The sequence below is a fragment of the Gadus morhua genome, chromosome 22 (assembly GCF_902167405.1).
Source record: "Gadus morhua chromosome 22, gadMor3.0, whole genome shotgun sequence".
NCBI lineage: Eukaryota > Metazoa > Chordata > Actinopteri > Gadiformes > Gadidae > Gadus > Gadus morhua.
Genome location: NC_044069.1, coordinates 18,417,802 through 18,537,801, shown reverse-complemented (window position 1 = coordinate 18,537,801; position 120,000 = coordinate 18,417,802). Strand labels below are relative to the sequence as shown.

The 120,000-nt window shown below is 47.8% G+C and overlaps 3 protein-coding genes across 6 annotated transcripts; all 3 read left to right on the top strand.

Annotated features, from left to right (window-relative positions):
* The first annotated feature begins 10,119 nt into the window (after positions 1-10,119).
* phf14 (PHD finger protein 14) lies at positions 10,120-70,742 on the top strand. 4 transcript variants are annotated; one of them, XM_030347124.1, is made up of 18 exons: positions 10,120-10,240; positions 11,549-11,659; positions 12,008-12,774; positions 13,507-13,648; positions 25,207-25,366; positions 26,243-26,354; positions 26,907-27,044; positions 28,346-28,492; positions 28,602-28,887; positions 30,389-30,495; positions 32,421-32,516; positions 35,821-35,930; positions 36,126-36,257; positions 37,559-37,709; positions 42,387-42,449; positions 42,983-43,122; positions 58,309-58,426; positions 69,466-70,742. In XM_030347124.1, coding segments are annotated over exons 1-18 (2,883 nt in total). In that variant the 5' UTR covers positions 10,120-10,239; the 3' UTR covers positions 69,568-70,742. The 4 variants fall into 4 exon arrangements, with proteins under 4 accessions (XP_030202984.1, XP_030202983.1, XP_030202987.1 ...); XM_030347123.1 differs by having other exon boundaries at positions 28,596-28,887; XM_030347126.1 differs by having other exon boundaries at positions 10,121-10,240; positions 28,617-28,887.
* Positions 70,743-87,970: 17,228 nt separating this feature from the next.
* On the top strand, positions 87,971-99,064 carry scin (scinderin). Its single transcript, XM_030347596.1, is given in 17 exon segments — positions 87,971-88,437; positions 90,455-90,609; positions 91,158-91,319; positions 91,676-91,801; positions 91,804-91,827; positions 92,128-92,220; positions 92,436-92,568; positions 92,809-92,897; positions 93,543-93,758; positions 93,911-94,032; positions 94,167-94,257; positions 94,990-95,160; positions 96,353-96,530; positions 96,939-97,060; positions 97,924-98,001; positions 98,104-98,164; positions 98,376-99,064. Coding segments are annotated over 17 exon segments (2,163 nt in total). The 5' UTR covers positions 87,971-88,244; the 3' UTR covers positions 98,525-99,064.
* A 227-nt stretch (positions 99,065-99,291) lies between these two features.
* Positions 99,292-102,280, top strand: arl4ab (ADP-ribosylation factor-like 4ab). Its single transcript, XM_030347347.1, has 3 exons — positions 99,292-100,052; positions 100,715-101,055; positions 101,100-102,280. The coding sequence occupies exons 2-3, from the start codon at positions 100,865-100,867 to the stop codon at positions 101,536-101,538; spliced, it is 630 nt and encodes a 209-aa protein (XP_030203207.1). The 5' UTR covers positions 99,292-100,052; positions 100,715-100,864; the 3' UTR covers positions 101,539-102,280.
* The last annotated feature ends 17,720 nt before the right edge of the window (positions 102,281-120,000 follow it).

The following is a 120,000-nucleotide window of genomic DNA, read 5'->3' as shown; positions in this document are numbered from 1 at the left end:
GGGTTCAGTAGTAGTGGTTAATAGTGCTGGTGATGGGGTTCAGTAGTAGTGGTTAATAGTGCTGGTGATGGGGTTCAGTAGTAGTGGTTAATAGTGCTGGTGATGGGGTTTAGTAGTAGTGGTTAATAGTGCTGGTGATGGGGTTCAGTAGTAGTGGTTAATAGTGCTGGTGATGGGGTTTAGTAGTAGTGGTTAATAGTGCTGGTGATGGGGTTTAGTAGTAGTGGTTAATAGTGCTGGTGATGGGGTTCAGTAGTAGTGGTTAATAGTGCTGGTGATGGGGTTTAGTAGTAGTGGTTAATAGTGCTGGTGATGGGGTTCAGTAGTAGTGGTTAATAGTGCTGGTGATAGGGTTTAGTAGTAGTGGTTAATAGTGCTGGTGATGGGGTTTAGTAGTAGTGGTTAATAGTGCTGGTGATGGGGTTCAGTAGTAGTGGTTAATAGTGCTGGTGATAGGGTTTAGTAGTAGTGGTTAATAGTGCTGGTGAGGGCCGGGACTTTGTGGTATTGGTTAATAGTGCTGGTGATGGGGTTTAGTAGTAGTGGTTAATAGTGCTGGTGATGGGGTTTAGTAGTAGTGGTTCATGGTGGTGGTTATGGGGTTAAGCAGTAGTGGTGATGGGGTTAGGTGATGGTTAATAGTGGTGTTGATAGGGGACGGTAGTCGTGGTGACCATACCTTCCGATTGACTTGTGGATCCAGTGTAAGCGGCTTCCAGCTAAACGACTCATAAGCGAATGGAGAGCAGATCACCAGGACCCTGGTGGGCTGGGGGTCAGGGGGCGGGGCTCTGTGAGGGCGTGGTCGTCCCCTCCGTCAGCCGGCCGTGCGGCTCGTAGCCACGGGGTCGGACCAACGCACCCTGGCGGCTCTGTCCCTGAGAGCCCCACCGTAGCTGGAGCGTAACATGCAGGAGGACGCATGGGGAGCCACGGTTTGTCCACCAATTTAAGCCCCCGACCCCACCAGCACCACCTATCTGCCTCTCGGGAGGGGCGCCATAACCAAACAGGACGGCGTGGCATACTGCAGCAAAGACCAAAGCAAGGGCCTGCCAAGACAGGGCATTACCGCCGATAATCCTGCCAGCTAAAGCGGAGGGTTTTACATCCGAGAACAATGGCTTTCTTTTTCGAATCTGACAGTAGGGGTGCTACACACACACACACACACACGCGCGCGCGCGCGCGCACGCGCACACACACACACACACACACACACACACACACACACACCTACATTACACGCATACACACACACACACACACGCACATTCACAGTGCACGCACGCACATAGGTGCACACACACAGTGTGTGCACCTACATACACACACAAACTCGTACACAAAGAACAGACACACAGACACAGATGCTTTTCTGGTTGCGGCTGGACGCCATAAGAAAGGGAGAAGATGAGTTCACAGTCGAGTGAAAGAAATAGCAACAGTTCATAGAATTAGTTCATAGGGAAATTAGGATATGGCCACATTTATTGATCCAGCCCTTAAGTTGAACGAATGATTTCCTAAATATATATGAATATAAATATCCTAAATATAAAAGACTATAACTATTATCTACCATATATCTTCATTCTAGTATGACTTAGAATGGGGGATGAGTGGGGGATATAAGTATGTTACTTGTATACATAAAATCTATATACTTATGTATATGTATATATTATGCATCTTTTATAAAATAACATTTGGTGAGGTTAGGTTATGCTATGCAGAATTGATGCACTTTGAGTGAAGCTTGAAACAACCCGATTCCATTAACATATTAGGGTACACAGCTGTTTTGATGCAGGGATCCACGCAGAGTGTCTGGACAAGCTGGAGCAGCTCCAGCCCATATGCTGTGATTTCATTATCCTTTAGCCTACCCTTTCCTGTCCATCTTTGTGTGCCTCAAATCACTGCAATGCTGATCAATTCTGATCAGGGTTCAAAATGTACTTTTAGAATTTAGTGCAGTTGAAAGATCTGCTGGCCTAGCAACTGTATAAATATGTACCCCTGAATCTTGTACCTGTCTAATTGTCAAGTTTAGCTGTCATTTGCCGGTGGCAGGTGTTGATTTTGGACCCTGTGTTGTGAGTACTTTGTCCGTCTCCATGAAACCCACCCACTCTGAAACCCTGCATGCTCAACCCTCAAGTTTAGGTTGCTTTTGTTTTTCTTATTATTTTTTAAGACTAAAACAATTGTTTTCAATACAGGGTGATTGCAATTTGCTCCGTATCTCAATGGAAAATACCTGTGGCCTCCGTCAGAGAGACAACGCTAATTCAGCATGGCAACGAATATAGATACCTGCTTTGCTTTAACTTGTTTGGTATTGATGCAGATGGCTGTATTCGAGACGTGAAGCGAACATGTTTCTCCGCAAAAATCCATCCGCGCAAATGATGGATTTTCCCTTCCCCGGAAATGAATGAAGAAAGTCCATTCAATATGTAATTACCTTGCACAGACATCTCTACATGGTTGTCAAAGAATTCAATATACGGCCCACGATGTTTGTTGGCTCTGCTAACGTGAGGGGAAATATATGTTTGTTCACGATGGAAGGGGAACCACCTCATATTGTTCATCAAGAGAGCCATGGAAATGTCTCATGATGCAAAAGAGCCAGGCACGCACGCACACACGCAGGCACGCACGTACATTGATGCAGAACTAACAACACACATGTATGCATAAACAACCCCAGACAACCCGCCATTCACCCTGTCTCTCACACACATACGCACATGCACACATACAAATGTATACAAACATACACTCTGGCCAAAAAAACACAACAAAATATGCCTGCCCATTATCTACATACAAACACATACAAACACTCAAAAACCCACCCATCGACGAACAAACCCACTAACCTTCTGCTGTCTCTATGGGCTGTTTAATGGCTGCATGAGACTCACTCACAATATTTCTTATTCCTTATTAACTGCATGGGTGCAGTTTCTTTCTGCTGGCGGGCTGTGGAGGTGGTTGAGGAACGAGGGCGTCTCTGGTCGGAGCTGATAAGCTTCTGCTCGCAAGCAGGAGCGCTGCAGGGACCAGATCTGCTAGAAAGACAATGTCCACTAGGTTGGACACAGGCACACACACACACACACACACACACACACACACACACACACACACACACACACACACACACACACACACACACACACACACACTCAGACACACACACACACACTCAGACACACACACACACACACACACACACACACACACACACACACACACACACACACACACACACACAAAGACACTCTCACACACACATAGACTCACAGACACTCTTAGACAGACACAAGCACACACACACACACACACACACACACACACACACACACACACACACACACACACACACACACAATCTCTCTCTCGCTCTTTCTCCCACAGACAGACAGATAGACAGACAGACATAAGCTGGCACAAACACACCCAGAGAGCGAAGCAAACCCAAACATAGGCACACACACTGACATCGGCATGCACACACACATGCACGCATACACGCACAACCTATGCAATTGCATGAACACATGCAGACCACCAAAACGGGCACATTCAGACAAACATATCTGTACTCAACACACCAGACACGCCAAATATTTCTGCATACCTACTTTCATGCATTCATGTATGCAAAATAAATGCCTACCTAAACCAGTTAAGTTTGTCAAGTAATCTTTCAAAAACACACACACGCACACTCACACAAACAAGCATCATCAGAAACGTCTCTGAACTGTCCCTTTTGACAACCAATTCCACATGAAGTGTAGTCATTAACCTTTAGAGGGACCATAGGCAATGGTAATTGCCTAAAAACACAGCGTGTGTGTGTGTGTGTGTGTGTGTGTGTGTGTGTGTGTGTGTGTGTGTGTGTGTGTGTGTGTGTGTGTGTGTGTGTGTGTGTGTGTGTGTGTGTGTGTGTGTGTGTGTGTGTGTGTGTGTGTTTGCCTGCGTGTGAGTGCATTGCGGGTGCATGACTGCATGTGAAGTGACATCACAAAAAAAAAAAAAACTCAATCCCCAAATCCTTTCCAAATAATTTAATTTGCTTGCTTGTGTGTACCTTCCTGTCCAGGAATTCAGATGGGGGAGAGAAAGGATAAGGGAGGAGCAGGAGCGATAGTGTGCACTCCACAGTGAGGAGTGGGGACACAGCCATAAAGTAAAAGAAGCACCGCACTGTCTCCGCATGACAGCCAATCCATCAGAGGAATGGAGGCTCTGTCTGCGGCACCGTGGAGAGGAGGCGGCCACACGCTTTATAAATAGTTGCGCATTTTTAAAGGAAATTGGAAGTTGTCAGACATGTGCCATCCACCTTTTTATCAGTGTTGGGGGGTGGGGGGGGGAGTGCCTTTTAGTTCCCAAAGCTCCTGAGACTGGATTGGACATAGCTTTGCATATAAAGAGGAAGCATATTAAGAGAATTATGACATATATAATTACATATATACTTTATATATATATATAAATTATGTTATGATATAATATACTGCATAATATTTCTAAAATATATTATCATCATATTTTATCTCAAGTGCTAGTTGTCAAGGTCAAGAGCCTATATTCTATTTAAAAATATATATATTGTGATTCCATGAATGAGACAATACATTTTAATGATGCGTTGAGTTTAGTCGATGGGCGAAAATGTTCTAGAATATTCTTTGTACATTCCTTCAGGCAACAGATTATCTAGTAAATGAACAACAGCATTAGTACATTTACATCTGACATATTCAATGTTGGCGCAATATAGCATGGACCTGCCACTGTTAACCAAAAAACCCAAGCGTACCTCATGAGATTAGAGGTTAGATGTGATGTAAAGAGGAAAGGTAATTCAAATAATAGATCAAAAGATAGAGGTGAAACTCACACCCTGCACAGTATAAGAAATAAAAAAGAGCAACGAAATACTGTGATTTGAACAGTAAGCTAATGAAATCCATTTTTAAGCAGTAACACACGTAATAAATTCATCGACTCGGGGGAAGAGTCAGTGGTCAAAGAAGCTGTTAACATCAGAGGCAAAGTTAAAACCACTTCAAAAGACATCCCACACACTGTGTCTAATCCCTGCTGTAAATAAAATAAAATCAATTTGAGCGTGTGGCCAGTCATTGATTCAAAGTGTACTGCCTTGCTGTCGAGAATGGCAGCCAGCTGGGGTAGCTTTGTGGTGGCTAAGGGGCACAGGGGGAGGCATCACACGCTTTCATCTTCAGCACAGCACCGTGAGCAGCAAACACGACACAGAGAAGAAGAAGCCTCTGTTCCAAACTCTCAAGGCCCTTAAAGACTTAAGATCCCAGCAGAAGCCTCCAGTATAGCTCCTCTATTGGAGGCAGTGTCTCGTCAGCACCACCTATGGAATCCACGCATGGGGACATCTAACTATTAATGAGTTTTTGTTTTTTAGCACTTAATTATCACACTATTATGTTTTGCCTGCTGTTTTTCTTGTCAATGCTTAAGTGAGTGACGATGATGATGAAATGAAAAGTACTTGCCACACACACTGCCAGTGGTGGGGTTAAGGACAAATCAACTCAAACCTCTTCCCAGTTTTAGCCCAGGGAGCTAATTTAGGAAGAGAGTCTAAGCACACACAGAAAAGATAGATGCACAACATGGTGACACATGATTTACACCATAGGAATGAATAAATGGGCCAATTTAAATGCAAAATGCAGGGTGGAGGGCGGCTGTTGATCAACAGAAACCGTTTGGTTACATCGCGTCACCCTGTGAGCTCGTAAATAACACAGAGTATAATGACTTCTGTTCAGATGTGCTCTTAACTATTACCCCCGACGTGTGGACATCCTCATGTTTTGATTTCCTACCCCCTGTGATATTCTTCTTGCGGCGTAATTGCATCTGTCCGCCGGTTCATTGAGCTGACGGATATCTAGCGCAGTACGGAGAGCGCAGGAGATCCTCCAAAGATCTGTGGGCCCGCGATGCCTCATATCTGCGATTCCTCTTCTTGAATTGTAAGCCCCCATCGAAGTTTAATCAGTGGTTGTATTTCATCTCAAGACCCACCCAACCTTTTGCCATCCGGACAGACAAGCTGAAGTTTTATTTTCCAAACATAGGTATGCTTATTGATGCGTTCCTATACTTCCCCTCGGAAAATAACTTGCAGCTCTATAAATCGCCTGGCCTGTTCTGGTCTACGTCCGCAGGCCACAATCACAATCTGTATCATGGACAGCTATTCTCCCACACTGCCATTCTACATCACTTTGAATGTTAAAAAATGTTCGGTGGTAATCCTGAAGATAGTGGGGGTGTCCGTTTTCGTAGTTCAAAGGCCGGAGAAGGTGCTTTGTCAGGAAACACAAAGTACTGAACACAATTCTATTTCAGGATTAAAAAAATAATATTCTCCCCAGTTTATTCCAAGTTTCCAGTAAGCGTTAAACTTCAGTATTAATTTAAAGGGCTTGCTCAACGCCATGAAGCCATTGTTCGGTTTGCCACCACACTGCAAACTAAGCATGGGCTCTTCCTTCTCAGAACCAGCCATGCTTGTTTTTATAATGGATGTGATTTCAGAGCCACTACCTGTCAGCCTGCTCTTCTGGCATGTGATTTATTACAAAACAGATCAGAAATGAAAGTATAAAAATGACAATGCAGATAAGCAGCTCGATGAGTACACGGATACGGCAGCACCCAATGGTTCTGATGGCAAGGTGATAAAAAGGAAATTCAAACTCTTTGGCAACAAAACGGCGCCATTTGTCATCAAATAAGGACGCTTGTTATCATCCCTTTTGCTTGGCCTCATCATCCGTCTTCCTTTTAGCCTGTATCACCATCAATCTGGCCTCATTTATTTTAATTGTCTCGTGTTTGCTAAACTGGCAAAGTCAATGGAGGACAATAGCAAAGAGGCTAATTTGGAAAGTGAGCCATGGGAGGTATTTTGGAATTTCTTATATCCTGCACATCATTGCTGTTAGCCCAACAACCTCTAAGTCAAAAGTGGTGCACAATAGCAAGGGGAAGATCCAAACAGGCAGCAGATAATAAATAGACACAATATGGTGAGTTTTCTTTACAGCCAACTGTTGGAATTAACACTGCTTAGAGAACGATACGCACTTAAATATTAAACACTAAATTAAACATTGTAGCAAATACGTTTCAAATGCTACTTTATCTCACAACATGCAACCATAACAAATGAATGAATCAGTCTGCAATTAATGATATGTGAACAAAGAGTTTGCTAAATTTGTATTAGTTTTGTTTGGCACAACACATGGGATAGAAAAGCTGTTTCAACTATATTAACTTACTGAACAGCAAAACACAGACACAAGGAAATCAATACGTGAAAGGAAACACACATTCAGTAATTATGCCATCGGATATCTACATGCTGTGCACTAGCAGATCTGCATTTCTTTGCAGTAAAGCTTATGTTTCTTTGGCAACACACCAAAAACCCAAATCAATCAATATTTTTAATTACTGGACTAACTTTTACTCAAGCTCTTCCACACACAGGATTCCCTCAAAATGATTCCGTGCTGTGACGATAAGAAACAGAATGAAACCAATTAGAACCGTTCATTCTGATTCACATGTAAACAAAAGAGAAAAACTTTCTTTAACTAACTAAACCAGTAACCTTAATTTTCAACGATAAACAAATGTTTTGCATTTAAGCATTGCAAAACATTGGGGATTGGCATCGATGGGAAAATGGATTCACAGACAAACCTAACCTAAACAAAGAGCTGTGCTTGAAGTCCAATTGTCACAATGAAATTGGTTTTGTATGCCATTAGTATTTGCCAGCGGCAAAAACATTGATTTATATTTTTATCAGAATATAACCATGCTAGAGACAAAATTATTGTTTTGATTGTTTTCTTTATTGGGGTAAGGACCCTATCTTAGGTTTACCGCGATGGCTTTGCCTCTTGGTACGAGGTCTATGATGCAATGTTGTAACAAACAGCTTGTCAATCTAGCTAAATGAGTCCGTCTCTTACCTGTCTATTGGAATAATAGCTGTGGGCGGCTTCAATGCCCTTTAAGCCAACATTCCCCGCCTGGCTGGCCACACCAAGCACATGATATTCTGTGGAGCCCAAGGCCCTGTCCATATATCGTTCCATCGTTCCCTGTATAGCGTACCATTATAGATATACTACAAAATACCATGTTGTAGTGCAGTTGGAAATCTGAGTTTACTAATTCCAATACATAATTCACTACTTTATAGCCATTACTTTAAAAGTAGTGTTGATCTTATTTCCCCACAATACCGTAATGCATACCAATTTTAATTTCCTATTCATCCATACATCCAGTGACAATTACACGTGTCCTTTTGTTGATAACAGATACATATATATATATATATGTACTGTATATGTATATATATATATATATATATATATATATATATATATATATATATATATATATATATATATAATAAGTAATTTATCCAAAATCCCCCTATTCCTTGCCTTCCTTGTTACCTTAATATTGTAGTTTATAGTGTCCACAATAAAGGGAATAGGAAATGAGTGAACAAGTGAATGACTTTGAACCAGACTCCAGTATCGTGAAGAGTGGCATCAGAGGGTCCAGGACCCTGGACAGCATCCCTCAGACCAAAGGCTCTGGTTGCCATCAGCATTGGTTCAAATAAATATGGTTCCTCCTTCTTGCGTCTGATTGGACATGGTAGTCATGACCATCTGAGAATGGGTCAAGTGTCTTCCACTCAAACCCCATTTACTGGGTGCACTGGGAAATTTGTTTTCCTAAAATTTTAAAGTGTGCAATGACATTTTAAACAAATTGATAATACAATTTAACTTAAATAATCCTACCTTTATCTTGGTTTAATTAAAGTTTCTGTAGGTATGACTCAAGAGCAGAAAAGAGTGGCAGAGAGCAAGGCATTGAAACAAACCTAAAAAAGCTGCTCTGCGCCCTCCCTCTGTACATTTCTCCACCATCGAGGAAGGCTGCATTTGATGCACCTGTAATTGACAGGCAATACATTTTCCCTGAACCAATCACTTAAAAGATGTCCTGGTTGGTCAGAAATGAACTGGAAGTGGTCTTAAAGCTAAATTGGCTAATACATACGCAGGTGCAGTCAACTCAAAAGAGATATTCTCAAAGGCATTTCAATCACAAATAACTGACTGCTGGCTAAGCCATTTGTAAGGTATTGCATTCAAATAAAAGCTCTTAAATCGAACCTTAAAGCACCTTCGAGGTTGCAATGTGTAAGATTGAGCTCTTTACAGTTTGTGGGCGGGAGTTTTCACAATTCAAAAGCTCAATAACAGTGTTTTGTCTGCTCTCACTGGCTGTGAACTGATTAGCCAGGCCGGCTGGCTGGCGTGAGGGAGAGGGGTGTCAATAGTACGATTTATGCACAAAGAGGGAAAGGAGAGTGGTACAGCTGACCAGCCTTTTTATCAACTTTTTGTATTCCATATGAAAACCTGATTGTACAAATCCCTACACATAATGCACTGCTTTATATACATAACTGTTAGAGTAGTGTTTATCTGATGTATACTTATTTCACCATTATATCGCGACGATGCATACTTTAATTTCCATTTTCATCCATACATCTGGTGGCATTTAACATCTATTTTTTGTACACACAATAGAGTATATATATAGTGAGATTATTTTAAACAAAGAGAGTGGTACGGGGCTGACCAGCATGTTTTATTTGTAGAATATATCAATTATATGATTCATTGATGATAATAATAGTAAAAATAAAAGCAATTTAAAATTAAAGGATGAACCTCAGCCTAAAAACATTTATAAGTATATCTATATACTTTATTAACAAAAATGTATGATTTGTATTTTAAAACACACCTACTATATGAGAATGAGATGCACAACCAAAACATGTAAAAATCTCTTTTGGAACAGAGATGGGTAGAGTCGCAGAATAGAATAAGACGACTTCTTATGTTATTAATTAGCATTTACTGAATTATGACTCACTGTGGTCTGAGAAGAAAAAAAACGACAAAACATCCTCGCCGTTTCCATGACAACCTCCTCCAGTTGACTGGACGTCGGGATGCTGCATGCTATGCTACGCTGTGCACACACCATGGTGTAAGGAGACCTTCTTTGTTCCGTTCAGTAAAAACGACCCAAAACTGACAAAGTGAGTGACGCTTTCGATATTATTATTCTTCGTGGACATGAAACGTGTCGTTATTCAACGGAGGAGTGTTTGCATTCAGAAGCATGACATATTTGCAGGGATTCTGCTGCTTCATTAGCATGCTAACGGCTAAGCTAGCTCGGCTAGCTCTGCTCCTCCCATTAACCAGTCGAGCAGGGCTAGCTGGTTAGTAGCGGGGCTAGTAGCTCCGCTGGCTAGTGCTAGCTGCATGTAAAAGTTGAACGTTCCGATATTTCATCCGGTTATCCTCAGTGCTCATAAACAACGTTGTGTGTCAGACAGTGTATCACAGTGTTTAAACAGGTTGATTTTTGCACATTTACATTCATAAACATTCGGTTAGCGTGGTCTGTTAGCATTCTTTAGCTTGCGAGGAACATCAGAAGACAGGCTGCTTTGTCTTTGTCTGCTAGCAGCTGATTACAGTCACACAGCAGACGAGCCTTCAGTCTACAGACGGTGACTGATATGCTTCAAGGGCCGTTCAATACGTACAACACTATATTCCAACACTAAAGGCACCAAAACATGATGCTACTACTCCATTAAGCTTACAACTAAATTACAAATGAGGATGTAATGAAGTACAGAAACCACAGCGGTTTCTTCATGTATAATATAATTATATAGTTACGTTTGACACTAGTAGATATTTCAACCACATAAGTAGGAATGTCACTCTGATAATAATAATATACCTAATAGTAATACGAGGATGATTGAGATGTATTCAGTGTTGTAACGTTCCCAGGATAAATCAAGCATCAGGGAGGTTGCCTAGTGTTATTTAATTGAAGGCAGCTACTGTAATGCATTCATCTGCTTTCTGTGTGTTGGTTAACATGCATGGCATGCAAATGTTATAACATCGAACAATAATTAGCCTCTGAAACTGGTCAATTTACTTTTTCCTCACTGTTCTACAACCACTGATAATTTTTAAGAACGTCTGACTCATATTCATTATCACTACATGCTGATGTTTAAGACTAAAGAAATATGAATTCAAACATATGAAAATGCATATATTTAGCCCTTACTTCGTGTGTGTGTGTGTGTGTGTGTGTGTGTGTGTGTGTGTGTGTGTGTGTGTGTGTGTGTGTAATGCAACCTCAGGGCATCCTTTCAGCAGAATATCACAGACATGATCAGCCATTTAATTGCCAGACAGATGTTTTGCACTTTGGCATGCTTTTTCCGATGATATTTAAATACAGCAGAGTAGGAGCGCTGCATGTTTCTGCCACGCTGCATTTCATCCACTGAACGTCTCTCTGCCTGACTTAGTGGACCGTGGCTTGAAGCGCCGGCAGGTGAAGCCCCTCGCAGCCTCCCTGTTGGAGGCCTTGGATTATGACAGCTCGGATGACAGTGACTTTGAAGTGGGCGATGCCTCAGGTAAACCACAGCATGTGTCATTCCTAACACTTCGGCTCACACGGGTTCTCCTTTTATTGTCGCCTCCTTCATCTTATGCACTCACTTAGGATGTGTAATGGTGTCGTGTTTCAATTTTTTCTGTAATCTTTTTGCAATAAGAAAGGAACACACTTCTTTATGCTGCATGAAATCTGGCCAATGGGGAGGCCCCTCGGACAACACGGGGCCTCCGTTTGATAAACTCCCTGAACTACAAGGCATTGATGGATGCAGATCAGGATGACCAGCGGCCCTGTTTCCACGGCCCTCTACTGAAGGCTCGTTCGTATGTTTAGGGGAGCCGTTCTAAAAGCCTTTCCTCTTCAGCTTCAGACATCACGGGCATCGGGAGCGACGAGGAGGGCTCCAGAGTTAGCGCGGCGGGCTCCGACAGCGACTCGGACAACGCCACGTCTGCACGCCGCGGCGTGGAGGAGGCCGGGAAAGAGGCGGTCACCTCGGACTGCGTGATTGTGGAGGAGGAGAAGGGAAGGCCCTCCTCGGACGGCTCCGGCAAAGAACCCGCCGCCGCCGCCATGGCCGCCAAGGGCCGGCGCAAGAGCAGGAGGAGCTCGGACACGGAGGCGGCGGCGGGCAGCGGCGGAGAGGGGTCGGGGTCGGGCTCGGGGAACGGGGACGCGGACGGCAGCGCTGAGGCCGGGGCCGCCGCCGCCGCCGCCGAACCCAAGAAGTGGAACTTCCGTCGCAACCGGCCGCTGCTGGACTTCACCACCATGGAGGACCTGAACGAAATGGACGACTACGACAGCGAGGACGACAACGACTGGCGGCCGGCGGCGGGCAAGAAGAAGAACAAGGCGGCGGCGCAGAAAGGCCTCGGCGGCACCGAGGGAGAGGAGGGGGGGAGCGGGACAGACGACGACGACGATGACGACGGGGACAATGACGACGACGATGATGACGACGACGGGGATAACGATGACGACGACGACAAGGATGAGGACAAGGAGGGCAACAGCAGCAGCAGCGACAGCGACAAGGAGATGAGTAAACCCAAGAAGAAGGCCAAGAACAACAGCTCCTTTGACGACGAGCTGACCAATGACAGCACGTCCCAAGAAAAAGGCAACAAGGTGAGTGTGTTCCTGGGCTAGAAGATGATGTAAACTAGATCAGCTAGGACTCCTCACCAAGGTGGGGAACCAATCCCATTCGTCCCGTTGCTTATGGCTCAAATCATCATACATTGTGCAATTGTGTCTTTTTATTTGATGAGCTTGACTCTTTGTTGCTGGTACAACTACGCAAATATCAAAGATCAAGCAGCTGATAGCATTTAGAAGCTCTTATACATGACTAGATATCGTAGATGTTTGCAAATATAAAATCGATTTACATTGTCCTAATGTCTTGTGTAGGATTTTACCCAGTCACAATTCAGGAGACACCAGGCTTTTTCAGCAAACCTTGATCAAGGTTTGCATGTTTCCTGCCAAAAGAACTCCCTTTTTCTGCCAACCCAAACTACTGCAAACGATCACAAGGCTGTGTTATGGCTCACACGTAAGCTACTTTGTTTGGCAGCACATAACAGCAAACACACAAACAAACGAGGCACAAAAGTTGTCCACTCCTAATCCCGGTGAAAGTTTGGATGGTATCAGGGACAATCCCGGGAGGACAAACCCGAGCTCTCTGCGCTAATCGACTTAGAGCCGTGTCCATCATCATTGTGGATGGGATTTACCCAAAGCCAAGCGCCCAATGTGCGGTCAGCAAATCGGGGGTTACGGGCGGGGGCGCGGTGCAACGTGGTTCACTGGTTTTCTCGCTGTCTCCCCCCCCTTCCCCCCGGTCTCCGGCAGGATCCCTCGCTGGAGCTGGCCCAGACCTGGAGCGCCCAGCGGATGGAGCACATCCTGATCTGCTGCGTGTGTCTGGGGGACAACAGCGAGGACGCCGACGAGATCATCCAGTGTGACAACTGTGGCGTGACGGTGCACGAAGGTGAGCGGCCACCTGTTGACTCGCCGTATCTGAGACGGGCACATGCATCATGGGCTTCCCGGCATGGGGTTGGCATGGCAGCCATTAGTTCCTCCCTCATGGATATCCTGATATGTTTGACGTTGCCGATGTTAGGTAGACGAATCCGAAGATACTTGAATCATCCCTGAGGGGGAATGAAGGTTTCACAGCAGATCACATCTCACACAATAGTCTTCTCATAATAAGGAAATAGTGAGTGACAATGGAATCCAAAAACCTCTCCATCGGAGAAATGTAATTACAGAGTTCTAATTTTAAGACCTAGGTATTCTGACCATGTAAACCATGGCCGAAACATTGGAAAGTGTTGAACGCTCAATTAAACCAAATGGTATGAATTGGAAGACATTTTCCTTTATCATAATTTATAAATGTAGAAACCAAACTCCCAACTAGTTAAATGTTTTGCCAGCTTACCGGCTGTTCATATGGTAGCAGTCCTCTCTACAATGTGTTTATTTATTGCTAGACAAGGGTTTGTTGAGTGTTTGTTGAACAGCTTACCAGCATTAAAACAGCATGTTGGAACAGCATGGTGATGCTAACTTACTTTTTTATTTTTTGTCATTTATCTAAATAGCTGTGTGTGTGTGTGTACAATCTATACGATACAAAAACCTTTGCATATCACTTCTTTGATTAATTTCTCTTACAGCTACAGAGTTGCTGGTTTTACACCTTGTCTTCTCTTGGCATAAGTGTCAATCTGTCCTTGAGCATAGCAGATAACGCAAAGTAATTCCTTCAGACACGTCGGTTTGTTGCCTTGCAGGAGTTGACTCTGCTGTGTGTCAAAAAGTTAATCAGGAATCGGGACAGCTGGTGAAATGCAATGTAAGGGGAAAGGATCCATAAAATGATTCATCTTTTCATCGGCATGTAGAGCAGGTAAAGACTTTAGCAGGCTTATACATTCACTAGCCCTTGGCTTCAACTTATTGTGCCTATTACAATATAAAATACTACACAATATGTATCCATATTTTGAGGAGACTCTTGCATGTGGCATTTGCTCCCCAACGCCTTCTGTAGCGCTGGGCTTTGCAGTTGATCAACTTCTTCCAAGTCCTTTGTATCTGTCCATATTCATCCGATTAAAATTTAAAACAACAATGTCATAAGGATTAAAGGTATAATACGTAACATCCGCATTCAAATGGCGTCATCGGCCCTTTACCCCTAACCTCCGGGGAAACGCGCCCAAACAGTCTCCAGTAGAGATGGCAGGTGGCTCACACCAGCCATCAAGCAGGTGTAGTGTTTCCCAAGCACAGACTTTGTTTTTAATACGTATCTTCTGTCCGTCCAAGAGAACAACGCCATCGCCGATTCCAATACATTGTGGCACGGCGAGCAACACATTGGTTTGCTGTTGCTCTCTCTCTGACCAACATTCTGACAACAGACCCGTTTGTAGAAAGCCCCTCCTTGCTGTACTTTTTCTGAATCAGAACGCGCACAGGAATAATGATTGTTGTTGGCTATTTTCGCTGAGAAGACAGATTCCCGAATTCATTCATAGCATCAATCCGGAGTTAACAAATCAGTATTAGGCATGATAGGAATACCAAAAAACTTGATTTAAATACACGGGCTAAAGCTCAACGCGTATTTGGTTAACCGGTATTATATAAAGTCTATGTTAAGTCAGTTTAACCTGTATTATACATAGTATATGTTCAGTCAGTTGAACCTGTATTATATACAGTTTATGGTAACTCAGTTGAACCTGTATCATATGCAGTATATGTGTGTTACAACCACACTAGAGCTCCACTGACCATGCAGTTATTTGGCTGCTTTTCACTGTTGTACAGCTAGTGGGATATACTTCAGAAAAGCCCTTTTATTTCATAAGGAACATTTTTAAACTTGAGAGCTCCGCTCCACTGATTGGTATTTTAGTTGGGATATTGTTTCGTGCAGGGTACTTTTAACATGCCTGTTGAAATCTAGACCAAACAATGTCTCTGTAGAGGAGTGCTGCTGCTTGTCTCCTTGGCATGTATACACCGATGGACACACTCACACTCATAACCGTGTTCAAGTGTTAAGTTCCCTGCGCCGGATCGCTGCAAATCAGAGCGTTTATATCTGTTGAATATCCAATATCTTTTTTTTAAAAAGACCAAAACAACGACACATTCACATTGATTGGTGCCTGAGTCACGTCAGATAGATGTTCCCTGGCTCTGATGGCGCCCATGTTCCTCACTACTTTAGACAGAGTCGTCCTAAAACATCCTATTTCGGTATTGTTTCGATTGAGATAACCCTAGCCGTAGAAATTATGTATTACACTTTTAATTAATTAATGAAATGATAAAGTAAGTTTGTTGACATAGCAAACAATTTTTTCTGGTTGTACCATGCAGCTCGTCTGATGCCATTAGCGGGAATCAGTATAAAGGTTCTGTGGTGATGTATGAGTCGTACAGCTGCATTACATTGGTCCACCACACAAACATGCACACGGTATGGAACTGGAATCTCCTGGCATCATTTAGCGTTCGGAAAAAATGTGTTATTAGGCTAATCCAGCACATGTCCTCATCCTTTGTATGGGAGCAGACCTCTCCGGTGCGTCTAAGTGACTGATCAGTGGTAAAAGCTAAAAGCTTTGTAAGCCAATCACGCAGAAAGCATGGACAACAGCCCCTGGTGTCTGCACTCCCATGGGCAGCACGGGGGACAAAGGCAGGCTTGTGTACAGAGCACAACCAATTGCAAATTGACAAGAACCAGGTATTTATCAACAGCTGTGTGTTTGAGCTGCCTTAATAAACCCAGATATTTATTTTCGGCAAGCTTCCTCGCTGAGTAAAATGCTAATATGCTTTGACCTGATGCACCCAAGCAAGTGATAAATATCTGAGCTTGACAAAGACTGGGTAATTTATATAATACCCTTAATTGTAACAAGCATTCCTGCCCGTGGTGCACCATATGAGAGAACAGTATGCAGCTAATGCCAGCGCAGAACAAGATGCAAACCAACAAACCACACGTCTTCTCAGGAGACTGCTAGTACCCTTGGGTGATATCAATAAGAAAAGAACATGCACAAACATTTTGTCCAATAAATATAGATGCACAGACCAACATTAAATCTCATGAGCAACATACACTACAGACAGTGAAACCCTTCTACCCAAGTCGAAAGATGAAATTGTGGCTTCCAAACTATATCCATCAGCCTCGACACCAATGTGACAGATGGGCTATTCAACCTACCCATGTGAATGCGAGCTTATGCTCCGTCTTTTCACCAAATATCCTCTGTATTTACAGGATTCAATTATACTGGAGTTTAAATTTGTTAACCAATTGTTAAATAGTGTAGTGAATGGTAGTTTGCGGATGAGGGAGTTATGATAAGCTGGTGTGCATCCATTTTTTGGAGATGTTTGTTTTTCAGGTTGTTAACCTGAAAACTCAAAGTCGTCTCACTCTTTTGGAGAAAGTATTCAAAACAAGCTGTAGCCATACAGCTGCACCATGTTATCAAAAGCAACCTATACTCACGTACCGAGGTGAAGTAAACATTGGTTTTGTCGTGCTGACTTATATCTAGATTAATGATCAATATATCTATCAATTGATCATGTAACAGATTGATTTAATTAGGTCTATAAATGTAGTTTACCACTATGGATGCAATAAGAGTATTGTATGTTGTAAGTACTGTATGTTGTAAAACATAAACAGGCTCTAACTTCTGGTCATTCAATGTAAATAGACCATGGTGACTAGGACAAAGATACCTCATCGTGATTGGTTGAACCGTTTGACTTTTGACTAGAGCTGTTAAAAATCGACCTTGATGTAAATAACTTTTTTGCAAAACTGAAATGGCGTTGTATGTGTACAGTCCCATTCAGCTCCATCATTTGTAATTCTTTCATTGAAGGGAAAAAATCTCAATGAATAATGGCATTTAAGGTAAAGGTTGTATGTCCTTTATTCATATTTTTAAGGCTCACTGAGCAACAGATGAATGTATTGAGCGACAATCTGCTAGTATGAAGAAACCACATGAAGACGGAGCACTTTAACACAGTAAGCAAGGGTTAGGGAAGATTTTTTTATATATTTTGCCTCTCATAGTCAATTTTTTATGATGTTTAATGTTTTGTTTTATGTGGATATATGTCCTGTCTTGTAACATCAGGGACCATGATGGAAATAAGTGCTTGCACTTTGTCATGTTTTTCCTCTATCCCTTGGATATGTCTTTATTCCAAATAAATCAAATCAAATCAAAATCAAACATGAAACAAGCGCCACCACCTTTTGATAAAGAAAGCCTTTTTTAAGACAAGGCCTCGTCGCCTAATTCCTGATGTCTCCTGGTAATCAAACGTTGTTTCTGCAAGATAGTGGAAAGGCTTATTGTGGCTGATAAAAAAAAGTGAATCATTGCTAGTACAAGCAACCACAAACAACAAATTTTTATATATTATCAATGAAGATAAAAATAAATCCACATTACCAAGAAATAACTCAATTCAAAAAGCGATGATGTACGTCTTCGAAACAAAGCAGCAAAGTTAAATTGGCACCTCCACAAGAAGCAACTTGGAAATGAAGCAAGCACAATGCTGGCAGAGAGTCAGGGCAGGTGGGAGTATCATCGCCTTCGCATTTATTACTTTCGTACTGGAGTTGTAGTAGTACAGAAAAAAGACCAGACAAGAAAGCCACCCAACACTTATGTCTGTACATTCCTAACCCTAACTCATATATTGGTGAATCCCTAGTTTAAACATCTCTTAAATTCAATATACTGCCTCACATTCATCAATGGATTTCTGCTGCATGCAGAGCAGTGGGAGCCGCCCATACAAAGGTTGATCTCATTTATAACCCTATTAGGAGAATGATGCCTTATCGCTGCTATGGCGTAGTTGCAAGATCTAGACACTTCTACCCGGGGGAGGGGGGGGGGGAGCCAGCATTGCTGCCATCTTAAGGGGAGCTGGACAGCTGTGCAATCTGAAACGGCCAGTCTCTGCCAGGTGCCTGACACCCTTATGTGCCAGCTGCACCCTGGTGCCAAAAACCCCCAGGATGCATAACTGGGCGGCGGGTGAGTGGATGGGTAAGGGGGGGTATTGGAGTGCATAGCTTTCATAACAACATATTGTCACCGCAACTCAGTACTTTGGCATTTTAAATGAGGTCCACATGGGTGTCATGTGCATCGATATCCCTCATGTATACGCACGTTTAAATGCTGTCTATAAATTGCATTGAATTGCTGTTGTTTTGAATATTGAGTATAAGTAGCTTGTATGGAAATTTAACAAATATTCAGAGCTTGAAATTATGTATTTGGTCAGCCCTAGTATGTACAATGGATAGTATCAGGCAAGCAAACCTTTCACCTTTCGGCAAAATTCCCTATTTGGAAGGTTGTGTAAACCTGCAATACAATTATTTTTCAGGGGGCAGGGGGGGGGGGGGGGCAGAGATTCGTGATCAATTTTCTGTCCTAGACTTAGATAGATAATAAATCCTTAAACCAGTTGGATCCACTGAGCGGTGCCTACAGAGCGATCGCATATAAGAAGGTGGCCGATGCCATCAGTGGGCCCATAGTGTTGTTTATATGGAGCAATGTATGGACTTATGGCAATAATGTCTGGCCCTGATTTGAGTTATTTTATATCTATTTTAGAGCTCATCTCTGAATCATGTTGTTTTCTCACCATTTACAATAGTCTCTACCAATCTGTACATGACTCCATAATAATAAAAGGGATTATTTTATTGATATGGACCTCTAAACTTTAAATATAACCTTTGACTTGACAGACTGTTCTAAGCTTCTTGGAGACCTTCTTCCCTACAGTTTCCATGTGTGGCAAATTTGACAACTGCAAGATGTTCACGTTATCCACTTGATCTATCCACAATGAATCGTATTATAACAGAAATAGACACGCACTGGACTGATATATACCAAGCTTTTTTGGTATCGTTACGGATTACAGAACATGAGGCGCCGGAATAATGATAAAACAAATAAAATAAATGACATGCCTGCTTTGCAACCATGCTAATAAATCCTTACATTTGAAAATGTTTGGTGTCAGTGTGGTTATGAATAGTTATGAGAAAGTTCCACCTTGGTCTGACTTCTGAGCCTTGAACACGTACAATAAGAGATGGGGACTTGAGCTTGAGACTTGGACTCATGTCGCTCTTAAGTCCCACATACACTGACTCGAGACTTGATTGAGACTCCTCCTCAATCAAGTCAAAAGACTCTCGACTCGAGATTTGGGACTCGTGAACAATCTTTATTTTATTTTGGGCGTATTAACCTTAAGGAAATGTCTGTGGAGATGAATATCCTTCCTTGCGTAACCTTAGGCCTCGGGTGCACAAGCCGTGTAATTAGCATTTTTTGAATCTCATTATCAATCCAGAACCATGCAGTCAAATCATCATTTATTCTATCCAAACACACAATGAATTAATGAGAATGGAACTGTCTAACTCGTTATTTGTTATCCAAGCTTAGTAACCACAATAGAGGTAGAGGGCAGAAACCAGCGTAGCTGTCCGTTTCTCTGCCTGTATGTATTGATACGTACAAAGCATATCACATGGGATTTTATGTTGACTGGGGTTGAATGGGTTGTGGGTGTATGATCCTTACAGACGATGGTATTATCCGTTATGGCTCCTTTCCTTAACTTGTCCGCTCCAAACTAGACCGCAGTGCTCTATGTTTACATGGCGTCACGTCTTTTCTCAATGGCATACATTTTATCCGTTCTGCTGACGAGTGGCCGCCGACCTATTTTGCACCTAATGCTAGTCTGAGCTTAGTCAGAATTCAGGGAGCCTAACTACTTCCAAATAACCCAAGTGGTATGACCTTTCTTATGTGCAATTACTTAGTCTTTGGCGACAGTTTCGCACTCTGTTCCGCCCCCGCTCTGAGCAGTAGTCCGCTACTCCACACAGGAGGTCGTCCTGTGTTGTTGTGAGTGAGAGGGGCTGGAAACATGCGTCAACTACCTGAACGGCGCCAGGAGTAGTGGGATGACCATATGGGGATTTCCCTCGGTGTGTTTATGGGGTGCTGCGTGCATGTACGTCATCATGAATCGACTAGCCTGTGCTACTATGAACCCATGGCACCGACAAATTTATTCATGCTGTTAAATAGGAAATAAATCAGAAATATCAAAAAATGTATTAACTGATTACTAGTTTATTAATATAGATTTAGGGTCCAGCCCTACTTCCAGTCCATGTCAGGGTGACCACATACTGTTTCAGATAACCTCCAACGAGGTGTGCATGGTGCTCCGAAATATTCTCACTCTGTTAGCCAACCAAACTACTGCAAACGATGACAGGCTTGTGTTGTGGCTTCACGTAAGCTTCTTTGTTTGGCACCCCATAACAGCCATTGTTTTCTTCCTTTGCTCTTTGTCCAAATGGCATCGATGCTATCATAATTCATTGTATTCTAGCAGGAGTGCAGTGTGCAACAACATTTTGCTGAAACCCAGCCCCACTCGTTCACACCAATATACATCGTCAATGAAACTATTTTGTTAGGGAGATGGAGTTTGTATACCCAAGGCGAGCTCGAAAACTCAATAGCAGGGGGTGGTTCAGAAATGGGCAAAACAACTTGAAGGAGCTGGTTAGGGACAGATGAGAGACGGGGCCGGCGTTTGTTGGAGCTAATGAAAGTGTGTTCCACCGTTCTCCACTCTTTGGTTCACGTCATCTAGTCAGCCACGCTCCCTAACAAACGAGAAGACATGAGGATGAAAGGGAGGCAGGGGAGGGGGGATGTTCAAAAGCAGCAGTGAGCCAGGCTCTCTGTGTGCACTCCCTTGTAGAAGAGGTGCTGTATCCGGCCGACGCGACGCTGATTATTCCCTCTTTTCTCCGGCGTCTCTTCCCAAGCGGACATCATTAGACATCCCGACAGCTCTCAGCGCTTTTACTTCTGTCCCCAATGCTTATTACGTTCCTTTCTTGTCATAACTAGCTTTTTTATGTTTGCCTTTTTTTAAATATATATCTGCCAGGGCTTTTTTTAGTTTGTAGTCTTATTTGTCATTAAAGTGTAATGCTGTGCTCTGTTAGCCAAGGTCAAGTGCCTGGTTATCTCTCCCCGGACGAATCTCTTGACTGATTCCTCCGTCAATTAATTGAATGCAGCGTTGCTTCTGTCTCGATCTTAATGAGTTCTGGACAGTAAACTTAACAGCTTTCCTGAATGTTTGAGTTTTTGTTTACGTTGCTGTTAAGTTCCTTCGTCGAGATGGCGCTCCACAAATACTATACAGCAAAAGCAGAATACGACTGACAACACAACGACTGCACTGCAAATAAACCGTTCAAATAAACAAATAAACCGTACCGTCTATGTGAAAGGCTGTGTTTTGTGTGTGCTGAAAATGAAATGAATAGTAGTGTAGTTTAGTGTGTTTTCCTCTGTGGTGCTGTCAGGTTAGAAACAGTTCCAACATGCCTCTGTTATGCTGAGTGACCCTCTGTTAAGTTTCCTCTCTGAAGCAGAGCACTTCTATCGGCACCCCACACATACATAGTCTTTGCGACTGCAGACCAGCTTTTTAATAATAATAATAATAATTCCTCTTGCATCAATTCTTCATAAATGTACTTTTAGTCTTCATAATTGAAGACTATCAAGTCAAATTAAATATGCACATGTGCAATAGAGATTGCCTTTAAGCATTGAACATGACTAATTCCAGATTGCTGCAATGAGCTGTACCCATATGCCCCACCAATGAAATGTTTGAGGAAACGAATTGCACTTTGTCGTTTTCGTAGTGTCGCATCATTTCCGACGGTGGATCCCGAGAGAACATTTTAAACAAATATACACTGTACTTTCGTGAGTTGGCTATCAAAATAATATATTTATAAAATATGTTTTTACGGACAATGATATCATAACCTTCTCTCCTGGCAAATAATTAGTCACAATAACTTTGTTGTACTGACTCTACCAAAGATCATTTAGCGTAAGCGTGCTCTTGCCACAGATGTTAACAATAGCAATACACCACTGTCTTATTTAGGTGAGTTTTTGTAAGTTTATGCACTAAAATACATTCTGATCACAAAAACATAGGTGCTATTGCTGTTGTTTCTGTTTGTGGCAGACGTGCTCACGCTGAATGTTCTTGAGAACAACTGGCCCAGCGAGGCCGTTGTGGACGGATATATTGGTGACGGATGTTTCAGAGGAGCCATGAGAGCACAATGATTTGACTGGACAGTGTGGTCCTCTGAGTACTTTTTGTACAGATGAATAGTTGCAGTAACAACACAGTGCGCTGAGCGTAGTTTCTGACCAGTACTGATAATGGATGTGCCGACCTGATGCAGTGCTTAAATGTTGCTTTGCCGGACCACGGTTGAGGCAGACACATTATAGTGTGTGTTGATCGCTATAGGTAGGCTATTAGTGGGAGACCGCTGCCAGGACCAAATGAGAACCATCAATGTGCTGTCAGAATAACAGATGGCTCTCTCACCGTGATGAGGCGCTCATCACAGCTCTTCATCGCAGCAACAAAAAGAAGCCTCTCTTCATTATCCTCTCTTCATTATCCTCACTTTGTATTATCACATGTACACACATTTAGAGACACACATCTCATGAGCCGCTAACGCTGCTGGCCGCAGTAATGATAGCTGTGCTAGATGTTCTTTAGCTTTTAGAAAACCTCAGTGGAGACGGTTGCTAGCTACCAATCTTGATCTGGGATAACAGCTTCCCTCCCTTCCTTCCCCCGTACGTTGTCATTTTTTCCCCCGGTATATATTTCTTTACTGCCATGTTCGTCATTTCTGACGAGGGGTAATCCTTACCGCGGGGATTATAGGTAAAAGGTGTCCTGTAGTCAACATTTCGTCGGCTCAGCCCATATTAGCCAACCACCCCGTGGGCTTTAGTGGCCTGAGCTTTGTGTGGCGGTTCAAAGAGAGAGATGCTGGAGGATTCTCCGGTTTTTTGGTTACTTTCTACTCCTGCGTTGGTTACCGCCCAGTCTCTTCGACCACAACAAATCCCTGGCTCAAAGTCAAACCTGGACCAATCGTTCCCGACTGTTTTCCCATCTTATATTTAGTAATACGTTTCCTAAAGAAAATACATTAAGTGGAGTGGAGCCCTACTGGGGGGGCTGCGTCCAGGCCCCCCATGCTGTGGAGGGGGAGAGGAGGTGAGCGTGTTGTGTTGGTTCCCCTTCCTTAGACGGTAAAGACTCAAAGCGGTTATTTCCATTTGAAGGTCAGGATGAAGCCCCAGCTGTGCCTTAATTGCCCCGTTGGAGTAATCAGCCGCCTGATTGGTGTAATCCGGACTTCCAGCTGTTAGCCCAAAGAAGAAGCACGGAAGCTCAGAAGCTGTGGAGAAACACTGTCTTTATTTATATCTACCATTTTAAAATAAGGGATCCTTCAATTAAATGCCTAAGCCCTCAAAAATTAAAAATGTTAATGTTCTGGATATTCATCTTTCTTTGAAAAAAGACAATGTATTGGTCATCTCCACACCAGAGTTTGGGGTTGGATCCCCCATGTCTGTAGCCCCTCTGTATGCATGCTTCAGCAATGTGCCTCACCCCGGCCAAATATGAGATTCTTTCAAATGGTCTGTTTTGCTCGGATTAGTTTTTTTTTATATTCTTTAAGAGTAAAAGATCAAACCAAGTCTGGACCTCCTAAGTTCATATTGAATTTATATTTTCATATAGGAGGAAAATGAAAACGTCTTCAATTCAGTCCCACAAGTTGAGGCATAGGGTTCGCCTCGATCAAGAAAACAAGGCACAAGTGCTCGCTGAACCAATGGACAGAGCTGAATAAACAAGTCCATCTGCCCCAGTGTTTGCTTTCGATAGTCTCCCTGATTCCCCAGTGTGGCCCACAGTGACGTGCATGCAGAACACTGAGCTTTTGATTCGTGAGTCCTCCCCACTGCTCTGAGAGCCCGGGGGCTGGTTGGACTGAATTAGGAGTTGGTGCGTTATCTCCCCCAATGGAGGCGGCGCACTGATTGCTGCCTTCATTGGTAGCAAGGAGCACGTTTTCCGGGTGTAATAGCCACCATAGGAAGTGCATCAGCAGAAGTAATTGTTTAGGCAACCTCAGAAAATTAAAGGGACAACTTGGAAATGGTTAGTTTTTTTTTTGGGTCATTTCTTCCTCTTGCTTGTCCGCGGGCATAGTCTGTCTGGTCAAATGTTCCATTTGGTGGTTGTGCTAAATTGCATCATAGTGCGATTTACTTATATGTGCTGCTTGATGGAAACTGTTCCTAGCTGGAAAGAACTAAAGTTCAAAGTTACCAAGTGCAACTCGCACACGAACCATGCAACACTTTGCTTGTTTCAAAGTGGATGAAGTTAGAGCTGGTTTAGATGATGAATCATGATGACTAGTGCCATGCTCAAAACTGCCATCCCAGTGATTATAATCTCCCCCATTTTGGTTTGTTTCAGGTTGCTATGGCGTCGACGGGGAGAGCGACTCCATCATGAGCTCAGCCTCAGAGAACTCAACAGAACCCTGGTTCTGTGATGCCTGCAAGAACGGGGTGACCCCCAGCTGTGAGCTCTGCCCCAATCAGGACGGGATATTCAAAGAGACGGACGCTGGGAGGTGGGCGTGGCCTCATGGCGTTTACCCAGGGTTCACTCTCTTACCGTTTTATAAGACGCAGCGATTGGATGGTGTTGAGAAACAAATAAAGCTATTGACCTTCTGCAGTGGGAAAGGAAATGCTGCATAGCTATCTAAATTGTGCATACATTCAATATTGGAAAGAGGCTTGAGAGAATAGAGAGAGAGAGACAGAGATACGGAGAGACAGAGAGAGGAAGGGACTTAAAGTAAAGAGATGAGAGCGAGCGGGGGAGAGAAGAAGAAGGGAGGAAAGAAGAGCAAGAGATAGAAAAATAGGAGTGAGAAAAGGAAAGGGAGAAAGAGTGTGTTATGTGGAGCGAGGAGGCTTCAGCCACGTTATCACTGATAGTGGCTCCTCAGCCAGGCTGCACCCGAATTTACTACTTCACTAGAGCATGAAAAACACAGCAAATTAAACTGTGAAGCGCCTGCTTGCTAGAGATGGATATCTTTATATTGGACTGCCAATTCTCTTCCCTAAAGTCGGCATTTGAAAATGTGTCACACGCCAGACTGTATAGACTCCCTGAGTCTCGCAGTTGAAGGAATCAAAGAATACCCCCCTCTCTTTTAACATATAGGCCGGTGAGCAGATCCTCATGTAACCCACAGCCCTCAGAGACTGGGACATAATCCTGGTCCTAAAGGTCTCCCCCTTATTATTTCTGATTGGCTGAATTTAAGATTGCCCTTTGTGGCGTCACCTGGACCAAATTCAGTCAACCAGCAACACAAGATATTCTGTGAGGGGGGGAAATCAAAATGGGATTGAATTTGAAATGCATAGTCCATGTTCAGTTTATGTTATACTGTGATGTGATGAACTGATGGTGTGTGTTTCCCTCCCCTCAGATGGGTGCATGTGGTCTGCGCCCTCTACGTTCCGGGGGTGGCGTTTGGGGACATTGATAAGCTGAGGCCAGTCACTCTGACAGAGATGAACTATTCAAAATACGGGGCCAAGGCAAGTACTACTTAGGATCTGTTGATGTTATGTGTAGGTTCACTGTGGAACCTTTTAGCAGAGAAATATGGTTTGGTACACTTACTCTTGCAATACAATTTATTACTGTGATGTAGTTTTTTTTAAATTTTAACAGCAGGGTCACTATTTATTTTGGGCCCACTTAGTGCTAGACCGCATTTACTCAAAAAAAACCATCTCTATCTACACAATTGATTTGACCTCTTTTGACCACCAACAATGTTTTGGTACTGTTGAGGACTTTATTGTTAAAGATTTTGACCATTTGGAATCTGTGAATAAGAACTATATTGATTGGCAATTAAACCATCTTATCCTCGAAATTCAAGCATTCCTCTAGGGAAAAACATCACCTTCCCCTAATATCTGACATGTATGATCATAAGGTGCTCTGTATCAGAGATGTAGAATCGTTTTTTTAGGCTAGTTTTGATCAGGTAAACTGGGAATTGGTGCCTCCCCAAATTAAAAAGTCTAATCTTCCCTCAACTCAATAGTTTCTGTTAGTTTACCTATTCTTCCCGTTTGCAGGAGTGCAGCTTCTGTGAGGACGCCCGCTTTGCCCGGACGGGCGTGTGCATCAGCTGTGACGCAGGCATGTGCCGGTCCTACTTCCACGTCACCTGTGCTCAGAGGGAGGGGCTCCTGTCGGAGGCGGCCGCAGAGGAGGTAGGACAAGCAGCCCCGGAGGGCCTGGCCCCGCTTCAACCTTTACCAGTGACACCAAGCGCCTGCAGGAGGTGATCCCTAGCCTGAGCTAGGGACCCACACTCACACTAGATTAGCATTTGGCCGGTTTGCTAAGACCCCAGGTTGACTGTTGATAATGACGAGGTCGAGATTTAAATCAACCATGATTTCTGTTAGACTAGCCTCCTCTTGGGCAGTTGGCAGGCCATTGACTTCCATTCTCTTCCCATCAAGTGTCCAGCAGCTCCCACAGCAATTTGCATACCAACTGCCCCTCTATGAACATCCTTTCTGTACCGACAGCGATATATTGATGCACTTCTTATGACAAATGTACTTCCCCGTTCTACGTGTTTACATCGCCAATGCCCGTGCTCTGGCCTCGGCGTGGAGGCTGGGCCCGCGGTCGGAACGGGAGCCAAGATAGCGGCTATTTATTCTTACGTACAATGATGTGTAACTTACTCCACTTCAGAGCTCTGTGAAGTGTTTAGTTTAATTTAAAATATAAAAGGCAAAAGCAATTACAAAGTGAACCCCGTTGGAAAGGGTTAATCATGCTGAAATTATCATATAATAGTCTAAATGTTAATTTATTTCAAACTAATTCAGTTATCTGTATTTGATACATTATTTTAGGGGCTCAGTGAAATCTACTTAATAGCCACATTCTTTTATTTAGAAATCGTAGTATGAGGGCCTTTTTCTTTCAAGATGTTCAACGCTGCGTCCAGACCGACGTGAACCTGCTATGCTGTGTTCCTCACAAAGACCAAAGATAATAAGGGAACAACGCCAACTTAACCAGTAAACCCGGCAAAAGACCTGGACGGCTCGACGTGGAGATGGAGACTGCCTGGGTTTACTAATCCACCGAGGCATCGGTTGTTCCCATCAGCTGTCTGCACCGCCCATCATGTATTCACCTTGCGTTATTTGTGCACTCTATCAGCACTGGGGCTGCAGTCCGCTGTATCCAGTCAGCCCCCCCCCCCCACGCCTCACTATCAACAGGTGAAACGGCTGATAGCATCATCTAAAACACCTTAAGCCCTAAACGATTTCACAAAGCCAGCAGCTAGAAAATGGCAACAGCGTTTTGTCGTGGACTATGACAAAGTGACAAATGTATGGGAAGGAGTGTGAGAGATGACTCAGCCAATCGCACACACACGGACACCACAGTGTGTGTGTCTGTGGTGTTGGGGGGACGGGGGACGGGAACAGATGTCTGTGGGGTTGTTTGTCATTAATTGTACCGGTGTGTTTTTTGTCCCCAGGACATCGCCGACCCATTCTTCGCCTACTGCAAGCAGCACGCCGACCGCTTCGACAGGAAGTGGAAGCGGAAGAACTACCTAGCGCTGCAGTCCTACTGCAAAGTGTCCCTGCAGGAGAGGGAGAAGCAGCTGGCCCCTGAAGCCCAGGTGAGCAGAGAGCGCCCACCGTGTCCACGCACGTACCCCCACATGTAGAAAAACCACCGGGGGCACCGATGCAGGTCAACTCACTGTGCGTGTGTCTGCGTTGGTGTTGGGTCGGCGCGTGAAGGCCCGCATCACCACGCGGCTGCAGCAGTACCGGGCCAAGGCGGAGCTGTCGCGCAACACCCGGCCGCAGGCCTGGGTGCCAAGGGAGAAGCTGCCGCGACCCCTGACCTCCAGCGCCTCGGCCATCCGGAAGCTGATGAGGAAGGCGGAGCTGATGGGCATCAGCACGGACATCTTCCCCGTGGACACGGCCGACACCAACGCCAGCATGGACGGCCGGCGCAAGCACAAGCAACCGGCGCTCACCGCCGACTTCGTCAACTACTACCTGGGTGAGGCTCCTGGAACCCTCTTGAGCGGCGGGGCCTTCAGCCCCACAGACGTATAGCACCAACAGACGTATAGCACCAACGGACGTATAGCACCAACGGACGTATAGCACCAACGGACGTATAGCACCAACGGACGTATAGCACCAACGGACGTATAGCACCAACGGACGTATAGCACCAACGGACGTATAGCACCAACGGACGTATAGCACCAACGGACGTATAGCACCAACGGACGTATAGCACCAACGGACGTATAGCACCAACGGACGTATAGCACCAACGGACGTATAGCACCAACGGACGTATAGCACCAACGGACGTATAGCACCAACGGACGTATAGCACCAACAGACGTATAGCACCAACAGACGTATAGCACCAACGGACGTATAGCACCAACCGACGTATAGCACCAAACACAGCCAAGGCACGATGAAGAACGAGCAGAGTGGTGACTGTCTGACACGCACACCCACACAGACACGATTAAACACGTGCACACACACCCCAAAAACTCACACTGGTACGCACACTCACACGAGAGTCACGAGAGTGACATATTATTTTCAGCTCTTCTATCGGTCTCATACCTCATCCCTCCACCTTAGAATGGACTTGTTTATCGAGACATTCATTTATGAACAGGGATCCACTGATTGCTGGTTGTGTTGCTGCAATGCCCTTCCTAAGGATGGGTGGTTATAAAATACGTAAAATGATTGTTAGGTTTTGGTTTCCCCTATGAAGTGTAAATGAAGCAACACGCCATGGCCTAATGCTGTGATGCTATGTGTCCGACAAGTTGAACCCTATCTCCGATCTGGACATCAAAATAGACTAAATAGCTTCCTATATGGACGTGCACACACACACAGGCACACGCACTGTGCGTTGTACTGTAAGTCTCTGAGCAGCTTAACCCTCTTGGACGCAGCCATCCATATCGAGCAGTGCCCATACCAGCTCTACATTCTCTACTCTACACGTCCGCTCACACCTCTCCCTTTGTGGAAGTGCCTCGGAAAGAATATGGAGCAGAGCAGTTCACACACTTGTTGGCTGGGACTGGCCAGAGCCTAGTCATCCCTCCATCACCCTCTTATTTGATTGACGGTGACAACATGGTAGAGATCAGATCTGTTGGCAACCATATAAGTCGTGTTGAAATGTTTAAAACATCAAAAGCAGTGTTGGGTTGACTGGCCCTTTAAAGAGAAAGAAGAGCATTGTAGGGGCTTTCAGCGTGTAGCCGCATAAAGACATCCCCCCCACCTCCAGCCACATGAAGGATGATGATGCCAGATGTGGGGAGACGGCGGTACGTCAGTAACCTTGGGAGCACACCCCATTAGGCCCTGCACCCCTATCTGCCGTCGCTGCGCTCGCTCACATGCTCCCGTTGTTTTCTGTTATCCCTTGTACACAGATTGGGATCGCAGTATTGACTTCTTTTGTTTCGTCTCGGTTTCTGAACTTGTTTCTTCCGGGGTCCGTTCAGAGAGGAACATGCGCATGATCCAGATCCAGGACAACATCTCGGAGCAGAAGAGCCTGAAGGATAAGCTGGAGAGCGAGCAGGAGAAGCTGCATGTGGAGTACAACAAGGTCAGCGCGCACGCACACTCACACACACACACACACAGACATACATATGTACACACAGACACACACATAGACACAGACATAGACATACGCACGCAGACAGACACACAGACACATGTACATAGACACAGACACACAAACACAGGTACGCACACAGCCATACACACACACACACACACACACACACACACACACACACACACACACACACACACACACACACACACACACACACACACACACAATAAGTTTTGGCCCTTGGACACAAATAATACATATTGATTTGGATGTGTGAGGCTGGTTGTTGAGATGATTGTTGTGGTCGTGGCATTCCTGTTAATTGTACTCGGAAAGTCTCCAATCTTGTAACATCAGCAACTTTAAACTTCATAACTACAATTACTTCATGTACGTCCACTTTACTATTCAGATGATGCAACGCCTATTCTGTTATTGTCCATCCACCAACAGCCAAGCGCAGTCCGTCAGCGGCCCGTCTGTGGTCCCAATGAAGGCCGTACCGTGCTATAGCAGTAGCACGGTACGGCCCCGTTCTGATCCAGTAGTAAACAAATCAGACGTGGCGCCGTGACACCCTGGCCCGCCGCTCCATCATCTTCCCCCACGTCAAGCGTGTGCGGTCACAGCCGAGCGAGCCACGCACAGGGCCACGTAATGTGCCGCTCCGCCACATTAACCCCGCTTCACTGGGGCAATATGCCGGTAATAAAGCCGGACAAAGACAAGGAGGCGGGGCCGCCGCGCCGCGACTCGGGTCCCCCCCCCCCTGTAAGAGAGCCCCCACACGTCCCGCTCCGTCTGCCCGGGGCACCGGGGGTATTAAGGAGAATGCGGTGGAGTTAAAAGTTTGAGAGGAGTTAATGTTGCGTTCAGTCGTCCGCTTTGTGCGTGTTAGCCGTTATTAATGGAGTGTGCGTTGCTAATTGTGCCGCTCAACTCTCCCGCTCTCCCCGCACAGACGGCCGGCCTTCGAAGGCAGAGAGTGGGGGGGGAGGGGGGCTGGAGGGATTCAGATTTAGACTGCAAATCACAGAAATGAAGGAACTATGTACCACATCACTTTTTGTGTCCCATATTTATTTAAATATTAACAAGTTAACATTTATCAGAATGCCCTTCAGTTCAAGGAGGTTGGTATTTTAACAAATACGCTTACCTTGACTCCATTCATTCGACATTCTGGCTGTCATTTGACATACGTTTATGTTTAACGTCTGCGGTGTCATATTTAACCTACTACTGTTATGGGGTGGACAGTACTTGGTCCTCTGTGTTAGATCCAGAGTGTAGTACCTCAGTGCCTCACTGGGTGTCTGACTCCTGAGGTTCTGTGTCTGATCGCCGTCCGCGGCTGCAGCGTCTCTGTCGTCCTCATCGCGCTGACGTGAGGAAGAGTTCTGACTCAGCATGGCACATCATCGCCTCTCTGATAAGTGTCAGATCGGAAAAGAGCCTTTTCTAGAATCTACTTCTGCACATATTGTTTATCTCCCATCTCGGTGCCTCTTATCCAGGCCTATTTCTGTGGTTCGCTTCAGAAGGGAGACTACGTGAATAAATGTAAATGCCATAGGGTCTTAGGAAAACAATGATATTTGCTCATGAATTAGGGAGTTAAATTGTGTTAAATAAAGGACAAGGTAAGTCATGGAATTCCAAAATTGCATGTTAGTGCCCACATTTCTTTGCTTGTGTGTGTGTGCCAGCCTCTATGTGTTTGTGTTTGCATGCATCTGTGTGTGTGTGTGTGTGTGTGTGTGTGTGTGTGTGTGTGTGTGTGTGTGTGTGTGTGTGTGTGTGTGTGTGTGTGTGTGTGTGTGTGTGTGTGTGTGTGTGTGTGTGTCTTAATGGGGGCGTCCTTGCCTTAATGTTATCTGTGCTCTCCTGCCGTGCTATCTGCCATGCAGCTCTGCGAGTCTCTGGAGGAGCTGCTGAATGTCAATGGAGAGCTGCGGAGCCAAGGCCAGACGGTGTGGACGCTGCTGGGGAACATTCTGGGCCAGGTACGCCCAGATAACCGCTCGGCTTATCTTCAGACGGTGACAATCCCAGGTTCACAATGTCCTGGCATTTCGCTGTGTTTTTTTCCCTCTTTTTTTTTTGCATTTTCCATGGGAGATGATTTTCCGCGTCACTCATTGTGTGGCTGGTTTGGTTCTAATTAGCATAGCCGCGTGGTGGCGTTGAACACGCTAGGAGGGTGGCCAACGCAACCGCAGCTAAGTCTCTCACCAGCACCGCCACCTCGCAAGGTGTATTCTTCTCATGGTTCCCTGGCCAACACGTCCCCACCTGTTCCTCTCCTTCCCCTGTAAGCGATGGTGGAAAAAAGAGAATTATAATCTACGATGGGAAGGGACAATCTTCCCTTCTACATATCCATACTGAGCACGGTAACGATTTGTGATGGAGAGGAATCCAGATTGCTAGTAGCAACCCACATAGGCCCACAGTGGGGGTAATTCCGCAGTCTGTAATAGCCTTGCTGTTTGTAAAAATCCTTTCATTTGCACTAACTGATTGACCTGTCATTTGCCATGAAGTCAGACCTGACTATGGAGGTAAAAGCTGTCTTCTGCTTCCTGCTCCCATGGCAACCGCACCGTGAAGATTCCTCACGGCAGCTGACGGGTCATTTAATGAGGGCAAAATGCAATCTTCAGAAATAGTCGGAACTCTCTTTTTTTCTTGTTTTTTTTGCTTAGTTATTTTATCTCCGCTTTTTTCTATCTTTGTGACATTTTCGAGGGAACCTATGAATTAACAATCGATTGTTTGTCTGTGTCAAACAATTGCATTTTTTTGACAGCGAGTCACTGTGAACCACGAAACAATACATATTCCTTCAATAATGATGCCAAGAAAGAGCAATTGCCCTGCAAGGATATTAAAGTAAAGGGGCTCGGACAGGAAGCAGAATCTCTCTCGCTTCTGTCACGGAGGGATCCACCTCCAGGAGTGCTGCACCTGTCTGATATATGGAGCCAGGGATTAGCATATTGAGCTAGGGCTCTTCTTCTGACCCTGCCCCGCTTCGGACATGGTGGGCTGTCTCCGGTGGAGGTATGGTCGGGGCTCTCTGCTTTGTCACCATGTTAATTGCCAAGCGGAGGAGCAGTCAGGTGAAAAGGACTCGTAACACGCAGCGGTACACGGGCAGGGGCCAGAGGAACAAGGTTATCGCAGGGGCCTTCATCCCGACGTAGCAGCTGCTCTACAGCTGACACCCCCCCCCCCCCCCCCCCCCCATAACAGCTCTCTGACCTATTGGTCTGACAGGGACCTCGTCTCTGCTCAGATGGCGGCTGCTGGTGCTGCCACCCATGCCATTCATTCATCTTCCGAAAGTCCGCAAGTCAAGCCAGACATGCTCTTCGGCCCGTCCGCATGCGGCGTGTACTCGCTAGGTCAGTGAATGTCTGTCAGCGATCGACCAGGCACGCTGTCGCATTCATTCAACCTCAAAACCTCAACAAAGCAGAGCTGCCATTGTCTTACCTACCACGGCGGTCTGCAGCCGGACAGCCCTGCTGAAGGGTTCTGCACCGGGCCGCGTTTCACCAGCCACCCTGCTGGCAAACTCTCCCGACCAGCATGTCCAGGCAGCTAGGTAATAGTGTGTTCCCCCTCTCCCTCTCTGAAGGGACTTCACAGGAGGTTATTTAAGGCGAACACGCCTTCTCCCTTACCTCCGCCCCCGGCGCCCTGAACCACACGTGTAATCATTCGTCTGGACATCCATCTCCCCAAATGCATAAAGGGACTTGATTAAAAGTGTGTGAAGACCATGGGCAGTGCAGTTAAATGGAGGGATACGAGGGGGGGGAACCGGATCGCTGGGAGAGGGAGACGGTGAATCTGCCAATGAGCGCCATAAATCACCTAATTAGAAACATGCGCGCTTTTAAGTAGCCACATCACTCAGGAACGCCACACGCTTTTTTTTTCTTTGCGTTATTTTTTTTCTTCCATCATCTATCTGATACATTTTCATCCACTATTTGTCATCCCTGGCCCCATGCATTACCAGGAATTATTGATGTCCCCAGCCGGGCCCCACATCTTTCATTCGCCGGCACAGTGGCTGTTTCCCCCTCGCATCGCCCCTGGGAGATCTGGCTGCTCTCGCAACTCAAGTAGAAAACATTAGGAAACATTTCCATTCCCACTGCATATAAATGAGGAAAGGAGTCCCTTAATGCTGCTTTGGATGGGAGTATTTTGAGTGAGGAGATGGGTAATGGAACTGAGTGAGGGCTTGTAGCGGGTACCCTGACTGAGGGAGAGGAGTGGTCGCCCTGATGGTATCGCGGGCCTCCGTCCCTGCCGCTTGATATTGCCAACGTGACTTTGTTGGGTTTCTGAGCATTAGGAAAGTGAAACAAGAAATGTTTCCTGCGCTAGCAGCGTGAGGTGTTCATACCTCACTGTAATGTACCAGGGAGGAGGAGACATGGATGAAGTTCAATGTTACGGCCCGGGAAAATCCCACATGATAACTGGTCTGGTGTCGCTCCGGGCTTACACGGCTCTTCATTAAAACGTTCTGCAATATCCTCCCCGTTAAGTTGTATCCTGCGACGTTTAAACCCGACGATGAACCGAAGATACGACGGGATAAGATCACACGCTATTAATCCCGGGAATGGAAATTCAGGATTGGGATGCTGAGTCCCCCCTTTAAACTTGATTAATTAAAGATGAGGCGGCTCCGTATCAGGTTGTGGAAGCCCTTCTCCCAGCTCCCCCGACGCAGAGTGCCTGGCGTCCGCAGTGGAGAGAGATAGCCCCCTGTGCTTCCCTCGGGCACCCCCCCCCCCCCCCCCCCCACCCCTCTTCTATCAGACACCTCTGAGGGGGGCTTCGCTCCGAGCAGGCAGCAGATTCAGAGCTCCCTGATTAGTGGCTCTCTGAGGGCGGTGCCTGTCTGTGGAGTGACTCCATGCACTCTGCATGTAGAGGGAGGGCCACCCAACACTAGCTACTGCTGCAGCACTTTACCCTACTGCATTCTTTAGTTCAGGCAAGTCAAGGAACCCACACACTAACGTATGATGATGGAGGGGGTGCCGGGAGCTATTTGGACTTCCATTGATGAAATGGAATCCTATTGTTCTCTCTTTGTTGCTGGAATACTGCGTCTCATTTGGTTTCCAGTTTTCCATTACTTGGCAAATCAATCAATCAAACTGTATTTATGCATCGTCAAACTCCACCGGTCAGAGCCCCCTCAAGGTGATGAGATGAGGATGGGTGTGGAGTCCTGGCTTCACCCCAGCCTTCGTCTGCGTTTGTTTCTCTTTGTAGAAGCTGAACGCCCCGGCTATTCTGAAAGCCCCTAAAGAGAGGAAGCCCAACAAGAAGGAAGGCGGGGGGGCCCCCGGGAAGTCCTCCAGCCTCCCGGCCATCCTCTACAGGTAACCAGGAGCCTTTCCATGTCACACCCTGCTGGGGAGGGACAAGAAGAATACAGGCCTAGAGCCTGGATTCAGATGGCTCATGCAAATAATGCACGCCTGGCCCCTGGTCACATTCTGAAACGTTTCTCAAACCTCCCGTTTCAAAAATGGCCACCGCGACTACATTGACTGAAGACTGGTTTCCCCCCACAGTTGTGGGATCTGTAAGAAGAACCAGGACCAGCACCTGCTGCTGCTGTGTGATACCTGTAAGCTCTACTATCACCTGGGCTGCCTGGAACCCCCGCTCACACGCATGCCCAAGAAGACCAAGAACAGCTACTGGTGAGACCCCAGGGAGCAGAGCCCAGGGAAACACATACACACAAACACACACATCAGAGTCATGGCAGGGACATAAAGGCCCGATCCCATTTCTACCCCTTACCCCTTCCCCTTACCCCTCCACCTTGTTTTGAAGGGGGAAGGGGAAGGGGGAAGGGGTAAGGAGTAGAAATGGGATTGGGCCAAAGGATCACAAATACAGGCTGTGAACAAATGGATCTATTTGGCGCTACATATTTTCACGTCATTTCATCCAATCTTTCATCCAACCCCCCAAAAATAGCTAAATCTTTCTGGACATCATGGTCCAATTAAGTCATTAGAGATGCAGGTGTGCAAAGACCTCTGGACTAACAATACAACAAGCAGAAAATTCCGATAAAGAGAGGACAATAATTTCTACGTGTGGGTTCATAATGTCCGGCAATTGTAAAAACAATCCTCCACAACCAAGCATGCCAGAGACCACAGGTGCATATCGGGCCAATCCATCGCTGATGCATTAGATACAGCATTTGCTCTCATGCTATGATTAAAGGGAGGAAAAAACACATTCCTCCTAGGTGTTTCGTAATCGCTCTGTAATCATCTGCCTTGATCACCTGTGAGTAACTGTCAAAATGGTGCTGATAGAATTCCAAAAGTACCACTTTCTATTCATTCTGCCATTGTGCTGCTTTTATTTTCCCTTTCCTCTGAGCGTCCAGCCTGTCTCCGAGAGGCATAATGCACCTTCTCACCAGGCAGCTTCTCCAGCGCGCTACCCCGCAGCTGAGCAGTCCTTCTACGGGATGATGTCACCCGCTAATATGAATGAATATATGGTGATTGTTTTTGAGCAGCGGGAGTTGGGAGTCATGGACACCTGTAAGCAGGCACCTCCTGCCGCTCCCCATTACTATGCAGGAAGGAAGAGTTGTGGGTCTCCAAAGGACTGCTGCTTCCTCCAAGTGCTACAGTATACTGGGCCACAGCCCATACACGATTCACCACACATCAGGGAAGGGTTTCCTCAAAAATATGACATAGACTTGAAGGTCGGAGGGTAGCATTTAAGGTACGACATTTTTCTAATGAAGTACATCCAAAGAGGGGACACTCTTAGTTTTTAGGTCAGATTGTCAATACCCTGTGTTATTTCTGAATTATATCCAAGTCTTGAGTTTTTTTTCCCCCCTTTTCAATCAGGATGACACCATCAAAGTGTGTTTACTAGGCTGAAGAGCAGAGATGTGTGAGATAACAGAATCAATAGGGGGTACCAGAGAGCGGTGGTCTCACAGTGTCCTCTTTCCCCTCAGGCAGTGCTCTGAGTGCGACCAGGCCAGCAGCGACGAGGCGGACATCGCCATGGAGACGCTGCCCGACGGCACCAAGAGGTCCAGGAGGCAGATAAAAGGACCGCTCAAATTCATCCCGCAGGAGATGTCGCCGGAGCCTAAGAAACATCAGGTGAGGCTCACGGTGCGGTGTATATACACGCTACGTACAACGTTAAGTGTCCCGGGGAGGTTCTAGTAACATGGACGTTTCCACTGTGCTCTCGATACGCGAGTCAAACCATAGTGTAACACAGAAGCTCCTGCTGTGCAACAAACCACTGTTCACTGCCATGGTTTGCAAACGATAATTTACGAACAAATAATACAGCGGGGTTTATTTGGGTGAAACTACAGCATTTGCAAGTAAAGCTTATCAAAGCACTTTTGCATTGAGTCTTTTCTCCACGCTCGACCTTTTGCCGCGTTTCTTCCAAACGCTTGTGTTTCAATAGTGCAATCACCCAGGGACCAGCCAATCTCATTTGTTCCGATTGTTTGCCTGCTTGCATGTCTCTGCATTAATTCACCCTCACTTTCAGTTCCGTACCATGCACTGTTCTTATAGTACTTCTGAAACTGCAGAAAACCAAGTGCAAATGTAACACATATATAGTTGATATGACTTTAGAGTCTGTGTTTCTTGCATTTTCGTGCATGCATATGTAAGCTTATATTGGGTTTGGTTTGACCAATTCTATTGCCCCTTGGATTTCAAGATGATCCTCCTTTTCCAAGGTCGCCAGTTGCAGTGCCAAGGTCACAGATCTTGTCCACTAGCGATACTAGTGGCCTGTAAGCAGGGCACTCATACATTGTGTGCTACGGTTTTCCTAGGTCAGATGGCCCATCACACCCAAACCATTAGCTCTCATGGGCTCGAAGTCTGCATGTTCAGCAGCTTAACACCTCATTAATTTAATCTGTGATACTTTGCTTTACTTAGGTTATCTATTTATACTGTGTGTAAATATTACCCTGTGTAAATATTATTTCAGACACACTACCGTGTGCGTCAGATGGTTAAAAATAGTTAAATTTCTCTCTGAACCCGACTTCAACACAATACTTGGCCTCATCACCCAGTTTCCGATTGGCTCTGAAACCTTGCAGTGGTGATCACAGGTTGATGAAAACACAACTAGGAACTCAGAAACAAAGCCGATATAGAAGAACACTATAGCTTTTGGTCCATTCACAGAGTTATAGACGGCAAGCATTTTGGATGTAGCCTAATGTGCCTCAAACTTTTCCTAAATCAATTACCCTCACGGAAACACACACATGCACGTACATACACACACACCTATACATACACACTCACACATACACACATTCACACATACACACACTTATACACATACATACATAAACACACTTAAATACATACATACATACATACATACATACATACATACATACATACATACATACATACATACATACATACATACATACATTCATACATGCATGCATGCATGCATGCATGCATGCATGCATACATACATACTGTACATACATACATACATACATACATACATACATACATACATACATACATACATACATACATACATACATACATACACAGCGCACTGCGTGAACTCGTGTCTGGGCTGTAGTTTAGGGTTTGTCGGCGGTGGGAGTGGTGGATATACAGCCTCTCCACCCCACCGCAGATCCTCCTTATCGGGGCTGGCCATGCTCTGATGCCACGATACAGTCCTGCCTCCACGCCTCCCAAAGGAGAGCTCCAGATGATATCTCAGTAGACGGGGGGGGGGGGGGGGGGGGGGGCTCTCTCTCCTCCCCCCCATTCTGGGCTTTTGTTTGTGTGTCTTTTGTTTGCGGGTGTTGGCTAGAGTCTGGCAATGTGTCACCCTACAGTAGCAATGCTATATATAATGCAATATAGAATGCACTTCTTCATCTTGTAATGCTATGCATTTATTCAGCGTTGTTATTGCAGTTTTACTAGTATTTTGAAATGTTGCAAAACTGAAACAGTGGATCCATTTGACTGTCTTATTAGACGTCTTTATCACCTGACCATACGCTCAGTCATGTACAGTGGGTTGGGCGTTAGACGCCAGCCTTCCCCCAACTGAAACACCAGTGTTGTTTATTCTCCGGAGGATCTCCGAGGCAGCCGAGAGCCCACCGACTGAAAGTCAGGAGCCAGAGGTGAGGCTCTGCAGTCTCGCGTGGTTAATGGTGGATTTATGTACCCGCCCCCTCCCGGGCCCCGGGCCCCGGGTCCCTGAGAGCCCCGGGCCCCGAGACACCCGGTGGGGGGCCTCTGGAGCATTAAGCTGCTTATTCCCTCTCCGCCCGCCCCCCCAAACGCTTCACTGCGGCATTCCCCCCGACTGCAGGCGCGCCGCGGCCGCCGCTGAAGGGGGCTGCTTTGCATGTTTAATGCGTTCTTATTTTATTACGACTTTCTTTCTACCAGGGCGGGCAGGCGCTGGCATTTCTCTAAAGCCATGTTTCAATTTATCAGGGCGAGCTGATCGCCCCCCCCGCTGCTGTGTGTGTGTGTGTGTGTGTGTGTGTGTGTGTGTGTGTGTGTGTGTGTGTGTGTGTGTGTGTGTGTGTGTGTGTGTGTGTGTGCGAGCAGAATGGGTACACATTCTCTTTTAGGGGCTAACATGGCTAACACCCCACAGGGTGTGTTTACACCCTGCGGTGGGTACTGGCCACCCAAGGGGAACCTTTAATGTCCACCTGTTAGCCGGGTTTTATTTAGCATACAAGGGGAAGTTGTAGCAGTAAAGGGAGTTAATGGCGCGCGCCGCAGCCGCTCTCTGTTCCCCGCTATGGCGCGGAGGGGAGGAGTGTGTGTGTGTGTGTGTGTGTGTGTGTGTGTGTGTGTGTGTGTGTGGAGCGCCTCACACACTCCTTATCTTCAAGTCAGCACGTGCAGGCGGGATATCGCCCGGCATTTTTTACATGAGGAATTACACATGGGCGAACAGATTTAATGCGCAAATGGCGAAAGGAAAGTCGGAGCATAGCTTGTTAATGATTCGTCTTATCACGGCTCAGTCTCCAGTGCATCATGGGAGGATGTCTGCGTTCCTTGCTCTTCCGCGCTGACTTTCGGGTGCTGGACGTTGAGATTAACGGCGGCAAGCAGTCGTTTTTGCTCATTAATTGAAACCATGAAAGATGGAGGTGGACAGATAAGCAAGGGCTGAACATTGCTCAGCCGAAAGCATCCTATGCAGTTTATTAAGTTGGTGGTTACACTGGTGGAGACGTGGGCATAAGTCTCAAGAACAATGGCCAAGCTTCATGACAAATGGGTTTACAATGCAATTCGTGATCCATAATTACCTACAATTACCCTCATAAAACTGAAAAACATAAAAACATTACCTATCCCGAATGTCCAAATACTTTTACTTCATTGCAAGGGAACATTGCACAGCATAAGAGCTAGTTCAACAAAACACAAATCCATCTGGAGAAATGCTTAGAAAGAGTTGAAAGAGCGCAGTCAACCTGGTGAAACAACAGCCATTCATTTGACCCCGACCTGCAGTAATTGAGCATGATGCACTGCTAGCTGCCATCTCAGAGCTTGCCTCTGCTATTTGTCAATGAAAAATGACCAGAATCACGTTGATGCATCTAGTTACCGCCCGATCCCATGCTCTGTTAATTTCTCTAATCCTGCATGCAATGACTCCTGCTCGTTAAATATGCAATGGTGTACTTAATTAAAAGATTGATTTATTGTAGCCCCATTATTATGAACTACCCTCACGTCTTGGTGCCTTACCTGAGCGTCTGTCTGTCTGTCTGTCTGTCTGTCTGTCTGTCTGTCTGTCTGTCTGTCTGTCTGTCTGTCTGTCTGTCTGTCTGTCTGTCTGTCTGTCTGTCTGTCTGTCTGTCTGTCTGTCTGTCTGTCTGTGTGTGTGTGTGTGTGTGTGTGTGTGTGTGTGTGTGTGTGTGTGTGTTGTGTGTGTGCGTGTGTATCAGCTGACTCATGCATCCCGTGTGATGCTGACGTTGGCCATAAATATCTTAAATGCGTAATTCTGATAAAAGAGGCAGTGTGGACGGCTGGTCTGGCGGCCACTGCCACCAAACCGTTTCTGGAGAGGAACAGCAAAATGGTCTCCGGCAGCCAGTTGGCAGCGTTCTCACGGTTAGCGTTCATAATGATAAGTGCTCCATCTGGTGACTGGTGGCAAGCCAAAGGAGGCAGATGGAATTGTTTTCACAATCTGTTTAAATATGTTGTCGATTTTATCCCCCCCCCCCCCACCCCTTTTTAAAAAGCCACCAAACTCCGTCACGTGCTCGATAGCATCAAGACGTCGCGGCGGCGGTGGTGCTGTTGTTGTTGTTTTTGGTCCTCCCTCTCACAACAGTCTTTGAGTGAAAGGAGAGGAAAAGCTTTTGATTCCGCCGGGCGCTTGGCAGCTGAGCTGTACGTTCACACACGCACTCACACACACACACACACACACATGGCAGCTGTCCGTTCTCTGGCCCCGTCCCCCTTGGAGCCACTCACACACAGACACACACACACCAACACACACACACAAACAAACGCGCTCCTTTAGCCTCGCGGGTGATTCCGCCGCCTCGCTGTGTGACGAGAGGCCTCAGCGTTGAGGAGGCGTGAGGTCCCGGCTTTGACGGCCAAAAGATCCAAATGCTTTCGCGTGCGACTCAGAGGAAGAGCTGGGTCTGCACCGCTGCTCTGAAGGCGTGTGGTCTCAGAGAACCAGGGCAGAGGAGGAAGAGCTGGGTCTGCCTTTGCCTTTAAAATGAGTGTGTGGTTCTCTTTCAGAGAACACGGGGGCAGAAGAGGAAGAGGCCGCCCATGTGTGAGGACCGAGACGACAAGATCGAGGTTGGTGGAAGTCACTCGACACATAACCAGCATCAAACATTGGCCTGAATGCTTCACTTCCTCTTCCTTTTTTCCTTGGTAGCTTTCAGCTTTCTTTTTTCCTTGGTAGCTTTCATGTCGTATTTTTAGACGTTCCTTTGATGTATTGTACGTGTTGTGTCGTGTGAAACAGTTCTGATGTGAAACTCAGTTCTGATGTGTTGACCCGGACTCCCCGAAGGAGAGATCTGGTATCTCCACGGGGTCTCCCTGGCTCCATAAAGGACGGATAAGAGAACACTGTTTCACGTAGCATGTCCTCCTTGCCGCTGCGTTTGGTTCAGGGCACTGACGTAGCAGATGACATACTGGGCACGCATCGGCCACACAGCCCCATTATCGCCCCAAAGCGTGCCCCGTCCCCTCCCCACCCACAGGCCTCCACCGACAGACAGACAGACAGACAGACAGACAGACAGACAGACAGACAGACAGGCCTCAGCCACACCTGCGCCTCCTCTCCTCTCCTCACGGGTGATCCGCTGTTTCCATAGGAACCGGCGCCACGGGAGCGTCGGCAGCGGCAGTCCGCACTGCAGAAGAGGCAGCAGCAGCAGCAGCCGCCCAAAGCAGAAGACACGCGCACAGAGTGCACCACGTGCCAGGGCCCGGGCGACAACGACAACCTCGTCAGGTGAGCCGTGTGTGTGTGTGTGTGTGTGTGTGTGTGTTTGTGTATGTGTGTGTGTGTGTTGTGTGTGTGTGCAGCGCTGCGTTGGGGGAACGGACGGGCGGGTGTTTGAGGGGGGAGGGTTCAGTGCACGTGAGTGGATATAAGTGGGGGTCTGGGGGGTGGAGGGGGGGGGGGGGGGGGCTGGCGCTAGGGATCCACATCCTCCTGATAATTAAAGTTCAGTCTTCATTAGGGGAGCGCTGCCTCGGCGCCACAGGACTAGAGAAGAGAGCTGGGGGGGGGGGGGGGGGGGGGTACCTGCCCCGCCCCCACCCCCATCACCACCACACCTCCACCACTATTGGACTGCCACATACATTTGCACAGTTCATTAAGACGTAATGAACAGTACAATTTATTCTGCTCCTTTGCCTGGGGATCTCAGGTGCCGGGGCCCTCTTTATAAACATGCACTTTTATCTGGGCTCTGGGGAGGCAGCCGCTGGCGCTAGACCGCCCGCTTGACATCCACCTCCATTTATTTGTGTTTGTGTTTGTGTGGCTCTTTACATATGGGCAAGTCTCTCATTTTACTCTTCGCTGACTTTGAATTGGCGATGTGTTTGGTTCCCAAATGGATAATTGTACGCTCCAATTGGAAATATAAGGGGTGTACATCTGTGACCTCACAGCGATTTGATTACGAGCACCATTACGATATTATGATTATTTCGGAAAACGATGCAGTGATCGTGAAATCGTTAATTAACTTCACAAGTTGATTTCTTTTTGCGATTGGGGCGTGAAGTTTTAGTTTCTTTTTTATGAATACATAAGGAATACAAAGTAATGTGACTGGAAGAGTAGTTTGACTCCCTAAAGCTGCGTAAGAAGTAGAAGAACAACAAACCTCCTTTTATGCTCAGGCTTCCTTCTAACACCGTGGCTAACTTCCAGTTGTTCGCTATTATCACATCCCAACCCCATATTACTTTAGCCAGCTGGCCCGCAGAACCTGCACGGCTGATATAAGGAGGAAAGGGTTCTGCAGCCACCGCCCTGCCCTGTGGTACAACATGCCTCTAAACGTCTTTCTCACTGAGAAATAACTTTAGAACCCAAACGATAGATATTTACCACAGGCTTGAGTTTGCATGTTGGCTTGAACAGAATGTCAAGAGAAATCTAGGTCTGACCACAGATCATGTGTACAGACTGAACCCTCCTCCTCTCTCTCCTCAAACACGCTCGGTGTTAAGTTGTTACAAAGCCAGCCCTGATTCTGCTGCTGCGGTCCTCTCTGAAACAATCCAACGTATCAGCACCTCACCGCTGTGATAGAGAAACCCATCATTTCCATTGGTTTGTTCGACAAACGCAGAAACTATGTCATGAGTGTGTGTCCTCTCTTTGTACCCAGCTAGTAGTTTGGCCTCGGGCAGCGTTTGGGGGTGTGAAGGCTTAGGGGGTGGGCTGGGGTAGGGTGAGGGGTGCTGCGCTGACCTCTTTGTATCTTTGCATTGCACAGGTTGTGAGAGTCCCAGCGGCAGCCACCTCCACCTGCTCCCCTAGAAACACGGGACCGATGACCCCGTGACCCCGGGCTTAGAGGGGGAGGGAGGCACACTCAGAGCAGAGCAGGAATTGGCCCGTTTGAAGACTGACGCTTCGGTTCAGGCCGGGAGAACCAGATGCCACCCTGGCCACACACACAAACACCCGTGAAACCTCTGCACCTACCACAACCTCTGACCTCTGCCCCTACCAATGACCTCTAACCCCCCCACCTCTGCCCCTACCAATGACCTCTAACCCCCCACCACTGCCCCTACCAATGACCTCTAACCCCCCACCACTGCCCCTACCAATGACCTCTAACCCCCCCGCCTCTGCCCCTACCAATGACCTCTATCCCCCCACCACTGCCCCTACCAATGACCTCTAACCCCCCACCACTGCCCCTACCAATGACCTCTAACCCCCCACCACTGCCCCTACCAATGACCTCTAACCCCCCCGCCTCTGCCCCTACCAATGACCTCTAACCCCCCCACATCTGACCTCCAACCTCTGCCCCTACCACAACCCCTGACCTCTGCCCCAACCCATGACCTCTAACCCCTCACCCTTTACCAACGACGTCTAACTCCACCTCCCAAAAGAGGACCTTCAACGACCAATGAGACTCTGGGACAAAGGACAGGATGCCGGTGTTTGATCCTCCATCAAGACACCAGGGGTCAGGGGTTAACAAGAGAGGGGGGGGGGGGGGGGGCCGTCACATCTCTCTTGACGCGGTGTACCGGTACGTGTACGGGACTATGGACTCCCCCCCCCCGAAGAAAGCATGCGCCCCCTCCAGCCCTCCCCCTCCAGCCCCCTGACCCCGTCCACTGCTCTCCATGTGAGTTGGAGGGTCTGAAGCGCCTCAGACCTGTGTACAGTCTGTCCCCCTGGCTCCTCCTCATCACAGCCAATCGGATGGCAGCCAGTCCACCTCTATGGAACATGAAGGCCTTCCACTGCGGACGGACCTCGACGTGAGGCTGAACACAGAGGCTCAGGGGCCTCCTCATTGGTCGGAGCCCGAGGGACCGTCACTATTTAGTAGAGGAGGATATAGCATAAAGCTAAGCATTAAGATGAACAGTAGAGTAGAGTGTTAGTATGTTACTAATAGCTGTAGTACGCTCAGACGTTAAAGTAGGGGAATGCCCATAGAGGTTTAGAAATGTGCTCGTTTTAAATCTTTTTTTTATTTTGTAATTGTCAAAATCGCGGGATTGAAGATGTAACAAAGTCCCCAGTGTATTGCCCTACCCCCCCCCACACACACACACACACACACACACACACACACACACACACACACACACACACACACACACACACACACACACACACACACACACACACACACACACACAAGCGCAACACACACACACGGGCAACACACACACAAATGCGCAACACACCCACAAATGCGCAACACACACAGCCACTGACAACACATACAGCCACTCGCAACACACACATTGACACACACTCTCACAACAAACGCACACACACACACACACAGCCACTCGCACAGCCATGCAGCAACTCACAACACACACACACACACACACCCTCGGCAGCCTGGACAGCAGCAGCAGCTGCCTGCTAGTTTTGTCAGGTTCTTGACAGCGTGTCACATCTTGCCCCCCCGTGTCACTCACTCAGCCGTCGGGCTGCCAGCTCCACAAGACCCCCAGGATGCATTGCATCGTTTCAGAGCGGCACTGGCACTTCTCTGTGTCCGCGCGGCCCTGCTCCCCCCCCCCCCAGCCTGACCCTGGCCCCTACTGGGGCGGTCCCAGCTTGACCCCGGCCCTACTGGGGCGGTCCCCAACCCCACTCGGGTTGCCAGTCAGGGTTGCCAGGTTGTGGGTTGCTTTGTATGCGTGTGTCTGTTTTCTATTTGTTTTCTATCTGACTCTGTATAGCCCGTTCTCCGTAGCAAGAACCCGAATGACATTCTGTGTTTTGAGTCTGAATGCCCCCCATGTGTTGTGACGGTGTGATCCAGTGTACAGTATTTATTCTCTGATTATATACCACATGCCTTTTCTGTGTGACCTGTGGACTGAACTTTCATTAGTGTTTTAGAGGTGTTGGTTGACATGTGTTTGGTGCCGTTGTAGAGTGAAGAGCGTGCGCATGGCTGCTGTTGTCCTGTGTCCGGGGCCCCTGGCCTCCGCCAGCTCTTCAAATTACAGGGAGCTTTAATAAACTCTTGACTTTTTCCACCTTATTGCCACGGTGATAAGTGAGTGTCAGCCAGCTAATTAATTGTTCCAGAGGTGCGGTGGCGGCGGTCCGCTTGTGCGTGTAATGCCCTCTGTCAGACTTGATTTATCACCTGGGAAGTGCCCCCCTCCCCCACCCTCTCCCTCCCTCCCTCGTCTGCAGGTTAGCTCTGAGACGACGCTCAGCGCTAGCGCGCGGGGTTGTCTGGGGGCACGTATACTGCGCCACCACCACCAACCGCACCACCCGCACCAACAACACCACCCGCACAGTCTCTTTCGTCCGCTCCACCCTTCATTCCTCCTCTGTCTCTCCATCCTCCTCAACCTCCTTTCAGAGACAGGCTGCTCATTCCTCCTCTGCCTCCACCTCCAGCCTCCTCAGAACTCCTTCAGGGACCGGCTAGGCGGGCCGCGTCACATTAACCCCCGCGCTGTCCATCGGACGGCTAGGAGGATCTCTTAGAGATAGTTGCCTCAGGGCAGAGTCCCGGCCTGGCCAGACCCAGGCAGCAGATGGGTCTCAGCCTGCTGGGGGGGACCGGGAGCACGCCCTAATCCCTCCTCCCTGGCCCCGCGCTGGGTCCAGATTAGGATGTTGGAGGTGTGTGTGTGTGTGTGTGTTGGGTTGGGTGGGGGAGAGAGCTGTTCTTGTTCCTGGGAGGGGACGGGAGGAGGGGGGACTAAGCCAGGCAAGGTGTTGGGAGTTCAGGAGGAGCTGAAATAAGGAGGGAGAAGAGAGGAAGTGCAGACACCGGAGCGAGCCGGGAGGAGGTTCTGGAAGAGCGCTAACCTTTTCCCACGATGAGCGCGTTTCCCATTACTGTTCTGACAGAGGATCCGGAGAGATGATTTAATGGCGGCATTTTGTTTTTGCTGACTTCACCTTTTCGTTCTCTCCCTCCCTCTCTCTCGCTGCCTCCCACTCTCGCCCCTAAAACCAGCCCTCCTCAGCCTCTAGCCCGGCTCCATTAAAGGAGAAAACGGCGCTAGCCCCGGTGTCTGAGGCTGTGTTGCAAGTGTGGCCAAGCAGCTAAAATCTATTACACCCCAGCCTCCTTCCTCTGCCTGTTTTATCCCCTTCAGATTCCAGCACTCTGCCTGCTCCGCTGCCTCCTCTTCCTCCTCCTCCTCTTCCTCTTCCTCCGGCTCCTCTGCTTTTCTCCACCTTCCTCCCTGGCAGCGTGGTGGCGCGTTGCCTTCCTTTCTCAGTGACTACACATTAAGGAGTAGGAACAAAGAATAAAAAAAAAACATGGGCTGCCTCATTTCCTCATTAATTAACTGAGGCTGTGCCGTCGCATGCCAGCCTCTCTGCTGCCCTCTGAAACACCAGCCGGAGTACCACCGTCTGGGTATGAGGTGCTACAGGGGCCGGCACTGATAAGGCCCCCGAAAGTACCGACCCACAGCCAAGTGCATGCTGGGTAAGACACCTGGTTCTTCCTAGGCGTTTCAGGGGTGCACGAAGCTCTTTGGTCAGAGAGGGCAGAGAGGTGGGCTGCCGGACCTGCTGTTGTCAGAGAAGCGAGTTCCTTTCCTAACCTTTTGCATAACCAGTTCACTGGGGCCCCCTGCTGGCCAACTCGGGGAAGACATCAGTCACGCAAAAGCAAGCCGTCGCCAGCCGAGTCTGCGGGTCGGGGCTCTTATGAAGATAGTGTTTACCGATTGAGATTAATAAAAAAAAATAACGTTATGACCATACATGGTACAAATGATGTCCGGCAGTCCAAATGTTGAAGCCATGGTTTAATGTGTCTATGGGAAAGGGTTTGATTCACTGAAAACTCAGAGGGTTAAGTCATTATTTTAGATTGCCGATTCAGTTCCAGATGTAGTTTTTGTGTCTGATTAACGTAAGGTAGCACGGCAGCCATGCATGTTAAATGATTTGTGTCTCTGAGGACGGCTTCACTCAAACCCTGTCTGCCTGCCAGCCCTCCCCCCAACCCGGCCCCAATCCCCCTCTGAGCTGCATCCAAACGAGGGCCAAAGGCAGCTGTCCTGGCACCACACCCACCGTACATCTTAGCTCTGCCCATTCATTACTTCCCTCTGGTGGAAGAACAATGGCTCCTTAATAATGTTCAATCCCACCCAACAGAGAACCTAAGATACGGCGCAGTCGTTTCAGAGTCCAATAATCCACGGGGTTCTATGGAGGCGCTCGGGGAGTCCACCTGCACACTCGCTCGTAGCGGGCCAGTCAATGGCGGAGCGCTTTGTGCCGTATCGATTTCTGTTCACATGGCCACTCCCAGGGTAATTGTGTCGTCCCCGCCCGTGATAATTCACCGGCTCCTCTTTCAGCTGGCCGGGTTCAGCTCGGGCCCAGCAGCTCTCCCAGAGAATGGAAGTGTTTGAGCTGCACAGCCCTGCCATCGATACCTGGACTTCCCTGCATGAGAGGACAAAAACAGGTGTAGAAGAGTCAAGAGACTCTTCGACACTGACTCTACAAGAGAGTCAATAAGCTGCTCCCAGGCGCCACGTCCTGACTTCAACAAGCGGCGTCTTGGCGGATGTTTACGTTGGCTGTGGGTCTCAGTGTGGTTCAGGGGGAATCAAGTGCACTCCTGAAGAACGTCTGGTGTGCATTATTGTATATATTCGCTGATTGTTTGCTCACAAACTACTTCTGTCTCCCACAAACCCAATCGGAGTGACTTAATAGAGGTTTGATGCGTTCTCTACGGGCGTCAATCAGTAGCGGCCGTCACAGGCTACAGAGGAGCTGAATGCAGGTGGGCTTACAGTAGGCTAATGCAGGTGAGCTAACAGTAGGCTAATGCAGGTGGGCTTACAGCAAGTTAATGCAGGTTGGTTTACACCAGGCTAATGCAGGTGGGCTTACACCAGGCTAATGCAGGTGGGCTTACAGTAGGCTAATGCAGGTGGGCTTACAGTAGGCTAATGCAGGTGGGCTTACAGTAGGCTAATGCAGGTGGGCTTACAGCAAGTTAATGCAGGTGGGTTTACAGCAGGCTAATGTAGGTGGGCTTACAGCAAGTTAATGCAGGTGGGCTTACAGCAGGCTAATGTAGGTGGGCTTACAGCAAGTTAATGCAGGTGGGCTTACAGCAGGCTCACGCAGGTGAGCTAACAGCAGGCTAATGCAGGTGGGTTTACAGCAGGCTAATGCAGGTGGTCTTAGAGCATGCTAATGCAGATATGTTTACAGCAGTGTATTGCAGGTGAGCTAACAGCAGGCTAATGCAGCTGGGCTTGCAGCAGGCTAATAAAGGTGGGTGTACAGCAGGGTAATGCAGGTGCCACAGTCACAGAAGTGCACAAGCGGAAGATTATATGCAGATTAGAGCGCCAGCTCTCCTGGTTCCTGTTAAATATCCAATTATAACGTGGCTTGAGTACTTCCAGCCAATCGATATGATTTGTCACCCCTTTAGCGTTTTTATAGACCCCGTGGACGGTTCAATTACTGTTCCCGCGGTAACGTCCCCTGCCCCGAGCCCCCTTCCTCTCCAGGTCTCTGGGTCTGTGTTGGTGGGGTCTTTTACTCAGCTGACCTTTGGCTCCCGTTCCACGGCGATGCTGATGTGGGGTACTGCAGGTAGCTGCGGCTACGGACCTCTCCTCTGAGGGGAAACGGCAGATAGACGCGTATATCAGAGACAGACCAGTGCCCCTCAGCCAACCTTTAGGTGAATAAGCCTTAGTTGACCGCTGTGAATAAGAAACAATAAACATGATAACAGATCAAAACCAATCTATTCTTTAGTGGCTACTAAAGAATAGATAGACAGGAAATGCATGTTTTACTTCAATTATGCTAGTATGAACCTTTATACAACAGCCACACTTAAATGACCTGTCTCGTGTGGGATTGGACATCGTGAGGCCAGTGCCCTGGTTAGATGTGTGGGGGGGCTCGCCCCCTGTGGAGGGTGCCCAGAAGGAAGAGTCCTTCTTCCAGATCAGAGATCAGAGCAGCACATGAGCGACGAGGCGATGACTCGTATCGTGGGACGCATGAGAGCAACATGTGTAGCTGACAAAAGCAGTAAATCGAGCCCCCCCCCCACCAACCCACACACATTCAGACCCCCACCTCCCCCCAGTAAGATTACATCAATCGATCCCTCTCTTATGAGTGATTGGATTGTGTCTTTTTCCAGGTGGGGGGAGGTGGGGGGACGGGGAGAAGTGTGTGTGTGGGGGGGGGGGTCTGTTTTCTCATCGATTAAACCAGGGGCCGATTGCTTTGATAACATCAAGGACCTTGCGGTGACTGAGGGGGGAGCGGGATGGGTCCAAGCCTGGCCCTTGGAGGTCGCTGAACGTGCAGGCCCAGAGTTATAATAATTGGATGAGTGGCTGCCTGGATGGAGCGGCTAGCCGCGGCTAACAACCCCGCGCTACCGTAGCAGAGCGACTCAGACGTCGTGGGGAGGCTGAGGCTGTCGTGTTGTTCTGCTGTTCCGTGGAATCAGGGAGTCGGGAGACGTCCCCAGAAACGAAATCCATTGTCTTTTTAAGCAACGGCATAATTGTATTTCTGGTAGTTGAGTTAACCCTCTGGACTGACTGATGATGAATTGTTGTCTCTGCTCCTTCTAATTAAGTGTGGCATCATAGCAAACACACACACACAAGTGCCAAATTTGCGTTTCATTCCCAGCGGGTCCCAAACACACACACTACAATGTCCTTCATTAAGGTAGAATAATTAAGCATTGTCACATTAGGCATATTGTAAGGTCCCCCCCCCTCCACACGCACCCAGCCCTGCAAGCTTGACGGGCCTCCCTATCCAAGGGAAAGACCGGTTTGTTCTGGCTCTGGCTTGGCGGGAGTTTCTCCTAACTCTTGGCGGTTTGGGCGCTACAATGGCGTTGAGCTCATTAACGGAGCCGCCCACTCTGGTCGTTTGTCTTCTTCTCACCGGGGCCCCGGGGTCTTTTAAACTCCCCATCATCTCCAGGCAGATATGCCTGCTCAGCCAATCCAAGCCCACACTCAGCTGTGTGTGTGTGTGTGTGTGTGTGTGTGTGTGTGTGTGTGTGTGTGTGTGTGTGTGTGTGTGTGTGTGTGTGTGTGTGTGTGTGTGTGTGTGTGTGTGTGTGTGTGTGTGTGTGTGTGTGTGAATCTGTGTGTGAATGCGTATATGTTTGGGTGAATGTGTGGGTGAATGCGTGTGTGTGTCTGTGTTTTTGTGCATGTAAATGTATGTGTGTGTCTTTGTGAATGTGTGTCTGTGCGTGTTTTTGTGTGTTTCTGTGTGAGTGCGTGCTTGTTTTTGTGTGTGTCTGTGGTGGAGTGCCTCTCTGGATATATTCCTGCTAATGTACAGCAGCTGGTAGATTCTGCCTCTACCACTGAGTATCTGTGCCAATTAAACGTGCCTGTTCGTGTTTGTAGTAAATCTACCTTGCTTGATTCATAATAACACTGATGTTTTCTTCTGTTTTTATCTTTGGCTTTTTATAGCTTTTATACTAACAGCCACAGGCTACCCCGGCACTAAGTTCATTTGTGTTTTAGATTATTATGTTTGTGCTTTTCACTACGAATAAGACTTCTTTATATATAAGAGTTGAACCAACACGCAGCTGTTTTGGCCTATATTCTAAAACGTAAACATAAATAAACCATTGTAACGTCTCTTACCCAGCGTATCTATCTGCCAGTCTGTATTTCCCCCCAAACCAGTTCATTCACACCATCTCCCCCTTTTGTTGGTACAGTCCAGAACCTCAGCATCATCTGAAACAGAAACATAGATTCCAATGCATTGGCTATGGAATATGTATTTATCATAAACGTTAGTTTACTGAAAACACTGGAAGCATGCGAGGACGACTCTAGCGAACAAGGGTGCATTGGCCCCTAATTGGGTGGTAGTTGTGAATAATGGTGTCCTGTCTCTGGACATGCCAGCCTGTCATACGCTGGATCAATCGTCTCGTGACCAACATGTTGTGGAAGACTCTAATCGGGAGGTTGCTAGTTCGATCCCCAGCTCCTCCTAGCTGAGTGCTGAGGTGTCCCTGAGCAAGACACCTTACCTCAACTGCTCCCGACGAGCTGGCTATCGCCTTGAATGGTTGACTCCAACTTCGGTGTGCGAGTGTGTGCAGGAATGGGTGAATTTTAGGCAATATTGTAAAGTGCTTTGAGTGGCCGCTGGTAAGAAAAGCGCTGTATAAATGAAGTCCATTTACCATTTCCTACCCACCAAGAGCTGGCTGGGGAATTACCCGTTGTTATGGTTACTTCCTTGTGGTTTTTTATCTGTGTGATTTGAAAGTAGACATTAAAAGTAGCCTCCAATGCTGGTGGTCAAACCGGGGTTTGGTTAATTACCATAGGAACCATAACCGTAAAGCAAGAAGAACGGTCGTATTAACAGCGTTTTTCAATCCAAAATTAGGAACTTAGATTAAAGGAGCTATATGTAACAAATGTACTGTACTCATTCCTAAAACGACAACAACAACAACACTCCTGCCAGTTTGTTCACCTCTGAAACGTCAAGGGTTTGAGCATTCTGCAGCCTTGGAAGCACGCAAAGGAACGGGATCAACTGAGATTGTACTAGATTCTCCCCAACCTTAAACGCCTCGTCCTCCTTTGAAACAGCACCATGACCAGAGACCTGCTCAAATGGGGGTCAAACTGGGAGATGCATTAGTTTATTCCCCGTGCACACAAATTGTTGACATGGCTCTTGTACAAACAGAGCCACAGTGCTACAAACTGCTGCCACTGTATTCCCTTTACCTGGGACGGCATGTGGCTCAGGAGGTTGAGCGGGTTTGCTGGTGACCACAAGGTTGCCAGTTCAATCCCCAGCTCCTCCTAGCCGGAAGGCTAGAATGTCGAGGTGTCCCTGAGCAAGACGCCTCACCCTGGCATGGTTGACCCTGACATGCTTGCATGGTTGACTCCGCCGTCGGTGTGTGAATGTGTGCATGAATAGGTGAATGTTAGGCATTATTGTAAAGGGCTTTGAGTGGCCACTGGCAAGAAAAGTGCTATATAAATGCCGTCCATTTACCATTTACCTTTCTTCTATGAACCACCGTTGCATCAACTCAGCCTTGTGTGTAGGGCCTTTGTCCTGCTAAAAGTACCCACATCCTTTCTCACACTCATTTACATTGATGTTGTTAGTTTGGAACGCAGCATGTCGAATGCTGATTCTCCCCACTCCATAAAACGTTGTCGTCAAACACCATCAGTGGAGCTGAATCAGGATTCTTCCAAACCAAACCCAAACATAGCACGGGTTTGCCAACGGTTTCTTTCTCACCAACCCCATTGTGTTTGGTAATAAAGTGTACTGCCTTCACTTCACACAACTCTGCAGCAGGAAAGTGACTGTTGGCCTTTCCGAGGGTTTCGCTTAATGATCTCCTTCCTGGGGGGGGGGGGGGCACTGGGTTCGGAGGGACGGCATCCTCACGCCAGCGCTGGGTGGTGCTCCAGCGTTAAAGGGGGACCGTCACGCTCAGCCATCTTCTAATATAAGAGAAGTCATCCGCCGGTTTCCAGAACCACGGTCTGCAACATCAGCTCTGTGTCCTTTAGAATGTGGCAGGAATGTCGCACCGTTGCGTCATTCCTCAGAATCGGACCTATGGGGAACGCAAACCATGGCACCAATTATGTGTTTCTCAGAAACGGCACGATGTTACAGAGCGTGTCTTCACGCTGCCGAGGGTCATTATGTTAGTATACGTATGAGGGGGGGGGGGGGGCTGGAGAGAATGATCCAAGATTTTATGTTGCAACCGCAAAAGGGCCACGTATGTATGGGACATTAATTATAGGGATTAGCTTCAAGCGAATGTATATTAAAATATTAGTTTAATGCGCTTAATAAAGGGACTCTGTGTAGGAATTTCTCCCATCTTGTGGTAAAATTGTAATTTGCATTCAAATGAATGGTGCTCTCAAATGTGCCTGGCTTTGTCAAATGTGCTTTGCAATCTGGTTGCAACTACGGTAGGCAGTATGTGCCAAGAAGATATGACAATTTGACACGTCTTCTTTGCTCCGGAGGATAAATCCGATCATTAGCAGAGGTATTTTACACCAATGAGGACATATTTATGAATGCAGAAATTGATTTTAGCTAATACATTACTTAAAACACGACACGGTGTCGCGATTTTAGAAACATTGTTTTTCATACTTGTGGTAATGCACATGGCATACCGTCAAAAGCTAGCTAAAGCTAGCGAGCTGGTCCTGTGTTCTGGGAGAGAAGCTATGAGGCCTGAGGGGAGGGCTGGGATTTTTTCAGTTGGATTCTTTCAAAAACCATCTTCCTCTGTATGGTTACTCTAAATTACCTAGCTTTAATAAATAAAGATGTTATTCAAGCAAGCACATTAGTGATTTTAACTCCTTAGAAGCAGGGGGAAACAAATTCAACAAGGCGACAAAAGTACACATTCATAATCTGCTAATATTGCTCTGAACCAATTATTCCTAAAAATAACTTTGTAACGACTTGGGCCGACTGGCTTCTGCTATCCCTCCCTGGTGTTCACCGTTGGCGTCTGACGGGAGCAGAGGGTGTCCTTTATTGGATGGGGGGGGTCTTCATTAGGGCCCGTGCTCTCACGGCTGTCCTTTACAGAGCTGGAGGTCGTCGGTTGGGGCCAGCTTTGAAAAGGGCTGCGGTGGCGTGTGTGCACACGGGTTCACGCTCGCTTCCTTCACGCTCGCGCTCTCTGCTCTCGCTCCACTCTTTTTACTCTTTCTTTTCAATTATTTTACCGGCCGTCTGCTGTATTTCTTTGCGTACAATACTGCCAGCGTTGATGTATAGCTTTGTGTCTGTGTGTCTGTGTGTGTTGTCGTCATTAAAAAGCAGACTTGTGGTTACACATTGACTCACACAAACACACACACACACACCGCCCTGCGCATAATGGAGCGGATAGAGCGCCGGAACACAGTGACCTGTCCAACGGCAATCTCCTTGATCAATATCTCTCATTGAGCTGGCTGAAGGTCCCGCATTGATAAGCACGTAATTAGTTCTAATTGTGATGTGTGTGTGGGCGCGTGTGCGTGTTCGTGCATGCGTGTGCGTGCGTGTGTGTGTGTGTATGCTCGTGCCTGCATGGTCTTAACCGGCCTGCCTATGTCTCTATTTGAAAAATTTTCTTACACGTTGTCTTCATCATCAACGTATACTAGGCTAGGAGGCTAGTATACCTTGATAGGCTAGGACAAGTCATTTTGGTAGCATTTCTTTTCCTTAAGTAATCGTGTCTACACTGAGATATTGTTATACAAAGCACATTTAGGCACCTTAAAGCCTGGAAACAAACTGTGTGTAAGCTGCATTAATTGATTTCTGACCACAAGGGGGCAGAAATCACACTTCATACGAAATATGAATCCAGTGCATCACATAAATCCATTCTGCCAACCTGAGCTGTTCAAAGTGTGTGGGGCCGTTACTGTACGTGATGTTCTGGCCGTCTGCGGTCGTATTACCTGAGGACACGCCGCTGGGCAGGTTTTAGCATCCGTGACGTCCCTTTTTTATCGGACGTTAACAAGGTCTGTATTTATCTGTCCATCGAAGCGGCACCGCGCTCTGTGCCCTGCTCATGGGGTCAAGGTAGAGCGCCGTTAGGGGGGCTCAGAATCTATTAGGGAAGATCCCATGACTGACAACTAAATGCCTTGTCATCGTCCATCACGCCCCACGAGAGGGTCCCGTCAGCCCGCTGAGACCGCCGGGGATTTACGAGCTGAGGACCCTTCCTGCCCTGCAGGGGACACACACACACACACGATCTCAAGCATGCACTCACGCACACAGACGCACATATAGACACACATACACACACACACACACACACACACACACACACACACACACACACACACACACACACACACACACACACACACACACACACACACACACACATTTAATTATTTATTTGAATCCACCAATCACATTACAAGAGACAAGATTCAAATATTTCAGAGATAAGATAAGTCTTTGTTCAAGGGTACAAAAAACATCTCCTGCGCCACACTGCCAGGCTGCCTATCACTGCTGATATGGAGCAGAATTTTGCTAATTGTTTAGATTTTCTGCTGGAGAGCCCAGCCAGCCTTAACCCACTGAAAACACGGTTGTGGACATGCCCCAAGCTTCCAAAAATAAACACTATTAGCTTGCATTGGTAGCCTAGGTCCCTTAGAATTTCAAGAATGGGCTGGTATTTAAGGATTTTATCGTTGAAAGCAATTTCCATGTACAAATCAAATACACAGCCTATCTCAAGTAAGAGCACTTCCCTTCTGTCTCTGTTTAAAAACACAACATCAGGGGTATTTGGGATGTTACAAAACACATCAAAAGAGGTGTTCCGGCATGATGCGTGAATGTTTGTACATGGTCACATTTTCTAGAGATACTTCCTTAACATTACTGGAAATTAGATCGACAAGTCGGTCATGGCGTGCAATATACAGTCCTTTGTACATAGTACAGCCATTCACAACATGGGCAACTGATTCAAGTTGATGGCCAGAGTGCATTATACAGTGTGGATGGTGGTGTGCAGGATACCATAATGCCAGATTGTATGTGGTAGGTAGCACCTGCAGCCTAGCTTTGGCAGTGAAACAGAGGATGTCCTCCCCAACAGCAGCATTTTTGTACATGGAGTGGGAAGCAGAGTGGTCGGCAAAGTCTAGGCATGCTAGCTTTCCCTGCATTCTAAGTCCAGTCCAGTGTTGTTTGGTCTCTGTTTGTTTTATTTTGAGAAGGAATCTCCTTGCTGTTGTGTTCTGTAGTATGTGTTGTGCCTCGTTGTGATATACAGTTGCCTCTGCGGTTACAGAAGGGTCGGTGACAACTGCATCAGATGCCTGTGGTGCTGTGTGTGAGTTGTGTTGTGTCCATTCCAGTTTGACTGACATTCTGTTGCACAGATCATTTAGGTCCGGCCAGTCCGACCGAACTCCAAAGCCTGCAGCTTGTGTGTCCGCTGCTTTTTTTTTTTCAGTTTCCCGCTGCTTTTCCTCCCACACACACACACACACACACACACACACACACACACACACACACACACACACACACACACACACACACACACACACACACACACACACACACACACACACACAGTAGCTTAGCTTTAGCGTCTGCCTCTGGGATGTTTAGTGGAATGAAACGGAGGAACGCGGTGATATACGGGATATATATGTGATGTACGTGTCCCGACTGGAAGGGTCGCTAATCCGTGTACAACAATGGAATTCAATTGTAATATTGAAACTGCAACATTCCGGTTTGGCCTTTAGCCTAAGTTGAGATGTTTTCAGGAAGAAATGAGCAGTATGGAAATCCGTAACACCTAAGCTTCCTGACCGTGGTTCGTGTGTGTGTGTGGTGTCCCCCGTACCCCAGGTGTGACGAGTGCCTGCTCTGCTACCACTTTGGCTGTCTGGACCCCCCCCTGAAGAAGTCCCCCAAGCAGACGGGCTACGGTTGGATCTGCCAGGAGTGTGACAACTCCTCCTCCAGGGTGAGTAGAGCCCCCCCCTGCCCCGCTACTGGGACCCCTCCATGACCCCTGGGCCCCGCTACTGGGACCCCTCCATGACCCCTGGGCCCAGCTACTGGGACCCCTCCATGACCCCTGGGCCCAGCTACTGGGACCCCTCCATGACCCCTGGGCCCCGCTACTGGGACCCCTCCATGACCCCTGGGCCCCCAGCTACTGGGACCCCTCCATGACCCCTGGGCCCCCAGCTACTGGGACCCCTCCATGACCCCTGGGCCCCCAGCTACTGGGACCCCTCCATGACCCCTGGGCCCCCAGCTACTGGGACCCCTCCATGACCCCTGGGCCCAGCTACTGGGACCCCTCCATGACCCCTGGGCCCCCAGCTACTGGGACCCCTCCATGACCCCTGGGCCCCCAGCTACTGGGACTCCTCCATGACCCCTGGGCCCCCAGTTTACTGGGACCCCTCCATGACCCCTGGGTGGTTGGTCAGCCCACCATGAAGATATCTCCCTCTCAGCAGGTGACAGGCTGGTTGTAGGTGGTAGGGGCTGGTGGTGGTGGTCAGTGGGTCACGCTCAGCTACGTGCTGATGCAGTGCACTGCTTTGTCGACGGGATGGGAAATAATCACGTTCCGGAGCCTGGATACAAAAATGAGTAGAGAAGGTTGACCTTTGACATCAGTGGTTCCCAGTTCAGCATTGGTCCGATTCGCAAAAATAGCGACAATGGTCCAACTTCTTTCTGTGGAAACGTTATTGTTGGTGTCGGCTGTTATCTCTTCCCAGCCTGCGTATGAAGCATTACTCTGATATACTAGAGAACAGCAGACTGTTCCTCCTTAACCTTCTGACCTCAACCATTCTCCCTATGCCCACTTTACCTCCCATCCACCGGTCTAGAGAGCATAGGAACGTCATGATGAATAGCAAGGACGTTCTTCTCCTGGGATTGTCGTTACCGTAGTCAGTAAACAGACAGCAGGACGTCGAGTTTGAAGGGTTTGAATCGGTGGGATTCCAAATGTGGAGGGCGTGTTCCGACGCAGACGTGGAGACGTTTCAAATGCTGAGCACGACCCCCCTCTGTTCTGATGGAAGACAGAAAAGGTTAGAACAGCCTCCTGCTGTCCCACTCTCAGCCTGGATAGAGTACAGATCGTCTTATTGTCCTGGGTAACCTCCACTTCTCCACCGCACCTCGCTGTGGGGGGGGGGTGCTTCTTAAAGACAAAGTGTACAGAAATGATATTATGACCACCAACACCCCCCCACCCATTTGGAATGTCACGGTTTCCATCATGTTCCACAAGCTGAGTTACGTCAAGGATAATGTAAAGAGCGCCGGTCATTATCGGGAAAATAAGCCCCGACAGGGCGAACAGGACACGGACGCGCAGCGGAGGTGTCCTGCCTCACCCTGAAGGGGCTTATTTTCGATAATGACCGGCGGCGTTCTATACATTATCCTGTTTATTACACGGCTACGTGCCAAATCGATAAATATAACTTCACACAGTGTGTCTTTTTACAATTTATTTGATTCCACCATTCGTAGTGTTGATCAGCAGACAAATAGTCCGCCAAAGCTAGCAATGGAATACATCGGGTTTGATAAGTTACTGGACTACTTGCGGAGTGATACCAAAGACGTGAATCAGAGGCATTAAATCCACTTTCCCTGACAGCGGTCATTATATGCTCAGCAACGGTGAATTATCAAAAATATTTCACCGCCGGAAGTCGTGAAGGCCCGTGCAAGTGAACGGAGCGTTTCACAGCATTAAGAAGAGCCGTGTAATAAGTTTCTTTATCAGAGGGTTCCGTTCGCAGAGGCTAGTGTTTAGCTACATGTGAACGTACTCCCCTCCGTGGCGTGCGTCCAGCATGAAGCCGGACTGGAGATGCTTGGTGGAGGATGTAAAGCGTTTCATTAGCAGTGAAATGGTGAAGGCTGCCCGCTTACTCCTCCACTGTGAGAGGCTGGATCATTAAAGCCGCCGGTCACACGTTCTCCCGCTCTTAGAGACATAGTTTGGGGCCGATTGAAGCTCGTTGGGGATGGGAAATTATATAAAAAATAAATACATAGAAAAGATATTGGATTATTGTTTTTTTTCACGTTTTTGCCATTCCTTTACACTGGCATAAATGACATTGAGTTTTATACTATGTTCTAACGACAGCGGTAGAGGATAATAGCAGCGAGCGGAAATCCAGCTTTAGTCCATTTGCACTCCTCTGGGCGTTGGAGCTCATAAATGTAACGTGGGTTGTAAGTCAATGGGGCTTTCAAAGTAAGAGAAGGTAAGGAGCTCTTAAATTGCCTCCCCGCTGTTCATATGCAGGGATTTGTGCTTCTCTGTAGTCAAATCATAAAAAAGGCAGGCTGCGGTTCCTGTAAGGGGCAGGGTTTCTGGATTTATTATGGCAGTACAGGTGTTGGGAACACAGAGATTAAGCAAGTCTTTCTCATCTTACCGTTGTCCTTACTGCCTGCCTCTAGTGTAAAGGTAGTCCACCCAAAACATACACATAATCACCCCACCCACCCAGCTAGACATCCCCTGCACCCAGCGCATCAGAGACGTCCGCTGGCCTGCACATCCTTGACTCATTTAGGCTTGTGGGACGTTAAGTGTAAAATGTAACCTTCTATTCATGTTCTAGCTTCGGTTCAAATGCATTGTAACGATGTATGGAAGGGAATGAATGTCTATTGAATGAAAAGCCCCCCCCCCATCACCACTCACTCACCCAAACACACACACTCACTGACCCAAATACACACACTCACACACCCAATCACACACTCACACACACACACACACACACACACAATCATCCAAACACACACTCACTCACCCAAACAAACACTCACTCGCCCAAGCACACACACTCACTCACCCAAACACACACCCAAACACACACACTCACTCACTCGCTCAAACACAGCCAAACGGACACACTCGCGCACCCAAACAACAAACCGGATGGATCAGATGTTTCTTTATTCCATCAGGACGAGGGAACAGCCCTCGTTCGACAGGCACTGCGCCACAGCACATTGTTCTTGCGCTTTTCTCTTTCTTATTTCCAGGAAGTTGTGACATTCTTGCAGAAAGAAAAAGACAAGAAAGGTGGGGAATCGGGAGATAGCTGCAGACAGACCCTGGATCCTTAATGGTGTGTGGGCGGTAGATAATGGAGTCCACTCGTGGCATCTAAAAAGCACTCAGAGATGAGAGCTGTATTTAAGCAAAGTTTTATTATCTGCTTTCAAATGCCAAGCCACACACAGGGTTCTGCCTGTGGTTGGGGGCTGAGGGGGTGTGTGTGTGTGTGTGTGTGTGCGTGGGGGGGGGCGGTCTTAAATGCCAATGTTAAGTGGTGAGAACTACCTGACCATTGTAACGGCAATGCTGCTTGAGAGAGAGAGAGAGAGAGAGAGAGAGAGAGAGAGAGAAAGGGAGAGGGAGAGAGGGGGAGAGAGAGAGGTGATTTGTCAAAGCTGTTATAGCACTAGACATGACAGCGGTACACTGTCATGTCTAAGGAGAGAGATTTGATGTTAGAAAGTAAAATAATCGTTTGTAAAATAGGTTGATTTGAAAGCTGTGCCGCAGTACTCTGACTCTGTACGATAGCAGTGCCTGGCATGGTAATGACCACACAAGGTCTCGTATACCAGTTTACAGATATGGTGTCGCTTTGACTGCGGATCAGTAGCATGTTCTCCTATTAAAGCGTATGCTACATCTACACATGTGTGTCATTAGCCATAGAGATTGGTTTTGAACCATTAACACCAGTCCAAGATCACTGGTCTTGTGTTCGGGGGGGGGGGGGGTCCCAGTGCATGTGAAAGGTCAGAGACAATGGGATTGTGTCTCTCTGCGAGTTGTAATTGACCACCACACCACTCTGTGAAGCCATCTCGTCCCGGTCATTGTCTCTGAATTAGCCATGGGTTTGTACCGCGGCCATTAAAAGGTCAGGCTGGACGCACAGCGCTCCTTCGTGTTTATTGAGGAGCGTGTTGCCTGACGCCACCTATCTGTGGCGACACGTTCTGCGTGGCGACGCCGCGATGCCACTAAAGGGCTTTATGGGAGCGGCTCAAGTTCATTATGCCGGCTGTGTTTTCTCTGGGCCTGCCTGGCTCAGATAAAACGCTTTACTACCAAGGCCACATTCCTCAGGGCTGTCACCAGGGGGCCCTGCCCAATTGATTCCAGCAATAAAATGACAGTCCCGGCATAATATACGAATGGCCTTTCGATGCAGGCTGGTTAGCGGCCAGAGGGCCCCTGGTTTACCCTTTATTTACAGCCTGCTGCGTGGGCTTCCATGGTGAATCCTGGAGCCCCGGTGAGGAGCAGAGCGAGGGGGAAGACGCTAGCGCGACGCCGGCGGCTCTTAAAGTTGTGTTGGAAGTAGCTCGTGGCTTTTTTTCCTGCGTGGGATGCTCACTCCGCGGTTCATGCACCGGGCTCTGGACGTGTCATCAGAAACGCTGGCAACTGTCAAGATGGCTGCCGCCCTAAATCCTTCAAGTTTGAAGGCCGACTCCGAAACACCGGGGGTGGCAAGCACCTAATCAATCTACTGTGACCCCCATGTCTTCAGCGGCGTGGGGGGCTGGGGTGTGTGCGTGTCTGTGTGTGTTTGTGTGTGTGTGTGTGTGTGTGTGGTGTGTGTGTGAGTGTTAGAGGTTGTGTGTTTGTGGCTGTGTGTGTGTGCGTGTGTGTTTGTGTGTGTGTGTGTGAGTGTTAGAGGTTGTGTGTTTGTGTCTCTGTGTGCGTGCGTGTGTGTGTGTGTGTGTGTAAAGGAGGGTTGAGGGTTCTTGTTTCATTAGTTGCACAGTGTGTGCGGTGACTAGTCGGGTATACTCTTTATTGTGTTATTTCCCTTGGTGTAAGTGTTGAGTCAGGTGTTCCTGTAGGTATTCACGTCGGTCCCCGGTTGGTGTTTTTGTGGGAGCGGCGCGATCAATCAGAGGCTTCAAGCGGCCGAACGGTGTAATTAAGTTAGCCTAATTAACTTAGCGTAGTGTCACGCTCGGTCGGCTTCCATTGTGGGGGAGAAATGGGTGCCATTACTCAGCGGACGCCCCGGTGCTTACAGTAAGGTGTCGATAGAGGTGCGGGGCGTTCATCATCGGCCCGTTGTTCAGCGGGTGTCTTTCAGCGCGCGGCCCGCTCCCATTCGTCAGCGCTCCCCTCTGTTTTAAAGTGATACGGGGACGCCATCGCTTCACCGACAGGGGCAGGCTGTCTCCTCGTATGGGGAGTGAGGCATGCAGCATCCGGCATGCAGGCTAACTAAGGCGAGTGATAGAGTCGTGGCCGCCGCGGTGCGCCTCGGACACGGAGGCAGTTAGCCGCAGCGTGAGCTGATTTAAAGAGCACTGTTCGCTGAGGCGGCCTGCAGGGGGGGGGGGGGGGGGGGGGGGGGGCGGAGCACAACCGACCGGTGAGCAGGAGCCACAATCAATGCCGAGCACTAACCTCCATCACGGTAACTAGCCGCTGACCCGCTCCCTCTCCGGGGCCAATTTGTGCAGTAAACAGCGTCACGTGGGGGGCCGTCAGGGGCCCGGCCCCCGCCCGCCCCCCCACCCCGCCCGCCGCATCACTTAGAGGAGGGCTCGATGCTAACAAGCCTCCTTTAACGGGGGCCGGTTCAGGGGAACACACACTCGGGACCCCCGTCCTGTTCTTTATGGGCGTAAACACAGCCCGGACCCCCAGGGGCCATCCCCTTTCATCACACCACATTACCCACAAGCCCCAGCTGAGTGGGCAGAACCACGCCTCATAGTTCACTCCCTGCTCCTCAGAGCTGTGCTGGCCCACGGTTCCTCCTATGTCCCCCGGCCCCTCGCCCCTGGTCCTTCCAGAGCTCTGATTGCTCATCTGTACCGCGGTTGGAACAGTGGAGCTGGGAGACCCCTCCTACGGGGCTCTCCTGGGATGGCTTTCACAAAGTGTTGATTCCTTTTCAGATCCACTGATGATCTCTTCCGCCGATGTGAAGATGTCGTATTGAAGACATGCTCTTGCCGTTCTAATGAAATACGTTCACGTTAATGACGAGGTTAGGAAACGGCGTATAGGTTACACTCAATCGCAAAGTGTACCATAAGTGCGTAGATCTGTACTGATCTCTACATGTGCCCGTGCACAATGCCATCATTGTGCCCGTGCACAATGCCATCGTCTCGGCCCGACTGATGGAGACGCTGCTGGATGGGAGCGGTTCCATCAGACGCACTTTAACAGCGAGACGATGCGCTGATGGGGGTACTAGTTATTCGTCCGTGGCGGTCGTCTTCACAAATGAAACGGTCTCTTGTGAACTTAAACTTAATTGACGAGTCGTGTGAGATGTGATTCGGCCGTCTCTCGGAGAGCCGTGTGTGTGTGTCAGTGTGCGCTGGCCGGCCGGGGTCAGCCTGATGTTATAATTTGCCAGCGTTCAGCAGACGGAGGGTCCTCCTCTGTGCTATTGAATGTGGTTAATTTTGTAACAATTCATCTATCTTGAAGCACCGCTGTGCCCACACACGACGCAGGCTCTCACGCTCGCAGTCTGTACCATTTAACGCAACGCATTTGTGTAGGATGTACGCCTCATTGACACCATAAATCATACTAATGGGGAGTGTGTGTGTGTGTGTGCGTTTGTGTGTGTGTGTGTGTGTGTGTTTGAGTGGAGGGAGCAGAGACGCTTCATAGATTGTTAGCCTCCACAAGTCTCCATTCTACTGTAGCCTGCAAAATCTAACATCCCTCTTGGATCAAACACACGGACACACACAGACACACACGCACACACAGACACACACACACACTCACAAACACACCCTCACAAACACACACCCTCACACCAACCCACACAAACACACACTCTCGCACAGCCACACACACACAAACACACCCTCACGCACACACATACACTCACACACACACACACCCTCACAAACACACATACACGCACATACACACTCAATCACACACACAAACACACACCTTCACACCCAGCCACACAAACACACACACACACCCTCACAAACACACACCCTCACACAATGATACACACACACACACACACACACACTCCTCTCTGCGTGGTGTAACACACACAGGGACATTGTTTCACGCCAGAGAAACATGAGCCAGCACCCCGTCTCCCCGGGGTGAGGGGTCTCTCTGGGTTGCAGGGGTCTCCCCCGGGGTGAGGGGTCTCTCTGGGGTGCAGGGGTTTTTCTGGGGTGCAGGGGTCTCCTCGGCTTGGCCCTACGCCCTCCTCTCTCAGGACCCGTCCACTGCGTCCCGCGGAGGTCATTTGGAGGACGAACGTCCTAAACGACCCCCGCGACTCCGGATCAGACCTGTGTACGGTTCATGCGCTCCTTTCTATTGTTGGCTCTCATCAGAGGAGCGGCCTCGCGTAAGAAAACCTTAATAATCCTGGCTTGTGCATTTAGGCTCTGATCAAATTATCCACAGCTTGAATCTCCTCCCTAAAATGAAATCCATTTGATGTGCGGCAAAACAAACACACAGCGATGGGAAAACATGATATGGTTGAACAACATTTCCTAGAAATCTCAGAGAGCAGGAAGAGGCACGCACAGGCCAGTGGTGATTGTTGATTGAGCTGTGTTGGGTTCTGTGCTACGGCAGAGAGACGGGCGGTCTAACGCGGTGTGAGGGGGGGGGGGGGGTTAAATGTAGCACACTAACCGCGGTGTGAACAGGCTAATGGTAGCGGCCTGTTTACGGGCCAGAGCCACGGGAACATTACTGGAACACTGTGGCGGCTAGGCGAGACGCTGCCACGTACACGCAGCAAGGCACTCAGCCAGCGCGTCACAACACACACACACACACACAACACACACACACACACACACAGAGGAAACACACACACACACACACACACAGAGGAAACACACAGACACACAGAGGAAACACATACACAGAACAGACACACACACGGACACACACAAGACACACAGACAGAACACAGCTGTTCTGTGTAGAGAGCATTTCAGAACAGGTCAAGGACTGTTCTCCCTGGTACGAGTGGATACTCAACATAGCACATTATACAAAGAATCACAAAATGAACACAATCCAAAATCCGAATCTATATTCTATCAAATCTATCAATGATTAACGAAGGGTAGAAGGGTAGCACGTTGGAGCTTTTGAAATACTTCTGGGTACAACTAGTGCCGATGATCTGTGTGCATAGACATGTGATGTCTACATACGAGATACTGCATCAACAGCTAGAGATGTTCTCTGGCCTGCTTTCTGGCTGCGGTGGACCGGTTCTCCTCCAGCGTATGGGAACATGTGGTCCTCGACGGGGAGAGGCCCCGGTGTGTGTGTGAGGCTGCCGGTATGGTGTAGTGGGAAAACACCACAGTAGTCTCTCCTGTGGACAGCATTCTCATGTAAAAACAACGTGGCCAGCAGCCCATGATAAGGATATTACTGGTGCTAATTAGCCGCTAATTCTTTAGAGAACTGTGTTGGCTTGATAAAGAAGGCCGGGCTTATTAACGTACACGCTTCCCTCTGAATGGGAATTCTTTGTCAAGCGTTTATTTTAATCCTGCTTTATGCGGTTGACTTTGTGAGCTTTGTGCTTCTGTGTGTATGTGGCGTGTGCATTGTGGGATGTTTTGTGGTCGGTGTTAAAGTGTTTTGTGTGTGTTTGTTTTGGGGGGAGGGGGGCTGTATAAACATTTCTGTATGGCGTAGGCAGTTTTGTCTGGCTGATCATAAGTGTGTGTGTGTGTGTGTGTGTGTGTGTGTGTGTGTGTGTGTGTGTGTGTGTGTGGTGTGTGTGTGTGTGTGTGTGTGTGTGTGTGTGTGTGTGTGTGTGTGAATTGCAGGGTTAGTATAACTTCCACAGCCTTCCATCCCAGCAGTGCTGGCTGGTCTCTGTTGCCACCTAGGGCCCAGTGTGTGTGTTGTCAGTGGGAGCGCTTCGCAAGCAGCCAGACTCGATTAGGATATGAAGGACATGACATTTTATCCTCATATTGTGCACGTTGCTGCCGCAGGCTCTGGGAGTCTAACCCACCTGTCTCCTGGAGCCAGCTGATGGAGATATCCCAAAAATGCCAGAGCCAATCATCAGCATCCTCCCTCTCTCTCTCTCTCTCTCTCTCTCTCTCTCTCTCTCTCTCTCTCTTCTCTCTCTCTCTCTCTCTCTCTCTCTCTCTCTCTCCCCCCCCCCACCCCCCCCCCCCCCCCCCCCCCCCCCCCCCCCCCCCCCCCCCCCCCCCCCCCCCCCCCCCCCCCCCCCCCCCCCCCCCCCCCCCCCCCCCCCCCCCCCCCCCCCCCCCCCCCCCCCCCCCCCCCCCCCCCCCCCCCCCCCCCCCCCCCCCCCCCCCCCCCCCCCCCTCTCTCTGGTAGGGGGTCCTGCCCGAGGCTGTTTCTGTTATATCAGAGTAAATATCACTCGGTCAGGGGTCTGCTGGTGGAGAGCTCCACTCTGAACACAACCCCCCATCACGTCCCCCCACCGCGCCTCCGGCTGCGTGGGCATTAACACGGCTGAGAACCAGTAGCCCAACCAGTTCAGCCACAGCCAGGGGAAGGCTGAGAACCAGTAGCCTAACCCAGTTCAGCCACAGCTAGACCTGAATAGTGAAGATCCCCAGCCTCCCCATCTCACTCAGAGCCCCCCGTCTCAGAGGCCCCCCCCGTACCAGAGCCCCCCGTATCAGGAGCCCCCCGTATCAGAGCCCCCCGTATCAGAGCCCCCCGTATCATAGCCCCCCGAATTCAGAGCCGTCCCGTCTCACTCAGAACCAGGTAGTAGTGCTGTCCTGAACAGTTACATTACACACTAAAAGAACAATAAAGCACAAAGGTTTCATTTTAATAACGCTACAAAAAGCTTTAATAGAACACAAGATAATTGCTGGCTTGATGGCTTCATGAGAGAGGTGAGCAAAACGATCTAAGGTTGGTGATGTATTAGATGAGTCATGAGGACATGTACCTCATGTACATGAGTGGACCTAAGGGGTGATAAAGCCATCTAGGGCCTCACTCAGGGCTTCTCATCATTGAACCTGCCAGTTGATAGCGGTCCGATGGAGGCCCGCCTCGTGCTTGGCAGAGCCCCCTCCCTGTGTGTGTGTGTTTGGGTGGGCCCCGAGGTGATGAAGCTGAGCGGGGGGATAGACCCCTGACACCTCAAAGAGGACCACTAACAGGGACACTTAATCAGGCAGGCGGGAGGGTGGCGCGTGAGGACCGGCTCTTTTACGCGATGGTTAGCATGCGGCCCCCTGCTGGCTCCCCGTTCAGGAGCCCCTAGCCCCCCCCCCCCCATAACGGATGGCGCTACAGGTAATTGGAAAATTGGCAGCCTTGTCAGGGAGATTTGGTGGATGGGTGAGGGTACATGGCGCTGGAGTTCATGAGGTGTCAGAGCCCAGGGCTGGATTTATACCTTCCATGGCGTCGGAGGGAGGACCTCAAGGGTTCAGGGGGGGGGGGGAAGTAGCAATATTTGGTTCCATTTTTCATTTTTCCTGACCGAGCAGAGGACTATCATATCAAGGGACGGTATGCCTGAGAGTAAAGCCAGGATTAATGGACCTGTTAAGTTGGTTCTTTCTTAAACACGCCAGTCGTGACCTACAGTTCAGGACAAAGGTAGACGTATTTATGAATCCAAGTTTTGCATTTTGCACAAATGCGTAAAAGTGGATTTTTTTTCTAAGTCCATACGCATTAAGTTACAATAAGACAAATGTCAAATCCAGATTTGGCTGCGAACCGTTGAATCCTCTTTTGAGGATCAAATCGATCGCTGCATTTGTTGATCGCAATCCCGCCGGAATCCATCTCGCCAGGCTTCAGGTCATCATCTGTTTAGTTAGAGCGTGTGGACCAATCAGCTTCCTAGGTGGAGGAGACGGTGGACAGACGGTTCGGTTTGTGTGTTTGTGCTCTCGGATGGCTCAGGTCTGAACTGTTTATTTTAAAGGTGTCTCATCATATTGTTTTGGTTTCAGGAGGAAGAGGATGAGCGACCAGAGGAGGAGGATGAGGAGCGAGAGGAAGAGGAGGCGGGCATTGTGAAAGAGGAGATGTCTGAGCACCCAATTCCAATCTGAGCCGTGGCAGTGGTGAATCCTCGTGAGCACGACTAACTAGCGTGCTAACGCCAGAGTGTTTCCTTCCTCGATGACGGCACAAACGCTACTCAACTCTACTCTACACTACTCTAATCTACGCTCTACACTATCCTCCTCTACTCTACTCTACTGCTGTCTCCCGGACAGTCATGCTCCTGGAGAACCAGCAGTGTTTGGTTTCATGTACATCAGAAACATATGACAGACATAGCCCATAGAGAACAGTATATTTTAGAGCAGAATGTATGGTAACGCCTTCTTGAAATGGGGAGAGCACGATATTTTTTTAAAAACAAAGGGGTACAAGCCTGAAGGGCTGGAGAGGAATCGACCTCTTTGTCTTAGTTCATGTCGCTGGTTGCTTTGTTGGCGTCTTGCGTCACTTTTTTAATGGCTTTTGGTTTCCCTTTTTGATTTTTTAAGTTCCCTTTAACTGATGATTTGATTTTTGCCGTTGATTGAAGTACTATTTTCACCGCTACTTTGATTTGGACGCACAGCGTTTTCCCAACTGTGTTTCCCAGAGTTTGTATTTAGATACGATGTAAATGTGATAGGAGGAGGTGAAGATATTTTTTTTATCCTGGCCTGACATTGGCCGATGTGCGCTCATGTGGGTTACATCACATGGCGGTAGCTGGAGGATATTTCCAAAGACGCAATGTTTACTGACACTGACCGCTCCCTGAGTGGAGGGGTGAAGCAACATGTCTCCACACTTAAGGGAACATCTTGTGAGGCACCCTAAATGAACACTATACAATCTGTCTGAATAGTTTGACCACAGCCGGAACCAGGATGTGTTGCGATGTCACCAAGGAGACTCACTTTGATGTGGCTCAGATAAGAGCACCAGACTAGACATGTTAGGCCATCAAAGTCCCCATTGTTTCAATGGAAATGCTAATAAATCTCTAAGGCTAATTGGTTCATCGCGTTATTTATACCGAAGCTTCTAGACATTATATTGGAGAGCATTTTGCTATCGAGACGTTTCTATAGACTGAATAATTGTATCAAATATAAAGGGATGGTACTAATCAGAGATGAAGGGTATGCAGTTTTTAGACATCTAAAATGTAACTTGATCAGATCAGCATTTGAGAAGTAAGTATGTTTAAGTGTCACTGTTGTATTTAAAGGTGTATATGTTTAACCGAAATGTTTACTGAAGTGTGATTTTTTTTGTACTCAAACTTTGCCACTACTTTAAATTTGCTAGTATAAACATACACTGGATTCTCACGACCCAAAAAATACGCTGTATTTTTCATAAAGTTAAACATTAAATTGGGATTCATGTGAAATAGGCAGTTAAGTAACGGATGTGTGGTTTTGGACCGCTGTTGTGTGCAGTGGAAAGCAGGATCTTAAAGATCCGCTATTTCCTCGTGTCACATTACTGTTCCAAATGGGTGTTGTGAAAAGATGCGGTCTGCAACATCAACCGTTTAACCGTCAAACATCCAGGGACTTTTGGGCACCAACATTAAATTGCCCCCCCTCCTCCCCCAAAGAATGATCGTATTCATTCATCATCATCATCAAGTGCATTTTATTGATGAACTACAATGAAACGTTCAACAACTTAGCCTTTGTTATAGAACACAATGCAGAGGCATACTGTAGGCCTAATAATTCAATATGTTCCTAAAGTGCTTTTAAGTGAAGACAGCTTATGATTCACACTAATACAAATCAGTTACAGTATTTAGTTTGGCGCTCACACTTCCCCCTCCTCCTGGCCTCCGTCTGCATCGTTTTCTTTGGTGCTACGTGATTGTGGGCTGAGTCACGTTTCAACTTGGCGTTGATCTGGCCTCATTTTGGGCCCCTCAGCCTGCCGCCGTTGCATTGTGGCTAGGCGCAAAGGCGTAAAGCAGGTTAACTCCAAACAAGGTCTAACAACACATGCTGCCTGAGCCCTTCAGCGGTCTCGGGCTCCTTGGCACCGGCCCCGGGGCCCATATGGTTTGTCCGGCCCTTTATGTTGCAGTGCCGATGTCTTCCTATCAATTGTCTGACGCAGTTTTGTGTTATTTAAGAACATAGCTGAGCCTGATGGTTCTGCTTTAAGGCTAGCAGGGGTCCCTTAAATGCTTTGTATCTATATTTAGCCTTTGTGAGAGATCTCCAACTTCCCAGACAAACAGATATTGGATAAGGCCCATACTCATTCTGGTGATGCAGACTCAATACATAATACACCAATTTATATACAGCAGCCGGGTGACATCTGTCAAGGAATTGCAGATCCAGAAAAAAATCGGATCTCCACAACACAGCGTATAACAAAATGTGTACGTCAATACATAGCGGTAACCTTCGACACAACACAGTCTTGTGGAGGGCTGAGATATCAATTTGTTTCACTGTAACTATTCATTTGGCCGCTTCAAGGGCGGGCGGGAGGGAATCCCGATAAGACGACTGAAGCGTGAAACACATTATTCAGGGAACTGTGTGCTTTATTTATTTATTTGCTCCCTCGCAGAAACCTTCGCATAAAATGGATGTGCTTTGACGGAAGGCTCCGGCTGTGCCGGCGGGCGTTGCAGCCGGGCTCCCTGCCGCTGCGCTCCCAGCACGCCATCCGAGGCGGATGTCATTAAGTGCGCGATAACGGCGATGGGTGCATTAATGGCGCAAGCGGGCCGTTCTGGCACCTTGTGCCCCCGCTAATCTCCTATTTATTCCCGCCGCATACTAAGTAGCTCTTAATGTTGGCGACACAAAGGAAACGGAGTAGCGATCCGCAGCCAGCTGTTACGAGGAGAAGAGTCTTCATTGTGACTTCATGGATTATAGCCCCGCCATCAGCGCACTCAGACTATGATCGGTCGCCGCTGAACGCCGCAACGGCCCTCAGCCGCTGCCAGAGCCCGCTAATGGCTAGCGGCGATGTGGAGGGCTTCTCTCTGAATTCACTCAGATAGAACCCTTCTATGCATGCTTGAACCGTTTTATTACGGTTATTACGTATTTTACATTTCAGTACCCAGTTAAGCGTGTCCGACGTACAACAACAGCATAGGACTCCAGGGCGTGCTGAGCAACAGTTAACCTGGAGGGCCTGTGTTCATATATTCCACCATCGCAAACCCGTTGCTGGTGCTGGTGCTGGTGCTGGTGCTGATGCTGGTTCTGCCCGCCAACTCCCAAGAACCAGCGTGATGCTCCACTGACTTTAAGGCTAGAGTAGAGCCACGTCAATGCGTCAGAGCATACGACCCCCGTTGTCCTAGCAACGCATCAGGACGTTTAGATTACTGGTAAAATAAACATGTTAAAAATAAGCTATCCCAGTGCTAGCCATCACTGGATCTTGTTTCTGGCCTGTGTGGAGTCGGTGCTGGCCCGGGGCCAAGATTATTTAAGTGGAAAAGCCAAGAACCAGTTTGAGATTGGCACTGGCTCCGACCCAGCAGTGGAACGGTTTTGGTGGAAGAGGGGTAATAGAGAACATACGCCATTTTACTTTTATGTTGGAACTGGTCGGTCTGTGGCCAAACGAAGGCAACTGTGACTCCTCTCATCCTCCACGACAAGTCTATGTGGAAGATCTTTACATCAGGAGCACTGTTCTGTCTGTCCAGATCTCTGAAATGGACCTCTCCTATTGGTCCGTGGGTTGAACACAGTCTTAGACCGGTCATCGGGTCCATTTGTGTAACCAAAAGGGACCAACAGAGCAACAATTCTCTGCGCCCAAACCTCCAAATGCTCCACCCTGACCTGCACCCTGGTCCGCTGGCTCCCACACCACGGGGGTTAATGGTGTCTTAATCAGTGCCTCCGTCTGGGGCTAATGCCCGCCTGAACAGGGGGTACACCTGTATTGTCTCTGACCCCTGTTCCTAGCAAATTGCTCCACCGGTTTTTCCTCTTGAGGAAATTACTTTTTTAAGGTAGATAAGAGTTCTTTATTTGTACCCTGGGGAAATCCGCGGTGGAAATTCAGGCTGTAAGAACTCAATTCTAACTCCACTTCCACCAAGAGAACCTCGCCAATTCTCTTCAAATACGAATCAATGGTTTGGATCAAAAACAATTGTTACTTGATAGTAGTAATTCTAAATGCTTAATTAATATAAGCCTACAGGACTGAGCAGCACAAATAAATAGTTTTCTTTGGTTTATTGTACATCCTTGTCCTAGTTTGAAAATGATTTATTTGAAAGTTATTTGTTAATAAATCGAATTGGAAGTGTCTAAGAAACGACTGTCTTGAAGCAAGAGTGCAATTAGAAAACACTAAATAGCTTGAAATGGAAAAGTAACGGTGGTTTGGTTTAATCAGACGCTTCTCCCCAACAAAGAAGACAAGGACGGAGCCGAAGTTGACAGGGAAGACGAAGGTGACGCTGAAGACGAAGACCGCGATGGGTGTGAAGATGAAGACAGCGACGAAGGCGATGACGAGGACGAAGACAGCGATGGCTTCGAAGACAGCGACGAAGACCAAAGTGACAACGAAGACGAAGATGACCGTGAAAACTAAGGTGACGGTGTAGCCTGGTCTTGTAGGCTACTAATGACGGTTTGTACCATCATGGGTCCATGGGACCCACAGATACTCTGTGAACCCCCGATGCACAGACTCTCTAAGCACACTAAGCGGCATCCTGGTCCGATCAAGAACAGCCTGAGCTGGCTGGGGTCTCGTCACGGGGCGTGTGCCTGCAGGGGCCCGCTAGCTGCACCCTGCGTGTTGGTGCCCTCTGGTTCGGGGCCTGCTCCTCCCCCCACTCCTCACTCAGAAAGGACATCAACAACATCCTGTACATTTTCCAGACCCAAAATAGCAGCGAACTCTGTGTGATTTCCCAGAACCTAACCTTTACTGACTGGGTTGGTTTTGGTTCTCTGCCTCAAAACGTCATCATATGACGACGTCATATTTTTCTGAGCTGTATGTTTGTATGTAAGTGTTCTGACTCATCATCTCTGTCTTTCTTGTTTTTGATTGTGTGTGTGTGTGTGTGTGTGTGGTGGTGTGTGTGTGTGTGTGGTGTGTGTGTGTGTGTGTGTGGTGTGGTGTGTGTGTGTGTGTGTGTGTGTGAGTCTGTATGTGCGGGCGTGCGTGTGTGTGTGTGTGTCTACTACACAAGCGTGCAGTTACAAAAAATAATAATGTGGTCTTCTTTGATCTCCCTTTGGGCGGTCCTGAAGCGATCAGTTGAAAACGCTTTCCAACACATTAATGGAAAGACATTAATGACGCACGCCGATCTCCGTAGAGACCCACGCTCTTCCGCTGCGTGCGGCGTGTTCCGGGCTGCGGTAATGGAGGGGCCTTTCTTCTGTTCTGCGCGCAGCGCGGACGGAACTCACGCTGAACCCCAGCTCGTTAGTGCGAGGGCCCATCGCTCAAGTCTGCTCTTCTACCTGCGCTGTTATGACAGCTGCAACAAGGAGCAATCAGCCCACTTACACGGAGAGGTGAGGGCTGAGCCCGCTGTATTCCTCGGGGCTCGAGAGGGCTGGGCTTTGCATAAGAACGGTTAGATTTTTTATAGATATTAAAAAACAAAAAGAGAAATAGTTTGCTCTATAAATCCTTGTCTTGTTACTTTTAAAGGCCCTTTCAACATGTTCAGGTATGATGCCCTCCTATAAAACGGGGGGAAAGGAAAATGGACCAGGAGGAGAAAGGAGTCTGGGACACACTGAAGTGCAGTCAGACACTGGACTGTCCAATGGCTCTCTTGTGTCCCTCGCTGCGTTGTTAATACTCCCGTTTTTTATGCTTCTTTCAACCCTTCAACGACATGTCGTCATGAGGCCAGCGACTCAAGAAGGAAGAAAAGCAAGACAGAAAGAGAAAGATATCTGGGAGGGAAAGGGCTTGTCCTTGGTCTGTGTCGAATTTACACCCACATAAAAAGGTAAATACCATGGCGAGGCTGCACAGATACAAAGTGCTGATTGCCCCCCACTATTACAACAGCTTTATGGAAGGTGTTATTCACAGAGACACCGCCCAGCAGGGCTGCCGAGCCCAGGAACCTCTAAAACGCCAAGCAAATGGTGGAGAATCACCGTGACCGTGAGACACCCTTCATTAAAGAGGCAGGCCGGCTGAACAACGTTGAACTCTGGCTTCACAAGAGTCCTGCCGTCCTGTTGTCCTGATGCTTTAAATATGACGGAAATAGTTTGGTAAGCTGTGGCCTAATTTTCATGAAACAGGTTAAATTAATTATGAGTAATGAATGAATATATATCATAAATCAAAGATAAATAAAGATAATAAAATAGAAGCTAATACTAAATGTTAAAATTGCTGACACAATAAAAGAGCACACAAATAGTCAGAACCCCCCACACACACACACACACACAAAAATACTCCAAAAACATAAACACACACACTCACACACACAAATCATCACGGCCACATAAACCCCCCGTTCTGCGGACAGAGACACTATAACCGCCATCTTTCTTCTCCCTCCAAGGACAGAGCCATCTATTGTGTCACCTTTTCGGCACCGCGCCTCCTCCCCAGCCCCACGCCTCCACTGCCCTGCTCTGGAGCCAAGCATATACACATACACATGCGCGCGCGTACACGCACAAACACTCATACACACACACACAAACACACGCACTATGATGGGATGTTTTTCGTTTTTGTTACAGGTTTCAATCTGCTTACGGGGGGGGAATAGGCCTTCAACATGATTTAGCCGACAGCAGTGTGATGTTGATGTAAATGCCTTCCGGAGTGGTGGCTGCTGATTCTGCACAAGATGTCCCCCCCCCCCCCCCCCCCCCCCCCCGTCCGACCACACTAAACCGGCGCCTTCCGGAAGTTACTTTACCCACCAGACGTTTCCATCATCCCTTCGAAAAAGTGGGAGGAAAAAGTGACAAGATGACTGGTTCCCACGTCTGTTTTTATTGTGTTTTTGACCCACTAGCAGGCCTAGAATCCTTATTAGTGCAAAACAAAATGGAGAGCAGTTTGTGCCAACTTTGGTCGCTGGGTGGCCAGAGAGTGCACCTTCAGAGCCTTAGGCGAGTAGCTCCGTCTCACTTAACTCAGATCCCCGTACAAGCGTTTGCTCGCATGCTTGGAATTAAATGGCCGCCGCAGCGTCAGAGCTTCTCTCCATGACCTGCCAAGAATAAAGAATCTGTTACTGTAAATTGCACCCCGCTCTTTCTCTGAAATACCATCTGCCGCCCAAGCAGTACCGCGCGTGCACTTGCCCGTCTAAAAATAGCCCTTCTGATTGGCTCCCAAGGAGAAGGAGGAGGGAAGGGTGGGACAGCTCTCGCTATTGGTTGGAGAACGTCTCAAGCCTTGGTCATAACTCTACGTGGACTATCGCTGTCCCCCCCCCCCCCCCCCCGCCTCCCTTCTATACCCCAACAACGTTCAAGTTGTTAATCTGACGACTGTTCCAGTAAGCCGGTCCCCATCCCCCCACTAAACCAAGGTGATTGAACACTGAAGTTCAGTAATTGAGTGTGAGGATAACGATGGAGATGGGGTGGTGCTGATGGAAGGAACTCATCTCATTTGAAACGCCCAAACAGGCCTCTGAAATGTAGTTTTACAACTCTCATTCTGTACTCTCAATCTCTCGAGATTCCCCCCTCCAAGTCTAATAAGCGGGCCAGGATGGAGAATGGAGGGATTCAGACTATATTTAGCACATTTATTGCGGTTCCAGAATGAAACTAAGTGGGTCAGCGTGACATGGGACACATCTCGCCAAAGCTTTTAACTCTAAGCGTGTGGTTGCTGGCAATTTGGAAACTAATTGTTTTTTGCGCAATTATATGTTGTCAGAGTAAAACAACATTAGGAAACTCGAAACACGTCGTTAAAGTTGTGGCCCTTATGTCCAACCGGTTGAAAGATATTGCCTAGTTTTCACCAACCTCAATGGAAGATGACGTGATAGTCGCCATACGCTTCAGTAGACACACAAGGTTGGAACTGAACACTAACAAACACAAGACATAACCATTCACGTGACTTTGTTCATTCCGATTCCAGGCAGTGGTGCATTGTGGGACATGTGGGAAAGTGAGAGTAGCTCAGCTAAACTACTCCCACTGAGGGATCTCATCCATCTTGGTCGCAACGCCGTTCTGTCTGCGCTAACAAGCCAGTTTGGCATATGTTTTAAATGGGCCTGTATCAAGGCCCACTGATGTTTCATAATATGTTTTGCTAACCCTAAAAGATTAAAAGATGAATAATGAAGTACTTTTTATTTCTTATTGGAAAGACTTGAGGATGAAAGCAGGGTACATAAATACGTGTTTAATAGTCCTTCACGTTCTAATTGCAGGTTGACTGACTCAAAAATGACTGCCTTTTTGCCATGAAGGGCTCAAAAGCTGAGGTATACAATCTTGTAAATGAAGGATACTCGGAAATGCCCTCTGAAGTAATGAAGCCCCCCTCCCTTACCGCTGGCTGATATAAAGCCAGATCCTTCGGAAGAAAGTCGGCAATCTATAACAATCTCGCAGCGGCAGAGAGCGCGGCGCGGCACATATTTAAAGGTCAGGGCTGGTTTTACAAGTGGAGGTAATAGTGCCCCTGCATTGCCATGAAGTGGCTGATCTGTCAGTGAGGCTCTGGTTTATGAGCGGCTTGTTGCTCACCCTCTACCCACTCTCACGTCCCCGCGGGCCCCGGCTCATTCCGGGGGCCATAAAATACACAATCGCTGAGATTCCTCACTGAATTAGTACGGGACAGCTCGACAAGGCCCCGGAAACAGTGACGGGGTGGTTTTGAACCCCACGCTACCCGTAGCGTTGATGGATCAGCAGAGGGGCCCCTGCTGCGTCGTCAGGGTGATTGCGTTGCGAGGGGTCTTGAGTGATGTGGCGCGGGTGCCTGCGCTACATACACCCCAGCCGTCCACCCGCACCGGGACGCTGAGGCGCTGAGACTGGACACACTGCTGAGGCCCCCCCCCCCCCTGTCAACCCGCTGGTGGGTTGACAGGTTCACCTGTTCATTCTTCAGGTTCACCTGAAGAATGAACCCAAAGTACACAACAGCCTCTATCTGGTCCCCCCCCCTCCAGTAACATCCGCCGGTCGGGTTCTGTGGTCCGCCTGGGTGGGGGTGACACTGAGGGGGTGAGGGGGAGCAGGGTGAGGGGGTGACAGACAGTGAGGGTGGGGGGTGACAGTGAGGGTGGGGGGTGACAGTGAGGGTTGGGGGGTGACAGTGAGGTGGGGGGTGACAGTGAGGGTTGGGGGGTGACAGTGAGGGTGGGGGGTGACAGTGAGGGTGGGGGGTGACAGTGAGGGAGGGGGGTGACAGTGAGGGTGAGGGGGTGACAGTGAGGGAGGGGGGTGACAGTGAGGGTGGGGGGTGACAGTGAGGGTGGGGGGTGACAGTGAGGGTGGGGGGGTGACAGTGAGGGGGGGGGTGACAGTGAGGGTGAGGGGGTGACAGTGAGGGTGAGGGGTGACAGTGAGGGTGGGGGGTGACAGTGAGGGTGAGGGGGTGACAGTGAGGGTGAGGGGGTGACAGTGAGGGAGGGCCGGCCTCTAAGTGGCGCTGGGAGCGGGGCCGATACGGCGCCGCGGTGCCGCTGGGTATAATATTGTGAAAGGTCATTCCTCTTTGCTTGAATGTTTTTTCCTCTTTTAGTACAGGTCTATCTCTCACCTGGAGCTCTGTGGAGGGCTGATAGCGCCGCGGCACACTGTAATTTCCCCCACCTTCTCTCATCTTTATCTCCCGGCCCGCTTTCACACTTCGCTATACGAGAGGAGTGTCCTACACACTCACACACACGCACACCTCAAACATACATACGCACACAAACGCACACACACACACATCGCACACGCACAGACGTTACACAGACACACGTAGGCGAGGCTGTAATCTCGCTGCTTGTACAAATGACACCCGCTTTCCCTCGGGGTGCTGACCCTGGCTCACACATGCCTGCTGCGAGCTGTGCGGCGCGCGTTAGCACGGGCTGCCTCAGGCTGGGGGGGGGACGTGGCTCTGGACCGCACCCCTCACACCCCAGGGCGCTCCCCCCACTCTCCTCACTCTCCTCACTCTCCTCACCCCTCTCACTCTCCTCACCCCTCTCACTCTCCTCACTCTCACTCTTCTCACTCCCTCACTCTTCTCACTCTCCCCACTCCCCTCACTCTCCTCACTCCCCACTCCCCCCACTCCCCTCACTCTTCTCACTCTCCCCACTCCCCTCACTCTTCTCACTCTCCCCACTCCCCTCACTCTTCTCACTCTCCCCACTCCCCTCACTCTCCTCACTCTCCTCACCCCTCTCACTCTCCTCACTCTCCTCACCCCTCTCACCCCCCACTCTTCTCACTCTCCTCACTCTCCTCACCCTCTCACTCTCCTCACCCCTCTCACTCCCCCCACTCTTCTCACTCTCCTCACTCTCCTCACTCTCCCCACTCCCCTCACCCCTCTCACTCTCCTCACTCTCCTCACCCCTCTCACTCCCCCAACTCTTCTCACTCTGCTCACTCTCCTCACACTTCCCCCTCCCCTCACCCCCCTCCCTCTTCCCCCTCCCCTTACTCCTCCCACTCGTCCCATTCCCCTCACTCCCCTCATTTGTGTATAGTATATTAACTCATATAACATGTGGTGTATAGTATATTAACTCATATAACATGTGGTGTATAGTATATTAACTCATATAACATGTGGTGTATAGTATATTAACTCATATAACATGTGGTGTATAGTATATTAACTCATATAACATGTGGTGTATAGTATATTAACAAATATAACATGTGGTGTATAGTATATTGACTTATATAGCATACAGTGTATAGAATATTACTTTATATAACATGTGGTGTGTAGTATATTACCTTATATAACATGTGGTGCATAGTATATTACATTATATAACATGTGTTGCATAATATATGAACATAAATAACTTGTGGTGCATAGTATATTAACTCATACAACATGTGGTGCATTACCTTACATAACATGTGATGAATAGTATACTACCTTGTATAACCAGGTCGGTCACCGAGGTTATGAACATGCTGGCTAGAGAACCAGCCCAGCCGCCGCAGAGACAGCACCCATGGGTGCGGGCTCCAGTGTATTCTGGTCCATTGAGATGCGTAGCACCAACAGAGCGGGTGTGACTGGAGCCCCAATGTGATGAGTGCTCCTCACCCCCCCCCCCCCCCTGGACTTCAGCGGCAGTGTCCCTGCAGGGTCTTGGGCCCTGGGGGGGGCGGGCTGGGCGAGGGAGCGGACCCCCACCCCAGGGTGGAGCGTGTGGTCAGAGAGTACAGCGGTGCAACGGGCAAACCCAGCCAGGGCAGACGCCGGAGCACCCGCAGATAGACAGAGAGCATGATGAGGGGGGGACAGAGGGAGGGAGGGGGGGGACAGAGGGAGGGAGGGGGGGGGACAGAGGGAGGGGGGAGAGAGACAGAGGGAGGGAGGGGGACAGAGGGAGGGAGGGGGGAGACAGAGGGAGGGAGGGGGGAGGCAGAGGGAGGGAGGGGGGACAGAGGGAGGGAGGGGGAGACAGAGGGAGGGAGGGGGGAGGCAGAGGGAGGGGGGAGACAGAGAGAGGGGGGGAGACAGAGAGGGGGGGGGAGACAGAGGGGGGGGGGAGAGAGAGGGAGGGAGGGGGGAGGCAGAGGGAGGGGGAGACAGAGAGAGAGGGGGAGACAGAGGGAGGGGGAGACAGAGGGAGGGGGAGACAGAGAGAGGGGGAGACAGAGGGAGGGGGGGAGACAGAGGGAGGGGGGAGACAGAGGGAGGGGGGAGACAGTAGGAGGGGGGGAGACAGAGGGAGGGGGGAGACGGTCGCATCACCACCCTGGCGTCTGAGGCGCCCGATAAGCCTTCATTAGCATACGGTTCTTTTCTCCTACAGAGGCTAAAACAAAAGGGCAGTTGATTGTTTTCTCCTTCTCTCTTTCTCTTTTCTTCCTTCCTTTCTTCCTCTCCTTGATCAGTGCAGCATTTAGGGGGTCTGGTCTTGTCTGTTTGTGTGTGGTGTGTGTGTGTGTGTTTGTGTGTGTGCATGTGTGTGTGATTGTGTGCGTGTGTTTATTTGTGTGTCTGTATGTGTGTGTGTGTGTTTGAATTTGTTTGTGAGGGTTCGTGCATACGTGCATGCTTGAGTGTGTGTTTGTCTCTGTGTGTGTGTCTCTGTGTGTACATTTGTGTGTGTGTGTGTGTGTGTGTGTGCTGTGTATACGTGTACATTCGTTTTTGTGTGTGTGTGTTTGTGTGTGTGTGTGTGTGTGTGAGTGTGTGTGTGTGTGTGTGTGTGTGTGTGTGTGTGTGTATTGTATCTCTGTGTACATTAGTGGGTGTGGTGTGTGTGTGGTGTGTCTGTGTGTGTGTGGTGTGTCTGTGTGTACTTTTGTGTGTGTGTGTGTGTGTGTGTGTGTGTGTGTGTGTGTGTGTGTGTGTTGTGTGTGTGTGTGTGTGTGTGGTACTTCTCTCCACTCTCCACAATGGACCTTGGAGACGGAGACGGACACACAAAGAGCTCAATGTGACGGTTGTCTGTCCAGTGTGCGGCCCCGTCCCTGGGGAGGGGGGGGGTCTCCTCCAACCCCGTTCCCCAGTCACACGTTAGCCTATAGTGCATATTTGACAGATTTGAAACACAAGAGAGAGGTGTGTGTGTGTATGTGTGTAGGGGGGAATGTAAATATGAAAATGCAGTAGGATATTATATTTCTCTGTGTTTTATTAGTGAAATGAAAGCTGTTTCTTACTTTTAGCGGTTTACATTTCCTGATCACTGACTGCAGTATGTTTCTTGAATTGATGAGAATTGCAAGTCATGTCAACAAGCAAAAAGTGATTTGAATTTTTTTACCTAAACATCTCCAAGTCTGGCAGTGTGTATTTTGATTGCGTGCACATGTGTATGCGTGTGAGCGCGCGTGTGTGTGCGTGTGCGTGTGTGTGTGTGTGTGTGTGTGTGTGTGTGTGACCTCAAGAGCATTGACTTAGCGCCCTGTAAAGACTGATTAACTGGATGAAGAGGGTCTGATTGGGGCCAACTTTCATTACCTACACTGTAATTTGAGCTTTGATTGGCTGGAGGTGTGAATTAAAGTCAAGGACAAATCAAACGCGTTTGACAGCCATCACAGTATAGCAGTGGTTCTGTCACCTTTGAGACCGAAAATCCACAGCAGGAACACTTAGTGGGAGAAACACTCTCCGTTTTGATGTGTTTGTTATCTCCGTGTTCCGTGTCAAACAGGGATTAGCAGTAAGCATCGCAACAGCAGCGTTACTAACAGGCTATAAAACAAAAGATTACAAGGGGCTCTCTGCCCCATGATGTGATTTAAAAGACTTACCTTTGTTTGATAGTGCCCAGTGTGATGGGAGGTTCACGTTATCAAGAGAACAAAGCCGGTTAAGAGATTATAAAAGCTGTGAGTATAGACGTTTAGAATTTCATTGAAATAAGACAATCTCTGGACATTTTTCCTTTGGCATGTGATTTCATTTAATCCAGTAGACATTTGGACAATAGCGCAATCTTGGCACAGTTTATCTCGGCTAGAATCACGTAGGTCTCTGCTAATATCTTCATCTATTAAAAACTATAAGCAACTAAAAGTGGATCCCACATAGACGATTTTAGGTCTTCGTCCTTTACCATTACATCTTTTTTTTTTTTTACCACCAATAAATATTGTTTACCAGAAGACGGTGTAATTGCGTCACTCGTGTGCATCGCTATCCCAGTCATCATTCACATAGTCCTATACTGCCACCTGTTGGCGATACACCCTACTACACCCCTAAATACTTGGCACGTTTCAGGAATCCACTTAATAAGGTCGAATATCCATGGAATGTACTTTGTGTGAAACACTGTTACAGGACAGATCTAATAAACAGTGCCCGTGAGTTTATGAGTTTATTCTTCTGCTCTCTTCATAAAACACCGTTTTGATACCAGTTTAACTTTTTTGTTCCCATCTTATAAAGGTGTATTACGTACTATGATGTACTTAAATAAAAAATGAAATCCCGATATACCCCCTGAACTTTGCGGATCAAACAGAGAAGTGGCTTTTGGTCATAAGACCAAAAAAGAAAGGTCCTACGTACCGAGGTGTTTATGTGGGTCTGAGTTTTGCAAGAGATCTCTATTTTAACCCATCTTTATCAGAGTCAACTTCATACATTCAGCATATGCACACTTTTATAATTATTACAAATAATGAATAAGTATTTTTCTTCAGTGAGGGTGACATCACCTGTTCAGACTGTCCGCCTTTCATTACAACCAACAGGTCTCCAGCACTGGGACATTTGTTCATTCATTCATAACAAGGACACACTTGTCATGCCAAACTGTCTGAATGGTTTCATATTGTTTAAAAAAAAAAATTGTCTGGAAATACAAATCCATAAATGAAATAGGCCTTCTGCAAAAATGTGGGTACCTTCATTTAAACCGTTATTCTTCTCGAAAATAGATAAACGAAACAGATCTATTTTTTAATTGAAACCAGCACAGCTTTTTCAACTTTCAAATTAGATGAGAGAAAGCAACAGGATGCTGTGCTTATTATTTTTTATTGGTTACAAAAATTATTATTTGAGTGATACAATTATAGAATAAATCAAATGTGTCACTTGTCGCCTATAAGGCTGAATCATTTTCCAGATTTAATTTGATAATTGACATAGGTGTTTAATACAGCACCACACCATACCTCCAGTCACCAGGGCCAAGGGGGCGCCAGCCCGGTGGATAGGAAGCCTGTGATGAACAGCAGGCCCTGGAGGAGGCTGAGGCCCTGGAGGAGGCTGAGGCCCTGGAGGCTGAGGCCCCGGAGGAGGCTGAGGCCCCGGAGGAGGCTGAGGCCCTGGAGGAGGCTAAGGCCCTGGAGGCTGAGGCCCCGGAGGAGGCTGAGGCCCCGGAGGAGGCTGAGGCCCTGGAGGCTGAGGCCCTGGAGGAGGCTGAGGCCCTGGAGGCTGAGGCCCGGAGGAGGCTGAGGCCCCGGAGGAGGCTGAGGCCCCGGAGGAGGCTGAGGCCCTGGAGGAGGCTGAGGCCCTGGAGGAGGCTGAGGCCCTGGAGGCTGAGGCCCCGGAGGAGGCTGAGGCCCCGGAGGAGGCTGAGGCCCCGGAGGAGGCTGAGGCCCTGGAGAAGGCTGAGGCCCTGGAGGAGTGTATACCGTTGGTCCCCAGGGTCTCACAGGCCCCTACAGTCTCATGCAGAAGTCAGAGGTCTTGTCCATGATTGACGCCAGCTTGGCTAACACCCTCCTCTCCCCACGTCCTCAGTGGACTCTAGAGGGCGGTACAGGACAGAGCTAGCCCTCTCTACCACTTTACTGAGTCTGTTTCTGTCTGTCCAGGGCTGCCACCACCACGGCAGAACACTGTTTAGAGGAGTGCAGATGCCACCACAGATAATGGAGGGTTTTGCATAGAAGTTGGACGGTGGTACCTTAGCACTACCACTTGAGGCCAACGGAGGGCGCTGTTGTACTTCAGGCGTTAAGTCTTTATGCTGGGGGTTTATTGCAGGTCAGCGTTTGTAATTGTAGATTCTAGAGTATGTTTACCATGAAAATATTATGTAGTATTATAGTGAATGAGCTAAGCCGAGCTAAGCAGTGTGAACACTCGTATTTATTGGCACTTCTGCGTGGGATTGTTAAATAGGACAACATGATGAGGCTATAGGATTACGTCTGTGATACCTACTGTACCTACAGGGAATTGTGGAATGTTGTCTCATGCTGATTATGATAACAAGTCAAGGGTAAATTAATCCTACTTACCTTATTTTAATTTAAAAAGTATTTAATTAAGTGTTTTGATCTCCTAAATTATGTATTTGTTGCTGTGCTGTTGAAAGTGAATTATTAATTGTATTAACAATTAATTAAATCACAAAAACCAACTTCTTTTATTTTTTTGAGAGAGAGAGAGAGAGAGAGAGAGAGAGAGAGAGAGAGAGAGAGAGAGAGAGAGAGAGAGAGAGAGAGAGAGAGAGAGAGAGAGAGAGAGTAAGAGACATAAAATTAGTTGTTTTCTGTTTTAATGTCAATAAAGCTCTTTCAATGTTTAATCAATAACCTGTTGGCAAATATGGCTGAAAAACATGAGGAAACATTGCTCTGTTCTATTTATGTTTATGATTATTATTATATTTACAATTAGTAAATTAGTCTACACAATCCAAAGAATGAGTAGAACAAATTATGTTGCATTAAAAAAAAGGGGGGGATTTATTAGTGATTAAAATCACTAATAAATGTACCTAATTACCAAAAGTATTTATCTGGGTGAAAATGCACTTTAGTATCAACAGTAAAAGTAAAAAAAGAACATGACCTGGCCTAGATAAATATTGTCAGTACCTCTGGTCCCCAGCGTTTGTCTTCGTGTTCATCGTCATAGTGGAGGAAGAGGAGGCCATCGTACTGCGGCTATCACTGGAGCTAACAGACATTAGCACTGTAGACTAACCTTTCACAATTAATTTGTAGCGGGCAACGATGAGTCTACTTCAAATATATTGGTGTAAAAGTACAATTCAATTTAAAATATAAAATGTTAAAGTGGGAGTCGAAACAAATATAAAAATGATTGATTACCAGTAGGTCTAATATGTGTCTATTTGTAAATATATTGATGTTGTTAGAGATGGCTGTAAACACGTTTATTTATGTAAGATTACCACGTGAATTATCTGTGTGTCAGGATGGGCCGTTTTTTCTGTATGTTTCTAGATCCCATTCCTTCTTCTTTATTCCCCTGTTGAACCATATCAGTATTTTGTGTAAATCAAACTTACACCTTTGCTGCAGATTCTCTAGAACTCATACATGCCTATACACTGTATATAAGCTGTTGTTTTACAACTAATAGACAACGAAATACGTGCAGTACACGTGTTGCAGCCATACCAGAGTGCTGTTGTCCAATGTGAGGCCCGGAGGTTAATTTAACTTTGATAATGGTTAAAGAGGCACCATGAACTTACTGTTAAAGTTTATATCACAAGTAAAGACAGTAAAACCCTGCGTTTCAACAGCTTTATTGAAGGAGGATTGTTTCTCAAAATAAGCTGACACCTACAATAAAATTATGATGAAGGGATGATGGTTGTGGAATAATGGTGTTGTGGGAATAATATTGTTTACAAACTATACATATGTAAAAGCTTTATTTGGTTTGAAGGCGCACTTGTAGGCTGTGGTGGTTGGTAAATCGGTTAATGTTGTTCAGCATGATTCTCTAACATCCCATAATTATATCCAAATACTACTGACTACCTTCTGCAAATTAATTTCTTTGTCCCAGGAAAGCTCAAACCAAAGCTCCGTCCTTGCGAACAAATGTGGTCCTTTCAATCGACCATTTCACAGAATCAATCTATTTTATCCATTATACATTTTGATGTGTTTTAAGTGTTTTTTTTTTATCTTCACATGTGTTTCTTTGTCATCTGTTCTCCCTCACTAGGTCTCAGAGACCTGAATGAAGTCAAAATGACATGAGATATATTATTGAAATGAAAGCACCAGACTTAACCATTGTATTACCACAGGCAGCTGACGTCCTTCCATCATGTGTTTTACTGCACACTGCTGATCTCTGTCTTTCACAACCTTGTCATTCTTTCCATTTCCATGTCTCCTCTAAAGAAAATCATCAACCAGATGTCTGATTTCACTACCTGTTTTAAAAATAATAAAAAGGACGGGAAGTGAAATCAAACTCATTGATGATTGATTTTTATATGCGTGTTACACATTTTGTGCAACTTCCAAAGTCTATGTTGCCTGCAGTATGATTCATTTAATAAGGATCCCCTCCCCAGATAAGGAGTGAGTTTAGAGATGAAAGCTGTTAGCTAATTGAACAGCACTCAGCCTCAGAGGACAGGCCCGGAGCCTGGGACCACGCTGGCTACTGCACACGACTCCATTACGGCTGAGGCAGTCTGCGTCTTCCCAACAGCGGTATGCTTGGAGAAACAGTACAATGTAAAACATCAAAGGAAATCCACGTATGGATTTACGAGGGGTATTCGATTAAAGAAACCATAGGGTTAAAGCGAGGAACTACCGGAATGGTGTACAAATCAAAGTCAAAGCTGCAGCAATGTTTACCTTGGTACGCTGATAGTATTTGATATTCAAAGTACAGTAACAGCACAGTGGTAATATCTCTGTCTCCTCATTATCGCCGTGAAGCACTTAAGATAAAGGAAGCAGCGTGTGATTGCATCATGAGTCAGTCTTGTTTATTAACCAAGTCCCACTCAGTGTGCGTGTGTGTGTGTGTACCTCATCAACGTCGGGACACACCCACCCTGTGCTGAGCTTCCTGAGAGCGTAAAAGCCTGCAGCCCACAGTGCTGCCTCTACAGTCCCCCAGTCCGCAGCTGACAGACGCTGCACTGTGCTCCAGCACCTGCCTCTGCCTCCAGCCACAGCCTTCTACCGGCCCCTGTCCCAGCCCTCTGCCCGCCTCCCTGACCCTCCGGACATCAACTTCTACCGGCCCCTGGCCCCTCTGCCCTGACCCTCCAGACACCACCTTCAACCCCTGACCCTTCAGCCCCCCCCCCCCCCCCCAGCCCAGCCCAAACCCTGGCCCTCCGTCCTGACCCTCCAGCCCCACTGAAGACATGGTGCTCCACCACAAAGAGTTTGAGAAGGCTGGCCGCGCGGCCGGCCTGCAGGTGTGGAGGATCGAGAGCCTGGAGCTGGCCCCCGTGCCCGAGGGCCTCCACGGGAGCTTCTTCACCGGCGACGCCTACCTGGTCCTGCGGACGACGATGCAGAAGAACCACTCGTTCTACGACCTCCACTACTGGCTCGGTGAGTCATGGGAGGCTGCTCTATGGCTTGGACGGATGGCATGATAATGTCTCTATTGTGCATGGCGGGGCAAGTCATTTGATGTCACCCTGTACTGCGTGTTAGACTATATCGGTTATGCTATTGAGTTTGGCTGCTATATTTTTGTGATATCTGATCCACTATGTGTATCCTGTGTTTAGTACCGTGGAGTGTTGGAGGAAAGGCAGTACTGATGGATATGTTTACATGTAAACATGAACAGTATTGGGGAAATTAACCTCAGCTACTTCAGAATAGGAGCTATGAAACCTCTGCACACCAGACAATCAAGGCAGTAAAGCAATAAGCCATTAAGCTTTTATGATCATCATTAAAATCCAGAAACTGACTCGCAAACCCCGTGCTTAATGTTTGTTTAATATTGTGTATAGCAATGATTGCAAATATATTCCACATGGATGTATCTTATGAAAGCAGTGTGGTAAAGCAGCATTTATCAAATTAAAAGCGGATTTAACAATCATGATATGAATATGGAATTTGATTGTGGAATGTCGGCGATGTTATGAGAAACATTGCTGCCTCTTTGCTCTGAAGAGTCTCCTTCTTGAAAGTGTTGATGGACACATGAAAGAGGAATCCAGTTATACAGGTTTGCACTGACATCTTACTGCCAGAGGCCATAATCAAAATTGCTAACCATTAATAGCTGTCTGACTTATGATTTATAAGTAGCTAGCTACCAACGTCAGAATTTCCCAAATTAAATCTGATCATTCAAAATGCCAGCTGCTCTGTGATTATGCCATTAAACTGAATCAAACTCAATCCAATTAAGAGATTTAGTACGAGTTCTTGAAAGATGAAAGATGTAAATGCACTGAATGACTACATCTCCCTCCTGCATCCCCCCCCCCCCCCCCTCCCACCCCCACAACTTCCTTTTCGGTTGAAGTCAATAACATTAAGAGGTTTTCACATCCTCTCTCTCTTCTCTCTCTTCTCTCTCTCTCTTCTCTCTCTCCTCTCTTCTCTCTATCTCTCTCTCTCTCTCTCTCCTCTCTCTCTCTCTCTCTCTTCTCTCTCTCTCTCTCTCTCTCTCTTCTCTCTCTCTCTCTCTCTCTCTCTCCTCTCTTCTCTCTCTCTCTCTCTCTCTTCTCTCTCTCTCTCTCTCTCTCTCTCTCTCTCTCTCTAGCCACATGTCTCTCTCCCTTCCTGAATACCACTGAACCATTAAGAGCATGTGTTCATAGTAATGCTGCACAGATCCTAATCTTCTTTCTTAACACTTCCCTCACTACAGATTAATTAATGCTGGTATAACATGCTGGCTTTTTGGACTGTAACACTTTACCGTAAAACCCATGGTCAATATAAATGACTTGTTGTGAGTTGTAGACTTTTTAGGCTACACTTCGGCATTTGAGTGTCCATCATTAATACTTGTATTATATTGTTAATGTAGTACTCGAATACATTTTTAAATTTCTAAAAACAGAAAATATACTACAGAAAATAGATAATCTATGATTCATTAAATTACTAATTTATCCGGACCCAGTGGAACGTGTACACAATGTGGTCTGAATGAACTGTCTTGTTCTGAGTTACTGGACCAAAGCCTAGAACCAGTGCTACAGAACCAGCGGTTCTGATTGGCCTGTAGGTCGGCATGACGACCTGTGACTGATCAACACTACCTTACCAGCCTGACAATACAGAGAGCTTGGGAGATTCACACACTGTCCCCTTAATAACATCATGTGAATGTAAATCTGACATTCATTCTAAAATGAACTTTTCATACATGTTATGAACATTTCACATATGAAAAAATAAAAAGTGAAATATTATGCAAACATGACATTTGGCTCCGGGCAAACAGAAGGGGCCGTGGTGGGTTTTGTATTGTTCCAATCTTTTCGTGGTCATCGTTGCTGTGGTAACAGAAGGGTGAAAATGGTCCACTCCCATCATTCGCTTTATGATTCGATTTTATTGGAGATAAGAATATAAAAGGTTCTCTTATCCCCAGGGAAGGAGTGCAGCCAGGACGAGAGCACGGCCGCGGCCATCTTCAGTGTCCAGCTGGACGACTTCCTGGGGGGCCGGCCGGTGCAGTACCGGGAGCTGCAGGGGGTGGAGTCCACCGCGTTCACCAGCCTCTTCAAGGGAGGCATCACGTACAAAGTACGCCTTTCATGGCTCCCGTCAAACTCCACACCCAAGTAGTGACGCTGAAGCTCAAAATATCCCCTAAGTCGCTGTTTTGTTCCATAAATTCTGCTGCAGAGTTATGTTTGGCGGCCGCACACGGAATAGTAGTTACTCATCATGGGTTAAAAAAAAGGGTGCAAACAAGCAATAAACTGTAGATCATCTGTTTAATACTGCATACTGTGTTGAGGGCAAAGTAGGCAATATACTGTACGCTTACTTTGAAGGAGGATATTTACTGTATGCTAACTGTGTAGAAGGCTATATACTTTATATACAATTTATGATGTTTCCTAAAGCTGTCAACACATCATAGTAAAATTATACAGAACTGCATAATCAATTACTAGATTTAGTTTAAAAGATGTCCGTTCTTCAACAGCAGATGCTTTGGTCATGGGCCGACAAACTAAAATGTCGCTGTGTTTTCCTTTCAGATATCTGGTCCCCTTACTGTATGCTAACTGTGTTGAAGGCTACAAGCTTGATGCTAACCCTGTTGACTTCTCTCTGCCTGACAGACAGGGGGAGTGTCAACAGGCTTCCACCATGTGGTCACCAATGACCTTTCTGCTCAGAGGCTCTTCCACATCAAGGGCCGGCGTGTCGTCAGGGCGACGGAGGTCCTGCTCAGCTGGTCCAACTTTAATAAGGGCGACTGCTTCATCGTGGACCTCGGAGCGGTAAGCATCCACTCGATATCAGAGAAGAAGTGGACACTTCAAAGTAAAAGTCCTCCCAAATCATGAATTGCAGTAACCATCTGGGTTGAGAAACAAACACGATTTCTCTTAATTTTGCACCGCAAGCCATTGGGCCATGTCCAAATTCATTTCAAGGGTTTATTGCAGTGGGCATCTACTATTTTGCTGTTGTCACCTAAAGATGTTAATGCTTTATATTTACCTGAAGGCATCCTAAACAAACTCCTGCTACATGTTTATAAAAGGAGGGGTGAGGCATGTATTCAAGTTAAAGTAAATGTTTACACTGGGGTTAGCTTCACCTTGTCTCTTCTGTCGCCTGTCTGCTTCCTTAGGTGATTTACCAATGGTGTGGTTCCATGTGCAACAAGTTTGAGCGACTGAAGGCGATGCAAGTAGCCAACGGTATCCGTGACAACGAGAGAAATGGGAGGGCCAAGCTTGTGGTTGTGGAAGAGGGAAGAACGAGCCATCGAGTTTGACCGAGGTAAGGTTTTGTCATGCTTTTTTAACCAAAGTCTAACTCTCAAATCAGCAACATTACTACAGACTAATGAGACTAGACTACTTCCACAATGACCGTGTCTCCGGTTAACCTCTTCTCTGGTTTCCTGCCGTACGTTGTGGTCCTCTAAAGAGAAACATAATAAATATGCTGTTATTGTTGACCTCTTTGTTACTTATTGCAGCCAATCACACAAACAGCAGCAGAGTCTTTGCGGTCCTTTAACTGTATCGTGTGCTGTGCACATGTATCAAGCTCCTAACGCTTCCTTTCACATGCCAGGTTCTGGGGAGAAAGCCAGAATTACCGGAGGGCGATGACAGCGAGGATACAGTCGCTGACATGGCCAATAGAAAGATCGCAAAACTATACATGGTACAAGATATACATGCAGTCTCAAACACTAAACATACATACATACATGCGTACATAGATACATAAATACATGCATGCGTACCTACGTGCATATGTAAAAACGTACAGACATTCACCCATTCATACATTAATACATATAAAATCCAGTTACACTTCAAGACTCACTTTCACTGGTAGACATTACTTTTGACATTAGTTCTGTGATTTGTCTGCAGGTGTCTGATGCCTCGGGGGACATGAAGGTGTCCCTTGTGTCAGAGGAAAACCCATTCAACCAGGAGCAACTGCTGTCAGATGAATGCTTCATCCTCGACAATGGCAAGAACAAGAAGATCTTTGTGTGGAAAGGTATCTTCTCAAACCCGTAGTAAATGTAAACCTTATTTCTGTATAGCATCTGTATTACCTGCCCTTTACACGATCTTTCTTTACTCTAATGTTTTTGCCTTATGTGTATATCTATTGCCTTGTGTGTGTATATGTATTGCTTCTGCACTCTGTTAAGCACTTCATAAGCCATCATTTAATAAGGTGCTCTATAAACAATGATATTCTTACTTATTTACTGATCCTATTTGCTTTGGACAGGACATAAGGCCAACCCCAGTGAGAGGAGAGAGGCTATGAAAACAGCTGAGGGCTTCATCAAACAGATGGGCTACGACCCAAACACACAGGTTAGGAACATTCTGCCTTCATAGTCTCTATGCTATTACTGTTCCTACCTGGGCGCTGGGCGACGGCCAGGTATGGTGTTTATACCAAACCAGTCATCGCTGATTCTTTGCTTGCCTCTTTACCAGTTGGTCGCTTTGCGACCGATTCTAGATATTTTTCATGACTTAGAAACATAGAATACATCTACAACAGAGAGGTGGTAGGACTGGGGGACCACTTGAACACAGTGGTATAGAGATAGTGAGGACTGGTGCCATACAGAGCGGTACAGTGTAGCACATGAACCCAGTGGTATAGAGATAGTGAGGAGTGGTACACTACAGAGCGGTACAGTGTAGCACATGAACCCAGTGGTATAGAGATAGGACTGGTTCACCACAGAGTACTGCCAGCTGTTTCCTTACCCTCACACATCTGCATAATCCCGGAATCATACATTTCCCGGAATAAGACCAGAGAACCAAACTCCGTGACCGATGAAATCAATGTTCCAACTTTTCCTTGCTCTTCTCCCGAAGCAGAGTTGAATTTTTAGCCCATGATCTTTTCACAACATGCACATGAAGGATTTCTCTCTTATATCCGGAAATAGCCAAGCATGATGGCAACCCAAACCCCATGTGAATTTCCCTCCCCACCAACAGATCCAGGTTCTCCCGGAGGCTGGGGAAACAGCCATCTTCAGGCAGTTCTTCTCGGGCTGGAGGGAGAAGGACCAGAGCGAGGGCTTCGGGAAGGTCTACGTCACCAACAGAATCGCCAAGATCCAGCAGACCCAGTTCGACGCCTCGAAGCTCCACAGCTCCGCCCAAATGGCGGCCCAGTACAACATGGTGGACGACGGGAGTGGGGAAACCCAGGTGGGCTCGACCTCCTCCTTCTTTACCAGACGAACGCATCCATAGCGCCCTGTGACCTGTAGATGGCAGCAAACTCACCAAGTGAGTCCGATGTGCAGATACTCATACTATAAAACATTTAAGAAAATACATTTCTTTCAATCTCCTTTCAGATCTGGAGGGTGGAGAGCAGCGGACGAGTTCCGGTGGACGCTGACACCTACGGTCAGTTCTACGGCGGAGACTGTTACATCATCCTGTACACATACAGGAAGGGCCAGATCATCTACACCTGGTAGGCATCCAGCACCCAGCATCCCGTCACACACGATGTGCACCATGTGTCCATGTGTGATGCATGCGCTACCGGGCTATATGCAAGCTGTGTGCAAGCTATCTTGTCATGTCCCTCCCTCCTCCGGCCTCCAGGCAGGGAGCCAGCTGCACCCTGGACGAGCTGACAGCCTCCGCCTTCCTCACGGTGGAGCTGGACCGGTCCCTGGGAGGGAACGCCGTCCAGGTGGGCCGGGGGGCCGACTGGAGTCCAACGGGAAATGCAAATGAGATGCCTGGAGAGCTCGACTGACTGGTTTAGTTTTAGTTCACTCAGGGGTCATGTCCCCTCAGGCTGGACCGTGTGCAAGAAGCAGAGCTAAGCACAACTAGATTGACTGTGCTCTTTCTCTTGTCGCCACATTGTGGTGGTAACTCTGGGAGGACGAGGCATAGCCACTCGTCTTCTTGGCTAACGATACCTCTTACCCAACATTGCTGGATTAGAAATGAGAAATCATACCATTTATTAAAAAAAAGCATTGGCATAGAAATAGGTATGCACGTTTTTTTTTGGCCAAAGAGGTTTGAGTTAAGTATTATTTGTTGATGATTATAATTATTATCTATTATCTGTATCTACTTTATTATGAGCTATAGCGGTAGGCCTAGTAGTAATCTGCATATTATTCATCATAGTAGTAGTTCGCAGTAGAATTAGTATTAGGTGAATAAGTTGTAGTAGCAGTAGTAGTAGTAGTATAGTAGTACTATACTAGTAGTAGTAGTAGTAGTAGTATAGTAGTAGCAGTAGTAGTAGTAGTAGCAGTAGTAGTAGTACTAGTAGTAGCAGTACCGCTAGCAGTTCTACTTATAGTAATAGTAGCAGTAGTAGTATAGTAGTAGCAGTAGCAGTAGTAGTAGTAGCAGTAGTGATATGTGAGGATGTACCAAATGGGCTCTTCTTCTGTGTTCTCAGGTCAGGGTCTCCCAGGGCAAGGAGCCCCCCCACCTCCTGAGTCTCTTTAAGACCACGCCCCTGATAGTCTTTAAGAATGGTACGTCCCGCCTGGGGGGTCAGGCCCCCCCACCTGCAACCCGCCTCTTCCAGGTGCGGAGGAATCTGAGCACCATTACAAGAATCGCAGAGGTAAGCATTTAAAAAAAACTATTATTCACATTTGTTTGTATTCTTTTTTATTAACAATGTTTTGATTTAAATTGAAAGTAGTCCGGCCCTGTATGTATTTAATGTCTGGTTCATCCATTCTTAGAGTGACCCCCTCACAAGTACTTCACTATATGTCCAATGGAAAAGCAAAGCTAGAAGAACATATACACATTCCTGTAACATTGAACGCATCACAAACCAATATGCAAATCATTGAGCAGGTTTAGCTCATAAGGGAAGGGGCGTGGCCTGGGTTGGTGTGACGATTATCAAAATAACTCACATCTGGCATATTTTTTTAAGCTAAGCAAAATTCCAGTGAGTTCAGAGATGCAAATGAGTCTAAGTCAGGGTTGGCCTGTTACACAGGGTGCTCTTAGACTGGCCTGTTACACAGGGTGCTCACAGACAGGCATGTAGGCTGTTTCACAGACAGGTCTCAGACAGGCCTGTTTCACAGGGTGCTCACAGACAGGCCTGTTACACAGGGTGCTCACAGACAGGCCTGTTACACAGGGTGCTCACAGACAGGCCTGTTACACAGGGTGCTCACAGACAGGCCTGTTACACAGGGTGCTCACAGACAGGCCTGTTACACAGGGTGCTCACAGACAGGTCTCAGACAGGCCTGTTACACAGGGTGCTCTCAGACAGGCCTGTTACACAGGGTGCTCACAGACAGGCCTGTTACACAGGGTGCTCACAGACAGGCCTGTTACACAGGGTGCTCACAGACAGGTCTCAGACAGGCCTGTTACACAGGGTGCTCACAGACAGGCCTGTTACACAGGGTGCTCACAGACAGGCCTGTTTCACAGGGTGCTCATAGACAGCCTGTTACACAGGGTGCTCATAGACAGGTCTCAGACAGGCCTGTTACACAGGGTGCTCACAGACAGGCCTGTTTCACAGGGTGCTCATAGACAGCCTGTTACACAGGGTGCTCATAGACAGACCTGTTTCACAGGGGGCTTACAGACAGACCACTAGACTGTTCACGGTCCCTCCCCGTGCGTTACTCCATTCATAAATCCTCAATGCGGGAAAAACTCTCGTGACACTATTCTTCAGTACATTGTTAAACTAGATAAGAATAAGATCAGAATAGTCGATTCAGTACAGCAGATACTCTTCAGGGGGTCCTGAATGTGTTCTTGTCTGTGGCCATCAGGTGGAGGCCAGGGCGTCCAGCCTGAACGCCAACGACGCCTTCCTGCTCAGGACGCCTGGGGGCCGGGGGTTCCTGTGGGTGGGCCGAGGGGCCAGCGGGGAAGAGGAGAAGGGGGCCCAGTACATCAGCGAGAAGCTGGTGTGTAACAGCAAGCGCATAGCAGAGGGGGAGGAGCCAGGTAAAGCACCAGACCCCCGTCTGTCTGGAGGCCTTTCCATCCAGCCGTTCACACTCCCCGAACACAAACAGTGTTCGGTGCTAAGAGGGCGATATACTGGCCCAATTTGCATAACCTTTATTGTGTCTTGTCTATGATCAGACTGTGTGCTTGTGTATGTGTGTGTGTGTGTGTGTGTGTGTGTGTGAGTGTGTTTGTGCGTGTGTGCGTGTGTTTGTGTTTGTGTTTGTGTGTGTATGTGTGTGTGTGAATTTGAGTGTGTTTGTGCGTGTGTGTTTGCGTGTGTGTGTGTGTGCGTGTGTGCACTTGAGTGTGTGTGCAAGTGTGTGTGTGTGTGTGTGTGTGTGTGTGTGTAAGCGTGTGTGGGTGTGTGATGATGATCATAAAGTTTCTGTTCCTGCATTACAGCGGACTTCTGGGATGCGTTGGGCGGGAAGTCAGATTATCAGACCTCGGACAACCTGCAGAGTCAGAGCATGAGTCATCCCGTCCGTCTGTTCGGCTGCTCCAACAAGACCGGCACGTTTATGGTGAGGAACCATCACTAGTTTTACTTTCATACGTATTCATTTTCCACATCATTGGTTCCATTATAAATCTGAATATGGAATGAGGGGAACCATTATAAATAGTAAAGGTACGTTATATATATCTATACATACTTGTATCCTTTAACATCTGATCTGCTGCTATGGGAGAAATACGCCATCCCCCTCAGTTCTAAAAGTTGATCAGTTGATCGCCAATCAATTATTTAGGATCACTTTTAAAATGAGCATTTCCATGCTCCTCAAGTTATATAAAATGATCATAGTGGGAAAACTAGTGTGTGAGAGCCAGAATTGCCAGTGTGCTGAATAGTGCTCTATAAATAACTGTGAACAACGCTATGCCGTAGAGCAGACACTGCCAGCTCCACTGCGGCAGCCATTATGAAATTAATTTGCAAGGCGAACTGCAACAACGTCGAAAAATAAATCAGGCAAATTGGCTTTTAGAAACTGGGATGGATGTTGTTGTCATATGGACAGATGACAGGGAGTGGGGGAGCCCTTAAGACACCTGTACATACATCTGTACTCTGGCAACAGAGTGTGGGGGGGGGTATGCATGTGCCTGTGTGTGTGTGTGTGTGTGTGTGTGTGTGTGGGGGGGGGGGGTATGCACGTGGGTGTGTGTGGCCATGCATGTGCGTGTGAGTATGTGTGTGTGTGGGTATGTGCGTGTGGGTATGCATGTGTGTGTGTGTGTGTGTGTGTGTTGCGCGCGTATGTGTGTGTGCACGTGTGTGTGCGTGTGCACGTGTGTGTGCGTGTGCACGTATATATGTGTGTATTCACGTATAAGAGAAGGGCGTGGTTCTCCACATGACCTGGCTGTCTTGCCCCCCAAGGTGGAGGAGGTCCCGGGGGAGTTCACCCAGGAGGACCTGGCCGAGGACGACGTGATGCTGCTGGACGTGTGGGACCAGGTACGGGACGTCCGGCCCCAGGACCCGGAGAACACACACCATGAGCACAGCGTCACATTCAGTCCCCTCATATCTCACAGGTCCAATGTGTACTCCTCACAGGTCTTCCTTTGGTTTGGAAAGGACGCCAACGATCTGGAAAGAACGGAGTCTGTCAGATCGGGTTAGTGATCGACAAAGTTTAATCTGTTTCAGTCATGTTTTTATTTTTATTGTTATTTATTTCAATCAGAAAACTCAACTTTCTCAGTTTTTTTTTTTGAAGATGAAATCTTCAAATCAAAGTAAAACACGAGGCGTCCCCCCGTATGAGCAGCAGGTCTGGGGGGTCGGCAGCGCCTTCCTAACCTGTGTTTGCACCGTTCCCCTCGCAGCTCAACAGTACATAGAGACCGACCCAGGGGGCCGGGACCCCCGGACCCCCGTGGTGACGGTAAAGCAGGGCCACGAGCCCGCCACCTTCACGGGCTGGTTCCTGGCCTGGGACCCCTCCTACACCGCCTTCAGCTCCCTGAAGCTGTAGCAGAGCAAGCCGTCTGGGCGGCGGGAGCGAGGACAAAGGAGCCATGCGAGGGCTCCATCTGATCTGCACTGCAAGGGGAATGACAAATCGGTGCTGCGTATGTTTTAAACTCATGTTATAATTATGTAATCAACATTGTTTTTATATCTATATATGTTAAGGTAAAAGCCAAAGCAAACAGTATTGCCTTTCAGTGTGTGTGTGTGGGGGGGGTGCGCGTGTCTGTGTGTGTGTCTGCGTGCTTGTGTGCACGCGATGAATATAATATATAATAATATATCTATGATATCTATATAATAATATATATATATAATTCATCGCTAAGTTGTCGTTGCAGGGCAGTCACCACAGGGTGGCGCCCGAGCAGCATGGTACTCCGCGATTTTTTTTGCTGAAACAGTACTTTATTCACAGTTTATTTGCATGCTTCCCGCTTCTTGTGACTTACTGTTTATTGAGTTGAAATTGCCAGCATGTTTGCAACAATGTAATGCTAGTATTGGTATCCGGTGCTTCACTTGGAATAAACTGTTGAGGCAGTCTTGTCTTTGTTGTAAGTAGCGTCGACCGAGAGCGATTAACCCCGGACAGGCTGATCTGCATACACACATACAAAACCTCATCACACGCATGCACGCACCGCACACACCACACACACACACACACCACACACACACACACACACACACACACACACACACACACACACACACACACACACACACACACACACACAACACACAAAGAACCACTCATATAACACACATATAAACACTCATACAACACAAACACACATCGACCTGCAAACCACACACAAACTCAAAGTTTTGGCCAAAGACGTGTCAGGATATGTGTTTCAAATTGATGTGGGCTTAGCTCAGGACTTCTTACTCAACATCAATAATAATATATAACAGTTAATAATATTAACTTTTGTTAATTGTTCTAAAGATGAGAAGTAGGCCTCTATAGTTAAATTGCTTTTTTAGCGCTTCTCCAAAGACATAATCTTTATAAAGTCTGACATTTTTTACAGAAGGGAAACGGTATCAGGATTGTTTAGAGCTCTCATATTTGATATGGACATCAACACGCACATCAACACTCGCGCGCCCTTGCTCAGAGCGGGTTGACTGACAGGTGGCTGCGTGTGGGCGTGGCACGGAGACGCGCTACAGGCGGCACTTTTGTCCAATCACATCACGGGGATCCTGGGGGATGTTCGGAAGCAGCCAATTGGGCTTCGCGCTGATGATCGGGCGCTCCCCCTCGTGCGGAGAGAGGAGCGCCGACCGACGGACTTCGTGATCCAGTGGTCTCACGCGCCCCATGATCCAGTGGTCTTACGGACCCCCCTGATCCAGTGGTCTCACGGACCCAATGAAACAGTGGTATTACGGACTTCATGATCCAGTGGTCTCACGGACCCCATGATCGGTGGTCTCACGGACCCGGGAGGATCAGCCAGCAGGTCTCCAGCTTTTATCGATCCGTTTCTGTTCGCGATGGCTGAAGCAGCACCATGAGGGTAAGTGGCTCGGATTCATCTCGTCTCTTATGTCCTCCCAACATGGATAGGATAATGTTTATTAAACATACCAACCCTTAATAATCATTCTAAGAAGCTATCGGATGGGCTTGTGTGCTGTCAGGCTGCGTGCTGTTTCATCATAAGACTCAGGCTGAGCTCCAGCCCCGTGGCATACGTCTGGGCTTTTATTTTGTAACACTTGTTGTTTTAATGAAGCCCAGCCTCGTTCTATGTTACCGAGCAACACCTCTATGCCTGTCTCCGGGTGCCCTGCAGGAATCAAACCCACCACCTCCGTTAAAGATGCAAGGGTGGACGCTGTGGTCGAAACAGACATTCCCAAAAAAAAAACATCCTACCGCCTGGCCCTCTGATGTGACCCAGTGAATAGAAATTAGCGTATGAAATCCTTTGCTCCACCGCCTACATGTGCAAATGAGGGATCGGTCCACCCCACTGTTAAACGTGTCATTCATCTCCACTGAAAGGAGAGACGAGGATCGCCGCGCTGTCTTTGTAACGACGAATAGATATCCGAATTGTATTCACTAATCATTTACTTCTCCCATTGCAACCACGAACCAACCCAGCATATGTTATGTGTGTGTGTGCTGCTTGTATTTACACTTCAATGACAGTGTTGGCATTTTCTTTTGCAGGCCCCTGTTGCTGCACCAGCAGTGCCCTGGTAATAAGTGAAGACTGTTGAAGATCTTGCTGTGAGCCCAGCTCCCCCCCCCCCCCCCCCCCTCCTCGCCTCAAGCCTCTGGTGTCCACGGTGGACGTGACACCGGAGCAGCAGACCCACCATGGGGAACGGGCTCTCGTCGGACCGCCTCCTGCCCTGCCTGCCGTCCTTCCAGCCGCTTCACATCGTCATCCTGGGTCTCGACTGCGCCGGCAAGACCACCGTCCTGTATCGCCTGCGCTTCAACGAGTTCGTCAACACCGTGCCCACCAAGGGCTTCAACAGTGAGAAGATCAAGCTCTGGCTGGCGGCGGCGGCGGCGGCGGCGGCGGCGGCGGCGGCGGCGGCGGCGGCGGCGGCGGCGAACGGCGACGCCACTGGACGACCCCGTCGGCGTCCTTCCACTTCTGGGACGTGGGCGGCCAGGAGAAGCTGCGGCCGCTGTGGCGCTCGTACACGCGCTGCGCCGACGGCCTGGTGTTCGTGGTGGACTCGGTGGACGGCGAGCGCATGGAGGAGGCCAAGACGGAGCTGCACAAGATCACGCGGCTGGCCGAGAACCAGGGCGTGCCCGTGCTGGTGGTGGCCAACAAGCAGGACCTGCGGGACGCCCTGGCCCTGGCCGAGATGGAGCGGCTGCTGGCGCTGCGCGAGCTGGGGGCGGCCACGCCCTGGCACCTGCAGCCCGCCTGCGCCATCATCGGGGAGGGCCTGAGGGAGGGCGTGGACAAGCTGCACGCCATGATCGCCAAGCGGAGGAAGGCCCTCCGGCAGCAGAAGAAGAAGACCAGATGATGGCGGTGGTGGTGGTGGCGGTGGTGGTGGCGGCGGTGGCGTTTTACTTTGGGGTTCCTCACGCTTTTCCGTGGCAGTTTCATGGCACAAGGACCAGACACAGATCTTGCTACGTTGGAAATGCTTGGATGGATGAATGTCTTCGCCGCTTAAGACCCCCACCCCCATCCCCCTTGTCCCATTTCCCTCAAAGGGCGGGAAATAGGACACATTTTTCTGTTTGAGATCCGGGATCAAGGGGGCCTTTGCCTCCTAAACGTGGCTAATCCTGGCCTATAGCCCCCCTTAGGGAGGGAGGGTCATCCTGCCCTATAGCCCCTAGGGAGGAGAAACGTGACCTATAGCCCCCCAGGAGGAGAAACGTGACCTATAGCCCCCCTAGGGAGGAGAAACGTGACCTATAGCCCCCAGGAGGAGAAACGTGACCTATAGCCCCCCTAGGAGGATGAACGTGACCTATAGCCCCCCTAGGAGGATGAACGTGACCTATAGCCCCCTAGGGAGGAGAAATGTGACCTATAGCCCCCCTAGGAGGAGAACGTGACCTATAGCCCCCCAGGAGGAGGACGTGACCTATAGCCCCCAGGAGGAGGAACGTGACCTATAGCCCCCAGGAGGAGAAACGTGACCTATAGCCCCCCTAGGAGGTGAAACGTGACCTATAGCCCCCCAGGAGGAGGACGTGACCTATAGCCCCCCAGGAGGAGAAACGTGACCTATAGCCCCCCAGGAGGAGGACGTGACCTATAGCCCCAGGAGGAGGACGTGACCTATAGCCCCCCTAGGAGGAGAACGTGACCTATAGCCCCCCTAGGAGGAGAACGTGACCTATAGCCCCCCAGGAGGAGAACGTGACCTATAGCCCCCCTAGGAGGAGAACGTGACCTATAGCCCCCCAGGAGGAGAACGCGACCTGGTGCAGCTCTGTTACAGGCTGCAGGATGAGCTTGCACGTGTTATCCACAGATCAACCCCTTGAAGTCAGATCAGTTCTTCCTTTGAGGAACCCAGAGCCCCCCTCTCCCCCTCACCCTCCCTGTGGTCTGGTTGGAGCCGGTCCAGGCCTGTTCGTCCGGCCAAACAGCACGCTGTCCGTCTTCTGCTCTCTGAAACCCGATAGTGTTGATTTATTTTGCTCGGCCTCAATGTTTTGATTTGACTGAGCAGACTCAGTGACGCTGAGCCTCATGTTCCGTGAGTACGCCAAAGTGTTCTGTCACACAGCCCTGTGGGTCCCCGGTGCCCACCATGGAGAACACACCCTGGGGTGTCCCACCCGTCCTAGGGAGGGTTCAGAAGCCCACCTGCGGTGCATTTTTAGAGACCCTTCTTTTTCTTTTTTACCAGAACTCTTCGAAGATTGCACAAGACGGGAGCAAAACTAAGAGCGGACTTTAAACGTTGCAGATGTCAATCATTGTAGCCCGAGGTGAACGGCCTCCATGTTGTCCACTATAAACAGACCAGATGTTTACATTCCATTGGAAGACTCGCTGGAAGATCCTCCAGCTGTCTGTAGCCTCGATGTATCTCATATCACAGGATATAGTCTCAGATAGACTGCAAGGTGTGAGTTTATCACCAGCTTCACTCTCTTGGGCTCCAGTTGGCCAGTCATCCCTCCCAGCCAGAGAGAGAGAGAGCAAATCAAGATGCACTTTACCGGTCCTGCCCTACTCTGAACTTTTAATTCAGCAAAGTTTTGTATATGGTTGTAATACGAAAAAGGATATTGGAAATATTGCTTCAAATGAAGCATTAATGTTGAAAATAAAGGTTTTTATGCTGTGGCCGATTTTCACCCTTTTCGCTCTGTGTGTGCTTTTGGAAGGATATTATATTTATGTGATGGATTGAATTTGTTCTCGGAATAAATAAAGCAACAATAAGACACAGGAGGCGGGGCCGCGTGTTTCCTTCCTCGCGTCCTTTCTGCATAGCCCAGGTGGGGACGGCCGCATTCCATTCGTTCGCTTCACCCAATTGTAACACATTTTTCCAATTAGCCTTTTCTAAACATGGTTAACATGTTTTCGTCCAAGTCAACGAAGCAAAGATGCCTCAAGCGGTGATGGTGGGGGGGGGGGGATATTAAACAATTTGAATTGCCATCCACCAATTATTAATGGCAATTAGTGGTCTAAACTAATGGTTTACATCAGAGAATACACCAAACGTTTTTTTACATGGCACAGGGCCAACGAGGGGACATCATCATTGTGAGGAGCCAGCTGTAGCTCCAGTCTACCCATCGATTTGAGCGATGGGCACTGGGAACAGTGGGGGACGTTGTTTGGTTCGTTAGGAGCGTTGTGTTGGACGATAGCGCCTGCCAGTTCTGGTTCCAGCAAGATGTGACCCTCTCAGAACAATAACAAGCACAAACAAGAGGAAGGAAGTGGTGTGTGTGTGGTGTGTGTGTGTGTGTGTTGGTGCGTGTGCATGTGCGGCATACAACAAATACAACCTTGAGGACAGTGGGTTGAAGTTGAAACGCGACTGCATTTTTGCAACTATTAATGGCTTTAATGTTGTGGATTAGATACAGTGTACACAGTATTAGAAAATAGAAACACTCTAAATATCATATTGTCTTAATGTGTCTGTGTGTGTGCGTGCATGCGTACAGTGATTCACCCTTTGCTGAAAATCGTTGCCAGTGACACATTCTTTCAATTATATGATGAAATATGTGAGCGAAAAGTCCTTCCAAAGCAAAACATTGTTCCAGGATCTGTTAGAGAGTCTGTTAGATCAGAAACTATCCCAGACGCTATTTGAAATGCAGAGTTTTATTCAATAAATTATTCAGGAATATAGAAAACAATAAGTTCCTTTTCCATGGCATGCACGGCTAATGAGGCACATTTATACATCATATAAAAATATATATGTAATTATTTATATATTTACAATTGTTCAATAAGCAGTAGAAAAAGTTGCATCATAAACAGGTCTTTCTTTAAGATGTACATTTTTGCATGTTTTCTGTACACCCAATGTTCTCGCGTGCTTCTCTAAGTCTCCTCAAATGAAAGTTGGACTGAAACATGCCCCTGGCCTTCTGACATTCAGGAGCAGGCTGGGAAGGTGGGAACCTACCCTCATCCTCATCTTCAAACTGCTTATCCGGGGTCGGGTCACGGGGGGCAGTAGCTCTAGCAGGGGGCCCCAGACTTCCCTTTCCCGGGCCACATTGACCAGCTCTGACGGGGGGATCCCGAGGCGTTCCCAGGCCAGTGTTGAGATATCTCTCCACCTAGTCCTGGGACTTCCCAGAGGACTCCTCCCCATTGGACGTGCCTGGAACACCTCCCAAGGGGGGCACCCAGTGGGCGTCCTTACCAGATGCCCGAACTGGGAGTAGACGGGAACCTACCTATATTCCTCATGTTTTTATTTCATAATTTGTAGCTCGACCAAAACACTGTTTTCACACTGAATTTCCCTTTGGGATTTTTCCATGTTAAGCGATATCTTAAACCTGATCTGATTGAGAGGTGAGTGGACTTCAAGAGCCAGAGGTCTGGGGGTCTGGACATCCCCTCAGAGGGACCCCCTGTGGGAATGGGTTCGTGGACCGACACGTTGGGCTCCAGCCCTTTTCCAGGAACGTCGACCAGGAAAGAGTCTGTGTGATGGAGGGAGGGGATGCACCCGGCCTGGTTGATCCCATGCCATCCAATCAGAGTCCCTTTCCTGCCTCGTAATGACCCAAATCCTGCCTCCGCCCTCCCCCGGGGAGCCGGCGTGATGTCAAGGGCACGGGATCAACGTGCTGAGACCAGGGTCTGGGCGAGATCCAAGATGGCTGCCTTCTGACCCTGCTGATTCAGAAAGGTTGTTCTGGTTCCAAACACATCTTCCTCCCCTTGGCCCCGGGATCCCCACCTCCCTCCCTTCCTCCTAGACTTGGAGTTCCCAGAAGTTACAAACTATCTGGGCTGTGCTCTCCATCTGAAACGGCTGTGCACTTTATTGCCTCTCCAGTTCCCGACAATGCGAGGCAATAAAAGTCAGCGACCGATTCCAGGGTAGCTACCAAACGCTCATGTCATGCCTATGTCAGTACCTATATCAGTTCACATTTCCCCGGTTATTGTAACCTGTAGGGCTTTCCTTTTTGAGTCTCCTCAGCAGAGCCTGAGGAAACGGTCGCGCCGTACGTGTGAAGCTCTGTCCTCAGCCGTTACTTTTACGACGCCTGTAAGCACCGTGCCTGGAGAGGTGTGGGAGCAGTCAAGCTGTCCCTAAACATCGAGTGTGTGAACTGCTAATCTGTCCCCTCCCTGCCCTGCCCTCACCGGTCGGGCGTCAGCTCTGACGGGTGTGAGCTACGCACAGCGAGCCGTTAAGACAGGAGGACGCGACGATAAGAGAGGAGGAACTCTCGCCCCTCCCTTGGCCTCGTCCATTTCCTTAGAATAACCCCCCCCCCCCCCCCACCCCACACCCCAGGCCCCACTGATACTCACAGCCAACCCCCTCCCACTGGAGGGCCACGAGAGCCGAGCAGGAAGAGGGTCTGAATGTGGCTGAATGGCCTCAATGAAAAGCACTTTCAGTTGATATTAGAAACAATCTCCATTTTGCCAAAATAAACAATCCCTAAAGCGATCTTTTCCAAGTGTGATTCCTGAATGCCGTCTGGTCACTTTGATAACCATAGAGCTAGATTGTCCCTGGATGAAACGGCCTTTCAGTGTTTTGTCCTGAATATTTTGAAGCTGGCCCGTGTCTCTGTACACGTGCCTCCGAGCACACACGCCTGCTTCATATCAGACCGCTTCACGATGGCGGCCAGATCGCTGCTCTCCTGGACGGTAGAGGAAGAGGACATCTGTACTCGAGACGAGATCAAGGAGCGTCTCACAGAGTTACGTAAACAGTGACCTTCCCCCAGACCTCGGCCGTGGAGATCTGCTTTCATCCTTGTTTGGACCGCTGCTCTCCCATGATCAGTGTCTAGCCCCAGTCCGGAGACGCTGAGAGGAGCCACAGGTCTCCCAGGGCCCTGCTTGTTTATCTGACGCGCCTGTCCTGTTCCAGGCGGGCAGGGCTGCTCTGTCGCCGCTGTCCCCACATCAGACTGTGTTAAACAGCACCATAATGCTAACGTTATGCGGCGTTCATCGATGGAATCCTGAATGCCACACGCTTTTTCAAAATGAATGTTTTTGAATGTGCAGGGTGGTTGATAAAAAGGTGACTTTGAGAATGCGTCCTTGACATTGTCTGGTATGTGTATGAGCAGGAATACAAAGACGTCGGTATCGCCACGGGAGTACGGAACCTTTGAGAGCTTGAGGAGCTACATGTGGAGGGGGCCGCTGGAGACTGGGCATCAGTCAGGGGCGGTCAGGGGTGGAACGCAGCACTTTGATCTGGGCCACAGATGTTACTGTAAGAGGCAAGAAAAAGGGTTTATCGCTCAAGATTTTACAGAAACTGTTCTCTCTTGATTTAGAGAATATAAATCCCTCTTTCCCCCCCCCCTCCCTCCCCTCTCTATTCATCCCTCTCCCCTCGCTGTCTGCTCCTGTTGCTCCACTTCAAACGCTTTCTATCATTTTAATTTCTTTGACTATTCAGGCTTCGAGTTATCAAGGAGACAGATTTGTCCTCAGACGATTTGTGTCATGGTTCAGTATGAACAGTAATGTAGTGTGCGTGTGTGTGCATCAAAAAGTGTGAGTGTGTGCATACACAAATGTGTGTGTGTATGTGGTGTATGCAAGCATGTGAGTGTGTGTATGAATGTGTGTGTGTATGGGCACACATGTGTTTTTATGTGTGTGTGTCCTAGCAGCAGCGACCCTGCAATGCTCAGCGCAGGAAGTGTGTTTTGTCGGCGGCAGAGTCTTTGTTAACACAGAGGGCGGAGATGGGTTTCCTTCCTCGGCCTCCTCCCGGCCGGCCTACTGGGCTCAGACCAGCTCGGTACCCATCATGCCTCAGTGCGTCCCAGTAAACAGGTCCTGATCCGCGTCCTCTTCCCTTCGTGTGGATCATCAAAGCTAACCGACGGGCGCCGTGCGGCCGTCCCGCCCCCCTCCATCGCCGGTGGAAGTGGAGCAGCAGCCAATCAGGACAGCGTGTTCATCAGTGGTCCGACGTCTGCAGGAAACATCAACAAACATCTGCATGTCTACAAGCCTTTCAACCCACCTTCCAAGCAAGTCCCATGTGAAGCAACAGGAGCGCTCGTTGTTGTGATCGCCACGTGGACGTGGTGTTCTGGGTACGATGTTGCTCCACCTTCCCCGGCTCTCGTAACGGTACTGAGAGCAGCTGCCCTGCATGTGTGGACCTGTCTGCTGCTCTCTCCGACGACGCCGGCTCCATGCCTCTGGCGTCTAGACCAAACAGACGCTCCCCGGCTATAGGGGCACGCCATTCCTCCCAGTCGAAGCTCTGTGATGGAACGAGAAGGCCGGAGGAACGAAGGCACTGCAGAGCTTCTAAATGTTGCATGCAGCAGATGCAGAGAAGAGAGTTGTATACTGGGAAGAGTCTGCCCGGCAACAAGGGCATCAGCCACTAATGTCACAACAACAAGTGTTGTTGTTTCACGGCCTACAGCAGTGAGGTGATTACTAGGATTATAATTATATTCATGAGGTTATAAGGAACGCTGGCCCACAGGGGAACAACACATGCATATGGGCTAGGTCTGGCTGTTGAGGTTTGGTCATGAGCGCAGACACATTGAAGCAGATCGAAATTATTTATTCAGTTTTGAAAAGCGAATCAATGATTATCAAAGCTATTGATCTATCCTTAATCCGCCTAAAAAATTGACAGAAGACCAAACAGGGGAATACATGAGAGGGGGCAGCGACACCCAGCTTTTATTTTCGACAAGTGTTTCCATGACAACGCAGCAGGGAAAGCGCACTAAAAAAGCAAACACTTAGAAAGATGTTGGCGTGCCTTGGGACAGGAATGTGCACTCCTGGGTTCTGCAGAGTCGAGGAAAGCCCTCTGAGGAGGGCCCCTGCAGGAGGGGTCCGGGCCCTGGGGGGGGGGGGGGGGGGGGGGGGGGGGGGTGGAGGGGAGGAGGGCGTTTAAGAAGGGGATGTTTGCAAAGGTGAACCAATAGGATTATCTTCCTGGCAGGTAGCAGGAAAACACAAGCCCCCCCCCCCCCCCCACACACACACACACACACACACACACACACACACACACACACACACACACACACACACACACACACACACACACACACAGACACACACACACACACACACACACACACACACACATACACTCATTCACTCACTCACACACACACACACACAAACACATTTCAGTGTTTATTTATTGATTCGGTTGTTTAAAAGCTCTGCCACAAAAGACACACACACACACACACAAACACACACACACCTGGAAAAGCTTAGGATCCTCGTGGCGTCCCTGATCCCAAGTCAACTAGTTGTTGTGTCTTTCTCCCATTAATGTTTGGGAACACAATAAGTAGATCATCAACAGGAAACAAAGGGGGGATTTAGCTGTGTATACTCTCCTAATGTGGGGCTTTCCTCAGTGAGGTCAGAGACCAGGGGCAAAACACTGAAACAAAAGGCAGCCCTGAAAATAAATCATTGAATTTTCATTCACTATAAACAGCCAATGGAAGTAACATAATCACACCGTGACCACATCACTACCATCATGATGAATGTATTATATTGACATCGTGTTCCAAGTAACAACCTGTCGTTACTCATCAGCCCAAAGCAGGTAGAAACTGCTAATCTGGTTATTATTCAGTTCTCAGTTGAAACATGAATATATATTGGCCACGCCTAATCCATCTCTCTATTTAAAAAGACCACACAGACCCTGGCCCATGGGGCCTTGAATGCTCTGTCCTCTGCTCTGTCATGTGGACCCTCACCCCCTCACCATGTGGACCCTCACCCCCTCACCATGTGGACCCTCACCCCCTCACCATGTGGACCCTCACCCCCTCACCTTGTAGACCCTCACTCCCTCACCATGTAGACCCTCTCCCACTCAGCGCGAACACAACAATGGCCAGGAAGGATGTGTGGTCATGTGAGGAGGGAAACAGCAGGAGAGACAGGACACTGCTGGCCTGCACACACACACACACACACACACACACACACACACACACACACACACACACACACACACACACACACACACACACACACACACACACACATACACACAAACAAACAGACACAGACACGCATACAATCTAGCACACACATATTTACACACATACACATGTGTATATAAATAAAATACACATCCACCCACATTCAGCCTGTTGACCGTCCTGAACCCGTTCTGACCTCCTGTTTGGGATCAGGTTGTTATGTTTCATGCAACAATCCGGCCCATGAACCACCACCAGCCATAACAACACACGACACACCAAAGTGACAGATATATAAGACTGCGACAAGCTGATTAACAGAAAACACCAACACAAAACTCACAACACAACTGTAAATGCCTAGACACTAATGCAAAAAGCCACATCACACTAATGCAAAAGCCACAACACGTCTGCAGAAGCCATAACACGAATGCAAAGCCACAACTCCAATGCAAAAGCCTCGCCGACAGCTGTTGACAATGAAACAGACCGACTCTCATTGCCTCCCCATGTGGAAGAGGAAAGGTCTTCTTTGAGTACAGATTACAACGTAGGCCTGTTGTCCTTTATGTGGATTCAACCTACTCTCTGGACCACATTCTGCACTTTGTGATGAAAACATCATATTGTTGTATGACGCCGATCTAAAAGATGTATATCTTTGATAATAATAGTCAGCCGCATTGCGCTTGTGATTTTGGATTTGCATGCATTTGGGTTATGCTGTTCATTCAACACCATATGAGTTAGAGAGGAACAGGACATAAAGTCATACAGGATGGTGGGTGATGTGTGGCTGGCTCTGACTCGGGGGGGAAAGCTGTCCCATATCCCTCGTATACGATGCAGAACCTCACTCACAGACACACACACATACACTCTCACACACACACACACACACACACACACAGACACACACTCACACAAAACACACACACACACACACACACACACACACACACACACACACATACAAAAACACACACATACACACACAAAAACACACACATACAAAAACACACAGACACAGACACCAAGAAACATACCGACATACACACACAGTCACACACCAACAAACATCCATGCAATCACAATATAACACAGTGCTCTAGCGCTGCCGGAATCCATATGTGTGCACAATGACTCAAAACATGTCAACTACCGAAAACCCCCGACATACGAACACACACCCACCACAGGGAGTTCGGTGTGAGCCATGCAGAGCAGAGCTGTGGAGTGTGAAGTTAATGAGGGCTGCATGTTGCCCCAAAGCTCTGAGGAGACCTTCGTCTCAGACAGTACCCCCACAGTAGGGATTAAACCACAAGAATACACAAACACACACTAACAATTAGCTGATTCATTGCTGATGGGGATGCAGTAGTGGTTCGGGCATCTAGCTCAGAAACAGGGGCAGGTAAGCCCTTGGGGTCGTCCCTCAAACCCTACATTCCAAATGCTGAGTATAAAAAGGGATCACAATATTACATTATTATATTAAAGGAGCGCCCTGAAGGCCTCCAGGGGCGTGTCTGAGGGAGGGGGACGCCCTGCTGGCCCACAGAGACACGCCCTGAACGCCTTCAAACATGCTCTCCTCAAAGCACATCATGGAAGGTCTGGGGTTGGTGATGCTAAACCTGAACATGATGTCATCACGGGGGGGGGGGGGAGATCAGGGCTGGGGGCCGACATAGTTGATGATATCGGACCACACTTTATCCAGAAGCAGGTTGTATGTTTTTGATGCATGCAAACACACACACACACACACACACACACACAACCAGTCACGTACACACACGTACACACACACAACTACACGAACAAACACACAAACACACACAACCAGTGACACACACAACCACACAGGCACAGTCACACAAACACCCAAACACTCACACGAAAATACACACACAACACCTCACGCACACAAACACACACACAACCACGCAAATACACGGTGACCTCTTCACCCTATTCCACTGAATGCTGTGTAGTCATGACGAAGGGATCTGTGTCTTCGTCGGACTGGTCCAATGTAGTCATAACAACAAACTAGGGCTGGCCGATTAATCTAATTTTGATTGCGATTTCGATTTTAGCATAAAACAATCACAAAATTAACATAATCGAGTTTTTCGATTATTGATTACTATGGTTTAAATTGTATGTTTTATAGAAAGGGCAGAACAGCTGATACATATCTGCATATTATTTTAGATTGGAACATTTTCTTTTTGACCATTTTGTTTATTTTTTAGGCGAAATTTCAAAGTTCTAGGTTACAACATTTTTTTTGGGGGAGGCATGCTGAATGCATGTTTTCAAACTCAAAAATAACTGTTTGAATAATCGTGATTTCAATTTTGACCAAATAATCGTGATTATGATTTTTCCCATAATCGAGCAGCCCTATTATAAACCATGCATAGAAATCCCTTATGGAGGCAGTCATCAGTCCATCCTGGGACCTGGACCGGGGGTTTTGCCTCCTCAGTTTGGGTTCATCACAAGTAAGTCTCTCTTTCTGGTTACAAATAGCTAGTATTCTTAGAAAATGTATCAAATGAATTGAAATAGCACCATTTGGTGCAAATATTTATATTATATATTATTAGACCAAATATGTTACTCATAAGGAACTTTTCAACCATTAACAAAAAGCATTAAGTTAGAAATTAAGAAAAAAACAAAAGAGCTTCCTAAACGGAAAGGTCTAATCTTGTCTTTAGGCCAGTGCTTGTGGAGGAACACAGAACTGAAGAAGAGGCAGTTTGCCAAAGATGGGTCAGGGCTCGGATAAGAAACATAATAGAGAGAGTTGATGATGATGAAGAGGCAGCCAGCTTGGCCAAGCAACACTGGCCTGGCAGCTGACCCAAAGAAAACACTGAAACAATCAGTTTGAATTGAGGAAACGGATGGCGCAAAGACAGGAAGCAAATCAGCCCAAAGGGAAACATGCTGCAAACTGATCAGTTTTAACACCTACGGCTAATGTGTGTGTGTGTGTGTGTGTGTTTGTGTGTGTGTGATTTTGTGTTTGTGTGTTTGACTTTCTGTATGTGTGTGTGTGTAGTGCGGGTGTGTGTGTGTGTGTGTGTGTGTGTGTGTGTGTGTGTGTGTGTTATGTGTGTGTGTGTGTGTGTGTGTGTGTTTGTGTGTGTGTGTGTGTGTGTGTGTGTGTGTGTGTGTGTGTGTGTGTGTGTGTGTGTGTGTGTGTGTGTGTGTCAGTGCATGTGTGTCAGTGCGTGTGTATGTGTGTGTCTGCGTGAGTGTGCGTGAGTTTGTGCTTGCGTATGCACGTGTGTGTGTGTTGTGTGTGTGTGTGTGTGTGTGTGTGTGTGTGTGTGTGTGTGTGTGTGTGTGTGTGTGTGTGTGTGTGTGGTGTGTGTTTGTGTGTGTGTCTTCCATCTCTCCCATATAGCCCCAAGCTCGAGCCCCCTTGCAAATTGTGTAACTTCTTGCACCTTAATACTTGTATTGTATGTTTTGAGTGTTTTATTTTGAGCGCCATTTTCTAGTTATCTTAAACCGTTTCTCCCTTTCCCAAGTTAATTATCGTAATTGTCAAACTACTTTGAAGTCAAGTCAAGTAAAGAACCTTTAACTTATATAGCCCCTAATCCATTCTCAAAGAGGTCTACAGGCCATGTCTTTATGACAGCCCCTAACCCTAGCCCCCCAGGGGCGAGATAAAGCTTAATGCCCGAGGAAGAGGCCGTGGGCAGGGGAGGTGGGGCCCTCCCCCAGGCCCGGTGAGGGGGACAACAGGGCCCTAAATCACCTAAAAGCGAACAAGCAAACCTTTTTGAAACACAACAGGGGAAAACGGAAAATTTGTATTGTCCACGTGAAGGTGGCAAGCTGGTGAGAGGCTGGGGGGCTTCTGGGTTGTCCAGGGGTCCAGTCTCCACACACCTCTGTGGTTGGATGGGGCTGGAGGAACATACAGCCAGGGAAGCTCTTATTCTGTACCCATGGGAAGCAGGGTGGACTAGTACTGGTGAAATCAGCTGTAACCAGAGAGGAGGGCCTCTCCGATGAGCCACAGCAGAGAGTAAAGAGGTGGGTTTTAGTTTAGGTTTGAGTTTTGAATCAGCATCCCCGATAACAGGTGGCAGACTATTCCTTACATAAGAGACCTCGCGGTGCTCTTGAAATGAGAAAGAGGACCATCACCCGCGCCCCCTCGCTGTCTCAGGGGCTGTCTTTCTCAAAACACTGAAACTATGTTGGTATTTCCTCATCTTTCCATTCATTTGCATGTCGAGTCCACGTCTAGACATTTCTCTGTAGAAGGCTATCCACGTTACACAACTATCCTGCTCACACAGCAGGTTGTCTGGGCTGGTTTAGTGGAATGTCTCCACGTCTCTCAATGCCAACAACACATTTTTGTGCTCTGTGTTTGTCTTCATCCAAATGTTGTAAAAACGTTGTCCAAAAATTAATTATTTAGCAGATAAAATAAAGATTTAGTACAGTAAAACACACAGCTGAAAACGTCCCCTGTGTATTCTATCACATCACATCCATCGACCAAGACTCTTGAAACTCTGGATGCTTGAATGTGTGCAGCGTGAGAGATGAGCAGAGGTCTGGAGGCTGCGGTCCCGCTGGTGCAGTGGGGCCGAGTGCAGTGTGGCCCAGGGCATGTCCCTACGCTTACATAATGGGGATGTGTGCTACAGCAGCTAGCTGCTCCCAGGGTACACTGAGACCTAACGTCTCGCTAATTCATAGTGATCAAACCCCACAACAGATTATAAATGTTTGAAGATGGATTAAGACATATTTTATTTGGAAAATATCCCCTAATGCCACAAAGAGAAATACATATTAATCAAAGGCATACTTCATCACAGCTTGGGCTAAAAGCAGAACATGAATGGTGGGCCCTACTGGACCAAGCTACCAGATTGTTATGCTGATTATCTCTCCCCTTGGACTGCATTACCTACACCAGTGTGGACTGAGATAAGAGAGGTGAAGAACGTTGATGGAAGTGCAATTATTTAGGGGAACGATTAATTCCACTCCAATACTATTTATCCTTAATGGAGAACGCTGAAGGGCAAAAACCTTCCATCAACGATACAAAAAAAGACAAAAAAAAACACTTGCCGCTAAAGATATGGGTGCATTGGTTGGGTATGAAACAGATGAAAGGATGTGTGGGTAGAATAGTGTGTGCCTAGCAGTATAGCCCCCAGCTGTTTCTGAGCAGGTGTGCCTCCACCTTCTCACAAGGACAGCAGAAGTAGGTCAAATCTGAGCCAAGCAATACAGTGCTACCTTCATACTGTATCCCAGACAGCCGCGAGTCAAGGGAGCAGGGGATGGGGTTGGGAGACTCCTCTCTGACCTGCCTGAGCTGACATAATAAAGACGTACTGATTGCACGCTGGCAGTATGTATTATAAAGGGAAGAACGTACATTTATGTGTATGCAAATATGCCTTTTATATCCTCGTCACATCACAGTTAATATCCAACCAAACATTGACATTGGATCAATGTTGTCAAAATGTACTCTATTGGCCTACATGATGAAATGTAAAATACACATTGTTGCTTGATTACTCAACGGCATTTCCAAACAAGGCACAACTCTACAAACGCTCAGCTATTTAGATTTAGTATGTTTAAATCAAACAAATGTTTGTTATTATCTGCTTTCCTGAAGCCAAGTGTGTCTGTTAATGGACTGATTGTTTAACCTCATGACCTAAAGCCCTAGTTGGAACAGAAAGATACTTGTGTGTCTTCATACCCATATCAAATTAATACAAAATAGGAACATAGGAATAACGTCAGAGGATTTTTCTCATGCAGAACTATTCTTTATAATCCAGGGATTGCGACAATGAACTCGATCTTAGAAGTAACAATGTCACGGCTGGTGTTTCATCTGAACCCTTCTTTCTTTCTACTTCTGGACCCCTGTTCCCCCAGTTCTAGAAACGCACATGGCTTGAAAGCAAATATGTGTGTGAAGCTATGACTTAAGGATCCTTCTACTGGCTCTCCAGCAGTGGGTGAATGGCTGACGCAATTCAGCCTCGGCAGAGTTTTTGTCTGTGTTCCGCCATGGCTTAGTGCACTGACGCCTCTCACGTGAGATGCACGCGGAAATAATCAAACCTCTGCATGGCTGTCCTGAGGCCAGCGCATTCAGAGCATGCCTTTCACGTTGTGATTGTTTGTTTTCTTAACCACCAAACAATTATTGGATGACGTTGTGTGTCGAGGTTTGGCTGTGCGGCTCAATTGGCCTGGTTCAGCTGTCAGGGCTGTCAATGGTGAGTCTGGTGCTCACATCCATCATTTGAAACACCCTGCGCCGCTCAATATGGAAGCCTTCCCTCAAACAGATTCCCTCCCACCTCCACCTGTTCAGCAATAGCCTGACCTGTGTAAGCGGTGGGAGGAAGGGAACCACTATTCTATTCTGTCTGAAGAACTCTACAGTCTGATATGTGGACCGAGTAGACCTACTAATGCTTAGCAGTAACCTGGAACAGCATTCAAATGAAACAGAGGACGGTGAGTATCCGTCTGCTTGTTTTAACAAGATGTTTTCTGATTGGATATGCAATGTGTCATCACAGCATCGAGATTTTTGGACCTAACCCATTAATAGTTTTAAATAATAACATTTTCTGTATTTTTGGTGATTTATTACGCGTGGCAGCCGGAAACAGACACACTATTTTTCTATATCTGACAAATTGGTATAGTAATTAACGTAGAATCTTAAACACGAGACTGTTGGATCTAGTTATGGGGGATTGACTCAGATAGGGAACTGTATTGTTGTTAGAACAAACACACATTTGTCTTTACTACAGTGGACCAGTTCAGACCGGCCATGTACTAATACTCAAAAATAAACATTCCTATAACTCAAACATGTTCTGTTAATCTAAGCATGTGTTACGCTATAAAACCAGACCGCCCTGTGGGGAACCTATTGGCTTGTTCTGTTCTTTGTGCGCCATGTATTCATTCACTTTTATCATCTACCCTGGTGTGTATCTACACATCTCTCTCTCTCTCTCTCTCTCTCTCTCTCTCTCTCTCTCTCTCTCTCTCTCTCTCTCTCTCTCTCTCTCTTCTCTCTCTCTCCTCTTCTCTTTCTCTCTCTCTCTCTCTCTCTCTCTCTCTCTTCTCTCTCTCTCTCTCTCTCTCTCTTCTCTGTCACGGGGCCCCGGGGCCCAGAGCAAGGGCCTCCTCTGTGGTGGTCCTGAGTGGTTCCTGACTCTCCCCCTTCTGTAAATGGCCAATGACTCCACTTGTCTCTACATTATCCGCCCCATCGGACTGAATACACGTGCCTGCACATTGCATACACACACACAGACACACACAGTCACACGTTAAAAACACACACCACACACACACAAAACACACACACAATCACTCACCCACAGAAACACACACACACACGCACACACACACACACACACACACACACACACACACACACACACAAACATACACACACTCATCCGCAGAAACACAGACGGACACACACCTGCATGCATAAATACACACACGCACACACGCACACAAGCACACACGCACACACACACACACACACACACACACACACACACACACACACACACACACACACACACACACACACACACACACACACACACACACACACACACACACACACACACACACACAGCTGCTTCCCAGTCCCTAGAAGGCTGTGCTGCTGTCCCTCTCTTGGCAGTGTGGACGTGGAGCAGCGGCCTCACAGCCAAACAGTTTAGTCAGTCGGTCTGGTCATCTCTCCTGACTCTCCATTCTCTACGACCACATTCACTTTCATCACAATAATTGCATTATTTAATTCAGATTGACATTTGTGTTGCGTTGTGTTGTGTTGTGCGTACATTACACCAGCCTCAGCCATATGGTCATTCAACTTTTGAACTGAATACATTTTACATAGTTTGATTTGTTGTTTTTCACATTTAATTTTCATACAATTTAAACCATCAATACAGAATCATAGCTACTTTGTAAGTACCTTACAAATAACTAACTCTTTTGTGAGCTCATTTAAAGTGAAGACTATATATGCCTTACTTCATGTTACTACATTTACTTTGAAACTTATCATGAAATGCAGCATTGTTAATTGTTTTTAAAATATGAATAACACATTGTAAACAGTGTAAGTCAGTAACTTACACTGTATAAATGATTTTACAAACCATTATCTTATTGTCTCGTTAATAATTGATAACTGATTATGAATAGCGAAAAAAAATCATGAATAAACAATGCTTCATTAATGTGGAACTCTACTATTTGCTACTGCTTCATTAGCAAATTAAAGGTGGTTTATTTGCTATCAAACTTTTAAATTCAAACAAGACAGACACTGCTGTTTGAATTCAAACAGTTCCTTTCCATCCCCTCAGCTCCCTGCTCATTGGCCCAGAGAGTTAACCCACGGTGGTCGAGGGATGTTTGCGGTATGGTGCCCACACGCCTGTGATCCACTTCCTGTTTGGCGGCTGTGCTGTGGACCTCCTCTGGGCTCTGTGACCCGGCCGGCTCACTCAGGACGTCCCGCCCGCTCTGTTGTCGTCATGCGTGTAACTCTGGCTCCCGAAGCGGCCTCGGCCATCACCACACGCTTTCCTCCCCGGTGGGGAGGATGCCTGCCAGCACGCGCCTCAGGCAGCCCCGTGCAGAGGACACGGACAGATCAGGACCGGGGGGTCCGCTGGGATCCAGCCCCTCTGTCTCGGTCCAGGTGCAGGCCTCGGTCTCATTTCCACAGAACGGTGAAACTCCAAAGGCTCTTTCCTCCTTTATCTCCACAATGCTCTTCTTTAAGAGATATGTATCTATTTTTTATACAGGCTCAATTGAATTGTAATATTATACAAACTTAAACTTAAAGCTGTTGTTCAATTGTAAAGCAATTGTAACCCTTGATTTTGGGGGGTCCCCCATATGTTGAAATTCATTCTCAAGAGGAACATTTTTGGTTTCATGATCATAATCATCCCAGGCGTTTATTCCTGCCATCTTCTCTTGTTTACCTCATGACCTCATCCCACGAGGGAGGGGTAGCCACCGAGTTCAGGAGTTTTTATGAACTTGTTTACGGTCCGCATTCCACTCCGTTCTGGCTCAAGGTGTTGCAGCGACAGCGTTCGACAGCGTTCCTGCTTGCGAGACGGAGCAGAGGCCTGGCAGCTCGTCAGGATAGGAAGCAGTCGAATGCTCTTACCCATCAATGGCGCCCCCAGTGGCAGGCTTATAGACTGCTGCTGCTTATAGACTGCTGCTGCTTATAGACTACTGCTGCTTATAGACTGCTGCTGCTTATGGACTGCTGCTTATAGACTGCTGCTGCTTATAGACTACTGCTGCTTATAGACTGCTGCTTATAGACTGCTGCTGCTTGTAGACTGCTGCTTATAGACTGCTGCTGCTTATAGACTGCTGCTGCTTATAGACTGCTGCTTATAGACTGCTGCTTATAGACTGCTGCTGCTTATAGACTGCTGCTGCTGCTGCTTATAGACTGCTGCTTATAGACTGCTGCTGCTTATAGACTGCTGTTTATAGACTGCTGCTTGTAGACGGCTGCTTATAGACTGCTGCTTATAGACTGATGCTTATAGACTGCTGTTTATAGACTGCTGCTTGTAGACGGCTGCTTATAGACTGCTGCTGCTTATAGACTGCTGCTTATAGACTGCTGCTTATAGACGGCTGCTTATAGACTGCTGCTTACAGACGGCTGCTTATAGACTGCTGCTGCCTATAGACTGCTGATTACAGACTGCTGCTTAAAGAGTGCTGCTTAAAAACGGCTGCAGCTTATAGTCTGCTGCTAATAGTTTGCTGCTTATAGACTGCTGCTGCTTACCAACTGCTGCTTATAGACTGCTGCTCCTTACAGACTGCTGCGACTTATAGACTGCTGCTGCTTATAGGCTGCTGCTTACAGACTGCTGCTTATAGACTGCTGCGAGAGAGAAAGAGAGAAAGCGTGTGAGAGAGAGAGAGAAGAGAGAGAGAGAGAGAGAGAGAGAGAGAGAGAGAGAGAGAGATCAAAATTGAGTTTTTTTCCCAGTAAAAGAAAGAGTAAGCTCTGATCCATTGTTCCTGCAGACAGGAAGGGCTCGCGGGGCTTACAGTTAATCACAGTAAATATCATCAGCTCTTTCTCCACATATAAAGTCCCCCCTCAGCCATCTTTGTGGCCTTGCAAACAGACTCTCAGTTTATTTAGTGGGTAGACCAGTAATAATGACTGAATGAATCTTAATAAC

What these genes read in the sequence shown, in the direction of transcription:
- phf14 (XM_030347123.1), top strand. An exon ending in TGAAGTGGGCGATGCCTCAG is followed by an intron (nt 11,660 to 12,007) that starts GTAAACCACAGC and finishes TTTCCTCTTCAG; the next exon opens with CTTCAGACATCACGGGCATC. An exon ending in GACAACGACAACCTCGTCAG is followed by an intron (nt 43,123 to 58,308) that starts GTGAGCCGTGTG and finishes CCCGTACCCCAG; the next exon opens with GTGTGACGAGTGCCTGCTCT.
- arl4ab (XM_030347347.1), top strand. Translation starts at nt 100,865, where the DNA reads ATGGGGAACGGGCTCTCGTCGGACCGCCTCCTGCCCTGCCTGCCGTCC. An exon ending in ATCAAGCTCTGGCTGGCGGC is followed by an intron (nt 101,056 to 101,099) that starts GGCGGCGGCGGC and finishes CGGCGGCGGCGG; the next exon opens with CGGCGGCGAACGGCGACGCC.